General features: G+C 46.6%; 2 protein-coding genes across 2 annotated transcripts; one reads left to right on the top strand and one right to left on the bottom strand.

The window, feature by feature from the left end:
* Positions 1-14,403: 14,403 nt before the first annotated feature.
* On the top strand, positions 14,404-55,263 carry UPF3A (UPF3A regulator of nonsense mediated mRNA decay). Its single transcript, XM_060129114.1, has 11 exons — positions 14,404-14,610; positions 15,309-15,415; positions 17,046-17,152; positions 18,333-18,431; positions 18,566-18,676; positions 21,970-22,025; positions 22,115-22,273; positions 27,216-27,376; positions 29,082-29,376; positions 39,471-39,619; positions 55,071-55,263. Exons 1-11 carry the CDS (start codon positions 14,404-14,406, stop codon positions 55,261-55,263), a joined length of 1,644 nt encoding a protein of 547 aa, XP_059985097.1.
* Positions 55,264-73,196: 17,933 nt separating this feature from the next.
* On the bottom strand, positions 73,197-82,250 carry CHAMP1 (chromosome alignment maintaining phosphoprotein 1). Its single transcript, XM_060128778.1, has 3 exons — positions 82,126-82,250; positions 79,235-79,354; positions 73,197-76,724 (listed from the first exon to the last, which is right to left on the bottom strand). The coding sequence occupies exon 3, from the start codon at positions 76,684-76,686 to the stop codon at positions 74,206-74,208; it is 2,481 nt and encodes an 826-aa protein (XP_059984761.1). The 5' UTR covers positions 76,687-76,724; positions 79,235-79,354; positions 82,126-82,250; the 3' UTR covers positions 73,197-74,205.
* Positions 82,251-142,236: the final 59,986 nt, after the last annotated feature.

A 142,236-nucleotide genomic window follows, 5' to 3' on the forward strand; every position in this document is an offset into this window, starting at 1 on the left:
TTGCTAAATCCAAGGTTATGCAGAGTTTCACTTCTGATATTCTGAGATTTTTATTGTTTTAGCTCTTAAATTTAGGTCTTTGATCCATTTTAATTTTTTTAAATGTTGTAAGTTAAGGGTCTAATTTCATTGTTTTGCATGTGGATATTCAGTTTTCCTAGCACCATTTCTTGAAGAAACTGTTCTTTTCCCATTGAATAGTCTTGGCATCCATGTTGAATTGATGATAAATATGAGGGTTTATTTATGGGCTCTGAGGTCTATTCCATTGGTCCATATGTATATGCTTATGCTAGTACCACACTGTTTTGTCAACTGTAGCTTTGTAGTAAGTTTTGAAATTGGGATGTGTGAGTCCTCCAACTTTGTTCTTTTTCAGGATTGTTTTGCCTACTGTAGTCCCTTGAATTTCCATATGAATTTTAGATTTTTTTTTCCATTTCTGAAAATAAAGCCACTGGGATTTTGATAGGGATTTAGTTGAATAGGTATGTCTTCTTAGTATATGTCTAATCCATAAACATAGGATGTCTTTTCATTTATATGTCTTTAATGTGTTTCAGCAATGTTTTCCAGTTTTCGTTGTACAAGTCTTTCACCTCCTTGATTAAATTCATTCCTAAGTGTTTTATTCTTTATGATACTATTGTGAATGGAATTGTTTTCTTAGTTTCCTTTTTGGATTGTCTCATTCCTAGTGTATAGAAATACAACTGATTTTTGTTTGTTGACTTTGTATCCTGAACGTGTTCATTAGCTGTAACAATTTGTGTGTGTGTGTTCGTTCTTCAGAATTTTCTGTGCAATAGGATCATGTCATCTGCAAGTTGAGATAGTTTTACTTTTTCTTTTCCAATTTAGATTCCTTTTATTTCTTTTCCTTACATAACTGCTTTGGTTAGAATTGCAGTATTTTATTGAAAAGAAGTGGCAAAAGTAGGCATTCCTGATCTTAAAAGAAAAGCTTTTAGTCTTTCATAGATGTCCTTTTTAGTGTTGGAGAGGTTCTCTTCTATTCCTGGTTTATTGAATGTTTTGTTTAATCAGGAACGGGTGCTGATTTTGTCAAATGCTTTTTTTGGATCAGTTGAGATGTTCAGGTTTAATGAGTTCTAGGATTTTGGAACCGTTCAAGGAAAAGACACAACCATAAATGGCAGTCGCACGCTTTATTTGGGGTAGCTTTATTTGAGCCCTGTTTTGACAGGTTGCAAGAGGGGATAGCCCCTTCCGGAGACAGCAGCATGAGGTCACCACCCAGAAGGGGAAGAGGGCAATGGAACTCCTGGGGCAGAGGGAAGTTCCAGAGGGGCTCACATGTCTCCATGATGGAGTAGCAGCATGCAGGGGGGTCTCTGGGTTACAGAAGTACAAAGTGCAGCGGCACCTTGGGGTCTTTTTTGTCTTATTTACAGCTACCAGACACTGGGTGTAGTTTTGATGAGTATGCAAAACAGGCAGGCTCTGAATGGCTGAAGATATGCTTGTCTGGGCTACACATAAACAGGTGCATGTGAAAATTTTGATTTGGCTCTGGTGGACTTAAGCTAACCATCCTAGCCTGCTGTGAAGAAGTAAACAACATGAGGAGCAATATGCAGGGGCCTATTTGACTCATTTGTGCAACATCTTTTAGGTTTCTTTCCCTTCATTTCTGTTGATTTTCATATACTGTACCACCCTTGCAGTCCTGAGATAAGTCTTCAATTTTTTTGAAATGTTTGAGAATAGATGTTAATTCTTTAAATGTTTGGTAGAATTCTTTAGTGAAGCCCTCTGGTCCTGGGCCTTTCTATGTTGGAGGGTTTTTGATTACTGATTCAGTCTCCTTACTTGTTATAGCTGTTTCTTGAGTCAGTTTTCATACTTTGTATGTTTCTAGGAATTTTTTTTATCTGGGTTATTCAGTTTGTTGGTGTACAGTTGTTCATAGTATCCTGTTATAATCCTTTTTATTTTTGTAAAGTGAGTAATAATTTCCTCTCTTCCGTTTTATGATTTAGAAATTTGAGTCTTCTCTTTTTTTTCTTTGTAAATCTGGTAAAGATTTGTCAATTTTTTATGGCTTTTCAAAAAACTAACTTTGAATTTTGTTTACATTCTCTGTTATTTTTCTCAAGTATATCTTATTTCCACTCTAATGTATTGTTTCCTTATTTCTGCTAGCTGTTACATTCTCTGTTGTTTTTCTCAAGTATGTCTTATTTCCACTCTAATGTATTGTCTCCGTATTTCTGCTAGCTGTTACATTCTCCGTTGTTCTTCTCAAGTATGTCTTATTTCCACTCTAATGTATTGTTTCCGTATTTCTGCTAGCTGTTACATTCTCTGTTGTTCTTCTCAAGTATATCTTATTTCCACTCTAATGTATTGTTTCCTTATTTCTGCTAGCTGTGGTTTTAGGTTGCTCTTCTTTTTCTGGTTCCTTAAAGTGTACAGACCATTGAATTGGCACTTTTTTTTGAATGTAGGCATTTATAGCTATAAATTTCCCTCTGAGCACCATTTTTGCTGATCCCATAACTTTTCCTGTTTTTGTTTCTGTCTTAAGGTACTTTCTAGTTTTCCATGTGATTTCTTTTTTGACCCATTGGTTGTTTAAGAATGTGTTTAATTTCCACATGTGTGTGAGTTTTCCAGTTTCCCTTCTGTTATTGATTTCTAGTTTCATTCCATTGTGCTTATTAGAAGGATATTTTGTGTGATTTTAGTCTAAGTGTATTAAGACTCTTCTTGTGGCCTAATTTATGGTCCCTCTGGAGAATGTACCCTGTTCACTTGAGAAGATTGTATGTTCTGCTTTTGTTGGGTGGCGTGTTCTGTATATGTGTGTTAGGTCTAATTGGTTTATGGTGTTGTTCAAGTCTTCTATTTCCTTGTTGATCTTCTGCCTCGTTGTTCTTTTATTAAAAGTGGGCTGTTAGAAGTCTCCAAATATTACTGTAGAACTGTCTATTTCTCCCTTCAATTCTGTTCATTTTTGCTTCATATATTTGGGACTCCTATCAGATGCATATATATTTATACCTGTTACAGCTTCTGAATTCATATGAAATAAGCAGGTGATCATTAATATGTCTTTTTAAAATTTTTTTTATAAAAGTATAGCTTATGTACAATATTACATACGTTACAGGTGTACAACATAGTCAAAATTTTTAAAGGTTACATTCCATTTATAGTTAAAATTCTGGCTATATTCCCTGTGTGCACAATACATCCTTGTAGCTTATTTATTTTGTACATAATAGTTTTTACCTTATACTCCCTTAGTCCTATCTTGCACCTCCTCCTTCCCTCTCCCCACTGGTAACCACTGGTTTGTTCTCTATATATGTGAGTCTGTTTCTTTTTTGTTGCATTCACTATTTGGTTGTATTTTTTAGATTCCACATATAAATGGTATCATACAGTATTTGTCTTCCTCTAATTTATTTCACTTAGCCATAATATGCTTGAAGTTTGTCCATGTTGTTGTACATGGCAAAATTTCATTCTTTTTTATGGCTGAGTAGTACTCCATTGTGTGTGTATATCTATCTATCTATCTGTCTATCTATCTATATACCACTTCTTTATCCATTCTTCTGTTGACAGACAGGTTGCTTCCATATCTTGACAATTGTAAATAATGATGCTATGAATGTTGGGGTGTGCGTATCTTTTTGAATTAATGTTGGGGTTTTTTTGGATATATACTCAGGAGTGGGATTGCTGGGTCATATGGTAGTTCTATTTTTAGTTTTTTGAGGAACTTCCATACTGTTTTCAATAGTGGCTGCATCAATTTACATTCCCATCAACAGTGTACAAGGGTTCCCTTTTCTCCATATCCTCACCAATGTTTGTTATTTGTGTTCTTTTTGATGATAGCCATTCTGACCAGTGGGAGGTGATATCTCATTGTGGTTTTAATTTGCATTTCTCTGATGATTAATAATGTTGAGCATCTTTTCATGTGCCTGTTAACTGTCTGCAGTCTTCTTTGGAAAAATGTCTGTTCAGGTCTTCTATCCATTTTTTACTTGGGTTTGTTTTTTAGATATTAAGTTGTGTGAGCTGTGTATATATTTTGATATTAACCCCTTATCAGTCATCATTTGCAAGTATTTTCTCCCATTCAGCAGGTTGTCTTTCTATTTTGACGATGGTTTCCTTTGCTGTGCAAAAGCTTTTAAGTTTAATTAGGTCCCATTTGTTTATTTTTGTTTTTATTTCCTTTGCTTTAGGAGACATCCAAAAATATTGCTACGATTTATGTCAAAGAGTGTTCTAATTATGTTTTTATCTAGGAATTTTGGGGTTTCTGGTCTTTAACATTTAGGTCTTTAATCCATTTTGAGTTTTTTTTTAATATAGTATCAGAGAATGTTCTAATTTTATTGTTTTATATGTGCCTGTCCAGTTTGCCAAGCACCACTTATTGAAGAGATTGTCTTTTTGCCATTGTATATTCTTGCCTCCTTTGTCACAGATTAATTGACTATAAGTGTGTGGATTTATTTCTGGGCTTTCTATTCTGTTCCATTGATCTGTGTGTCTTGTTTTTTTGCCAGTATGATGTTTTTTGATTACCATAGCTTTGTAGTGTAGTCTGAAGTTAGGGAGCATGATTCCTCCAGATCTGTTCTTAAGATTGCTTTGGCTATTTGGGGTCTTCTGTGTTTCCATACAAATTTTAGGATTATTTATTTTAGTTCTGTGAAAAATGCCCTTGGTATGTTGATGGGATTGCATTGAATTTGTAGATTGCTTTGGGTAGTATGGTCACTTTATCAATATCAATTCTTCCATCCATGAACATAGTGTATCTTGCCATCTGTTTCACCTTCAGTTTCCTTCATCAGTATCTTTTAATTTTCCAAGTACAGGTGTTTTACCTCCTTAGGTAGGTTTCTTCCTAGGTACTTTTTTAATGTGATCGTAGATGGGATTAATTCCTTAATTGCCCTTTCTGATAACTTGAAGTTAGTGTATAGAAATGCACAGATTTCTGTATATTAATTTTGTATCCTGAAACCTTATTGAATTCATTGATGAGCTCTAGTAGTTTTTTGGTGGCGTCTTTAGGATTTTCTATGTGTAGTGTCATGTCATCTGCAAGCAGTGACAGTTTTACTTCTTCCTTTCCAATTTGGATTCCACGTATTTATTTATTTATTTTCTTGTCCGATTGCTGTGGCTAGGACTTCCAATACTGTGTTGCATAAAAGTGGTGAGAGCGGGCATCCTTGTCTTGTTACTGATCTTAGAAGAAATGCTTTTAGCTTTTCACCATTTTGTATGATGTTAGGTATGGGTTTGTCATATATGGCCTTTATTATGTTGAGTTATGTTCCCTCTATGCCACTTTCTGGAAAACATATCATAAATGGATGTTGAATTTTGTGAAAAGCTTTTTCTGCATCTTTTGAGATGATCATATGATTTCAGTTCTTCACCTTGTTGATGTGGTATATATCACATCGATCAGTTTGGGGATATTGAAAAATCCTTGCATCCCTGGGATAAATCCCACTTGATCATGGTATATGATCCTTTTAATGTATTGTTGGATTCAATTTGCTGATATTTTGTTGAGGATTTTTGCATCTATGCTCATCATTGAGCCTATTTTCTTTTTTTGGGGATGTCTTTGTCTGGTTTGGGTATCAGGGTGATACTGGCCTCATAGAATGAGTTCAGAAGCGTTCCTTCCTCTGCAGTTTTTTGGAATAGTTTGAGAAGAATAGGTGTTAACTCATCTCTAAATGTTTGGTAGAATTCACCTGTGAAGCCATCTGGTTCTGGACTTTTGTTTCTTGAGCGTTAAAATTACTGATTCAGTTTCATTGCTGGTAATTGGTCTGTTCATATTTTCTGTTCCTCCTGGTTCAACCTTTGGAGATTGTACATTTCTAAGAATTTGTCCATTTCTTCTAGGTTATCCATTTATGGGCATTTAGTTGTTTTTAGTAGTCTCTTATGATGTTTTGTATCTCTGTGGTGTTGGTTGTAAATTCTCCTTTTTCATTTCTGATTTTATTCATTTGGGCCCTCTTTTTTTCTTGATGAGTCTGGCTAAAGGTTTATCAATTTTGTTTATCTTTTCAAAGAACTAGCTCTTGCTTTTATTTATCTTTTCTATTTTTTAAATTCTCTTTCATTTATTTCTGCTCTGATCTTTATGATTTCTTTCCTTCTACTAATTTTGGATATTGTTTGTTCTTTTTTCATTTCCTTTAGGTGTAAGGTTAGGTTACTCACTTGAGATTTTTATTGTTTCCTGAGATAAGTTTGTACCTCTAGAAGCTTCCCTTTTAGGCCTGTGTTTGCTGTGTCCCCTAGATTTTGGGTGGTTGTGTTTTCATTTTCATTAGTCTTGAAGTATTTTTTTATTTCCTCTTTGATTTCTTCAGTGACCCATTGGTTGTTTAGTAGCATGTTGTTTAGCCTCCAAGTGTTTGTATTTATTGCAGCTTTTTTCTGGTAATTGATTTCTAGTCTCATAGCATTGTGGTCAGAACAGATACTTAGTATGATTTCAATTTTCTTAAATTTACCAAGGCTTGTTCTGTGACCTAGCATATGACTTATCCTGGAGACTGTTTCATGTGTACTTGAAAAGAATGTGTCATTCTGCTGCTTTTTGATGGAATGTTCTTTATATATCTATTAAATCCATTTGGTCTAATGTGTCATTTAAGGCCAGTGTTTCCTTATTGATTTTCTGCTTGGGTGATCTGTCCATTGATGTAGGTGGAGTGTTAAAGTCCCCTGCTGTTATTGCGTTACTGTCTTTTTCTCCCTTTATGTCTGCTAATATTTGCTCTATGTATTTAGGTGCTCCTATGATGGGTGCGTGTATCTACAATTGTTATGTATTCTTGGATTGATCCCTTGATCATTATGTAGTGTCCTTCTTTGTCTCCTGTAACAGTCTTTATTTTAAAGTCTATTTTTTCTGATATAAGTATTGCTACCCCAGCTGTCCCTTGATTTCCATTTGCATGGAATATCTTTTTGTTGTTGTTGTTGTTGTTGCGGTACGCAGGCCTCTCACTGCTGTGGCCTATCCTGCTGCGGAGCACAGGCTCCGGACGCGCAGGCTCAGCGGCCGTGGCTCATGGACCCAGCTGCTCCGCGGCATGTGGGATCCTCCCGGACCGGGGCACGAACCCATCCCCTCACTTTCAGTATGTGTGTGTCTTTAGATCTGAAGTGAGTCTCTTGTAGGCAGCATATATATGGGTCTTGTTTTCGTGTTGATTTCAGCCGCTCTGTGTCTTTTGATTGTAGCATTTAGGCCATTTACATTTAAAGTATTTATTGATATTATGTTCTTATTACCATCTTGTTAATTGTTTTGTGTTTGTTTGTAGGTCTGTTACATTCCTTTCTTCTTCTGTTCTCTTCTGCTTTGATTTGATGACTACCTGTAGTGTTATATTTGGATTCCTTTTTCTTTTTTGTGTGTATCTATTACAAATTTTTGGTTTGTGGTTACCATCAGGTTTTTATATAGCAATCTGTACGTATACGTGATTGAATTAAGTTGCTGATCTTTTAATTTCAAATGCATTTTAACATCCCTGCTTTGGACACTCCTCCTCTCACGATTACTATGTTTGATATCATATTTTGCATCTGATTGTCTTCCGTATCCCGTAACTGCTTATTGTGGATATAGATGATTTTCACTTCTCTTATCGTTTAACCTTCCTACTAGCTTTGTGCTTTAGATGATTTCCTACCTCTCCTTTATGTTTGCCTTTACTGATTAGCTTTTTCCTTTCGTAATTTTCATGTTTCTAGGTGTGGCCTTTTCTTTTTCGCTTAGAGAAGCTTTACATTTCTTGTAAAGCTGATTTGGTGGTGCTGTACTCTTTTAGGTTTTTATTGTCTATAAAGCTTTTGATCTCCATCAAATCTAAATAAGAGCCCTGCCAGGGAGAATATTCTTGGTTGTAGGTTTTCCCTTTCATCACTTTAAATATATCGTGTCACTTCCTTCTGGCTTGTAGGGTTTCTGCCGAAATGTCAGCTGATAGCCTTATGGGAGTTACCTTGTATGTTATTTGCGGCTTTTAATGTTCTCTCTTTATCTTCAACTTTTGCCATTTTAATTACTGTGTGTCTTGGTGTGTATCTCTTTGGGTTTGTCCTGCATGGGACTCTGTGCTTCCTGGACTTGGGTGACTGTTTACTTTCCCAGGTTAGGGAAGTTTTTAGCTATTATGTCTTCAAATATGTTCTCAGCCCCTTTCTCTTTCTCTTCTCTTTCTGGGACCCTTATAATGTGAATATTAGTGCACTTGATGTGGTCTCAGTGGTCTCTTAAACGGTCATTTCTTTTCATTTTTCTTTTTTTCAGCATCAGTGATTTCCACTACTCTGTTTTCCAGTTCACTGATCTGTTCCTCTATATCATTTAGTCCATGGTTGATTCCTTCTAGTGTATTTTTCATTTCAGTTATTGTATTCCTCATCTCTGTTTTGTTGTTCTTTATATTTTCTAGTTCTTTGTTAAATATTTCTAATTTCCTGCTCTGTGCATCCATTCTTCTCCTGAGTTCCTGGGTCCTCTTTACAGTCACTGCCCTGAACTCTTTCTTGGGTGGGGAGCCTATCTCCACTTCACTTAGCTCTTCTGGGGTTTTGTTTTGTACCTTTGTCTGGAACACGTTCCTCTGTTGCCTCATTTCACTTAAGCTGCGGTTTGTAATTTTAGGTATCTGGTAGGTTGGTTATGTTTCACAACCTTAGAAAAGTGGCCCTCTGTAGGAGACGTCCTCTGCAGCAGTGCACTCCCCTCTCGTCTCCCAAGCTGTATGCTCTAGGTGTTCCCCCTGTGAGGACTGTGTGGGTCCTTCTGTTGTGGCAGGCTGACTATGTGGGCAGTCTGGTGGGCTTGGTTGGCACCTGGTTGGGGTGGTTGCCAAGCTCTGCCTTGAGTGGAGGCTGCTAGCTGCTGCTTGGTGGGGCCTGGTCAGGAGGCAGCTAGCTGCAGAATCCCCAGGGGCTCCAGGGCTAGTGCTGGCTCACTGGTGGGCGGAGTCACGGTCCAGAAGAGTTCGGGGCTATTGCCTGCCCACTGGTGGGTGAACCCAGGTCTTGGGGTTAGTGCCAGCCTACTGGTGGGCAGAGCCAGGTGCTGGGGTCTGGTTGCAGGGCCCAGGGGTCCCAGAGCTGGTGTTGGATCTCTGGTTGGGGGGACTAGTTCTGACACAGTTGGGTCCAGGGTCCAGGGTGTCCTGAAGCTTGTGTTGGCCTTCTAGTGGCCAGGGCTGGGGCCCAGCTGGTCCCAGGGTAGGTCTGGCTGGCTGCGGGAGGCTGGGTTTGCAGGCTGTGGAGCTGTGGTTCTCTTGCGTCTGGCGTTTGCCCCCTGGTGGATGAGGCTGGTCTGGATGCTAGAGCCGGCTTCCTGAAGGGCAGGGAGAGGCCCAGGGGATTCTGGGGCTGGTGCCTGCCGACTGGTGGCTGAGCTGGTTCCTGGGCACTCTGGTGGGAGGGCCTTATCCAGGGGTGGCTCTGGGCTCGGGAGGTCTCAAGGCAGCCTCTCTGCTGATGGGTGGGCCTGTGTCCCCACTCAGTTAGTTGCTTGAGGCGTCTCAGCAGTGGTGCCTACAAGCTATTGGGCCAGGGCAGGGCTGTGTCCTGGGGCTAATAAGCTAGAGGAAGGGTTCCACGGTGGCCCTTCCCAGCACCAGTGTCCATGTGGTAGAAGGAGCGAGCTTCCAAGAATGGCTGCCGCCAGCGCCTGTGTCCCCAGGGTGAGCTGCAGTGGCTTCTTGCCTCTCCAAGATCAGCAGGCCAGTCTGACCCAGGCTCCTGTCAAATTACTGCCCCTGCCCTGGGTCCTGGAGCGTGTAAGGTTCTGTGTGTGCCCTTTAAGCATGAAGTCTATTTCCCTCAGCCCTCTGGCCCCCACAAAAGTAAGTCCTTGTGGCCTTCCAAGCCAAGTGCTCTGGGGGCTTGTCTTCCCAGTTCAGGACCCCTGGGCTGGGGAGCCTGACATGGGGCTCAAACCCCTCCCTCCTTTGAGAGAACCTCTGCAATGTAATTATTCTCAAGTTTTTGGGCCCTGGAGGTATGGGACTTGACTATATCGCAAGTTTGTCCCTCCAACCTATCTCGTGGTTCCTTCTTTGTCGTCAATTGTGGAAGATCTTTTCTGGAAAGTTCCAGCCTTTTTCACGGATGGTTGTTCTGCCAATAGTTGTGATTTTGGTGTGCTCGTAAGAGGAGGTGAGCTCAGGTGCTTTCTACTCCACCATCTTGGCCAATCCCAGGAGTTTTGTAATGCTGAGCCAGCATCCTTCCAGAGCCATTTCCCAGGCAGGTAAATACAGCCACGCCCAGTCCTCTGGGCCGGAGCCTGAGCTGATTAGGGAGTCTTAGTTTTGGAGCTGCTTTTCTCCCATAATATGTCATTTTTAATATGTCATAGCTTAGGTAATTGTCCAAGCATCTGGATCAGTTGTGGCAGAACTTACTGAAATGATGTAGCACATTTTTGGGGGGCAAGAAAGAAAATTTCTTATAGTTTCACCCATTGGCAGGTGATTTATTCCATGAAAGACATGTTAAAATTGTCTTTAAAAAGTTTATACAGGGCTTCCCTGGTGGTGCAGCGGTTAAGAATCTGCCTGCCAACACAGGGAACACGGGTTTGATCCCTGGTCCGGGAAGATCCCATGTGCCGCGGAGCAACTAAGACCGTGCGCCACAACTACTGAGCCTGCGCCCTAGAGCCCTTACTCCGCAACAAGGGAAGCCATCGCGATGAGAAGCCCCCACTCACGGCAACTAGAGAAAAGCTAGCGCAGCAACAAACACCCAACGCAGCCAAAAATAAATAAATTAATTTATAATAAAAAAAGAACAACTCGGGGCTTCCCTGGTGGCGCAGTGGTTGGGGGTCCGCCTGCCGATGCAGGGGACGCGGGTTTGTGCCCCGGTCTGGGAAGATCCCACATGCCGCGGAGCGGCTGGGCCCGTGAGCCATGGCCGCTAAGCCTGCGCGTCCGGAGCCTGTGCTTCGCAACGGGAGAGGCCACAGCAGTGAGAGGCCCGCGTACCGCAAAAAAAAAAAAAAAAAAAAAAAAAAAAGAACAACTCTTAGTCATTCTAATAAAAAGATGGGATTAGGTCCTTCATTTGTTCAAATCTTTTCTTTCAAGCTCTTATCCTCATATTAGACACATTATCCTATTTTTTCATAGAAAAATGTTTTATTCCAAGGCATTTATTTACAGCATCATTAACAAATAAGGTATTGTATAGAAATGAATTTTCCAAGCACCTAATATTCTCTCTTAAACACTAAAACTTTTTATCTGAGCCTAAAATGTATCTTATATATTTGTACCTTTTTAAGGGTTAGAAATATAATAGCTAAGGCAGAAAAATACGATTTATAAGGTAGAAGAATAATAGCTGTCATTTCTTGAGGTCCCCATGTGCTAATAACTCCCGTAAGTCTTTGGAGTAAGACCTGTACAGATGAGGAATCTGAGCCCAGCTAGCGATGCATCCAAGGCAGCGCACAGGCCCCATTTCCTGTCTCAGCCCCTCACACTACACATGGGCTGTGTGCAGTGAGGCGCTTAGAGTCCCTGATAGCCTACTGCTATTTAGACTCAAATAGTGTGTTCCTGAGTTTTCATTTTTCTTTTAAAATGGCTTCTCTATCTCTTCTCTGTCAGGCAAATGGCTTCTCTGTCTCTTCTCTGTCAGGCAAATGGCTTCTCTGTCTCTTCTCTGTCAGGCAAATGGCTTTTCTATCTCTTCTCTGTCAAACATCACATGTGCCCATTTTTATGCCTCTCCTCTCTTTAGCTGGGCTAGAAAATCAAATTATGGAATGGAAAATAATCACTTTTAAAATAAATAAAAATGAAGGTATTAATACTCTTCCACACTTATTTTACCCACCAGACAATAACATCGCTTCATTTAGTTTTTTCATCGATCACGTGGTGTGATTTTTTTAATGTTCTGGAAAAGTGAACGCCTGATAATTAACCCATGACCTTGTTGACAGTGCTTTAAGACATAAAAGAACAAGAACTTCAAGACATTTGACTAAGCTGTTTTTCACATTAACAAGTTTAATATCAATGTTTAGTCTTCAGAAAGTGTCAAAAAAAAGGGAGGGTAGTGTGTAATTGTAGTGCCAAGTATTTTTCTGATATGACTCTAGTATCTCATAATAATGCCTAGTTTCCTAAGAAGTCAGCCTTCTTGCCACCTTTAAAGTGACGGTGCTGTCATCTTTGAAGAAAAACAGAGTGTAACGGTCACCAGTTGCTTTAGGTCATGGTCATCCATCAATTAGACCCGTGCTCTGGAGCAAAATGTAACGCTTCCTATGACCAGGAGGTGGAGTGTTCAGTTAGGGTTAGGTTCACTGACATGTGGAGATTAGTTAATACGGCTTTGTTTTGGATGTAGTTCTATGTGTATTTTAAACAAAACATGCTGGGTAATGTGTAGGAAGGTAGATATTCTTTACGCTGTACTTTTCTTTCATATAAAATCACGAGCGATTTAACAAGTGTATGTCATTCACTGTCTTGAAATTGGTATTATAAAATTGTATTTAAAGAATAATTCCATCCACCGGGAATTCTGAAGTTCTGCCATTTCTCACCATCAGCCCCTTGTGCCCCTCCCTCCCACCCTCGGGATATAATAAACCATCTTCTCCGACAACCACATTTTCCTTTTCTTTGTCACAATAAGAGCTTTTGATCAGCAGAACTAGGCTTTCAATACCGAGTTGACTGGAGGCAGGAAAGGAAACTGGATCTAGTGTGTGTGCAACTTCAGCATAGTTTGTTCCTATAGGATTCCTTTAGACTTGATTTGAAATAATGAAAACTGCTCCTGGCCTCCTTTGTGAGGTTTTAGAGAACTCAGGTTTGGAACTGCTCTTTTGAGTCTTTCAGCCCATTTAAAATGACACATTTCAATTGTGTTCATAGGTAGTGAGTGGTTCAGGGATAAAGGCCTGGATTGAGTTAAACCTGGATTTACTCCCAGCGGCTGCCAGCGATTCCCTTAATCTCTTAATGCCTCAGTTACTCTATTCTCCAGTTTCTTTGTTTGTTGGTACTTAAAGTTCTGGGAAGAAAGGTGCTACGAATGAAAAACATAGCCAACACGAATAAGTTGAAAATACGAAAAAACGTGGCATTTAAAAATTAACCTCTATATGAATTATTCTAACCAAAAGTGTTTCTGCCTGAATGTTTGTAAAAGAAAAACATGGCTGCTGTCCCATTGAGCGCCTCAAAAAGTTGAGCGAAAATTATATTGGAAAACATTAAGGCCCTGTTTTTTTCTTTTACATCTTTATTGGAGTATAATTGATTTACAATGATGTGTTAGTTTCTGCTTATAACAAAGTGAATCAGTTATACATATACATATGTTTCCATATCTCTTCCCTCTTGCGTCTCCCTCCCACCCTCCCTATCCCACCCCTCTAGGTGGTCACTAAAGCACCGAGCTGATCTCCCTGCGCTATGCGGCTGCTTCCCACTATCTGTTTTATGTTTGGTAGTGTATATATGTCCATGCCATAAATGCTGGAGAATGTGTGGAGATAAGGCCCTATTTTGAGTGCCGTGAGTCTGAGCTACTCCAGTCCTTGCCACCTGAGTCCTAGGGACCGTCGAAGTGAGCCTTCTTTCTCTGCGGCCAATTTCTTCTCTCAACTCTGGGGCATTTATTCTACTCCGCAGAGGAAAGCCATGTACTGATTTGTGCTGTTTGTCAATCGCTTGCTTTTTCCTGAATGTAATTGCTACTCTCTGATGAAACGTTCAGATTTCCTTGGAAAAGACTAAATAGCTGTAAACACTTTATTAGGCATGTGTATGTCATTCTCTGGGATGTTTAGCCAAACGGCCAGCTCTTCTCGGTGGGAAAGAGATCCAGCCCTGCACAGCCCAATTCAAGGCTCCCGCTTGAGCCAAGTCCTCAGGTCCCGAATTTCCCGCTGACCTGCTCCTGGGCGAGGCCGCCAAGCCCCCGTCCACCCCCAGACCCTTCTAAGTCGGGCTGCAAGGAGACCAGGGCATCGGCCCCGAGCTGACCGCTGCTCTCGGGGCCGCCCCCGCAGGGCCAGGGCCCGCCCTCGGCAGCCCAGCTCCAGCTGCAGGTCCTGGCCCCGCATACGCCCCCCCACCCCCGCCCCCTCGTCCAGGAGCCGAACGTCCCTCCCCACGCGCGTCCCCGGGCCCCGGACGGGCGCGGCAACGGAAGTCGGAGTACGGGAGAGGGATGCGGAACTGCAGCCAGGGACGGGGGAGGGGGCGTGCGGCCTCTGAACAGTGGGGACTGGGTGGGGCGGCCCAGTCCTCGCGAGATTTCGGCCCTGACGAGAGGCTGAAGCGGCTCGGCGGCGGGTCTGGGATGCGCTCGCAGAAGGAGGGAGAGGGGGGCCCAGGGTTGCCCGTTACTACGCGGGGTCCGAGCGGGAAGGAGAAGCCGTCGCCCACAGAAAGCCACTTCCGCCGGGAGTCTCAGCGGCGGGAGCCTGAAGCGCCAGTAGCCTGGCCCTCCGGCTGTGGGGGCGGTGCAGTCGAACCTCGCGAGGAAAAGAGGACGGTCCTCAGCAAGGTGGGGGCGGGGCGATGTGAGGGGCGGGGCCGAAGGTGCGGTATCCCTGCGCTCCGGGGCGGAGCCGCGGGCGCTTCAGCACCGCGGACAGCGGCCGGGCCGCGCTGCCCCCGCGGCGTCTGGGCTGCTAGGGCGCCCTTGACGCGATCTTTTCTGGCTTTGGAGGAAGAAAAGTCACTTCAGCCTGTAGGTGTTTCCCGTCGAGGCTGGGACGCTGGGCTTACCAGTGCCGGGCAGTAGCCTTCCACGTTGCCGAGGGTCCGGTCCGGTCCAGGGGAGACGGCGCAGCCGGGAGAGCAGAGCCCGTGGCGCTGGAGTGGACGCGGGTGGACCCTGCGGGCGGGAGGCGGAAGGTGCTGCTGTGGATGTTGCCCTGCATGTACCTTACCTCCTGGTAGGGAGCGTGGAGGCGGGCACATACCAACAGTTATCTGGTTTTAATGAAAAGATTTTATGAAAAACGGCTGCTCTGCCCAGCCTTTTCTGACCTCACCGATCCCTTTTACATTATTCAGCCCTTGTTATTCTTTTGACAGCCATGTTCTCCATGCATATGTTCCTTAATCTTTACTAAAATGCGTGTTTCTGCTGGACTCCTGAGTTAGATTTTACTCTGAGCATAAACACAGGTGACCAAGCTTTCAGGTAAGCTTAATACAGTACTAGCGAAAGGAAACCCAGCCAGCGTTTCTCCCCAGGTGGTCATCCGGCGGCTTCCTCCCAGCCTCACCAAGGAGCAGCTGGAACAGCAGCTTCACCCCCTTCCTGCACACGATTACTTCGGGCTCTTTACTGCTGATCTCAGGTGAGAAGATTTTACCAACGTTAAGAGGCTGAGAGGGAATTCCCTGGTGGCCTAATGGTTAGGACTCGGAGCCCGGGTTCAACCCCTGGTCGGGGAACTAAGGTCTCACCAGCTGTGCGGCATGGCCAAAAAAAAAAAGGCTGAGAGGTTTTGTCAGTTGATGGTAAAGGAATATAGATAATAGAAGCCATCTCTGTTTCCATCTTCGTTCCCACATATATGCGGAAATCAGTGCAGGCCTTTATTTCTGCACGTTATTTCTAAGTAGGCAGATAATTAAATTTACCTAAAATAGATTTGAAGATCTCCATACCACCACCATAGCCTAAAAAGGAAAGCAGTCTAACAACGTATTAATTTTTTTATTTTGGATATCACTAAACCTTACTTCATATAACCTTTTAAAGTAAATTGTATTAAGATATAAGAAAGAAAAGTGAATAAATAATAGATGTATAACCTAATGAATTTTTACAAGTGAACACACCCATGTAACTAAGACCAGATAAAGAGGCAGAATATTCCAGACCCCAGCAGCCCCTAGTGTTCCCTTCTATCACTGACATCCCCACCCTCAACCCACGCCCACTAAGTTATATCTTTTTCAGTTACCTTTTACAGCTTGGTAGGAAGATGTTTCTGACAATAATTTAACACTTCAAAATCTCCTTTTTATTAAAAAAGAGAGCAGACCTCAAGTTAGCCCAACAGATGACAGTTCAGCTAGAATTTGGTGATTTTCACTATGTGATTTCTTATTATCTTTATGATTCTTTTTCTCTTCAATATCATGAGTTCTCATTTATGGTAGCCATTATAAACTTTCCTTTTGAATAAATACATTTAAGTAAAAAAATGTCAGTTCGGTCAAAGAAAAATATCACAGGTAAATGTAGATTTGGTTAAAAAAAAACACAACATAAACATGATTTTTTGAAATGACTAAAGTTTAGGAAAACTAGTACAGTTACAGGAGGTCAGGCACTGGACTCAGAGTGACTCAGATTGGAATCCCAGTCCCACCATTTTACTAACTGCTCCCTCTGTGAGCACCTAATTTCTCTGAGCCTCAGTGTTCTCATCTGTGAAATGGGGTTGAAAGTTCCCACCTATGAAGGACATTGGTAGCTGTGAGCTAGAGGGGAAAGGCTTAGTTCTTCTGTAGATCCTATGCCATGTGCTACAATAAATACCCTTTTAAGATACCTAAATGTGTTCTCTAAATCAGTAAAGGAGCTCATTTACAATACAACATTTCCTTCTCTGAATGAATCGTGACTAGGTTGTATTGCAGTCATGATATGTGATTAGGGATGATCTTTGAATAACCTTGCCTTTGATTTTCTACCTCTGAGCACCAGTATTTTAACCCTGGCTCTGTGCAGTAGAAAAACCAACCTAAAGTGTCTCTCCCAAATCATTAAAAAGATCTCGGTTAATATTTTGTTCGTTTTTGGTTTATTTGCTAAAGAATATCCAGATTGCTGTAATTAACTGACAAATGGTTCTTTGGCATAAAGGTTTTATCTGAAGTAGTTTGTTGTATCCAGAAAAGAAGAAAAAAAAAAAAAGACAAAATTAAAAGAAGTCTTAAGTTTTTTACTGTTTTCATTGTTATCTCTTCTTTCAGTCTTTATCCTCATCTCTATTCAAGAGCATACATTAATTTTAGAAATCCTGATGACATCCTGCTTTTTAGAGATCGTTTTGATGGCTATATCTTCATTGACAGTAAAGGTTGGGTCATTGGCTTTTTAAACTCTTTATTGTAATATCTAAGTACATTAATTAAGTTTTGCTGGATGTTTGTGAATTTTAATTGAGTCCTTAGATGCTAATCTAAAATAAATTCATAAATTTTGAGTATATTATTGTGATTATGGGTTTATGTTAAAAATTAAAATTACATATAAACCAAAGAATTAATAGCAATTTTGTGTAGTAGTGACAACCTAGTTAGGTATCATCATCAGAGAGTGAAGTTTTTCACATAAATGAGTTTTCTGGATAAGTGAACTTTTTACTCTTTTACGTTCCCAAAGTAAATTATTTTATCCTGGTACTATGTACTAGGCATCATGGATGCAGCACTGAAAATGAAGCAGACATTGTCCCTGTCTGTCTGAAGCCCTGCTCTCCTCCTGGTTCTTGACTTTATTCTGAGTAGTTGAGGATAAAATAAATACTCAAAAGTGTCTTCCAGATACATGAGAGTTAAAGTATCATAGCCCTCTGGCAAATGTGAAAGTGATCACTCAGCGGGTTTGGCAGCAGGGTGGAAGTGTTCCCTCTCTCCGTGAGGCAGATGCTGTCTGCGAGCGTTTCTGTGTGTCTGTTCCCCGCCACCCCTACATAACAACAGAGTCAGCTTCAAGTGACTTTCATTCTAGATTTTTCTATATGAAGCAAATCTTACCTGGATATCATGAACACCCTTTGAAACCCTCTCTTTTAGCTGAGTGTCTCTTGTAAACAGAGTCATTTCCTTGAACTCATATACCAGATTGATAATTAAATTAACCTTTTAAAATTAAAAAATGTAAGATGTTACTAGGACACCTATTGAAAGGTATTCCAAAATAAACTCTTTGGTGGGAGAGCGATAAGGTTTATTGAGGTAGAAATTACATATGGTAAAAAAAACCACTTTAAGGTATACAGTTTAAAGAATTTTGAATGTATTCAGTCATGTAACCACAACTACAATATGAGGAATTGTGTTATTTAGTAAATAAGTGCTCATCCTTTGTTTAAATCTGGAGTTTGATGTGCTAAGATTACTGTTACTTGAAAGTATAATTATATTTTAAACAGTAATATTGTCAATGCTATGCTCAGTGCTTAAGTAAGCTAGACTATTGTTTTAAAACGAATACAGAATTTCAGAATGGCTTTTGTAATTTGTTTCCTGTTAAAGGCCTAGAATATCCTGCAGTGGTAGAATTTGCTCCATTCCAGAAGACAGCCAAAAAGAAGCTAAAGAAAAAAGACACCCAAGCTGGAAGCATTGAAGATGGTGAGTCCTTTTTCAAATGCTGGATTGTGAAACTGCATTAAACACATTGGTCAAATTAAACACATTGGTCAAATATAATTTCTCTCCCTATATGGGGAAGAATATATTTATTTTCTTTCTATCTTAATATACAGATCCAGAATATAAGAAGTTTTTAGAAACTTACTGTGTGGAGGAGGAGAAAACTAATGCCAATCCTGAAACTCTTCTGGGGGACATAGAGGCAAAGACAAGAGAACTTATTGGTCTGTTTTGCTCATTTTTTTCCTCTTTATTGAGATATGTATTTATAGAGTATATATTTGTTTTTCCTTTTTCATGATTATTATAGAAGATTGACACATGTGACAGGCTTGGCAGAAATACAGAGTATTTCCCAGTTTTGACAAAAGGAAAAGGGTAGCAGGATGGTAACTTGGGAAAATATTTCTGAGCATCTGTTGATGGAGGGAGAACACCTGAGTTTTCAGTTACAGTCACTTTGTTTCAAAGTTATGACGCTTCTGAATGAGCAGTAGAGAAGACATTGGAGTGCTGTGTGCCGGGCTGCATCAGGTAAGCTTATGTCTCAAAGTTGAAGTCAGTCATCTTTGCAAAGAGCAGTCATAGAAAGGAGATGCTTTGCTTAAGTATGAGGTCATCTTGCTGTTGTTCAAAAAACTATCAAGGCCCCTGAGCGAGTGAGGCAGATGAGTGGATAAGCCCAGCCAGAGCACAGAATCTGGTTTGAATGAGGCCTTCAACCCTCTAGCCCCAAGTGGAATATTTTGGAAACGGCTCTCTCCTAGCAGCATTCCCCCAGAACTCAAGAGTAGACGTGAAACTCCTTTCTCTATCAGGCAACCTGTTTGTCTCTCCCAAACATGCTTGTAAGTGTCTCCCTTCCTGCCTCTGCCGGGGCTGGGGCCTCACCGTGCAGCCCGGTGCCCCTCCCACCTGTTCTGCCCTCCCTTCCCCATGCCTACCTCCTGCTCACCCACCAAGACTTACAGGACAGAATGGTTACACTGTTGATAATTTATCTTCTTATTTGTCTGTCTCTCTCTGCATTAACTCTCCTCTCACTTTGTCTCTCCACCCCCCAAGAGAACTGTATTTTTGTCTTTGTAGTCTTAGCATGTAATTGCTTGAACAAGTTTAGGCATTTGGTAAATATGTGTTGAGTAAATTAATAAAACAAGGTTAACATTATTGAAGCATTCTTCGTTAGTCTAATAATGAAGTTCTATATTTTATAAGAGGTGATTTAATGTGTGCCTCAAAGGATCTTTAATCACTAAAGTATTTATGGAGATGTGCTTAGCACATGTTGACTGGGTACCGACTCTGAGCCTGGGCACGGGGACAGCACTGGAACAGGACACACAGGCTTCTGCCCTCATGCAGCTGCCCTCCTACTGGGATGACTGTAGCAAACACATGCAGAAATGCTCAAGCCAGAGTATTTCCACTTGTGATAAGTGCCACAGACGTAATGGAATAGAATAATGGGATAGAGAGAGAGGCCCCTCTGAGACTGTATTTGAGCCGAGACCAGCTGGGCCAAGAGATGGAAGAAGGGGGAACTCCAAACACAAGGGCTGGAGGCTGGAGCTCTGGGCCTGCAGCAGCGGGGTGCACGCCTGTGTGCTTGGCACATGGTGGGCAAGGAGCAGAGTAGCTGGAGAGGTGGGACCACAGCATGATGGGCTGGATTTTATTTGAGGGACAGCTGGGGACCGAGGGAGTGATGTGGTCTGATTGCTTTTTTTCCCCGTCACTCTGGTTGCTCCATAAGATGGAGAAGCTGGGCTCTGGTTAGGAGGCCCTCGCTGTCGTCAGGGAAGGCTGCTTGAACGAGGGCGGCAGAGTCAGCATGTGTTCTGGAGGTTGAACTGACCAGACCGGCTGAGGATTGGGTGTGAGGGTAAGAAAGCAGAAAGGATCAAAGCCTCCAGGAGCCTGACTTGAGCAGATCAGTGGGTTATGGCACCAGGACTGACGTGGGGAGGAAACAGTATTGAGGGCAAATCGTGATTTCACTGCAGAACATGATAAATTTCAGAAGAGTTAAATGAAGCAGCAAATTAGAAATTATTTACAGAACTCACCCTCCTCGTCCTGTTTCTTTACTGCTTCTTCTTAAATGCCCTTGTACAGGGCCGCTGCAGGGAAGTAGCAAGATCTTCCACTTCTGGGCAGTTGTTAGATATCCACTTGCTGATCACACACACATCCCCCACCAGAGTCCAGCCACCCTGCTGCAGAGGAGGGACGAGCCTGTCCTCTCCCGTTCCCAGCATCTCGCCCAGTGCTTGGTGCACAGTAGGTGCACCGTAATTGTTTACTGAATGAATGAATGTGACTTAGAATCCACTAGCCCAGGACGAGCCTGTAGAACTGTGATTCCTCTTTCTGCCTATTTAAATTTAGTCTTAATCAGGCAATTCGTGCCAAATGCCTTTTTCTTTTCTTAGATTTTGACCTTTAGTGGATTCTTATGGTCAAGGCTGAGCAGTGTGGGTTAAATGCAAATGTTAGTTCACTCTGAAGTTGCAGATTAGTGCAGGCATATCAGGGTCTTCAGAGCGTGGACAGACCTGGGCTCAGGTCCCAGCTCTGAGACTTAGCAGCCGTGGGACCGGCTTCCTCATACGTGGTTGTCGCCAAGCCTAGTAAGCGAGAACGGTTCTACTGTTGGTTAAATCAGTGTTGTACTGCGTGGTTGTGCATCTTGTATTTAGTAAATGATACACTTTTATGGCTTGTAAAGCACTTTCTTATACAGGGTCCTATTTACCCACCACATCAGTCCTTTGGGGGAGCAAGGCGGGTGTTTGTAAGGAAGGAGGGAAGGCGGGTGGAGCCTCAGCATCGGCTCCCCAGCCCCACCCGGGTAGGTCTCAGCTCTGCCCTAGTTGACAAGCCCAGAACCACCGCCGTACAGGGCAGAGTCCTCACTCCTCTCCAGCCCCGCCCTGACCCATGGGTGCCAACATCTGTGGGTGCTTAAGTCCCCTCTGTAAAATGGCATTATATTTTGCACGCAGCTTACCCACATCCTACTGTATACGGTAAGTCATGTCCAGATTACTTGTAATACCTGATACACTGTGAATGCTATGGAAATAGTTGCCACTGAGTTGCAAAGTCAAAGTTTTGCTTTTTAGAACTTTCTGGAATTTTTTTTCCCATATATTTTTGATCCACAATTGGTTGAATCTGCGGATGTGGAACCAGTGGATACGGAGGGCCGTCTGTATATAAATACGTTATAACGTTTGAGAAGTTTAATGTATTGTTTTCATTTTGCTTTTTTGCTTTATACATTTTTGTGAGTAATGTATGGGACTCCCTTAAGACTCAGGAATTAAATGGCTAGTGTGTATAAGACTGTCAGTGCCTCCAAATTACTTGACTTTATAGTGATAGAGTAGGAAAGTTTTAAAATGATACAGTCTTCCCTTAATTAGTTTAAAGATTAAATTGAAAGCAAGTATTTAAAATAAAGAAATCTTATTTTAGAGTTAAACACTACATTGCAATTTTTGTATTTTAGCTAGAAGAACCACACCTCTTTTGGAGTACATTAAAAGTAGAAAATTAGAAAAGCAGGTAGGTCTGGCCTTTTACCCAGTGAATAGCCTTCTTGTTCCCATCATGTCTGTGCAGACAGTTTATACACACACTTTCCACATCTTTAGAGAATTCGAGAAGAAAAGCGAGAAGAACGGAGGAGGAGGGAGTTGGAAAGGAAGCGCTTACGGGAAGAAGAGATAAGAAGGAGAAGGGAAGAGGAGAGATGTAAGAGGAGAGCAGCGGAAAAACAGCAGAAAACTGCTGAGAAAGAAGTAAGGAGGAAGGTAATTTTGAGGAGACATTTCATTTCTTTTTTCCAAAAATGGTTCAACCTTTTTGGTATTTTAGCTCTTCAGAACTTGCAGAACATTTTCATTAGTGTAGTCTTTCACTATTATAGTTCTTTTTCTCTGTTCTATGACAGTGGTTCTCAGATGGTGTTCCCTGAGCCCCAGGCTTTCTTGAGCTTGCTGTGTTTGGGGGACCACATGGGTGGAAGAGTGGGCGAGGACCAGGTTCCTGGGTGTGACAGAAGCACTTCACCCAGAGGAGCCCACATTTAAATGTCCTAGGCTGGGCTTCTGCTTATATTTGCCTTTCAAGAAAGATTTCCTAACTAAAACACTACACATTTGAAACCCGCTGGCTTTGTGTCTACTGGCCTTTCTTTATGCTGACTGACTCAGAGAACTGGGTTGTATCATTCCTTTTGTGGTAGCAGCAATGGTTTCTACATCTCTTGCCCAATTTTTCCTTTGACTGATGCATTCATTTATGAGGGTGGTTTAATTCCCACAGAGGGAATTATCCTCTATGTAAAATTTATTGCCTAAATTGGGCCCTACCTTCTTAGTATTCTGCTTAGATGACTTTAAGCCTAGATTTCAACCTCATGTGAATCTTACCTCTTCCACAAAGGGTTTAAGGTGCCTTTTAGGGATTCGTTAACATTGTATAGTATAAAGGAAAAAAATGGAAGGTCAGGACTTGAGGGAACAGAGGCAGAAAGGAAAGGATAGGGAAGAGACCACAGTTGCCGTAGTTGAGCCATAGATTCGTTTCTGATATGCTCGGCAGTCAAAAACAGAAGAGTTGATCAGAAACGTAGTTTTCACTATCCATGAGGAGAAAACATGTCATTTCTTCAAGGAAAGCAAAGCTTTTTCTAGGCCTTTGCTTCTAAAACAATGTCTCCCGTAGGTGGTCCTGTGGGGTTCACTAGCAATGGGGGGGATTTCTTAACCATATTCCTGTGACACACACAGCCATCTGTATCGATCAGAACTGACTGGGCTATGCTGCAGTAAAAATAGTCTCAAGGTCTCATTGGTTTCGTGCAGCTAAGGTTCTCTTCTTGTTCACATTACGTGTCCATTGTGCATTGCTCATCATAGCCGTTCAGTGAGCCAAGCTGACGAGGGTCCATCTTGCATTTGCTTCCGCAGTCGTTATGAAGTGGAAGGAGGTGTGTAACACAGCAGGTTGCACACTGGTTCTTAAACCTTCCACACAGAAGTGACAGGTCCCATGTGCCCACATTCCACTGGCCAAAACGCGGTGCACGTCCCCACCTACTCTCAAGCTGAGGGACATTGCAAGTGCTAGGAGGAAAACCTGGACTATCTGATGAACAGCACTAATGAATAACATAACCTCTGAAGACTGTTGCTTGAAGTGGCTCTTTTTAAGTAAGGATTTGCTGAAAAACTCAACCTGATGGAAGGTGTGGGCCAGGTCATGCTGCTGCAGCACATTTACTGCAAAGATAAAACCTCAGTGGGCAAGATGAGTAGGTAGCCGTTTGACCCGCAAGAAATCAGCCAGAGTGGTTTCCTTCATTTTGGCTTTGATGACAGTTGTTACAGATCTATGTAGTTTTAAAATCTCATAATCTGTTAATAACATTGATGAAATTGAGGAGCCCAGTCAAGATTATTAAATGAAGATCGTCCATCCCACCTCTGCCAGGACATGGACCTAATAATGGGCGTAGCCAGGGTGTCCCTCTGGAAATAACTCTGAGAGTGTCCTCTGTTTGTCCATGTGGTTTAAGTATGAACACAGTTCTTCATAACAAAAGTGTAGCAGATATACTTCCTATAACAATCATATGTAGTCTCAACAGTATAAACTAACAGCCCTTGAAAGATAATAAAATGAAACCTTAATATTACGGGAAGGCCTTTGTCATCTTGGAAAAGACAGCTCTGTCATGACCAGGGGGCAAGTAGGTATCCATCTACAGGTATGCAAATATTGTCTAACCTTTTCCTTTACCTTTCTCAGCAAAGAATAATAGCACCTAATGCTTTATATTCTGAAAAGCATTTTTGTCAACAGCTTTGAGAGTTTTTCAAGAAGAATCATTAAAACGTGTAGCCTACAATTTTGCCTATAATTTTAAGTAAGACTTACAGTATTTGGAATATAGCATTTTATTTTTACATGTTTGAATATGGAATTAGAATCCAGAATAAACCAAAGACAAAAGCAAATGATGTCAAAAAGTAACTGTGGGGCTCTTCATACAGAAACAAAGAAACCAACACAAACTGTGGGGCTCTTCATACAGAAACAAAGAAACCAAGTAACTGTGGGGCTCTTCATACAGAAACAAAGAAACCAACACAGGCACAGCAAGAGAAAGGCTTAGTCTTACTGAATCTGGTAAAACAGAATCCTGGTGGCAGGTTAGACCCCAGTGACGTGGGCCGCCCACAGCTCTGTCCTTCGAGTGTCTGGTGTTCTGACCTGACAGTACATATTTGACTCCCAGGGTGGCCTTTAGTGAGCGTCTGTGCTCAATTTGGGGATCTCTGACCTAAGATTCATCTAGAGAATTCAAATTAAAAAAAAAAAAAAGAAAACCTAAAAAATAAAACCTGTAAAAAAAGCCCAAAAGAATCTGTATTAATACCCTAAAAGTAGAGAGGCAGAGAGAGATCCTCGTGGCTGTTGTTAACAGTAAAGAAGAATATGATTCAAGGAGAGCCACCCAGTGGTTTATTCTCCTCTGAGACTTGAGAACTAAGCAGTGAGCTCAAGTTGAAGTAGGAAGTCAGGTTACCAAAGTCACAAGTAAGATTCCCGAATACTGTTTATAAATTGTAGGCTATAAATACTGTATCTGAAAGAGTTGTGCGATCCTTTCCACGAAGCTCTTTAGAAACAGATGTGTGTGTGAGATAGGTTACACGCATGTAGAACAAGCATAGATGTGGGCTGCACGGGGACACTTGGCCTGACCGCCCCCCCCCCACCGGCTCCCCTCGCAGGGAGCTTCCCCCCCACCAGACTCACGCCCTCTCATGAGTAGCCCCCCCCCCAGTGTCTGGTCCCTGCCTTCCCTGACCCCCTTGAGAAACCATTCCCCCTCCTCCCCTGCCCCACACCTCATTGTCCTTTTAGTCTGTTTATCATGTGTTTGTAGCGTTTCATACCACCTGAGATTATCTGGTTCACGGTTTTCTATTTTTGTCACTGTGTATACCGTCCTCCCACCCCCATGGCCACCACCGCCTTGGCAAGACTATCAAGTGTGAGTCCTTAATTGTGGGCACTTGTCTCTTACCCACAACTGCGTTCCTAGCCCTGAGCCCAGGGACTTTACCCCAGTTCGTGGCACACAGCTGCTAAAACCCTTGTAATCTCTGGAGTGACAGGAGTGTCCTCTGTACGCTAATGAGCTGACAGGTGGCTGGGACCCTGGATAGCTTCAGGATGGGAGCTGCTCATCAGAAAGACCAGGCGTGATTATAGCATTGGAACCTCCAGCCCCATCCCCACCTCTAAAGAGGGAAAGGGTTGGAGATTGAGTTCAGTCACCCATGGCCAGAGGTTTAATCAATGATGCCTGTGTAACGGCGTCTCCATAAAAGTCCCTGAAGCGTGGGGTTTGAAGAGCATCCCAGCTGGTGAACACACGTATCCCACTGCCAAGGGGGTGGAGCCGAGAGAGCCCTGTGCATCTCTCCCATCGGGCTGTGCCTGATTTGTATCCTTTATAATAAACCAGTAATAGTTAGTAAAGCACTTCCCTAAGTTCCATGAGTCAGTCTCATTCAAGAACCCCCTGAATTTATAGCCGGCCAGTCAGAAGTACTGGTGACAACCTGGGACTTGCAACTGGCCTCTGAAGTGGGGACAGTCCTGTGGGATCTGACATTAATTCCAGGTGGATAGTGTCAGAACTGGGTTGAGTCATGGGACATCCAGCCTGTGCTGGACAGCTGGGGAGGTGGTGTTGGAAAAAGCTTTGGCTTCAGAAATATTGTAAAAACAGTTCATAGGTGCACAAAATTATTTGTTGGATGGATGGAGTCTTATACTGTTGCACTGCCCTGTGGTTTGCATATATTAATTTTTTAATTAAAAAAAGATACACTGTTGTCTGAAAGGATCCCCCACAGGCAGGGAACATAGTCCACTGATGAGAAGCAGCTGGCAGCGTTTGCCTGACGGTCTATGTTTCATCCTTAAATGGACTCGTTTAGTCTAGGTGTATCTGTGTGTAGTTTTTGTCTGCTGCAACTTACATAAGTTCACTTTTATAAGTGAGAACAAAATTCTCACAAGTAGACTTCGGTTCATGTTCTACAAACTGACTGTACCTGTGGCACTTAAAGTTCAAAGAGCAGGAACAGGGAGGAAGAGGCCTAATTTCATACCTAAACGAACGTATCATAGGAACCTTATAAATCTGTTTCAAGAAAGAGAGTAATAGGTGTTTTTAAAACTATTCTCGGTCGTTAATATAAAGCCATCCTTTAAAAAAATTTTTTTCCTTATTACCGAAGTAATACATGTTCATTTTAGAAAAACTGGAACCTGTAGATGAAAGGAAAGAAAATAATTTCATTTCTGCCAACTAAAAATAATAACTCTTAACACAGTGTTGCAAGCCTTTTAGAGGTTTTTCTATGTGTGTGAATGAACATGCAAATAGAAATTGGATCATTCCACTTTGTAACATTCTTTTCTTCGTTAATATAATATCTTTTTTATCACATTATCCTAAATTGTTTTCCATAACTAGAAAGTATTTCATTGAAAGAATGTTCCCCTGTGTATTTAACCAAAAACCTGTTCATTGGACCTTTAGCTTATGTTTTTTTGCTATTCAAACGTTTGGGCTCAATATTGGTGTATATTTTAAATTATTTATTAAATACCTTCTTTTATAATATATTCCTAAAGTGATATTTTACTATCATTATAATTTCTCAGCTTCTCAAGAAATCAGAAAAGGGAGAGGAGTCAAGCACTGAGAAGCCAAAAGAAAGAGGAGAGGAAATTGACACCAGAGGTGGGAAACAGGAACTCGGTCCCAGCTGTGTAGTCGTGAAGCCCAGGCCCTTGGAGAGCTCGCTGCAGGAGCTCAGGGAAAAGTGAGCCGTGCTTTTGTTTCTCTGACCATGTTAAGCACCCGAGGTTGTCCTCGAGTTGTGGTTGTACATCCTTTGTCAGTATGAGTGCTTGTATTTCATAATCTACCTGGAATTCAGGAGTTTGCTGGGCTGCTCTTGCCCACACCTTTGTCTCTCCTTGGCCAGCAGTCACGCTGATGGTGGACTGCTCAGTCTGCATCCTCAAGGCTGTCTTCAAACAGGGAAGTGTCCTGGTATTGCTTCCTCCATATCTCCTCTCCTGGTTATTCTCTTGGATTCCTGCCTCTGCACTTCCATCTTCAAGATCTCCTTCCCACTCTCTTTACTTGGTGATTTTACCAGTTTGTAATTTTCCTCTGTCTTTTGAGATACCTTGCCCTTTTGATCTTCCAGACCTCCTTCAGTGTAGCTGCAGAACTGTAAATTGGAAAGCCCAGCCTTTTAGGTGCTGGAGATCTTCTGTGATACAGAAATAGAGTCCCAACTGCTGCCCTGTCTCTGTTGGAGTGGTCAGTCCTCTGGTCCCGCCAGGATCTGCCCAGCAGCCGTGGATGCTGGTGTCCACGGGCCCCGCCTCTACGTGGCGGGGGTGTCCCCCGCCTGCTCACGCACAGCGGCTCATGAGAGGAGTTTGAGCAGAGTGCTCTGGGGACGGGATGCACGGCAGCCTCTGAGCAGGGAGCCCTTCCCTCCTGGGTCCACAGTCAGGGGCCGTGTGCAGCTGGGATTCTTGTTCCCCTGACCCAGGGCTCCTCCCCATGTCCTGCACGTGGGTGCCTGCAGAGCTTCCTGGAGCCCAGGACCACGCTGCTCAGAGGGGTGGCTAGGGGTGAGTTTGGAGGGGAAATGGCAAGGTCGTGGGATGAGGCTTTTTGCCCAGAATCGCAGTACTCGGAATGACTTCCTACTACCTTTCTTGCACGGTTGTGATAAAGGTTTTCTTTCTTCTTTATAGGGATTCTGGTTAATTGGTTTGTGCATGATTAATTTGTCATGACTGTCAAATCTGTGGTCGTTCTGGTTTATGTTACGGGCGCATCTCTTATTATCGCTTATGACACAGCAGTGCCTTTGGCACGTCTCTGGCACAGATGTGTGCTTGGAGCTCCTTTGGTTCCCATCGGCCCTGCTGCCGTTGCGTGCGGGGAGCCAGACGCACGTGTATGAGGCTCGTGGAGAGAAGGACTTTAAGAACCAGATGAGCTAAGCAGCAACTTATTTACTTACTATTCCTTTAATTCAGTTTGATATATGCATGCATTAATTTTTTTAGTTAATTCTAGCTCTGCTTGGAACAGAAACTCAGCTGTAAATACCAGCTCTGTGTCACGACGGATGTGCGCCTGGGCTGCTAGGAAAGTCCCTTGAGTACTTTTAGTCTCATTTACTTTATCTGTAAAAAAAGGGAGGATTATATTTACTAAGAACTATAAAAATATGTGTATATGGTACCTTAGCATAGTGCCTATTACATATGTGTGACTCAAGTGTAACAGTAAATATTGTTATTACTATTGTTTATTCATGTTTTCAAAAGTTTCTTATTGAATGCCTGTCGTGTGCCCGTCATGTGCAAACTTGGCACTGCAGTGATGAGCAGACTTACACATCCCCTGTCTGCTTTTGAACTTGTAGTCTGGAGGGGAAGACGGGTAATTGACAAGCAGTTTATGGAAGGTTATTGATAATTTGTGTTGAATCACAGGTCAGAAAATGACAGTGATAAAGAGCAAAGGGGCGTGGAGAGAAGATTCCGAGAAAAAGAACTTGAAGCACAAAGATGCCCCTTGGATGACAGCAGAAAACATAGAGCTCACTATGAGTTGGATAAGTTTTCAGGAAGAAGCAAAGAAGAGCTGGAAAGGGGGAGAGGATTCACCCCAGACCGAGGGAAGAAGGGGAGCCAGGATGGGGGCGGCCCTGTGGGGGCAGCGGAGACACCAGGAAGGGAGGAGAGCGAGGATGAGGTGGCACCCAAGGAGGAGGACGCGGGGAGCCAGGTTCTTTTATTCGCTGGCGTAACCTTTCACTTCGTTTTCGTCCACTCAGAGTATCGGCTGTAATCCTGCAGGCTTACAACTGCTTTTCCAGACGGAAGTGTTTTATCTAACCAAGAGCCTTGAGGTGTCTTGAGGTGCAGGATCGCAGCTTCTGACAGCGTCCTAGGGAGCTCACTGCCCTGAGAGTCTGTATTTGCAGAGCAGTTATTCTTGTCCGGTGAGAGGCACCAAGTCCTGAAATGAAACCAGCATCATCTTTGCTCAGAGAATCAATTGCGTTTTTTAACCGGGAAAGAAAAAGAACCTTTTATTTAGTACAGAACTGGCACGTTCACACTATTTGCTTGAGAACAAGTAGTGGGGGTTATGCATCTCACCCCGAAGACGGTGAGGAAAATATTAACGACATGTCATGGCGCTTTCTTTTACATCTTTAACAGAGTTACGATTCTTTTAAATTGAAGTTTAGTTGACTTACAATATTGTGTTAGTTTCAGGTGTACAGCAAACTGATTCAGACATTTTTTCCAGATTATATCCCAATATAGGTTATTACAAGATATTGAATATAATTCCCTGTGCTATACAGTAAGTCCTTGTTGCTTATCTACTTTTATGTATAGTAGTGTATATCTGTTAATCCCATACTCCTAACTTGTCCCTCCCTCCTTCCCTCTCTCCTTTGGTAATTATAAGTTTGTTTTATGTGTCTGTGAGCCTGTTTCTGTTTTGTATATACATTCATTTGTATTAGTTTTAGATTCCATATATAAGTGATATCATGTAGCATTTGTCTTTCTCTGTCTGACTTAACTTCACCTAGTATGACAATCTGTAGGTCGATCCATGTTGCTGCAAATGGCAGAATTTCATTCTTTTTTATGACTGAGTAATATTCCATTGTGTATAAACCACATCTTCTTTATCCATTCATCTGTTGATGAGCATTTAGGTTGCTTCCATATCTTGACTACAGCAAGTCCCCTACATATGAATGAGTTCCATTCTTAGAGCATGTTCATAAGTCCAATTTGTTTGTAAGTCCAACAGAGTTAGCCTAGGTACCCAACTAACACAATCGGCTATATAGTACTGTACTGTAATAGGTGTATAATACTTTTCACACAAATAATATATTAAAAAAACACAAAAAATAAAACATTTTTAATCTTACAATACAGTACCTTGAAAAGTACAGTAGTCCAGTACAACAGCTGGCATACAGGGGTTGGCATCAAGTGAACAGGCAAGAAGAGTTACTGACTGGAGGAGGGAGAGGAGGTGGGAGATGGTAGAGCTGAAGGGTCATCAGCAATAGGAGATGGAGGGCAAGCTGCAGTTTCACTCACACCTGACATTGATGGAACACACGTTTGCATCTTTGAAAGTTTGCAACTTGAAGGCTCACATGTAGGGACTTACGTGTTGTAAATAGTGCTGCTGTGTACATTGGGTGCATGTGTCTTTTCGAATTAGAGTTTTTGTGTTTTCCAGATATATACCCAGGAGTGGCATTGCTGCATAATATGGTATCTCTATTTTTAGTTTTTTTAAGGAACTTCCATACTGTTTTCCATAGTGGCTGCACCAATTTACATTCCCACCAACAGTGAACGAAGGTTCCCTTTTCTCCACACCCTCTCCAGCATTTACTGTTTGTATACTTCATAATGATGGCCATTTTGCCCAGTGTGAGGCGATACCTCATTGTGGTTTTGATTTGCATTTCTCTAATAATTAGTGAGGTTGAGCATCTTTTCGTGTGCCTGTTGGCCATCTGTATGTCTTCTTTGGAAAAGTGTCTATTTAGGTCTTCTGCCAATTTTTTTGGATTGGGTTGTTTGTTTTTTTGATACTGAGTTTTATGAGTTGTTTATGTATTTTGGATATTAACCCCTTGTTTGTCACATCATTTACAAATATTGTCTCCCCTTCTGTAGGTTGTCTTTTCGTTTTGTTGATGGTTTCCTTTGCTGTGCAAAAGCTTTTAAGTTTAATTAGGTCTCATTTGTTTATTTTTGCTTTTATTTCTTTTGCCTTGGGAGACTGACCTAAGAAAATGTTGCTACGATTTCTGTTGGAGAACGTTTTGCCTATATACTCTTCTAGGAATTTTATGGTGTCATGTCTTATATGTAGGTCTTTAAACAATTTTGAGTTTATTTTTGTATATGGTGTGAGGGAGTGTTCTAATTTCATTGATTACATGTAGCTGTCCAGCTCTCCCAACACCCCTTGCTGCAGAGACTGTCTTTTCTCCATTGTATATCCTTGCTTTCTTTGTCATAGATTAATTAACCATAGGTGTGTGGGTTTATTTCTGGGCTCTCTATTCTGTTCCATTGATACGTATGTCAGTTTTTTGGACCATGATGCTTTGATTACTGTGGCTTTGTAGTATAATCTGACATCTGAAAGTGTTATGCCTTCAGCTTTGTTCTTTTACCTCAGGATTGCTTTGGCACTTCTGGGCCTTTTGTGGTTCTATATATATTTTAGGATTATTTGTTATAGTTCTGTGACAAATGTCATGGGTATTTTGATAGGGATTGCATAAAATCTGTAGATTGCTTTGGGTAGTATGGCCATTTTAACAGTATGAATTATTCTGATCCAAGAGCATGGGAAATCTTTCTAGTTCTTTTTTTTTTTTTTGAGGTACGCGGGCCTCTCACTGTTGTGGCCTCTCCCGTTGCGGAGCACAGGCTCCAGACGCGCAGGCTCAGTGGCCATGGCTCACGGGCCTAGCTGCTCCGCGGCATGTGGGGGCTTCCCGGACCGGGGCACGAACCCGTGTCCCCTGCATTGGCAGGTGGACTCTCAACCACTGTGCCACCAGGGAAGCCCTCTATATCTTTGTATCATCTTCAATTTCTTTTATCAGTGTTTTATAGTTTTCAGCATATAGATCTTTCACCTCCTTGGTTAAATTTATTCCTGGGTATTTTATTTTTTGACATGATTTTAAATGGGATTGTTCCTTTACTTTCTCTTTCTGATATTTCATTGCTGGTGTAAAGAAACAACAGATTTCTGTGTATTAATTTTGTATCCTGCTACCTTGCTGAATTCATTTATTAGTTCTAATAGTTATGTGTGGAGACTTTAGGTTTCTCTATAGAAAGTATCATGCCATCTGCAAATAATGACAGTATACTTCTTCCCTTCCAATTTGGATACATTTTATTTCTTTTTCTTGTCTGATTGCTGTGGCTAGGACTTCCAGTACTATGTTGAACAGAAGTGGTGCGAGTGGGCATCCTTGTCTTGTTCCTGAATTTAGCAAGAAGGCTTTTAGGTTTTCACCATTGAGTATTATGTTGGCTGTGGGTTTGCCATAAATTGCTTTTATTGTGTTGAGATATGTTTCCTCTATACCCACTTTGGTGAGAGTTTTTATCATGAATGGATGTTGAATTTTGTCAGATGCTTTTTGTGCATCTACTGAGATAATCCTGTGGTTTTTCTCTTTCTTTTTGTTAATGTGCTGTATCACATTGATGGATATGTATATATCGAACCATCCCTGCAAGCCTGGAATGAATCCAACTTGATCATGGTGTAATGATTCTTTTTATGTGTTATTGGATTTGATTTGCTAATATTTTGTTGAGGATTTTAACATCTATATTCATCAAAGAGATTGGCATGTAATTTTCTTTTTTTGTAGTGTCTTTGTATGGTTTTGGTATCAAGGTGAGGGTGGCTGCATAGAATGAATTTGGGAGTGTTCCCTCCTCTTCAATTTTTTGGAATAGTTTTAAAAGGATAGGTATAAGTTCTTCTTGTATGTGTGGTAGAATTCCCCACTGAAGCTGTCTGGTCCTGGACTTCTTTTAGTAGGGAGTTATTTTTTATTACAGATTCTATTTCACATCCAGTGATTCATCTGTTAAAATTATATGTTTCTTCTTGACTCAGTTTTGTTAGGCTGTATATTTCTGGAAATTTGTCCATTTCTTCTAGGTTGTCCAATTTGTTGGCATATAACTGTTCATAGTGTTCTCTTATGACTTGTATTTCTGGGTATTAGTTTTTATTTTCATGTCTTTCATTTCTTATTTTATTTATTTGGGTCCTTGCTCTTTTCTGGCTAGAGGCTTGTCAATTTTATTGATCTTTTAAAAAAAACAGCTCTTGGGCTTCCCTGGTGGCGCAAGTGGTTGAGAGTCCACCTGCCAATGCAGGGGACACAGGTTCGTGCCCCGGTCCGAGAAGATCCCACATGCCGCGGAGCGGCTAGGCCCATGAGCCATGGCTGCTGAGCCTGTGCGTCCGGAGCCTGTGCTCTGCAATGGGAGAGGCCACAACAGTGAGAGGCCCACGTACTGAAAACAAAAATACAAAAAAAAACCCAGCTCTTGGTTTTATTGATCTTTTCTGTTGTTTTTTTAATCTCTATTTCATTTATTTCCTCTCTGATCTTTAGTATTTCCTTCCTTCTGCTAGCTTTGAGTTTTGTTTGTTCTTGTTTTTCTAATTCTTTTAGGTGGTAGGTTAGGTTGTTTATTTGAAATTTTTCTTGTTTCTTGAAGAAGGCCTGTATCACTATGAACTTGCCTCTTAGAACTGCTTTTGCTGCATCCCATAGATTTTTGTAAGGTTGTGTCTACATTTTTTTTTGACTCAAGGTATTTTCTGATATCTTCTTTGATTTTGTCATTGACCCATTGGTTTTTTAGTAGCATGTTGTTTAGTCTCCATGGGTTCATTCTTTTCCCATTGTCCTTTCTGTGGTTGACTTCTAGTTTCATACCACTGTAGTCACAAAAGATGCTTGAAGTAATTTCTGTCCTCTTAAATTTGTTAGGCTTGTTTTGTCACCTAATACATGGTTTGTCCTAGAGAACGTAACATGCACACTTGAAAAGATGTGTATTCTGGGTTTTTTTGGATGCAGTGTCCTGTAGATATCAGTTAAGTCCAACTGGTCTGTTGTGTCATTTAGGATTTCTGTTGCTTGATTTTCTGTCTGGATGATTGGTCCAGGGATCTGATGTCAGTGGGGTGTTAAAGTCTCCTGCTATTATTATATTATTGTCAATTTCACACTTTATGTCTGTTAGTATTTGTTTTACATATTTAGGTGCTCCTCTATTGGGTACATGTATGTTAACAAGTACAATATCCTCTTCTTGTATTGATCCCTTTATCATTATATAATACCCTTCGTTGTCTTTCTTTATGGCCTTTGTTTTAAAGTCTAATTTGTCTGAGATGAGTATTGCTACTCCCGCTTTCTTGTCATTTCCATTTGCATGAAATATCTTTTCCCATCCCCTCACTTTGTCTGTGTCTTTCACCCTGAAGTGAGTCTCTTGTAGGCAGTATATTGTAGGTTCTTGTTTTTTTATCCAATCTACCACTCTTTTGATTGGAGCATTTAGACCATTGACATTTAAAGTAATTATCAATAAATATGTACTTACTGACATTTTAATCCTTGTTTTCCAGTTGTTTTTTGTAGTTCTTTGTTCATTTCTTCTTTTTCTTCTTTTTGTTTTTCTTTCTGTGGCTTGATGATTTTCTTTTGTGGTATGCTTGAGTTTCTTTCTTTTTGGTTTTTGTGAATCTATTGTATATTTTTTATTTGTGGTTACCATGGAGTTTGAGTATGTTAACCCATCACTATATCTATTTTCTTTACACTGATAGTAATTCAAGTTCAAAAACATTCCAAAATACTTACATTTTAAAACTCCCCTCCCCCACATTTTGTGACTTGTAATGTCCTGTTTTACATGTTCATGCTTATCCTTTTACTGTTAATTGTAGTTATAATTGCTTTTACAGTTTTTTTTATTGTTTTTTTAACCTATGTACTGGCTTATTTAAGTGATCTCCAATCATTTTATATACTTGCCTTTCCTATAGATCCTTGCTTCCTTTCTATTTAGAGAAGACCCTTCAATATTTCTTTAAGGGTAGGTTTAGTATTGCTGAATTCTTTTAGTTTTTGCTTGTCTGAGAAATTCTTTATCTCTTCTTCTATTCTAAATGATAATCTTGCTGTGTAGAGTATCCTAGTTGCAGGTTTTTCCCTTTCAGGACTTTGAGTGTATCATGCCACTCCCTTCTGGCCTGAAAGTTTCTGCAGAGAAATCAGCTAATAGCCTTCTGGGGGTTCCCTTGTAACTAACTCCTTGTTTTTCTCTTGCTACCTTTAGAATTCTCTCTTTATCTTTCACTTTTGTCATCTTAATTCTGTGTCTTGGTGTGGGTCTGTTTGGATTCATCTTGTTTGGGACCCTCTGTGCTTCCTATACCTGGATATGTGTGTCCTTCTTTAGGTTTGGGAAGTTTTCAGCCATAATTTCTTCAAATACATTTTCAATCCCCTTCTTTCCCCCTTCTCCTTCTGGAATCCCTATTATGTGTAGGTTGGCACATTTTATATTATCCCATAGATCTCATATTTTGTTTTCATTTTTTTAAAATTTGTCTCTCTGTCTTCTTCTCTGATTGGGTGATTTCCATTATTCCATCTTCCAGATCACTTACACATTCTTCTGTGTCACTTAGTCTGCTGTTCATTGCTTGTTTTTTCTCTCAGAAATTGTCTGTTTTTGGTTGGTTCATCTTTATAGTTTCTAGTTCCTTGTTACAGTGATCTACATTTCTATCAATAATCTTTCTTAATTCAGGTAGCACCTTTATTACCTCCTTTTTGAACTTGGGGTCCAGTAGACTGATGAGCTCTGTTTCATTATTTGTTCTTTCAGGGGATTTCTCTTGTTCTTTTAATTGGGAGTTCCTCTGCCTTTTCACTCTACTTAATTTTCTCTGTCTCTAAGAATTTAGGAGAAAGAGTTATCTACTGAGGTCTTGAAAGTGTGTTTTTATGTGGGACTGTCCCTGTGCAGACGGTGTGTATTCAGTGTTTTTAGTGCCAGGGCTGGTTTTGGTATGCCCACCAGCCACGTCATTCCTCGGGTGTGCTGTCCATAAGCCCCGTGATAGGGGTGTGGTCAGTGTTGTACTATCCAGAGCCTGGGCTGGCTGTGAGGTGGGGCCTCCTCTCTGCTCCGTGGCTGTCACTGCCCTGTCGGGGGTGGGGGCTCTGCTCCCCGGTTGTTGGAGTAGAAGCCCTGAGGGTCGAGTTCAATCAGGCTCCGTTGCTCTTGAGTGTCTGCCCCAAAGGAGGTGAGTGCTGAAGCAGCTGAGGCCGCAGAGGACCTAGGCGTCACCTGCGTAGGTGTCCACAGTTCTGCTCAGAAGCAGCCCGGGGTCGCATCCCTTTCTCTGTTGTGTTCATCCCAGATCTCACGCAAGGCTGTGGTGTGGAGTAGGCTGGGGCTGGGGCTTGGGACGTTGTGGGTACAGGAATTGAGGTGGCTGCACTGCTGTGTGAGACCTGTCTGCCCCAGATCCAGCACTAAGCTGCCATGTGGACTGGGCGGAGCCAGGGGCTCACACTGACAATGGCTGTTGCCGCCCCACCTGGACCCCACCCGAGACACAGGTCTGTCTCTTCACTGCTAGGCCGAGTCTCTGCCCAGATCTCGTGCCAGGCTGTGGCGTGCAGGGAGCCATGCCAGGGTGTTCACCCCTTCAGGTCTGGAGTGCAGAGAGGTGGCAGCTGTGACTGCAAAGCTCTCTCCACCCTGATTGTCAGCACGCTGCACACAGGCCCTCCTTGTGAGTAGAGTCCCAGCTTCTCCAGCACCTCTGTCTGTCTCAGCGGATTTCCCAGCAGGCAGGGGGGCCGTCTCCTCCGTGCGGGACCCTAGGACTGGGATGCCCAGGGTGTTGCTCAGCCTGCCTGCTCCCCGGGGTGAGGGTCCACCCACGAGGACTTTCTCCTCCTTACAGATCTCCCCGGGGCACAGGTCCTGACCCGGTGCCTTTCCTTCTGTCCAGGCCAGTTACGTGGAGCTCTTTCTTGCAGCTTTGGCTGTGTAGAGGGTCTTCTGCCAGTTTCTGTGAGAACCATTCCACAGGTAGATGTGTTTCTGATGTGTTTGAGGGGGGAGATGATCCCCCTCCAAGAGCGTTCTGATTATTAGTGGGTAATGAGGTGGCCGTAAACACCCAGGCCAGCTCTGCACAACCGGCATGGCATTGGGATCACATCGTCGCAGAGGAGCACTGTAACGGGTCATCTCCCTGCCAGGCCCGGCCCCGTGGTGCTGGCCAGCCCTCACAGCCTGGCGTCCAGGTGAGCCGAGGGCACGGAGGCCAGGGCTGCAGGCCGTATCCACGTGCCCCGCCACCCCTGACCCTGGCAGCCTCCCTCTGTCCTGTGTCTGATTCTGTCATTTCAGGAAGCTGTAGAAATGGGAGCACAGCATGGAACCTTTTGAGGCTGGCTTTTTCACTCAGCATAATCCCCACAGATCCATCCAGGGGGTGGTGGGTATCAGCGATGTTGATTTTTATTTCTTTATTTATATTTTTTATAAATCTATTTATTTATTTTTGGCTGCGTTGGGTCTTTGTCGCTGCGCGCGGGCTTTCTGTAGTTGCAGTGAGCGGGGGCTACTCTGTTGCGGTGCGCGGGCTTCTCCTTGCTGTGGCTTCTCTTGTTGCGGAACGTGGGCTCTAGGCGCACGGGCTCAGTAGTGGCTCGCGGGCTCTAGAGCGCAGGCTCAGTGGTTGTGGCTCACGGGCTTAGTTGCTCCACGGCATGTGGGATCTTCCCGGACCAGGGCTCGAACCAGTGTCCCCTGCATTGGCAGGCGGATTCTTGACCACTGCGCCACCAGGGAAGTCCCGCTATGTTGATTTTTAAAGTGTCTGCAGTGAAGGCAAGGCCAGCCCCAGCCAGAGGGAGTCTGCTCATCTTCACCCTTGACCAGCCCCGTCCATCTACTCAGAGGTTTCTGCAGTTACTGTAACCTCAGGGCTTTCTGCTGCGTTCGTTCACGCGAGCACTGGTTTCTCACCTGCCTCTTCATTTAGCAGCAGTGAGTGACGGGCATCGGCACAGCTTTGGGAGTGGGAACCCGAGGTGACTCTTCCGCTCAGTTAAAGCTGTGGTGCTGTAGTGGCGATAAGGTGCTATATGTCATAGCTCCTTTCTCACGAGGTGAGCTGCGATGTCCTCCTAGAATCCGTCTGTACACACAGACATTACCCTGCGAAAGCAGAGCCGTGCTTTTGGCCCCGGGCAGAGGTGGTGTGTGAAGCCTGTCTCTCTGTCTACACGGGATTCGGGTCTGTATGGCCTGCCAAGCCCTTTCCCACCCTTCTCATTGGCCAGGCTGATATTAAGGAAAAGAACATTCTGGTAAACCCCATGGTGGTAACTGTGGGGCCTCCACACACAGCCCAGGAGTGGGCAAAGGTGAGTGGTGAGCCCTGGAGAAACAGCATAGGACGTGCCCACCCGAGTCACACTGCCTGGCCCCTTGGTGGCCGTGGAAGGCTACGGCTGCTGCTCCGCCCACATGAGCAGACGGCTCCCTCGGGTGGGTCCACGGCAGAGCTGGCTGGCTTCCCCAAGGCTGGTCCTGGCCTGCAGAATCGCTTTGTCCTTCCCTGGCTTTGCTTTCCTCATTCCCTGAAGCAGTTTCATTTCATTTTATGTACTGTATCCAGGAATGTTTTTATCCCACCACCTCTAAGAGATTAGTATGATGGCTGGTTAGCATTTTCCATAAAGGGGACAGTTGAAGAATAAGCTACACAGAAATTGCTAATTACAAATGTGTGTGACTGTTCAGGTCATAGCTCTAAAAAGCCATATCTCTAGAGACCATGCCTCATTATGTTCCAGACTTCGCATCCACCCTGCGTGGCGAGTTCGAGGGGCTGAGATGAGTGTGTCTGAGTTTTCACCTCTCAAAATAGGAGGGAATGCCGTGATTGTATTAATTCCACAGAGTGTTCTGGCTTTGAGCAGTAACAGTTTCCCAGACACTAACTTTACTTACAAGTTATTATTAACTGTCTTTCTTTTTCGTGGCTCTTTTTTTTTTTTTTAATCTCAATGCCTGATTTCTGAGATAGTGCTGTGAAAAAGTCTGATTTTTAGCTTCAAGACTGATTTTCTTTAGATAATTAGGATTATCAGGCCCTAGAAATAGATAGACCTGTTGCCCCCTCCTGTATTGCTGGCCCTTGGAAGAGTAACACGCCCTCTGTCCTGGCAGGACCGACCAGGCTTGCAGCTGTACCAGCCCAGAGGTGGCATCCGAGCCCGTGAATGTGATGGAAGACCCCCTGAGGAGGGCCGTGACGGGAGGAGGGGTGAGGTGGAAGATTCACCAGGGGCTGGAGCTGAGAAGAGCGAAGAGGCAGAGTGAGTCAATGTGCATGTTGGTGACGTGGGTGGTCTCCCACCCACACTCTGTGGATTAGAGAGGGCATTCCTTCCGGAAGCATGTAAATTAGCCTGGAATAAAACCGACAAGGTGAAACTACTCCTTATAGAGAAACTAGAACTATAAAGGTGGCATAGAGATACCTAGAAACCATTCTCAAGCGATCTTTTAAAACTTTGAACAGAGTTATAGATTTGGCCATTTCTGATATAAACTAGTATATGTAATTTAGCCAAAGCAGAAGAAAAATAATCTCCTTCAGAAAGTAGCAAAGTATGACCAAAACCAGAAGAAAGCTAGTATTGTATCAGTGTGAATTCTGAAGCATTTCAAACATGGTGTAGGAATAACTTGGACTTTCAGTTTTACACATTTGTAAGTCAATGGTCTGTATCTCATTGTGCTTTTTGTTGGTTTTCTGTGAGCTGTAGTTTCTGGAGAGTGAGCAGCTCTCATTTTATAACCATTGTAATTCAGTCGTTCATGCACCTTCAGTCGTAAGGATTAGCTGAAGCCTGTCGTGCTGCATTCCCTCTGATAGGAACTTTAACACCGTATAAAGCCCAACAGCTTTAATTGTTGCCCTTTTAACAATACGGCCACTGAATTAACAAAAAGAGTTCCAGTCTTTTGATGGAGTGCTCATGTTTTATAACATAAATGGCATTATTTTAGAGAGGAATAATTAGGTATGGCATCTGGAGTCTTTCTTTTTGCAGTCTGAGGCAGTTTTTTCATAACTTAGTATAGTTTTCTGCAGCTGTGCATTCTACAGTATTTTTTCCTTTTAGTGAAATTTTTAAATGTTAATGCTTTTGGCACTGTGCTTTGAACCATTTATTAAATAAAAATTTTAGTTGCTATGAATTTGAACTCCAGTTATGGTACTTTTCCTATATAGAATTATATATAACAAAATACTGCTTTTTAAAACGTAGCTTTAATCATCTGAATATTTCGCTTATTATATCTATTCCTTATAAAATATAAAATGTTTATAAAAAACTGAGATTTATTATTAAAAAAACCTCTATGACTGTTAGACATAAGGTCAGTTTCAAGCATTGCTGTGCTCGTGTTCTTGACTTACGAGCTCCAGAAGGTGGGGGAGGGGAGAGAAGAACTTGCTGTGGATTCAGTGAGTTCCAGGTGATCCAGCAGCATCAGCTCTGGCTGAAAAGGGCTAGATAGTAAACACTTTAGACTTTATAGGCTATACGGCCTCTGTCACAACGATTAAACTCTGCCATCATAGTGAGCCTTAAAATACATTTACAATAGAAAATGAATGGGCAGGGCTGTGTTCCTATAAAACTTAATATATAAAAACAGGCAGCACACCATATTTGGCCTGTGGGCCATAGTTGGTTAGTGTTCAAGATTCATGGTTTAAAACAATGGTTGTTATACTTTTTGGTCTCAGGAACACTTTACGTTCTTAAGAATTATTAACAACCCCAAAGGACTTTTGTTTATTAGCTAGATTATATCTATTGATGTTTAATGTATTCAACATTAAAGCAAAAATGTTTAAGCACAAGAATACATAAACACATGTTCTTTTTATAGCTGTCAGAGTAATAACATCAACACACATCATTTTAGCCTCTGGAAAACTCCACTATACACCCGTGAGAAGATCACAGTAAAAAGGCGAGTAATGTCTTTTAGTCTCTTAATGAGTAATTATACCCAAGGGAGGGACCAAGATGGTGACATTGGAGGCTCCTGAACGTCCCTCCTCCCATAGACACACCAAATGTACAGCTACACACACAGAAGTTCCCTCAGAGAAAAATCCAGAAACTAGCCAAGCGACTCCTACACACCAGACAAATGAGTCAATACCCACATCGAAACAGGTGGGAAAGTCGGAGACAACCTCTCACCATAAGCCCAAACCCCAGCACAGCACCATACAATCGCAAGGGAACCCCCAGTTCCCAGCTCTTTCCTGAAGAAAAGCTAGGGCTGCCACATCTAGCACCCCGACTTTTAAGGCTCCCCATCTGAGGGATGGACCTTTAAATCACCTGGTTCTGAAAGCCAATGGGGCTTCTGTCCATGAGACCCACAAGACAGGTGTGCATGAGAGCCCTCTCTGCAGCTATCCCCCCAGGTCTCCGCACAGGAGCAGGCAAAAACGCTCATCTACCAGATTCTCCCTGGAAGGGTTTGACTGCGTACTCTTCTGGTTGCTACTTGAGAGCCCAGATTCTAATCAGCCTGCACGTGCGTGGAAGTGGACTGAGACATTGATGGGTCTTGGCACACCTTCCACTACTGGAAGCCACTAAGAAGAAAGACAGTAGCATGGACAATCGTAAAGGTTTGAGAGGCAACCACATACTCCGGCCAAGCTGATTGACAAGGTTTATCTCCTACATGAGACTAGTCTGTCCAGACTGGGAGAGGTGGCTGTTTTATCTAATGCACAGAAACCAACACAGAGACTCAAGGAAAATAAGAAATAGGGGAATATGTTTGAAACAAAAGAACAAGGTAAATATCTCGAAACTGATCTTAATGGAGATATGTGATTTACCCAGTAGAGTTCAAAATAATGGTCACAAAGGTACTCACTGAGGTCAGGAGAGCAATGCAGGAGCACTGTATGAATTTCAACAAAGATATAGAAAATATTAAAAAGTACCAAACAGAAATCATAGAGCTGAATCTTGTAATAACTAAACTGAAAATTTCAATAGAGGAGTTCAACAGCAGACTAAATCGAGTGGAGGGAAGGATCAGTAAACTCAAAGGTAGGGCAGTAGAATTCATCCAGTCAGAGGGGCAAAAAGAAAAAAAAAAAAAGAGTAAAGATAGCTTAAGGGACTTATAGGATACCACAAGAAGACCAATATGTGCATTATAGGGGGTCCCAGAAGGAGAATAGGGAGGGAAAGGGGTAGAAACGTTATTTAAAAAATAATAATAATGGCTGAAAACTTCCATAACCTGTGGAAAGAAACACCCAGATACAGGAAGCCTAAAGAATACCAAATAAGATGGATTCAAAGTGACCCACACTGAGACATATTATTGTATTGTCAAAAGTTAAAGAAGACAGAATCTTAAAAGCAGCAAGAGAAAAGCAACTTGTTATGCACAAGGGAACCGTCACAAGACTGTCAGTGGATTTTTCAGCAGGAGCTTTGCAAGTCAGAAGGGTGTGGGATGTTATATTCAACATACTGGAGGGGAGGGTGGGAAAACACCAACCAAGAATACCCGGCAAAGTTGTCCTTCAGAATTGAAGGAGAATAAGGAGTTTTCCAGACAAAGCTGAAGGAATTCATCACCACTAGACTAGCCTTACAAGAAATGTTAATAGGAGTTCTTCAAGCTGAAACAAAAGGCCACTGATTACCAACAGGAAAACATATGAAAGTATACAACTCAGTGGTGCAAAGGTAAATACATACTTAAATTCAAAATGTTCTAATATTGTCATGGTAGTGGGTAAATCACTTATAACTAGTATAAAGGTTAAAAGGCAAAAGTTTTAAAATAACTATAACTACAATAATTTGGTAATGGCTACACAATATAAATAGATGCAAATTGTGACACCAAGAAAAAAATGTGGGATGGGGAAGTAAAAATATAGAGCTTTTGTATGCCTTCGAAGTTAAGTTGTTATCAGCTAAAAGTGAACTGTTTTAATATGTTTTATGTAAGCCTCATGGTAACCACTAAGCAAAAACCTGATGTAGATACACAAGGCATAAAGAGAAAGGAATCAAAACATACCTTTAAAGAAAATCATCAAGTCAGAAAGCATGAGAGCAAAAGAGGAAGAAAGGAACTTCAAAACAGCCAGAAAACAATTAACAAAATGGCAATTGTAAGTTCATATCAATAATTATTTTAAATGTAAATGAACTAAATTCTCCAGTCTAAAGACAGAGTGGTTCTTTTAGTCAATGTAGTATTGGAGGTCCTAGCCACAGCAATCAGACAAGAAAAAGAAATAAAAGGAACCCAAATTGGAAAGGAAGAAGTAAAACTGTCACTGTTTGCAGATGACATGATACTATATATAGAAAACCCTAAGGACGACACCAGAAAACTACTAGAGTTCATGAATGAATTCAGTAAAGTTGCAGGATACAAATTAATACACAGAAATCTGTGCATTTCTAAACACTAACAACAAGTTATCAGAGAAATTAAGGAAACAATCCCACTTACCATGACATCAAAAAGAATAAAATACCTAGGAATAAACCTATATAAGGAGGTAAAAGACTTGTACTTGGAAAACTACAAGACACATAAATTGAGGATGACACAAACAGATGGAAAGATATACTGTGTTCATGGATTGGAAGAATTAATATTGTTAAAATGATTATACAACCCAAGGCAATCTACAGGTTCAGTACAATCCCTATCAAAATACCAACAGCATTTTTCACAGAACTAAAACAATTTTAAAATTTGTGTGGAAACACCAAAGACCCCAAATAACCAAAAGAATCTTAAGAACAGAGCTGGATGTATCATGCTCCCTGACTTCAGACTATACTACAAAGCTATAGTAATTAAAACAGTATGGTACCAGCACAACAACCAGACACACAGATCCGTGGAACAGAATAGAGAGCCCAGAAATAAACCCATGCCCTTATGGTCAATTAATCTACGAAAAAGGAGGCAAGATTATACAATGGCAAAAAGACAGTCTCTTCAATAAGTGATGCTGGCAAAACCAGAAAGATACGTGTAAAGCAGTAAAATTAGAACATTCTCTAACACCATATACAAAAATAAACTCAAAATGGATTAAAGACTTAAAGGTAAGCCCAGAAACCATAAAACTCCTAGAAGAAAACATAGGCAGAACACTCTTTGACATAAATTGTAGCAATCTTTTTGTGGCTCTGTCTCCTAAAGCAAGGAGCAATAAAAGCAAAAATAAATAAATAGGACCTAATTACACTTAAAAGCTTTTGCACAGCAAAGGAAACCATCAACAAAGTGAAAAGACAATCTACTGAATGGGAGAAAATATTTGCAAATGATATGACCAATGAGGGGTTAATATCCAACATATATAAACATCTCATACAACTCAACATCAAGAAAACAAACAACCCAATTAAAAAATGGGCAGAAGAACTGAATAGACATCTTTCCAAAGAGGAAATGCAGATGGCCAACAGGAACATGAAAAGATGCTCAAGATCGCTAATCATCAGGGAAATGCAAATCAAAACCACAATGAGATACCACCTCACACCTGTCAGAATGGCTATCACCAAAAAGAACACAAATAACAAATGTTGGCGAGGATGTGGAGAAAAGGGAACCCTATTCATACATTGTTGGTGGGAATGTAAATTGGTGTAGGCACTCTGTAAAACAGTATGGAGGTCCTCAAAAAACTAAAACTAGAACTGTTTGACCCAGCAATTCTATTCCTGGGTATATATCTGAAAAAAAAAACCACTAATTCAAAAAGATGCTTGCACCCCAGTGTTCATAGCAGCACTGTTTACAATTGCCAATGTACAGAAGCAACCTGTGTCCATCAACAGAAGAATGGATAAAGAAGAAGGGATATACATATACACACACACATACATACACACACTGGAATACTGCTGAGCCATAAAAAAGAATGAAATTTTGCCATTTGCAGCAACACGGATGGACTTCAAGGGCATTATGCTAAGTGGAATAAGTCAGACAGAGAAAGACAAATACTGTATGATATCACTTATGTGTAGAATCTAAAAGAGAAAACTAGTGAATAAAACAAAAAAGAAAGACTGACAGATATAGAGAACAAATTAGTGGTTACCAGTGGGGAGGGGCAGGAAGGAAGGGCAAGATAGGAATAGGGGATTAAGAGGTACAAGCTATTATGTACAAAATATTTACGTACAAGGATGTATTATTGTACAACACAGGGAATATAACCAGTATTTTATAGTAACTATAAATGGAATATATTAACCTTTAAAAATTGTGAATCACTATGTTGCACACCTGTAACTTATGTAATATTGTACATCAACTCTACATCAATTTTAAAAAAAAGAAAAAGAATAAAGGAGTGGCTGAATGGATGGAAAAAAAAAGATCCAACTCTATGCTGCTTCAAAGAGACTCATTTCAGCTTTAAGAGCACACACAGACTGAAAGTGAAGGGATGGAATAAGATATTCCATGCAAATGCAAACCAAAAGAAAGTAGGCTTAGCTATGCTTATATCAGACAAAATAGACTTTAAGTCAAAAATTGTAATGAGACAAAGAAGGTCATTATACAATGATAAAGGAGCTAATTCATCAAGAGGATTTAACAATTATAAATACTTATGCACCCAACATTGGAGCACCTAAGATATATAAAGCAAATATTAACAGATATGATGGGAGGAATAGACAGCAATGAGATAATAGTGGGGACTTCAAGACCCACTTTCAACAATGGCTGATCATCCAGACAGAAAATCAATAAGGAAACATTGGACTTAAACTACACATTAGACCATATGGACCTAACAGAACATGTCAACCAACAGCAGGAGAATTCACATTCTCCAAAATAGATCAAATATTAGATCACAAGACAAGTCTTAATAAATTTAAGAAGATTGAAAGCATATCAAGCATCTCTTCCAACCACAATGGTATGAAACTAGAAACAATTAGAAGAAGAAGATTGGAAAATTCAAAAATGTGTGGAGATTAAACAACATGCTTCTGAAAAACCAATGGGTCAGATAAATCAAAAAATATCTGAGACAAATGAAAATGGGAACATGACACATCAAAACTTATGAGATGCAGCAAAAGCAGTTCTACGAAGGAAGTTTATAGTGATAAATGCCTACATCAAGAAAAAAGAAAGACCTCAAATAAACAACCTAACTTTACACTTCAAGGAACCAGAGAAAGAACAACAAACTAAGCCCAGAGTTAGTAGAAAGAAGGAAATCACAAAGATCAGACCAGAAAAAAAGGAAGTAGAGACTAAAAAAGAAAAATCATTTTTTTAAAGATCAATAAAACCGAGAACTGGGTTTTTGTGGTTTTTTTTAATAAAGAAAATTGATAAATTTTAGCTAGACTAAGGGGGAAAAAACAAGACAAATAAAATTAGAAATGAAAATAGGAGACATTACAACTGATAACATAGATACTGAGGCTCATGAGAAACAACTATGGACAGTTATACACCGACAAATTATATAATCTAGAAGAAGTGGATAAATTCCTAGAAACTATAACCTGCCAAGATTGAATCATGAAGAAGTAGAAAATCTAAACAATTACTAGGGAGGAGATTGAATCAGTAGTCAAAAACTTCCCAACAAACAAAAGTCCAGGACCAGATGGCTTCACTGGTGAAATCTACTAAACATTTAATGAAGAATTAATACCAGTCCTTCTCAAATTCTTCTAAAAAGTAGAACAGATCAGGATGCTTCCAAACTCATTTTATGAGACCAGCATTACTCTGATACCAAAGCCAGGCAAAGACACTACAAGAAAAGAAAATCACAAGCCAATATCCCTGATGAACATTGATGCAAAAATCCTCAACAAAATATTAGCAAGCCGATTTGACCAGTACATTAAGAGGATCATACACTATGTCAAGTGTGGTTTATCCAGGGATATCAGGATGGCTCAATATACACAAATCAGTCAGTGTGTGATACACCACATTAACATAATGATGGATAAAACTCATATGATCATCTCAATAGATACAGAGAAAGCATTTGACAAAATTCAATGTCCTTTCATGGTAACAACTCTTGAGAAACTGGGTATAGAGGGAAGGTCCCTAAACATGTTAAAGGTCATATATGCAAACACACAGCTAACATCATACTCAACAGTGAAAAGCTGCAAGTTTTTTCCATAAGATCAGGAACAAGGCAAGGATGCCCACTCTCATAACTTTTTTCAACATAGTACTGGAAGTCCTAGCCAGAGCAAATAGGCAAGAAAAAGAAAGAAAAGGCATCCAAATTAAAAATAAGTCAAATATTCTGTTTGCAGATGACATACTATGTACAGAAAACACTAAACATGCCACAAAAAATCTGTTAGAAATAATAAATGGAAACAGTAAAATTGCAGGATACAAAATCTGTATACAGAAATCAGTTTGTTGTTAGTGTATAGAAATGCACCTATCAGAAAGAGAAATTAAGAAAACAATCCCATTTAAATAGCGTCAAAGAGAATTAAATACTTAGGAATAAATTTAACCAAGAAGGTAAAAGATTATACACTGAAAACTATAAAATTCTTAAAAGAATTAAACACAAATAAGTGGAAAGGCATTCCATGTTCATAGGTTGGAAGAATTAATATTGTTGAAATGTCCAAAAGGGCTTCCCTGGTGGCACAGTGGTTGAGAGTCTGCCTGCCGATGCAGGGGACACAGGTTCATGCCCCGGTCCAGGAAGATCCCACATGCCGCAGAGCGGCTGGGCCCGTGAGCCATGGCCACTGAGCCTGCATGTCCGGAGCCTGTGCTCCACAACAGGAGAGGCCACCACAGTGAGAGGCCCGTGTATCCAAAAAAAAAAAAAAAAAAAAAAAAAAAAATCCAAAAGAAGACCAAAAAGGACTTCAAATAACCAAAGCCATCTTGAGAAAGTAGAACAAAGCTGGAGGCATCATGTTCCCTGATTTCAAATTATATTACAAAGCTATAGTAATCAAAACAGTATGGTATTGGCAGAAAAACAGACACATGGAGCAATGGAACAGCATAGAGAGCTCTGAAGTATACCCATACATATGTGATCAATTAATGTTCAAGAAAGGAGCCAAGAATACAATTGGGAAAGGATAGTCTCTTCAATAAATGGTGTTGGGAAAACTGGACAGCCACATGCAAATGAAAACGGAGCAATTTCTTACACCATACACAAAAGCAACTGAAAATGTGTTAAAGACTTGACTATGAGACCTGAAACCACAAAACTCCTAGAAAAAAACATGGGGGCAAGCTCCTTGACATTGGTCTTGGCAAGATTTTTTGCATTTGACACAAAAAGCAAAGGCAACAAAAGCAAAAATAAACAAATGCTACTACATGGAACTAAAAAGCTTCTTCACAGCAAAGGAAACCATCAACAAAATAGGAATTGGGAGATTGGGATTGACATATATACACTAATATATATAAAATAGATAACTAATGAGAACCTGCTGTATAGAACAGGGAACTCTACTAAATGCTCTGTGGTGACCTAAATGGGAAGGAAATCCAAAAAAGAGGGGATATATATATACATATAGCTGATTCACTTTGTTGTACTGCAGAAACTAACACAACAATGTAAAGCAACTATACTCCAATAAAAATTAATTTGAAAAAAAATATCTGAACTAAACACCTTTTCAAATAATTGTGAAGGAAGTGATGTTTAAAAATAAATTACAGGGACTTCCCTTGTTGTCCAGTGTTAAAGAATCTGCCTTCCAATGCAGGGGACGTGGGGTCGATCCCTGGTTGGGGAAGTGAGATCCCACATGCAACTAAGCCTGCGTGCCACAACTACTGAGCCCGCGTGCCTCAATGAGAGAGCCTGCATGTGGCAAACTACAGAGCCCACGGCGCTCTGGACCCCATGCACCACAACTAGAGAGAAGCCTGCACACCACAACGAGGACCCCGTGTGCCACAAATAAGACCGGACACAGCGAAAAAAATTAAGAAAAATAAGTAAATAATAAAAAATAAATTACAATAGAAGAGGTTAAAAAAAAGGAACCTATGGAATGGGAGAAAATGTTTGCAAACCACATGTCTGGTAAGGGGTTAGTGCCCTAAATATACAAGTAACCCATACAACACAACAGCAAAGAAAAACCAAACCACTTACAGACTGTCCCCAGCTTAAAATGGTTTGACTTGCGATTTTTTAAGTTTACAATGGTGTGAAAGCAATATACATTCAGTAGGAACTTTGAATTTTGATCTTTTCCCAGCTATCAATACGCAGTACAATACTCTCTCATGACGCTGGGCAGTGTCAGTGAGCTGCAACTCCCAGTCAGCCAGGCAATCACAAGGCTGAACAACCCATTTATACACTTACAACCCTTACAATTACAAATTACAACCTTACAACAAATTCTGTACCCATACGACCATTCTGGCTTTGACTTTTAGTACAGTATTCAGTAAATTACACGAGATACTCAATACCATATTAAAAATAGCTTTTTATTAGATGATTTTGCCCAACCGTAGGTTAATGTAAGTGTTCTGAGCATGTTTAAGATAGGCTAAGCTAACTGTGATGTTTGGTAGATTAGGTGTATTAAATGCATTTTTGACTTAATGATATTTTCAACTTATGATGGCTTAATTGGGATATAACCCCACCATAAGTCAAGGAAGAGCTATACCCAGTTTAAAAATGGGCAAAGGACCTGAACAGACATACTGCCAAAGAAGAAATACAGATGACCAACAGGTACATGAAAAGGTGCTCTTCAATATCACTAGTTACCAGGGAAATACAAATCAAAACCACGAGATATCACCTCATGCCTGCCAGAATGGCTATTGTCAAAAAGACAAGAGATAAGTGTTGGCGAGGGTATGGAGAAAAGGGAGCCCTGGTGCACTGTTGGAGGAATGTAAACGGATACATACTATGGAAAACAGTACAGAGGTTCCTCAAGAAATTAAAAATAGCACTGCCGTATGATCCTGCAGCCCCACTTCTGGGTGTGTATCCAAAGGAAACAATCCCGATATTGAAGAGACATCTGCATCCCCATGTTCGCTGCAGTATTATTCACAATAGCCAAGGTATGGAAACAACCTAAGTGTCCATCGATGGATGACTGAATAAAGAAAATGTGAGATATCTACATAGATATAGATATCTATAGATATATCTCTATCTATCTATATGCAACAAAATATTATTCAGCCTTAAAGAAGAAGAAAATCCTGCCATTTTCAACCATATGGATGAACCTGGAGAGCATTATGCTAAGTGAAATAAGCCAGACAGAGAAAGACAAAGACTACATGGTATCACTTATATTTGGAACCTAAAAAAAAAAGTTGAACTCATAGAAACAGAGTAGATTGGTGGCTACCAGGGACTGGGGCATGGGGAAAGTAGGGAGAGGTTGGTAAAAGGGTACAAACGTTGAGTTATCAGATGAATAAGGTCTGAGGATCTAATGTATAATATGGTGACTGTAGTTGATAACACTGTATTCTATAATTGAAATTTGCTGAGTAGAACTTGTATTCTAATCAAAAAAAAAAAAAGTAAATATGTGAGGCAATGAGCGTATATTGATTAACTTAGTGGGAATCCTTTCATACTGTACATACATCAAATCATCTCATTGTACACTTTAAATATATCACAATTTTTTATCTGTCAATCATATATCAATAAAGCTGAAAAATATATAAATACAAAAGTATTGAATAGTTACACCCTCTGAAAGGTGCCTAAGATACCTCTTCAGGGATTATCAGAACTCATTTTGAGACCACTGTTTTAAAACAGTAATACCTCTTTATATTGGTACACACTTCCCAATGTAGGCTTTCAGATTGGCTGGGCAGGGCACGCACAGTGTCTGAGGTTTGGGGATGTCTAGCAACCTGTGGCTGGTAAGATCAAAAGCTGTTCACATATGTGTGAAGATTTTATTACCAATTACAGAAAAACTTTGAGTTTATCATATGTCTAAGAAATGGCAAAAATGTTAAGGAAAGAATTACCGTTCGTGTGGACACATCGCGTGGAATTACAGCTGACAGTCATGGGGAGGGACCGAGTTCTCCGTGTGACTGAGGGCTCGAGTGAGGGTTGGCCTCCTGTTTCACTTCTTCGTAATTCCTCTGCAAAACTTTCTTTTAATGTTTTCTGTTGTTTCTCATTTTGGATTTCAGTCCTTGGTTTTATTCAACTACTTAGTGATTTTAATAATTATATTCTAAACATGAACATAACAAAGGAGAGGAGCTGCCTGTTGGGATTTTCATTGCTCTCAGCCTTTGCTAGTAAATCATAGACACCAACTGAAGTAATTCCTCAAATCTGACATGAAATATAGGCCCTTTGAAGGATCTCATTTACCATCTTTGGAAACAAGTTTTTACTTGCTAAATAATAGTAGTACTTACTGAGTAATCGTCTCCCATTTCATAAATCCCAAGGCAGTGAAACACCTGCAGATGTTTCTGCAGCAAATCCAGCAAATCCAAGGAAGGAGAGTGGCTGCTCCAGCCACTTCCCAGCAGCCCACTGTTTCTTCCCCAACCGCATTCCTCGTGGGGTGAGTGAATTCTGCACATGGGGAAGATCCACGCGGACAAGGGCGCGAATTTTTTCACAACACACTATGAGAAAGGATCATTTACTTTCATCTCTTTCACTGAATTCTCATTTTTGTGTCTGTCTTAACTCTGATGAAAAGACATATAATCATCTATACTTTAAGCAGATTTGCTTTCTATTCTGTTCTTCCTATCTTTAAAATTAAGGACATGTATTAGGTTAAAGAGGAGAATTAAGTAGGTATTTGATCCTCTTGATCTGTTCATAGATTAATAGCAGTAAAGAAAAAGAAAAAAGAGAAGTTTATTTTCAGAACACTATTCAGAGTCAAGAGGTTTTTTAAAAAACAGATTTTCCCACTTAAATCTACCAGATAATTGCTTCAACCCAATCTTAGCTATAGGCAAGGTCTACTCGTAGTTATTTTTACATGAAAATTCAGTTTTAATCATTATTTTTTAATTTTGTCACTTCAGTTAGGTTTAGAAAAATGCTGTCTGTCTTCTTTGTGTGAATTTCTGCCAGGCTGCATTTTGGTGGAAAGTTAGCAGTTTCTTGTAAATGGTTATCCCTATCTTCTTTGTATCAAAAGCATGTTTATCCTGTGAAGCTCTAAATCTCTCCCAGAATTCTCCATTGCTACACATCTAAAAGAAAAATAAATGCAGAAGTAGCCTTATATCACAAAAGAGATTTTTTAAAAAAAAGTCTTAGTCAAGTTAAACGTAAGCAGCCTGCCCCATAGAAAGAATGGTATTCTTCAGTAAAATAATTTAAATTATTATCATGGTAGAAAAATCAGTGTGCCAAGTTGCGAGCAGTGTGCCTACAGGTTACACACAGTGTGCCTACAGGGTACATACAGTGTGCCTACAGGTTACATACAATTACTCCATCACATGCTCATGGAGTAGCCATTTCCTACATCACTAGGATCATACTTTTCTGAATCAAAAAATGGAGCAGTTGATTGGACAGAGGATTCTTATGCCAGTTTGGGGTGTGAGGGCCAATGTAGGAGATGCTATTTGGACACCAAACTGCTGGCATTTCTAGGATATCTTAATAGGTGGTAGAACCCATGACGTTTGGATTCAGGCCTTGCTATGGGCTGAATTGTGTCCCCCTCCACCCCAGTATTCACTTGTTGAACCCTTAGCCCCCAGTGTGGCCGTTTTGAAGTAAAGAAGCAACTAAATGAGGTCATAAGGATGGGGCCCTGATCCGATAGGAGTAGTATCCTTATAAAAGAAGACACCAGACTCACTAGCTCTCTCTGCCACATGAGCACAGAGCCAGAAGGCCGCTGTCTGCCATCTGGAAAGGCCCCCACCAGCACCAATAGGCTAGCACCTCGATCTTAGACTTCCAGCCTCCAGAACTGTGAGAAATAAATGTCTCAGTTTATGCTGCCCACTCTGTGGTATTTTGTTATGGCAGCCTGATCAGGCTGAGACAGGCCTGTCCCAGGAAACCCAAGGACTGCAAGGGAAGGAACCCAATGGTGGTGGCCTGCAGCAATGGCTCCTCTCTCCTGGACCCCCAAGTCTTCCTATTTTGGATCATTTCTGTCAGCTTTCAAATGAGATTTGTTAGTTCTTATGTTATTAAAAAATTCCTCAAGCTAAATTGCCTTATCTATCAAAACATAAAATAGAAGTATCCTTACACCCAGCATTGGAACTCCTAACACTGCGCCCTACAGATTGAACTGCTGCTACCAAGCATAGACACACCAGCCGTTAGATGCCCTTCTTTTTGGAACAGCCCAGGTGTTCCTCCTGGGACGTGGCTAAGTGACAGCTCCACAATGCGCAACACTAACACCAGCTTCTCCACAGGGTGGGGTAAAGTCCAAAGTGCAGAATGTGCTTCAAACCCTTTATAGACTCACGGGATGTTTGCATTTGCATAGAAAATGTTTGGGAAGATGTGTGCCAATTACTAACATTTTTACAGTGGCTAAGAATTGAGACTACATTGTGGAAGTAGAGCTTTTATGTTTTGATACACATTTTAAATCCTGCTTTGTAAAACCTCAGCAGACTCCGTCACCCCCCACCCCATGGCCCCGTCACTCCTCCACGGCCCACCCACTGGATGACAAGCCCATGGAGGCAGAGACTGAGATGTTTACTACTGTTTATGCCAAATTGGTGGAACTCAGTATTTATTGAATAAATGCTCAAATGAGTAAAAAGACAAAATACCTTATATTGCAACTTGCTCGTTCTTAAATGAGAAAATTTATCTTTAAGCCAATATTTATCTTACAAATAACAAATTGTTTTATGACTAGAATTTCTGACTACCTGAATATTTTTATGTATGTATTTTGGTCTAGAAACCACCTAAACCTCACAGTGAAATAGCTTTAAAAGTACTCAAGCTTTTAGGACAAATACTCATAAGAAATATGCCAAAATTTAATAGCAACTGAAGGTAGGATTAAGATGATTTTTAGTTCTTTTCTTTCTAATTTTTGAACAATGATTATGTACAAAAAATAGATTTTCTTTACTTCTCTTTCCAAATGGATTCAAAGCTTATAATTACCAAATGTATATAAATGCCTGAAATGAGGCATTTGAATTTGAAATGAGGAATTTGAAAACTAATTCTTTCCCCAAGGATCTCTACCAATCTGCTACTGAGTTTCCCAGGGAAGAACAATGGCAAAGTCTGCACTTAGGAATTCCTATGCAATTTCTTTTCCTGTTTTTGGTATTTGCTTAAGTTTATGCATGAGTAGGAACTATATTAGTACTATTTTCAACATTCTCTCTAATGTGTGTCTTTTTAAAAATGTCACTTACCTTGGAATGCAGCATGATATATTTCTTCTTGCTAGAATTGCTTTGTTTGTGACCCTCCCTGTCTTACATTTCACAGATGTGACCACTTTATCATTCTCTCTTCCTGTGCTACTGTTTCCTCTTGAGCAGAGTCGCTTAGCCAGTTTTTTAGGTTATAGGTTTAAAAAAAAAAAGTTTTATTATTGCACAAACCCAATGTTTGTCATTATATGAAGTTAAAATTTTCTAAATCATTCCCTTTCTCTTTGAAATTCTGTGTAATATTTACCAGTAAAAATTATCTTAAGGTCTTCCTTTTGGAATTGTTTGCAGGCTTTTGACAGCTGCCCAATGTCATCCAAATCAGGAAAGGAGAAGATCTGAAGGATTATGTTGTCAGGCCTGTGAACTAGCAAGTCAAACTGCCCCTGACACACATTCAAAGGATAATCCAGTACTTCTTTCTCAAGCACTTTCTCCATCTGCCCTAAACATCAGTGAGAAAGAGAAACAGACTAAATTATGACAGGCCAGCTGAATCCCACCCCCTCACAAAAAAGTCACTTGAATTTAAAAGCACCTGTGCTTCTTAACACAGATGAACCTGTCTTTAGAATAAAGTTCTGTCCCACTGAAGAGACAGTCACCATTGAGCAGTCCTAGCTTAAGTGGAGTAGATACTCCCATTTATGAAGTTCTTTACATCCAGACAACAGCTCTTTGGAGACACAGTGATTCTCACATTCATTCGTCAAATGGTCACTGCGTGCCTCTGTGTGGCAGGCACTTTTCTAGGCATCAGGCATTCAGTGGTGAGCAAAGCAGACCAGTTCCTGACTTCACAGGCCTCGAAACCCTTCCTTTCACTTAAAAGGAGTGGAAACCCCTAAAAGCTCACCAGTTCCCCTAAATCAGGAATTCTTTTTTTTTTTTTTTTTTTAAAGAAGATGTTGGGGGTAGGAGTTTATTAATTAATTAATTAATTTTTGTTGTGTTGGGTCTTCGTTTCTGTGCGAGGGCTTTCTCTAGTTGTGGCGAGCGGGGACCACTCTTCATCGTGGTGCGCGGGCCTCTCACTGTCGCGGCCTCTCTTGTTGCGGAGCACAGGCTCCAGACGCGCAGGCTCAGTAGTTGTGGCTCACGGGCCTAGTTGCTCCGCGGCATGTGGGATCCTCCCAGACCAGGGCTCGAACCCGTGTCCCCTGCATTAGCAGGCAGATTCTCAACCACTGCGCCACCAGGGAAGCCCCTGGAATTCTTAACTCGAAATCCGTGTTGGGTGCTCTTGTAACATTGCCACTCTTGTGGTCATCCATAGGTTCCCTAAATTAGTATCATGTTATGAATAAGCATATCATACATTCTTCTATAGAATGGTCTATATAAGCTTTCATCAGATCCTCAAAGGAATAACTTTTAAAAAGTAGAAATTTTTATACAGTAGGCTGTCAGTAATCCAGCATTGAATTGTTTTCACAATCTTCTTGCCACAAACATAAAATGGAGCAATTCGATATTATAGGCAGAAACTATCATCTAAAGTAACAGACACTTCATAAGTATGTTCTCTCCACTGAAGAGTTGGGGGGTCATCACTGTCACCTTCTTTATACTGAACAGAACCTGCCCCTCCCCCCACTGCAGCTCTCCACCCCTCCCACCCCTCCCCAGGCCCACGTGGCTCAGGCCAGTCTGATCAGGGCAGCCCCCAGACATGGGCCGGTCTTCTCCTAGCGTGTGCCTGGGGGCTGCGCTGGCCAAGTGACGTGCGAGTCCAACAGGATGGCAGGGCAAACTCACCCTGTCGTTCTGTATGTGACCAAGGAGGCCCAAGGGGAGTCCGCCTTCCCATGGAGCTGAAGTGTGCACTCAGAGCAGAGGTGAGAAGATGGTGGGCTCCTGTCGGCAGTGCTGGAGCTGCTGGACCAGCTCACCCTGGAGCCCACCTTCCTGCGGGCTTGTTGGGGGACGGGGGCGTGTCTTGTTACTAAAGCAGTGTGAGTGACTGTGTCTGTTACTTTAGTGAAATCTGATCTTAACTGGCAGCTTTGCTTTGGGTTGAATGTATGAGAAAGCTTTGACTTGGCGGAAAACCCTGCTGCTGTGGTGCTCAGGCCTCAGCTCTTCTCGAGCCCTGCCTCAGAACTACTGATATTCTAGGGACCCCCTTCCCTCCACCATGCTGCCTTGTAAGACCAGGAAGCCACACCAGCTTTCAGCCATAACCTCCACTTACAAAATAACCACAGAGAAGCACCCCAAAGGCTCAAGGTTCTAACCTAGAACTGACTGGTAGACTGCGATAAAGCTGTGCTTCGTCTTGCAACTTTGACTAGTTAAACAAGAAACATTCAGAAAAATTCTAAGTCTTCCAGGTGTCCTGGAGCCTAGCGTTTCCATTTAATACACATTTCAATAAACCTCTTGTGCTGCTTCTAAGAGGTAAATTACAGGTTCTACCCTCTAAGGAATAAGGGGCACAGCTGCTTCTCCACCTCTGCACACCACAGACACAAGCTCCCACTTGCCAAGGACAGCCCTACACCAAGGTCTGCTCATCATTCGTTCAGTTCAGCTACGCTCGTCTGAGTGTGAACTTTGTGCTAGGGACTGTTGCTACACCCTCAAGACACAAAGCACAAGACTTTGCTGACAACAGTCTTTCCAGCTGGCAGGGAAACCCACACAAGTGAGTGGGTGATTATAATTCACTGGGAAATGCGCTGAAGTAAGGTGTGGACAGGAAATAGGATACTTCTTATTTTATCAATCATCTTCTCCCCAAGCACACTGATCTATTTGGGAGGAATAAAATTTGGGGTCCCTTGCCCTGGCAACAGGAGGCCAGAGCTCAACCAGTGAGGAGCTCCTGCCTATGACCCTGCCTCACGAGTGATGCAGAGGTGAGGTGATGGCTTGGGGCCGTTCACAGCAGCGTGTGGGGTGTTGCTAGCGGTGCCCAACAGGTGAGAGCAGTGACTCCACAGGGGCCTGGCGTGTGCTCGTGCATATGCTGCCCTGCCTCTGGCTTCTGAGCCCCATCCCATTCTCCAGTCTTCCAGCTGATTCTCTGAGCTGTTTGAGATGCTTCCAATAAGTTCTCTTTCTGCTTAAGTCAGCTAGGATTGGTTTCTGTTGCTTAAAACCAAGAATTTCAAAAGAAAACATAAACAGGGAGATGATTAGAGGCAACAGTAAAGACATTTGGAGAAAGGAAATTTGGGGAAATAAGTTACACTGCCCTGAGTAAAAAATCCCACTAATATTGAGGAATGAGAATCTGGCAGCCTATGTCCTATGGTGGAAAATGGCCAATTACCTGTGGTCCCCTGAAATAAACTGTTCATTATGGGTCAGGTTTGGGGAAACTGCATTGGTGCTGCCACAGAACAGTGTGAAAGGTAAGAGGGATTCAAGATTGTAGGGAAGAGAAGCAATTCCTAACAGCACTGAACATTGTCAAATGGCAAACAAAATGTCTGAAGTCGTCAAACATAAGAATTGGGACTTGCTATGCACATGCTAAAATAATGGGTGCCTTACAGTCAGAGGGTTGGAATAGCCACAAAGCGTCTGTGTGAAAGTTGGTTCAACAATCTGGAAAGAATGAGACTCTATGTCTCAGAATGAAGGTATGCCGCAGGTCTCAGCAGACGCAGAATACGTCAGACCCACAGATACCCAGCTGATTCTCCACGCCATCCCCCCACCAAGGAAGCTGACTTCCTTAAGCTCCCCCCATGCCACAGCCTTTTCCAGATCTGAAGTAGCCAATAACAAAGTCAATGTCTGGAGGAGGCAGCTTCCAACCAAAAGAACAAGCACTTTATTACTTCACGTCAGCAAACGTGAGGGGAACAAATGTAGGAATGGATTCCGAGTGTAGGGTTCTGAACAAGAAAGAAAAGAATACAGGTTGGACTGAATTTATGGACAGTGTGGTGGTTTAAACATCAGTTCTAGTTGTTTACTCAGCTGATTAATAGCAGCCTAAACTGAGTGGCAGCCAAGTAAAGTCGAGATGCCAAAAACTTCCATCAGAATTCAGAGACTTCCCAGGATAGTAAGGCTGGAATGAACTGGTTATGGGCAACCCACCCTCTTCCTCTGAACTATGGCCCCCAAGGGGCCAATAATACTCTTTTCTACAAAACATTGAGAATGCACTGATGAGGAAACACCAGAATCTCTGAAAAGACTTTAGTGACTGCAATTAAAGTGGGCTCTGTAGTAGACTGATAGCTACATTCTCATCTCCAGAACCTGTGACTATTGCCGTATGTGGGAGAAAGGGGGGATCTTTGCAGATGCAACTAAGTTAAGGGTCTTGAGATGGGGAGCTTCTCCTGGATTGTCCGTGTGAGCCCTAAATGCAATCATGTGTCCTTTTAAGAGGGAATCAGGAAAAGATTTTCCTCGCAGACATGCAGAAGAGAAGGTGACATGAAGGCCGAGCAGGAGAGACATGGGAAGATGTGGCCTTGGGGACCGGGGAGCTGCTGTCGCAAGCCTAGGGATGCCAGCAGAAGCCGGAGGAGGCAGGGAACAGACTCTCCCCCAGAGCCTCCAGAGGGAGGGGCCCCGCTGACACTGATTTCAGACCTCTGATCTCCAGAACTGTAAGAGAATACATTCTGTCCTTTGAAGCCACGAAACTCATGGTAATTGTTACAGCAGCAGTAGGAAACTCACAGGCTCCCTGACTTAAAGGGAAGATACAGGCGTTTTAGAGTCAAGGTCAGGAAGGTGACCCTAACAGTCAGAAGGGCCTGTACGGTAATCAGAATAGCCCCGCCCCCAGTCGCTCTGCGGCTGAAATGGACGAACCACCCACTAGATTCCTGCTTGGTCTGCAGAGCTAAAGCCCGTTTTGGGTCTTGTGAGCGCAGGTGTGACTTGATTCACCATGAAAGTGAGACATGGCCCTTCAACCAATTTCTAGATAAGAGTCAGTTCACAGACCCAGAGACCTTCGACTATTCGGAAAGACGGCTGCGTTTGAAGAGCCTTGTAAGAACTTACGTGACTCTTCTTCCTATAGGCATTTACCTTAGATTGACCAAAATCCACAAGCTTCGCACTGCATTCTGTTCGCAGGGCCTCTGCCAGAAAGATGCAGGGCAAGGATGCCAGCAGGACCTCAGCTCCTGGCATCTTGTGAGCAACTGTGGAGTCGACTGTCTCAAGTAGGGGACGCAGGGGACAAGCATGGGTGCACCCGACGGGGCCAGCCTGGGGACAGCACTGCTGCAAACCTGGGTGCCCTGACGTGGCGAGCCTCAGGGACAGCTGGTACTTCCTTGTGCCCCCGCGCATCCCTCTGTGTCCAACATACCCTGCTGCCTCGACCTCCACGTCTTTGTGGCTTTGTGTCGTCCTCATCTGGCCGTCCCCACAGCTGCTGGGAGGCCTCTCTCTCACCTCCTCACACAGGAACTTGCTTGAGGTGCAGAATCTCAGGCCCCGCCCAGACCTCCTGACCAATCAAGGCTCCCACATGCCTGGGCCTTGCTGGGAAGCTCACTCTCCCCCTAGACTCAGCACAGTGTCCGCTTGCCCCTCACAGCGCTGGTTACCTGGGGCCCCGCCCCTCCGTCTCGGAGCAGGGCTGCTTCAGCCTTTTCGCATCTGACATAGTAGGCACCTAAAAACGCCCACCAAGTGACTAAATCAATACACCCTTCGCTGGTCTAACGCATGTCCCCACTCCTTGGATGGAATATAAGAAGAGCAGCTGACCATGTGGCCCGTGCAGGACTCCTGGCAGCCACTAGACACGGGCGGCCCTGCAGCTCTGCCCTGGGCTGCTGCACACCGTGGATGCCCTGTGGGAGTTCAGCGGAGCGGGGCTGCCCCTGGGCTCCCTCACGGCTCCCAGACAGGCTTCTAGGGCCAGCAACAAAAGGCTTTCTTTAAAGAGGGAGGAAGGGACAGCCACGGGTGCCTGGGACACTTTGAAACTGCCACACCCGCCAAAGCCCAGTACTTGCTGTGCTGCTGCTTGTTCAGCAGGAAGCCTGCAGGGGGCGCCCTCGCTGCTCTAGGGAGGGTTGTTTCTTCTTCTAGGTGGAGAGAAACCATCCACGACTTCCAGATAACCTGCCCCCAAAAGCAAACACACACAGTCTGGCCCAGAAGTTGCCCACCACGGAGGCCAGAGAGCAGAGCTCCCAAAACATTCTGGATATGGGCAGGGTGAGTGAGGCACTGGCGCAAAAACTCAGTAGTTGATGTAAATACTATTTCCATGCGGAATTTTTAAAAATCTAAATTAATGCTAAGGAATCTATGAATAGCAAAATATAAACTTTTTTTTTTTTTTTAAAGTAAGAAGTGGATTTATTTACAGAGAAACACACTCCACAGACAGAGTATGGGCCATCTCAGAGGTCAAGAGGCCCCAGGGTACAGGGTGGTTAGTTTTTATGGGCTGGGTAATTTCTTTTTTTGCTTCCTAAATTTTATTTATTTATTTATTTATACAGCAGGTTCTTATTAGTTATCTATTTTATGCATATTACTGTATATATGTCAATCCCAATCTCCCAATTCATCACACCACCACCAATCCCCCTAAACGTTTTTAATAAAGACAGGATCTAGCCAACTCCTTTTTTGTTTGTTTGTTTGTTTGTTTGTTTGTTTGTTTGTTTTTGCGGTATGCGGGCCTCTCACTGCTGTGGCCTCTCCCGTTGCGGAGCACAGGCTCCGGACGCGCAGGCTTAGCGGCCATGGCTCACGGGCCCAGCCGCTCCGCGGCATGTGGGATCTTCCCAGACTGGGGCACGAACCCATGTCCCCTGCATCGGCAGGCGGACTGTCAACCACTGCGCCACCAGGGAAGCCCCTAGCCAACTCCTTTGGCTGGTCTGTGAGTGTTGACGTGACATGGTCCTGAAGCTCCAGTGTGGGAAGGGCTCATGCATGTGGATGTGTCATCTACGTTGAAACCTTTTCATTGAGATGTACCATGAAGGAAAGCTGCTGGGCCCTTCTCCAGGCCCACTGGATCACAATCTGCATTTATTAAACCCCCAAGTGGTACTTACAAGCTATGTCAGACTTTTTCACCTTCTCCAGTCTCTACGGGACTGGCTGATAAACAATGTGTCGGGTTTGCGTGCACCAGAAAATCACAAAACGTGCTGAGGAACCGGGGAAGACTTGGCCCAGTTTGAAACTAGTAAAGCCTTACACTTAGCCTACTGTTGTTTCCTTAACAAGTGGTCCGCAAAACTTTTGCTCCTGTACCTTCCAAAAGAATTTTCATAATTTAATTTCACATACTTTTATCTTAATGAGAAGGACAAAATTCCCAGCAATAAAAATGTGCATGTTAATTAAAATTTTGGACTTCCTATCACAGGTCTTAAGTACTAAGAAATATCTCTATTACAATAGTACATAACTAATCAAAACAAATATTAAAATAGAGGTATAAACTGCTATAGCCTGAATGTTTGTGCCCCTCCCCCCAAACTCACATGTTGAAATCTAATCCCCAGTGTGATGGCATTTGAATGTGGGACCTTTGGGAGGTCATTAAATCATGAGGGTGGAGCCCTCAGGAATGGGATTAGGGTCTTACAGAAGAGACCCCAGAGCATCCCTCACGCATTCTGCCATGTGAGGACACAGTGAGAAGATGGCCTCATCTGGACAAGGAAGCAGGCTCTCCCCAAACACTGAATCTGCCAGCCCCTTGATCTTGGACTTCCCGTGTCAAGTACTGTGAGGAATAAATTTCTGCTGCTTATAAGCCACCCCGTCGAAGGCAGTTTCCTATAGCAGTCCAAACCAACTAAGACATAAACATAAAAGTCTGATGGTTAGAAATAACCTTCCTTGAATTAAAAACAGCAGGATGTTTATAATTCTCGAAACTGGTGAGGGCCCAGTTTCTCTCTCTACTCTCTCTACTTATGTGCGTGTTTAAAATAGTCAACAATAAAGTGTTAAAAAGAAAATTCCTCTCAGAAAGATGGGGATATTTTCCCCAATGGGTTCATATATTGACAGATGAATTTGATGAATACCTTTTGCTAGTAGAATAAGACAATGTTGGACAATTCTATTCCAGGTTTCCATTTTTATTGAGCTAACTGCTGAGAAACCTTGGTGACACTGAATGGAGCAGAGGAGTTTTGTTATAAAATACCACTTAACCCTTTAAAATTCTTTCAAGTTATATACCAACTGTTCATAGTTATCTATAATCAAAAATTACTTCTAATGTCTACCATTTGATAATTCTTCTAATTTAATTGAAAGCAAAGAATTAGAAATCATCTGACTTTTGAAAGGCTTTGCAATTCAATGATTGGAGTCGTTCAGTTTCTCGGTTCCTGGGAAATATACAAAAGTCTTTTCCAACATCTCAAAAAATTATTAATTGTACCTGCTAGTCTTTCATTCTTGGTTTATTTATTTATTTTTTGACTGCACCACACGGCATGTGGGATCTTACTTCTCCGACCAGGGATCGAACACACACCCCCTGCAGTGGAAGTGCGGCGTCCTAACCACTGGACCACCGGGGAAGTCCCTAGTCTTTCATTCTTGGAAGTGAACAGTTTAATCTGATCTACTCAAAAAGGCTTGGGGAAAAATAATCAAGGCAGTCCTTTCAGAACATCGTTGCCAGTATATTTTCATAGAGAGTTTTCTAAAGCCTTGGGTTGCAAATGTAATGAATCCAATTTATGGAAAATAGTCACCATGTAATAACCTTTGCCAGTTAGTTCTTACTATCAAGCCAGTCAGCCAAATCAGCCTTATTTATTCAGAAAAACTTCATTTTTCAATTCAAATAAACATGAAATTGATGTCTCAAAATGAGGACCTATTTATACAAAAGTTAGAAACATCTTGTAAGTAAATGCAGTAATGTCAAGATTAAAATTAAATGGAGTTAATAGTCTTTCTTATTAGCTAACTTAGAATAATGTGTAGCTAAACCAATGGGTTATTGATGAAGCAAAGAATGTGATAATGGAAGTTATATTTCTTGTAAATATAAATATGTGTACATGAATATATCAAACTCTAGCATTGAGCTTTTGGGAAAACTTAAATAAGATTTATTTTAAAACTCACAAATAAATCCTTTGATTTTGTTTTATACCATTTTAAAAAACAGTAAAATATACTGCTAGAAGCTACCCTGCCTGGCAACTAGCATATAAATTCACTTTTTAATCAATGGGAGGCATGAATGATAAAATATTTAATTGGATGAAGAATGATTGTAATTGGTAAATATACTTGACCAAAAGAGTTTTTTAAAACTATCTTAATGATTACTACACATCTTATCAGGAAGAAATCACATAAAATTTTACCCATAGACTTTATGGAATGTGTTTTGGACATCATCCCGTTAATCAGTTTTCTCTAACTTAGCAAGCTTATTTCAGCCTGCCTTTACTATTTAAACTGCTGTTCCCTAAATTCTCCTCTGAACTAGCTCATTTGCTCATTCCACACTCACAAGCTCACAAGCTGATTAAACCCTGAAATGTATTCATTCTGGTGTCACTTTCTGGAAATCATACTTGGACCTCAAGCCCACACACCCTTAACAGTTTTTCTAAATTTTCAACTCTTTTATCCCATCACGTCCCGGAACTCATCTTGCGAAGCAGGCATCATCATCTCAGGTGTGTTAAAAGACAAACCATTTAATGTGCCAAAGATCAGCAGACCTGTGAGTGAACGAGGTCTTAGCCCAGGTCTTGTTGTACCAAATCACTGATTCTTTTTGCCATTTGTTCACTTATCCCAAAGCCTTAAATGCCATCCCTCCTCCAGCCTACTACTTAAAGGAATAATACAGGAAAATTTAGACTTCATAACAGGAAAGCTCGATTAATCATTTGGATAGATATGTAGTCTCCTGATCCTTTCTGCTTGCCTTAACTCTGTCCAGAGCGAATCCCACCGCTGGAGTGGAAGAAGCTGGTGAAGGAGAGCGACGCTGCTGTCTTCCCACCGAGCCAGGAGCCCTGGGCAGGCCTGCTCCCACCTTGGTGCTTCTCTTCCGGTGAAGGAACATGGATTCACAGATGATAGGAAGCTCCACAGGTGAAATGTGGGCCGTCGAGTTTCCCTGCTGGGAACAGTCATGTGATCTTTTAACGTGCAAGCCCCACTTAACCCCCAGGGAGACCAGGCCTCCCCTTTTCAGAGCTGGATGAAGGCAAGGACAGTCTGGACTTGAGATGCACCCAGATGGTGAAAATTCTGTTCCCCAGAACTCCTCTCAGGGAGAGAACTCCATGTGGCAGAAAGAAATACTTAGGAGAAATGATCGTTGTGGATGGGTTTCCTGAAGGAGCAGTGACTGGGCCCTCAACTGCCTTCTGAGGGTCTTTTCTGAGGCTAGAGCTGAATTGCTCAGGGCAGCAGGGAGAACCTGTGTTCTCCCCACCTGGCCCTCAGCCTCCTCTGAATGAATGTTGAGCAAATATTTTAAAACAATCAGCTTGAAGGGGAACCAACCTATTAACCACATTGGGCACCCACGTGGCTCAATCTGGCTTTGTTTCAACCCCCTTCCGTCCCTGAAGGTAGACAGACCACAGTTAAAGAGCTGAACTCCTTTGGCATCTTCTCTGCTTGTTTAGATACTGTATTTTATAACTAAAACCACAGTGTGAGCTAGGACGTTCCTGCTTCATCACAAATGGGACTCGCGATGCGAGCAGACACTTCCTCTCAATCACTTTCTTCCTAACTGCTCCACGCAGTAGATGTCATATCACCATTTTAAAGACAAAAGAACCCGAGGTGGAAAGATGTAAGTTGCCCCCTTACTTGGAGGCTGGTCTTCTTCTTCCCACACAAGTAGTTTCTCAGAGTGTGGGCAAGCCTGTGGGCCTAACAGTCATGGCTCATAACCGTGGTTCTCAACCTTGGCTGTATTAGAAGCATGTGAGACTCTACAAAACACCCAGTCCTGTGCTCCACACCCAAAAGACTTCACTAGTCTGGGTGCGGCCCAGGAACCAGTCGTTCTTAAAGCTCTGCAGGTGATTCAAATGTGCAGCCAGATTTGAAAACAGCTGGTAGGTAATATTGTATCTATGGGAAGGTAATATTGTATCTATGGGAAGGTAATATTGTATCTATGGGAAAACGCTGGGTAGCAAAGAATGCCCCCTCCTCTGCTCTTTCAACAATTATTTGAGAAAGTACTATATTCCAGGAATAAGGCCCTCAGGGTGGGGGAGACAGTCCGATAAAAGCCAGTCACAATAGAGGACTAGGCGTCTGTGAGTCAGAGAAGGTGTGACTTGCCCAGCCCGGGTGGCAGGAAAGCCTTCTTAGCTGAGGAGGCGGTGCCTGGGCTGTTTTCATCAGGACCTGAGGCCTCACTTCTGTGGTGACAGCAGGAAGGGTGCACAGGGAGTCAGGAACAACTTCTTGATCACTGGAGCCCCAGACCAGATGGGGGTCCACTGTAGACATTTTCAGGGTGGTGACAAGTTGGCTACGCATAACTCAGATGTTCGATAGAATGAAATCCCCAAAGGACCTAACTCAGTGCCAGGAAGAGGCAAGCCATAAAATCCTAAACTTTCAATACTAACTCAGTTTCCCTACCAGTGGTCAAGTTCTTGTTAGTATAATTCAGTCAGAGCATTAAGTAACAATGGCATCTAACATTTATCAAGCGCTCTGTGCATTTCATTCTGTCTTGTGCCAAAACCACCTTGAGGTAGGTCTTACAAGACTGCCCCATTGTGCGTGTGAAGATACTAGGTCGCCCAAGTTCTCACACACACACACACACACACACACACACACAGAGTGATGGAGGCAGGTTCAAACATAGGTTTGTCTGACTTCATAGCTCAAGGTCTCAAAGAGTGTGCCCTTTATTCCCAGCAGGAGAGGAAGTGTGTGCTTGGCAAGCATTAAAGCTGTAACACCCAGGAAGGCAGCTCCTTAGCTTTACTGGTGCCTTACCTCAGTTTTGGTGATGGCCAGGTGATGGAAGTCCTTGCTTGGAGTGGGAGCTCGGCTTCCAGCCTCATACAGAACGCTGGGCAGGAGAGAAGTCATGGGCTCCTTCGGCAGCTCCACAAGCATAGTGTCCAAGGCCAGGTCGGTTTCTATGCTGCTCCTTATTTATTTTTTTTCACCAGCAAGAGCAGGTGACCTTCACACTTGGGGCAGCCTGCTTGAATCAAAAAGTACCCTCTGCCACTCCCTTCATTGGTGCGAAGAAGACCGTTTGGAAGAGGTTGGCTTCGCACTGTGACGATTCGTTGGCCATGCATAAAAGAACTCAGCAGACCAGTGTCAGGTTCCTGGTAACCTTTCATCGGCAGGTGTGTGAAAAACCTATTCATTCATTTATTCAATTAGTATTTATTAAGCGCCTACCATGTGCCAGGCACCGGGGAATCAGTTGATCCTGTCAGTTTCACCTGCCTCACCCTGGTTGGCTGTGTGACCCTCAGATGGTCATTCAGCAGAGCCAGTTCTGCCTGGCAGCAGAGAAAGAGCAAAGGATTCTGGGGGCCCAGGTTCACCCTGCTGGTCCCACCTATAAGGGGACTCATGATTGGCCATCCAGTTCTTTCTTGCTGACGTGGAAAGCATTTGCCCCATTCACTAGGTGAGACATTGTGCTATTTGTTTTCTGTATGCCCTATAGCACGTAGAGCGTATACAATGTTTGTCTATATTTTTGTTCCTCATTTCCTGCATTTCTGTCTTCTTTTGAATTTAGTTGACTTTTTCTGTAATGAAATGTTTAAATTCGTTCTTAATTTGCTTTTGTTTATATTCTATAGCAATTTTCTTTGTGGTACCATGAGGATTTACATCCTGAAATTATTCCTCTAATTTGAATTTACAGCAGCTTAACTTCAATAACACAAAAACTCTGCTCCTTTACAGCTCTATCCCCAGCCCTTTAGGCTATTGATGTCACAAGATTACATCTTTATACATTGTGTGCCCCAAACATTAATAATTCTTTTAAATGCACTAGTCTCCTAAATTATGCAGGAAACAAAATTTGGAGTTACAAAGTTACAGTAATATACATTAATACTAGTTATACACTAATACTTTTTTCTTTAAATGTATTAGTCTCTTAAATTATGCAGAAAACAAAAAGTACAGTTACAAACCAATGTCATAAAAATACTAGCTTCATAATTGCCCTATTTGACCTTTACTAAGATTTTTATTTCTCTACACGGCTTCAAGGTGCTGTCTAGTGTCCTTTCATTTCACCTGCAACACTCCCTGAGCATTTCTTGCAGGGCAGGTGTAGTGGCCACAAACTCCCTCAGCTTTTGTTTAACTGGGAATGTCTTAATTTCTCCTTCACGTTTGAAGGACAGTTCTGCTGAATACAGGATTCTTGGTTGACAGTAGTTTTCTTTTAGCACAGAGAATATATCAACCCGGTGTCTTCTGGCCTTCAAAACTTCTGATAATAAATCTTCAGATAATCTTATTGAGGATCCCTTGCAGGTGATGAATCTCTCCTCTTTTACTGCTTCCAAGATTTGCTCTTTATCTTTGAAAGTTTGATTATAATGTCTCAGTGTGGTTCTCTTTGAGTTCATCTTACTTGGAGTTTGTTGAGCTTCTTGGAGGTTTATGGTCATGTATTTCATCAAATTTGGGGAGTTTTCAGCCATTATCTCTTCAGATATTCTTGCTGCCCTTTCTCTCTTCCCCCTCAATGCTTGTGTTGGTCAACTTGATCATGTCCCACAAGTCCCTTAGGCTCTGCTCACTTCTCTTCGATCATTTTTCATTCTGTTCCTCAGCCTCAATAACTTCCATTGATCTGTCTTCAATTCACTGATTCCTTCTTCCTCCTGCTCTAGTCTGCCTTGAATCCCTCTAGTGAAATTTTATTTCAGTCGTACTTTTCAGCTCCATAATTTCTTTTTGGTACCTTTTTAGGTTTTCTATCTCTTTATGGATATTCACATTTTGTTCACACACCAGTTTCTTGACTTTCTCCCCATCTTCCTTAGTTCTTTGAGCATCTTTAAGACTGTGGTTTTAAAGTCTTTGTCTAGTATGTCTGCCATTACATCTTTTTTAGGTACAGTCTGTTGAGTTTTTTCCCTTTGAACAGGCCATACTTTCCTTTTTCTTTGTATGCCTTGTGATTTTGTTGTTGTTGTTGAACACTGGACATTTGAATATAATAATGTGTAACTCTGGAAATCAGATTCTTCCCCTTCCCCAGGGTTTGCCATGTTTATTATTTATGTACTTATTTGTTTTACTGTTGTAGACTGTCTCTGTGCCAAGGATCAGCCTGAAGTGCAAATAATGTCTTTTTTTATGTCTCTTCTGAGCCTTCCCTTGGGCAGGTGCAGTCACTTTCTAATTTTCCCTGTATATGCAGTAGTATTTAACGTCTGGCTCCCAAAAGGAGAAAAGCAAAAAATGAAGTGTGTCAGGGGCAGGGGGTGGGGGTGGGGGTTGGGGAGGGTGCTGGCCCTTTAAATCACCTGAAAGCCACTTCAGCTAGAGGTGGAAGTATTTACAGAAGGAATGGCTGCCTGCCTCTTTGTCTGCACCTCTGTGAGCAGAAGCAGCAACTAGAAATCAAAGCACAGATGCTTGGTATTTGCAAGACAGGGACCTTCTTACCCACACTAGCTCCTGCAAGTTGTGTGCAAGATGCTTGCATGGCTGTGGGTAGGGAACAAGTAGCTGCTACTCTGTGAAAAGCCAAAATTGACCAAAGTTAACCACAATTTACTGTCCAGTTCTTCCCCTGGAAGTTGCAAGCCTTCAACAGACTCCAGAGTTCCAAAATAGTTATGTCAGATGAATTCTGCCAGTACAGTTGCTGTCTAGGTGGGGAGACAGATTCCTTGGGCTTCCTACTCCACCATCTTCCCAGAATCCTTTCTGCCAGATTGCCTTGGATTTACATGCTTCCTAGGTTGAGGCAATTTTAGAGGCTTCCTACTGGCCTTTCCAACAATAATAGCCCTCACCTCACAGGTCAGGGAACCAATGTGGGGATACCGCCAGTTCCTGAGTATGTCTACTGTTAATTATGCATCCTAGGACTGGAGAAATGACCACAGGATGGTTTGAGGATACTGGACCCACTGTGAGATGAACCTGAGCTGAAACTCCATTGATTATCTGACCTCCATAAGCCCCTACTCTGACTGGAGGGCCACAGTTATGCTTGGTGTCTCCTGGAATCAGTGTCAGTTCAGAACCAGTGTCCAGGCATTCCTGAAGGGTCTGATTAGTTCCTTTTGCCCAGTGCAGCCACCCTGGTAAATGGCCATCTGTACCTTTGGGGAAGGCTGGGAAAAAGGTTAACAGTATACATTTTTGGCAGTGTACTGGGATCCTTGCTCAAGGGGACCCAGCCTCCCCTTCATTCAAGGTCTGTAAACTGGCTCAAGTCTGGGAAATGACTGAGGGGCCATGACTGTTTTTATGATTCAAGTTGGAATTTTGTTCACTTGACCTAGAACTCTTCCATTTATACAAATCTAGTAAGAATTTAGTAGGCTTCCCATCCACTTCATCTAATCCTCCGTGTGGCCCATGGCAAACATTTACAAGAGATCAGTGGGTGTTAGAAGCAAAGTTAATTGAAAGTATGCTCAATCCAACTAAGCTGGTAGTTGATCAGGATCAAAGGGGTTGAAATGTCATATTTTATTCCAACAGCATTTTCAGTTTTAGGGTTGAATGTAGCATCCAGTGTGGGGTATTTGTAATAACAAATAGCATTCCCGTGTTGCGTTAACACTAAATTAGGTCCAAATCAGTCCTATAGGGTTTTTTTTTTTCCTCAATTCATAAAATGAAAAAAGTAGTCTTGCAAAGGTAGACTTGGAAGGTGGAGAGAACCGTGCCAGGCTTAGTAAGGGTAGGACTTTAATAGGAAGGACTGACCAAGTATTATGAGGTGGGGTGAGAAGGTTATTGAGTAAGGTGTGGTTTGCCAATGGAAGGCCTTAAGTAACTGTACCTTAAGGGATAATTTTGTATAAAGAATGCAACATACAATCAGTATTGTGGAGACCTTATTTTGGTGTGTAAAGGGTGGGCTGGGGTTGATACTGGAGGCCCCAGGCTATGGAGCAGTCTACTGCACCAACGATGAGGGCCTAGACCAGTGAGGCGGTAGCAACAGACATGTTGCCAAAGAAACCCAACCTGGCTTGCTATAGGCTAAGCAGAGGAATCAAAACCCCAATTTTCAAGCCCAGGTGTGGAAGGCAGAATGACCCCCAAAGTACAAGATTGCCAGAATCTGTGAGTGTGGTAGTCTTTATGTCAGGGATTTAAGGTTGCTAATTAGCTGACTTTAAAATACAGATCATCCTAGATTGTCTAGGGGCCCAATGTAATAACATGGTCTTTAAGTGTACGAGGGAAAGAGTCAGAGAAACACGTGATAACAGAAGCAGGGTCAGAGATGCCATGTGCTAGCTCACAGATGCAGGAAGGGAATCATGCGGAGAGTGCAGGTGGCCTCTAGAAGCTGGAAAAGTGAAGGGGATGAATTTCCCTTTAGAGCCTCCAGGAAAGAATGCAGCCCTGCTCTCACCTTGACTTCAGCCCAGTGAACTTCGTAACTTTAACAGATCTGCATTGTTTCAAGCCACAAAATTTCATGCAATGTATAGCAGCAATAGGAAGTGAATGATCAAAATTACATGTGAACAGAAAGAGCTAGGTTGAGAAAGGAGACAATTTCTGTGTTTTTTTTTTAATCTAAGGGTGTAATTCATCTTAAAGAGGCACCCTTCATCTTGTGATGCTTGCAGATCAGATCTGATTAAGCATCAGTCTGTCTTCATCCAAGACAAAGCTATGGAATCTACACCATTAAAAACAAAAGCAGCATCTGCCACACAGACACATTACAATTCACGAACTCAGAGTCAAATTAATGAAAACGACATTGGCTCCCTAGAACATAATGGCATCAAGGCCATGAATGTTGTGTAAAAATGGTACGGTAATTTTTATTCCCTTTCATGTTATGTAAAATCACTGGGGAGTCATTAGAAAGTTGTAATTTCATAGGTAAATAAGAAAATGAAAAGATAGAGTGGGTCATATTGATTAGTGGGGGATGCTATTGTACAGAAGGCAAAGTTACCAACGATTAAAAAGAACGTAAACAGGTTCTAAAGTAAGGGTACAGCTAACTAACCCTTGACCTTAGAGGTAAAAGGAGAAAAAAGTGGGAAGCCACAACTGAGGTGAGCCGAGAACATCGTGCTTTGGTCTAAAATTAAGGCCTTAATGCCCAGACTACACATGCATCACCACTGCTTACCCTAGCGTTAATATCCTCTCTTATAAAAATATTATTAAAAAACCACCATGAGATGCCAAGTCGTAGGATCTAGTTAGCGCCCCCTTGAGCAAAGGTATAGGAAGGACTCTGTGAGAAGTCTGCACCGGAAAGTGTGAAGTCCTAAGAATCTGTTGCATGTTGTTACATATGCTCAAGCATGGTTGATCTGACTGCAGGCTTCAAAAGGGGTTCTGGGCACTGGAGGCCCGTTGTTCTACCCATCATTTTAATCAAGTCAGTATACAAGACGGATATGGCCAGGATATCTTACCTCTCCTACTTGCTGGCATCATGCCTAGAAGCAAACTCCAGAGCTGGAAGCTTGTTGTCAAGGTGCCCAGTATAAACCAACAATCCCATCAACCAGTACCTTGCCTGCCAGACTGTGCTCTCCAAACAAGTGACAGGTCTGAAGCTTGTAAGGTCTTCCCAGCATTATCTAAACATTGTCTTCCCAATTGGCATATGCATTTGGATGCCATGAATAAAGCGCTCCTTGTTCAGGTGTCTGGGAACACCTTGATAAAAGCCAGTATCTCAACCCCGGCCATGTATCAGAGTCCTTATGGCACTAAATGCTTCCCATTGTTTAAATGAAGCACTCAGGACTGACCACCACTGAGATTAAATGACCTTTAATGGGCTAATGTGGATTAATGAGAATTTTCATAGAGAGCCTAATGTAGCTAGGCCTCTGTATCCTTGGTTTCCACATTCGTGGATTCAACCAATCACAGATCAGAAATATTAGAAAAAAATTTCCAGAAAGTTCCAAAAGGCAAAACTTGAACTTGCCACTTGCTGGCGACTGTTTATATAGCATTTACATTGTATCAGGCGCTATGAGTAATCTGGAGATGATTTAAAGCATATGGGAGGACATGTGTAGGTTATATGCAATCTGCAGGGGGTCCTGGAACTGATTCCCTGTGGACACCAAGGGATGACTGTACAGTGTTTCCCTTAACCTACCTGACCACAGAACTCTGAGAAAACCGAGCTTAGAAAATGCTGCTCCAGGTATGAAAATTAGTATGCTAAAAACAAGTGGAAATAGGAAAGAATAACGGAATTTGGTATCATACAATGAAAGTTACACAAAAGAAAACACACATGAATATGTTGCTAACATGAAAGCCTTTGTTTTTAATTTGATTGATACACATTTGACAAAATATTTTAGAATAAAATAATCCATTAACAGGCACAAGGTATTTACAGTAACAACTGTGAAAAACATAAAACTGATGTACTCTTAAACAGTAATGTCTATTTATAAAATTTTTTGTTGTGAATCCGGAAGACTTTCATTTCTGCTCCTTACCCTGGTCTGAAGCCCCGACAGATGGTGCGGAAGGCCCAGGAGTAGGAGGTGCAACCCTGACACATTTGGCAAATAAGGATCATCTATTGGTTTGAGCTCACGGGGAAGTGAAGGGCCAGATCTTGGGGTAAGGTCCAGAATGGAAGACTCCAAAGGAAACAACTAAAGACAAGGCCTAAAATCACACTCATGTTTCTCAGTTTCCTACAGGAGAAGGCTGCGAACTATTTTTTAAACGGACTCAATTTCCCCTCTTTTAGCAGAAAATCAGCAACCCTGAGACTCCAATCTTCCATAATAGAAAAGTTAATAAACACCTAGAAGGGGTTCAAGATTTATAAATAACTTTATATGACCAAATAGAAACTTTAAAATAATTTTTATGATGTGAAAATAGTTGAGAACAAAATTTCTCAAAATTTTCATGCCTAATTCTTAAACATTCTAACGAATAATTTCCAATGTCTGAAATTAGTTGCACAAAAAGATACACTTTAACTAGATGTTTTAAATTGAGTACAACTTGCTCTTGATTGTTAAATGGAATGCCTACCTCTTCATATTATTCAAATATACTGAAATTAATTTTACCCATCTGGAATATACAATATGAATTTACTGACTTACACGACAACCACATAAACAAAGATCAAGAAAAAAATAACCAAACACTTATGCTTTGTAACACTACTGAGACACAGTACACCATACATGTCAACATCTACTGATCCAACTAGGCTATTTAACTATACTTTCAACAATGGGTTCAATAAACAACTCTGTAGAGCATATATCCACACTGTATTTAAAAATCAAATTTGCTGCTCCTCCAGTGGAGGTTCCAGAGCTTCCATTAGCTTTTTATTTGCCTCTTCATTATGCCGGCTTTGACAATGAGTTAAATGTTTCTTAAAGCCTCTTGGAAAATTTGACTCAAAATTACAACGTGGACATTTAAGTAAACTTTGCCCATGAGCTGCTACATGATTTTTAAGGAGAGATTCCAAAAGGAAAGCCTTTCCACAAATTGTACATTTGTAGGGACTGTGGACATTATGCTTGTTAACCAAATGATGCAAAACAGCACCTTTTTTCATAGCACGACAGCAACAGATTTTGCAGTAATACTTTCCTTTTCCACGCTTCATGTATTTTGCAATCTCCTCTTCAGAGATAAAAGCCTCTTTTTCTTCAGTAAACTGCAGTACATTCTTGGACTGCTCTGGACTAGTCATGTCTATTTTGTTCTCTTTACTAAAATCAATCGATTCCACGTCAACCTGCTCTTGATCACTGCTCGATTCTTGGCCCTTACTATCTATCGCATCCAGATCTGCTTTTATATACTCACTGCTACTAAGCTCAGCATCCGAGTTCTCCTGGTTGTCTTTCTTGAGCTTCTTTGAGGAAGGAAATAAAGTGTCTTCTAAGAGTTTCTTAGGTGTAGCTAGTAGTTCTTCCTGAACCAAAACATCACACTTTTGATCGTCTATGGCATCTGCCTGTAGTTCATCACCAAGCTCAACTGCCTTCTGAGATTCTGAGAAGACAGCAGCTTTGGGAAGTTCGGGGAAAAGGGCATGTTTCCGGGGCTCTGGAAAAAGAGCACGTTTTCGTGGTTCAGGAGAAGCACGAGAGGCTGTTTTGGTAGGCTCAGAAAACAGGGCAGGTTTTCTAGGCTCAGTATCAATAGAGAGAACAGGCTTCCAGATATCAGAGGAAGCTTTAGGGGACTCAGATGGCCCAGAAGGACCTGGTTTCCGGGTCTCAGGGAAGACAGGTTTCTGAGGTTCAATAAAAAAGGAAGACTTCCAGAGATCAGGGGAACCACCACGGGAACTCTTCTGGGACTCAGAAAAATCAAGTGAAGCAGGAGAAGTTTTCCGCTGATCAGGGGAAAGCTTCCAAAGCTCTGGAGACCCTGAGGGTTTTCTGAGCTCTGGAGATCCCGCTGGACTACGGATCTCTGGGGACAGTGGTGGGCCTGGTTTGCGAAGCTCAGGAGACAAGGGAGGTCCTGATTTACGGAGCTCAGGAGACACTGGAGGAACTGTCTTCCAGTGTTCAGGTGACAAGGTGGGCGCTGTCTTTCGGAGTTCTGGTGGGCCAGACTTCCATGACTCAGGAGATGCGGGGGGAGATTTCCAGGAACCAGGTGAGACTGATGAAGACTTCCAGGACGCAGGGGACATGGATGGAGTTGGTTTCCAAGGTCCAGGTGATATAGAAGGAATTGGTTTCCAAGGTCCAGGAGACACAGATGGAGCAGGTTTAGCTGGCTTCCAAGGTCCTGATGATGCTGACGGACTGGACTTCCAAGACCTGGGGGACCCAGGTGGCCCTGGCTTCCAGGAACCTGGTGACACAGCTGGGGCTGGTCTCCGAGGCTCTGGGGACACAGCAGGGAATGGCTTCCAAGGCTCAGGAGACTCCGACGGGGACAGCTTCCTTGGCTCAGGGGAGACAGTCCGGGCCGGCTTCCGAGACTCTGGAGACGCTGCTGGGGAAGGTCCCCAAGGTTCAGGGGAGGCAGCCAGGACTGGTGAGTCTGGAGATGAGGCTGAAGGTGGCCCCAATGTTTCTGGGAAATGAGAGTGTTTCTGGGGTTTGGGATTAGTAAGAGTTGCCTTCACTGGCTCAGGAGATACGGGAGCAAGTTTCTGTGGTTCTGGAGAAGGAACAGGGACTGGTTTCTGAGATTCAGAAACAAGAGGGACTGGTTTTGGAAGTTCAGGAGAAGAAACAGGGGCAGGTTTCGGAGGCTCGGGAGAAGGAAGAGAAGGTGCCTGTGGCTCAGGAGAAGCAACAGGGCCAGGCTTCTGAGAGTCCAGGGAAGCGAGAGGAGTAGGTTTTGGGGACTCTGGAGCCATAACTGGGCCAGGTTTCTGTGTTTCTATGGAAAGGGCAGGCATAGGTTTCAGGAGTTCTGCTGAATTAGAGGCCATTTTCTGGTGTTCAGGAACAGAAGGGCTTTTCACAGGATCTGCTTCTTTGTTTAACTGATTTTTTGGTTTCTCATTCCATTTCTCTGGGGCTGAATGTTTGGATGTGATGTGATAGTATACATTAGAGTACATCTTGCTGGTGAAAAAGCATTTATGGCAGTGAAATAGCTTTGCACTTTTCTGGTAAAATATCATTTTACCTAACCCACCAGCATCCATTTCATCACAAAATTCTGGATGGATGGTACCCATGTGGATTTGTACATTTTCATAATCCGTGCCTCTGAAATTGCAGTGGTCACACTCCAAACGTGCCGATGGCTTACGAAGTTCCTGGAATACTTCCATTTTTCTAACATACACGATTATATTCTTTAAAAACAGTGCTGCAATAAAGCAGAAATAAATGATTTTCAGAGAACGTTTTTGAATAAAATGCTGTTTCTAGTCCATTCTTACTTGCATAAGTCTAGAATGGCACGTGCATCTATTAGATAATATCTCTATAAAGATTTTGAAGAGATGGGAAAAATAATAATTAATTTTAAACTGAGTCCCAGGAACTCTGCTATTTTTACATACATCATCTCATTTAACACTCCTAACAACATGACTCAAATATTACTTTCATTTACAGATGAAGAAATTAATGTTCAAAGAAACGACTTACCCAGGTTACAGGACTATCAGGGACCCAAGCTTCACTCCAGAATTATCTATTCCATGTGCCTTACACTTTGACTCTAAAACCGCGAATCAACAAGCTGTCAGTACGCAAAGCTGAGTAAATATCAAAGCTAAAGCTAGGCTATTAAGGCAGAGCAAGAAACTTTAGGTCCATTTCAGAAAGCACTTGTTAAACTAAATCTAACATGAAAAGACAGCTTTAAAAAAAAGTCAACGTATCTTGTAATGTTTTATCCATCCTAATATACTTTATCCATTCATTTAATAAATTAATTATTTTGTGCCCCAGGCTTTTCTAGGCGCTTGGGTTTAAAGGCGTGTCTTGCAATATGGTGCTTATATCAATTGGGGAGGTAAGAATGTGGAGGGCAGCACAGGAAGGCACTCAAGCAGAGATCCTGAATGATGCGATGGAGTGTGCCACAAACGGCAATTCAGATGGAGGACACACTTGAGGCAACTTGCTTGCCAGAAAACAAGACTTTTAAACTTTTAAGCTAGCCTTGTTAAGGTGGTAAAAGTAACAGAAGCTCACAGTTAAAAACATACTCATTCACGCAGTACAAGGTACTCACATAGTATCACTCCCCAGGGGTAGCCACTGTACTTATGTGTCACCGAAGAGAATGTCTATGTTTACACATTCTACACAAATGAGATATTAAGCATATTTTTCTGCAACGAGCGCTCATTTAAGGAAGAGAAGGTGTCTGTGGCTCAGGAGAAACAACAGGGCCAGACTCCAGGGAAGTGAGAGGTACATGTTTTGGTGATTCTGGAAACAACTGGGCCAGGTTTCTGTGTTTCTATAGTAAGGGCAGATACAGGTTTCAGGAGTTCTGTTGAATTAGAAGGCATTTTCTAGGATATTTTTACATACAGAGTAAGCACTGAATTTCCTTTGAATGTGAGAGTATTTCTGAAAGGGAAATTCCTAGAAATGGATTACCTGGTTCAAGGCTATTTGCAATTGAAACTGACATTTTACCAAACTCTCAAAAAGTTGTTGTACTATTACACACCAACCAAGAATGTTGATGTGAAGACTAATTCCCCAGCTCCCTCAGCATCAGAGCATCATTAAACTTCGAATCCTTTCTACTTCTTAGGTGAAAACTGATATCTCACTAGTGTTTTAATGTAGTTTAATGACAAAGACTGAATATTTCCCCTTGTTTATTAGCCATGTGTATTTCTTTTTTTTTTTTTTTTTTGCGGTATGCGGGCCTCTCACTGCTGTGGCCTCTCCCGTTGCAGAGCACAGGCTCCGGACGCGCAGGCTCAGCGGCCATGGCTCACGGGCCCAGCCGCTCCGCGGCATGTGGGATCTTCCCAGACCAGGGCACGAACCCATGTCCCCTGTGTCGGCAGGCGGACTCTCAACCACTGTGCCACCAGGGAAGCCCAGCCATGTGTATTTCTTTTTCTAGGATGTGCTTTGCCCATTTTTCCTCATTATTTGTAAATAGTCTTTGTATGTGAAAGAAGTCAGTCCTTTTATGGAAACTATCTTCTCACTTTATTATTTGTCTCGACTTTATGATTTTTTTTTTTGCTACATACAATTGGTTTACATAAAAATTAAAAACTTAAAAGTGCTTCCCTTATGACTGTGTTTTAAGTTATGCCTTCCATTCCATTATTTTTTTAATCACTCAATATTTTCCCTATGACAATTTCATTCTTTTCTTACATTTGTATCTTTAATCCTCTGTGATCCAGCCTATATTTGACCCCAAATGGATAGTTCAGTCATCTCAACATTGATTACACATGTAACCAATGACATGTAATGTTCTATTTAGCAATTACTAAGTTTTGTGTATGATGCTATTCTGGGCTCTATTCTATTCCCCACCAGCTCCATCTGGTATGCTCTTCTTAGCATGGGTATCCAACAACTGCTAAAACAGATTCTGTAACTAACGTATTTAGCACACGTTCATGCATCATTATATATATGGGTGTGTATGCTTTTATAGTTTTCCCTCAAGAACTCCAAGCACTTTTCAAAAACATACTCATCATAAAATATTCTCTTAAACGTTAGAAAGAAATGTTAAAAGCACACAAAAATACATGCAAAGCAATGCTGGTACAATACCGTTATTAAATATTGTATATTTAATTTACAATATAAATCCAGGACAAGTACTTTTAGAATGGGGAAGAAATACAGACCAACATGCTTTTCCCCTAGTAGACTTACCAGCTGTCTTACTAGAAGTCTTAAAAGTGGTCTTCAAAGGGCAGGCAAGTCTACATGGCTTTTCGACTAAACCACAGAAGACAGTGTGTAGTACATGAAGGACAAGATGAGCAGTTGGACCTGAGAAACAAAAGGGAAGGGGAATCCAGATTACTTCTCTGTGAAAATTTGTGCCCTCTGTAACAGAATTCTGCCCATTTCCCTCACTACCCTGCCCCTTCCAATAGCAAGAGGGGTCCAATCCAAGGCCTGGACACTAACTTTAATGAAACGACACCAAAGACTACAGTAGATACTATCCACGACGCCATCCTTGTTGAATTTTATTTTAATGATCCTCTATGGAATTAATGCCTGACCCTCACCCAACCAAACCCTTCTCAAACCCATCATCTAACTTCAGCTAACATGACAAGCACTCAGAAGACTCCTGCCGTGACTACAGGCTATTCTGTCAATTAAAACTTCTTATAGTTGAGGAAACTCAAACCCAGACATTAATAACTTGCTCAAGGTTAGGCAGTCCGCGTCTGATGAAGGACCATAGCAGACCATGTTCTGCTATCTATCCAGGTTCTTCCTCAAATATCTTGACCAACCTAATACAGTGGAATTTAGTAAGATCCTGAAAAGCCAGTAAATGGGCCCAAATCAGACAGATGAAATTTATCAAACATTTAGAATCCAAATATCAATTACAAAACATAGGACTATAGTGAACTGCACTAGGCAGAGTATCCCAGTGGATCACTGTCTCCAGCTCTGGGCAGGAAGGACACTTTAAGATCTTGAGTCCAAGCAGTGGGAATATGCAAAAGAAAGCAAACAGAATGGTAGGAAGTCTTTAAAAACATGTCATTGGTGAGCACAGACACTTAACTTCAAAAGAGGAAGAATTATGGATAATACACAAGCTGTCCAAAAACAAGCAGAAGCCAGCAGGAAAAGAGATTTCAGCTCAACATAAAGTTTTACCAAGCACTCAATCATGGAGTAGAGTGAGCTGCGCTGTCAGGCAGGAGCCCTCCATAACTGGGAGCCAATGATTAGTACAGGACCAGAAGGGTCCTCAGAGGACTTAAGTCCAACCGCATCATTTTATAATTGAGAAAAGTGATGCTGAGGGAGAGAAGTGACTTGTTAAAGATCACAACAGTTAGGTCAAAGAAAGCAACAGAAGACCCTGATTTCCTCACTCTGGATCTCTGCTGTAACAATAATGATGTCTTCCCCATGGGGATGTTGCAGAATTGAGTTCAGAATTCAGCTGCTGGGTAGAGGCTAGAAACTGAGATTACTTCCAGCTTCCAGATTATAGCATTTTTTTCCCCTAAGTTTCAGAGTTCCTTAGCCTAATTATGAAAGTAACTCTACATTGTGCAGGTTAATAAAAATCTCTCATCCTACATTTCACCTCTACAGACCACATATTGTGTCTAAAAAACATAAGTTTTAATCACGAGTGTTTTGCCAGTCCACCATCCTGTATTTTTCAGAGAAGTTCTACCATATGGTATCACACCTATTTCCATTTCCCATCCAGTTTCTTTCTTAACATCTAGCACCATTGGTCTTTTAAAACATTTTGATGCACAGCTCTCCCATGTAAACTCAATATGCAGAGCATGTCTATAGCTAATTTGCTCTATTAATATATATACAGTAGCACGGCTCTTCATCCTTGCTGATTTTTAAAAAATTATTAAACTTTAGAGACGTTTTAGGTTTCAAGAAAAACTGAACAGAAAGTTCTCTGCTCTCATATACCTCCTTTCCTCCCCTGCACATCCTTTGTCCTATTATTAACACCCTGTATTAGTGCGGTAGACTTGTTACAACCGATAAACAAATAACATGTTACTGTTAACTAAAGCAGAAACTCTATAACCGTTCAACAATACCCTCTTTGAGTCACAACTGATAAACAAATAACGTATGTTACTGTTAACTAAAGCAGAAACTCTATACCCGTTCAACAATACCCTCTTTGAGTCAAATCATACAACACTTGCTCTTTTGTGTCTGGCTTATTTCACTTAGCACGTCTAAACTGAATCATGTATCATAATTTTATTCTTTTTTAAGGATAAGCAGCATTCCAACTTTTTCCCGTTCACCTGCTGATGGTCATTTAGAGTCACCGCCTTTTGGCTGCTTCGAAGAAGGCTGCTCTGAACACTGGTGTCCAAGTACCTGGGTCCCTGCTTTCAATTCTTTGGAGTTCACACCTAGGAGGGGAAGTGCTGGACCATGGGCAACTCCATGTTGACACTTTTGAGGAACCACTGAACCATTTTTCCACAGCTGATGGCCGCTCCATTTTAATTCCCAGCCACCAGTGCAGGAGTGTTCCAATTTCTCCACTTCCGAACCAACACTCTGGGTGTGAAGCGGCATCTCGTTCTGGATTCCCTTTCCGTAACTCTGCCGGCTAAGAGCATCCTTTGATGTGCTGCCTGGCGATCTGCACATCTTCCCGGGAGAGACCCCCACTCAAGCCCTCTGCCCACTTTTACACAGCTTTTTGTTGCTGGGTTATCAGATGCACACCACATTTCTCCCACTCCGTGGGTTACCCCGCCGACTTCTGAACAGCACTGATGACAAAGCCCACGCAGCCGAGGGCGGCAGAGAAAACTGCCTCCAGGACCGGACCCTCGCGGGGCCGGGTCCCGCCTTCCCAGCGCGGTTTTAAACAAAACATTTCGTGCCTCCACGGGATGACGCAGGGCCTCCCACCCCTAGTGCCGGCAGCCCTACCCCGCCCGCGGCTCTGGGGGGAGGGGTCCTTCCGCCGGCGCCAGCGGCCGGGCCCCTCCTCGGCGGCCGCCCCAGGCTTCCTCGGGACTGCGGCCCAGACGACGCCCCTCCCTGCCCGCCCCGCTTCTCACCGGTGGGCCGCGGGCGGCGTCCAGGCGGGGAAGGACTGCGGGAGGCCGGGCTCGCGGTCCGAGGCGGCTCCGCGAGGCCCTGCGGCGCGGCGGCCTCCCGAATGGCGACGAGGCGCAGGCGCGAGCTCCGGGCGCGCGAACGTGTGCGCGGCCACAGAATGGGCCGGAGGGGGCTGACGGGAAGCGAGTTTGGCGCCGCGCGCCCTCCCGCGAAGACCAATCAGATCGCTGGTCGCGGAGCGCCGCTTTGTGGAGAGAGCGCTGGTCTGTTGAGCGGCCCGCCCCGCCCCCGGAAGTGACGCGTGCTCCCACTCCGCCCCCCCGGACGCGCCCGCCCCGGCTCCGCCCTAGAAGTTACAGCGAGCAGGCGGGCTTCAGGGACTGTCTCTGGTGCCGTGGACGGTGAGGGCTGGCAGGGTGGCCGTACCTGTCCTTCCCGCCGAGTCGCGGGTCCGAGCCGCGGCCTGGGACCACCCGGCCGCTCTGAGTTTGGGATTTGTTTCTGTCTTTGGCCGGGTTCTTTAAAGTTAACAGCTCCGTAGCGCTTAAGTGCCCCGCCGAGACAGTGCTGCGTAGGGAGGAAAACGGCTGGCCGCCAGGTTCCCTGTGAGAGCCAACGGCATCCACTACCTCACTTGCAGGCACCTCTGGTCTATGCCTATGTTTTTTGTTTTATGCTCACTTTCACGCCAAATTTAAAACCTTGCATTCTTTTAATTTCTGGAAATAGTCTAAATAGTAACTGGGGTGCTTTCTAGGAAATTTTCAGGTTTTTGCAGCAAAATGATCCATACTTTTGACCGGTTTTAATTTAGTTATTTATTTTTGGCTGTGTTGGGTCTTTGTTGCTGCGCGCGGGCTTTCTCTAGTTGCGGCGAGCGGGCTTCTCATTGCGTTGGCTTCTCTTGTTGCGGAGCATGGGCTCTAAGGTGCAGGCTCAGTCGTTGTGGCGCACGGGCTTAGTTGCTCCGCGGCATGTGGGATCTTCCAGGACCAGGGCTCGAACCCGTGTCCCCTGCACTGGCAGGCGGATTCTTAACCACAGCACCACCAAGGAAGCCCTAGATTTAATAGCTTTAAAAGAAGACCTTCCACATAATTAAAGGCTTTACAGTTTTCAGTTATCTTTTACCTGAGCTGCGTGGACTCCTGGAGGGAGGCATCGCCTGGGCTGAAGAGAACCTGCCCAGGTTCACTGTAAACTCACTTCTGGGAGGGGAGGGGGAGGGGGAATGGGTGACGGGACCACAAATAAATGAACACCATTCGTCTTTACCTAGGCAAACGCTTCCCATCCCCCAAGGCCCAACCCTGAAACGAACTCTTGTCTCCTAACTTATGAAAAAGTTCTGTGTCAAAAAATAAAAGTTGAAACGCCACTAGAAATACAGGCAAAGGACACAGATTATTTAGAAAAGAAGAACATAAATGTCCAATAAACAAAAAAATCTAAAGCTTTAATAATAAAAATGCAAATAAAAACACGTTTAAAGCTGTAAATTTTAAAGGTAGAAATGAGATCTTTGAAGATCAAGTTTTATATTTTAAGAACTTTTGAGATCGTTATCTTGAATATGAAGCTATGTTGTGAAATTCAGCTTGGGAATAGATGGAGTGCTGATTTTCTTATTTTAAGTCTGTATTTTAAAAGTCTTTAATAATTTTATTGTAAGTGTTGCTGTTACGTCAGCGTTACCAAAATAACTTGCAACCCTGTGTTGTTGTCGCAGCCTTTTATTGTCACTTGTGAGGCCACCTCCTGAAAGGTGGTTTAATTTGTCATCCATATCACACAATTTCCAGTTAAAGAGCTGGTTAGAGCCCAGAGACTGTTAGCAAGATATCAGTTTATTATTTCTGCCATTGGTGAAGATCAGTTGGAGTGACGTGTCAGTGAAATATCAATGTGTAGATGTGTACCTGTTCCTTTAGTCCATCTGCAGAAAGGAGTCCCTTCCATCTAGAGGCAGCTGTGGCGTGTGAGGACACTGCTGGAGTGCCGGAGTTCTGGATTCCTTTCCTTTAAGAAGCCTCTGGGGCCTTTTTACCTTCTGTTACGAAATTCACCTTTAGAAACAAGGCTCGTTGTGGCTGCAGGCTGTAGCTTGAACAAGTTCTTTACTTTGTTTTCTTCTGTGTTAGAATGAGTTGATTATTCCAGCTGAACTCTGCACAAGCCTCTAGCACAGGGCAACTTCTGGAAGCCAATATCTAGATTGTGCTGGGGCAGTAACTCTGCGTCTTTTTCATTGATGTTTTCTTTATGAATAGACAACAACAAAAAATAACAAAACACCAAAAAACCTGCCATTATTTTGAATTGAAATGTAAACAAAGCTATTGTAGCTCTAGAATATATAAATACTTCAAGATGAATAACACAAACGGAGCTCCCAATTATTGAAATTTTGGTATTTTAAAGCTTCTCAGAATAGTGCCCTAAACTTGAAAGTATGCAAAGAAAGCAGAAATAACTCTTACACAACCCACTAAAATGAGGACTTACAGGCTTTCAAACACAATCTAGTTTAAGGCTCCTACTTAACACATACTTTTTAATAACTAATCTGGGTGTTTTCTCAACTTACACTAGATTCCAGGTGCCAAACTTGAAGAAGGGAATGAATTGGTGGAGGCAGGTGAACTAAAATTGCAGCGAGAAGTGACAACCTTAACAGTTCTGGGGATGAGGACCCAACACACAACCAAAATGTCATTGGGCTTTGTCATTTGTCATATGTGCATAAAGGATAATGACATTGAGCCTCTGCACATACTCAAAACCTACACAGAATCACGATTGCAAACCCAAACCCTGTGCACATTGTCAAATGAAGTGGTCAAAATCAGACTGACTTTTCTGTCAGAAAAAAAGACAGTTTTTCAATTCAAACTAGTGCATTAATATACATGTGATGAATTATAAAAATGACTGAAACATAAATTAAGGAATGCTTCCTGTAAGAGAAATAATAAAAGCAGCCCAGATTATAATATAGATCGAATACAATTAACTTATCCACTTTAAGAGTAATAAAAACAAGACAGATAACTCTCCCTACTTAATTTATAATAATGCAAAATAATGTTAACTAAAATGATGTTAGTATTTTAATGAGTACAACTTTGGTGAATGTCAGTATACTTTCAAAGGTTAAAAACATGACTCTCACACAAATATAAAGTGAACACATATCAGAGATTTATTAACTCAAGGGAATAAGAAGAATAAAGCTCATTCAAAGAGAATTCATAAGACTGAGAATGTATAGCCATAGAAGAAAGAATGCTAGTTAGATACAAAAGTGGTTAAATACAGGGCAGTAAACCTATAACCTTTGAGTTTGTCTTTCCTGTCGGACAGAAATCATTCACATCTCTACTATACAAAAATCTACATGTTAGCATACAACTTCATGTGTGTGGGTCCAAATCAAAAAGAGATAACAGATCAAACACTCAATAATCCTTACCCAGTCAGACCTGACAGAGAAAGCTGTGAAATCACTCTTTTGCCTTAGTTCCAAGTTTTGGACAATTTTTTAAACAGCACAAATTAAATAAGAATCAATATAAACATGAGAATCAAGTGCATTCCTAGTTTTGATATGGTTACTGGGCTTTTCCCAATATAAAGATTGGAAATAAGGATGTATGATGCCTGTTTTTGGAAGGCTTTCATGTGCCCTGTGTGCCCGTTTGTAACAAGACTTTAACCAGTGCTGTTAACACTCTTCATGAAAATAACCCTCAGATATTACCTCAGGGTTGAAGGTGAGAAAAATGTTCAAGGAAACACAAATACTTATTGCTGGAATCATGAGCAGAGCCCAAGATCTTCGTTTCCTAATTCCACCTAGTGACCTGTACTCATAGAATTCACAGGTTAAATTTACATGCTTTTTTCCTCGGTATAGTTATTTGACTGCTCCCATTAGAAGCTTAACACAACAAAATATGATTAGCATTCTCCAAGTTAGTTTTGAGGACAAAGGAACCTCTTGCCTATTTACCACTTTCCTAGACTCAGCAGACAAAATGGAGAAAGCCTATTTACACGTGAAAAATCTACTCTCTGCTGATGTGCTCTTGGTTGATGGGTGTGCCTGGAACTCTGAGGTCGCTTGCTCCCAGTGTGAGTGAGCTTGGCCTTGGAAGGCTGGGGCCTGCGTGGCTAATGCCACAGGTGGAAGCCAGCAGTGGCTCGAAGCAAATGGAAGGACATTGACTCGCATCCCCGAGGTGGTGGCCAAATCTGAGTTGCACCCCATAGGTTGGTGTGAGACAACTTGGGCCTCCAGGGACTGATGCTGTAGTAGGATGTGAATTCTGGCGATGGGGATCCTTCAGGAGGGGGCTGTTAAAGTCGGGCTCAGGCTGCACTTGGGTGCAGAGCAGGGTCCAACCCCCTCTTGGTTCAGTCTGGGAGAGATTTAGTGTGGGACGTTACATGTGAATAAAAGTTCTAACACAGGCTTAATAAAAGGTTTAACATAACAGTTATACACGTTTATGTCCCTAATGACAGGTCGTCAAAATATATGAAGTGAAAACTGACTGAATGAAGGGAGAAATTGTTTTACAGTAATAGTTGGAAATTTCAGTACCCCAGTCACAATGATCGGTCAAACAACCAGACAGAAGAAGAGCAAGGGAATCGAGGACTTAATAAACCAACTAGCGCCAGCAGACAGACACAGAACCCTCCAGCCCAAAACAACAGAACGTACACTCTTCTCAAGTGCACAGGGGACATTTTCCAGGATAGATCATATGTGAGCCCACAAATTAAGTTTCAATAGATTTAAAAAGTGTCTTCTCTGACCACAAAGGGATGAAGTTTATAGTTATAAATGTTTGTGGTAAAAAAAAAAAACAAGAAAGATCTCAAATCAACAGCCTAACTTTACAATTTATGGAACTGGAAAAGGAAAACAAGCTAAACACAAAGCCAGCAGAAGGAAGGAAATAATAAAGATTAAAGCAGAGATAAATGAAATAGAGAATAGAAAAACAATAGGAAAAAAACAATGAAACCAAAAGTTGGTTTTTTAAAAAGATCAACAAAATTGACAAAGCTATAGCTGGATGGGAGTAAGAAAAAAAGAGAACACCAAGTTACTAAAATCAGAAATGAAAGTGGAGACATTACTACTGGTTCTACAGAAATAAGGATTGTAAGAGAACACTATGAACAATTGTACACCAATAGATTGGATAACCTAGAAGAAATGAACAAGTTCCTAGAAACACAAAACCTGCCAAGACTAAATCACAAAGAAATAGAAAATCTGAATAGACCCATAAGTAGTAAGGAGATTGAACTAGTAATAAAAAAAATCTCCACACACACAAAAAGCCATGGCTTCACTGATGAATTCTACCAAACATTTAAAGAAAAACTAATACTCATTCTTGTCATGTTTTTCCTAAAAATTGAAGAGGAGGGAACACTTCTAACTCACCATTTTAGACCATCATAACCTTGTTACCAAAGCCAGAAAAAGATACTATGAAAAAAAAGAAAACTACTAACTAATATCCCTCATGGGTATTGATGCAAAAATACTCAAAATAGTTTTCACAGTGGTTGGTCCTGCATAGAGGGGACAATAAAAATTTAATGAATTTGAACCTGCCCATACGTTTGATGAAGGAATAGGTAGCATCTTATAGAGAGCTAAAGGAAGTTTTAAGGTTACCTTTACTGAATGAACACTGAACAGTGTTTTGTATGGTGGAGTGAAAGTTTGGTATTTGGCCCAATGTTTTCCCGTCTCCTCACTTGCCTGCCTCGTGAGTAAACCCTTTCTCTGCTGCAAACCTCAGCGTCTCGGGCTTTGGCTTGCTGCCACTGGGCAGCAGCCTTAATCAGTAAAGGCAAGTTACACGCAGAGGAGCTTCTAACAAGCTGTTCCCTTATCTGCTGCTGTGTGAGACATACTGAAGGATTCCTGTTGCGGTACCAGCTTCTGTTAATCCTACTGGGCATGGTTTCACTAACTCAAAGGTCAACATGCAGGATATTTGCCAGGCAGAGGTCTTGTATCAACACCTGTGGAAGGGAAGGGATGAGAAGGAGGCAGGGTTGGGCAGAGGGAGAAATTGCGCTGTGATACGGGACCCACAGAGGCCTCAGCTGACCTCGTGGGGGCACCTGAAGCTGGAGTGACTCCTAGGATGTATTTAGCTGGAAGGTTTTAATATGAAATAAACCTTGCTGCTCTAAACAAGTTTGAATTTTTTTTTTTTTAATTTATTTGTCTGTGTCGGGTCTTAGTTGCAGCACATGGGATGTTTCGTTGCAGCGCATGGCCTCTTTGTTGTGGTTCATGGGCTTCTCTCTAGTTGTGGTGTGCGGGCTCTAGAGCACGTGGGCTTAGGTGCCCCGGGGCATGTGGGATCTTAGTTCCCTGACCAGGGATTGAACCTGCATCCCCTTCATTGGAAGGCGGATTCTTAACCACTGGACCACCAGGGAAGTCCCCTGAAATCTTCCTTATAGTGCTGACAAGACAACTTAAAATCAGGGCTTGATTACAGCTTGGGCATTCTATTCTACATGGCCTGAACATGCCTGCAATACTTGAATTCAAGTCAGAGATAATTTCTCTTGAAAAAGTATCAAATATTAAGGCTTGCATCAGCCCCCTTGAAGCATCAATATGATGTGAATGTGGACAGACCCAGGAGACCTAGCACCAGATTGTCCAGGGGCAACCCATTCCCACCTGCCTCTCCCTGCTTCACTTATTTGTCTGTTTTGAAGTCCTCAATCAACACATACATTCTCATTATAAAAATTCAAACAGTGCAAACATGTACAGAGCAAACTGTGGAATCCCTCTTTCACTATGGATGATTTGAAAAATCTGTGCTTTAGGTTTGGGTAGATCCAATAGAGACAGCACTGCACGAGAGAAATAAAGAAAAGCAGTCTTTGGCAATAGTAACATGCTGACATAGTTGGAGAGATGGCATTTTGTCCTGGTGAGCACAAGACAGCAGGAGGGCTGGGACCTGGTTGCCTCAACACACTCGGCTTTAATGGAGAAAAAAAAAGTGGAGAAAACTTTAATGTGTCTGCCACCCTCCCAGGCTCTCTATGCGGATTCTTTAAGAGGATGAAGGAGCTTTGTGGTCTCCATCCACAAGGAGGTTTGGCTGGAGGGAGAAACACTGCAGGCACTGATTTGGGAAGGTTTTGATGGGCTTCCACTCCAAAGTGCTACAACTTACAGCAGCCTAATTTATACAATTGAATGTAAAATGATCAGCCACTTTTTTGGGCCAACTCTTCCTTGCTTTTCTGGCAGAAACTGGTAAGTGAGAGCTACTGAACGGCATGGTCCCATCTTTGGCAAAAGTGGAAGGATTTGCATACAGGAAGTGACAGGAGGGACCCTGGGAACCCCTGGGCTCCCCTTCTCCTGCCGTGACCCAGGCCCTGGCACCTCTGCTTCCCCCTCTCTCTCCATCTCCCCTTCCTGTGCCCGAGACCCAGCCCTGAGCAGTCTCGTCCTCCACATCCTGCGTTTCCACTTCATCCAGTCTCAGCTCAGGCATGACACACGGATCCCACTCCTCAAGTAGTGATTAAGTTGGTCACTACTGAGGGGACTTGTTGTGACATGGCTTCCAAGTTTTAAAAAATTAATATTGGAAAAAAAAATCCAGACAGTTAGTGGTCTAAATGAGCACGAGGGTGAGAGCAGTTCCCTCTGGTTCCTGTTGATGATGGAGCCCTAGGCCTGGAGGGACGGAGAAGGTGAACTTGGTGGACACATGGCCCGTGTTTAGTCCTTTCATCTATTTGGTGTTTTAATCCTCATTACATTTTTCTGAGTCCCTTCCTGCATCAGGCCCAGTCCCCTTACAGAGCTCACAGACTGGAGAGGTAATCAGAGTGTGAGCAGGTCCCAGGTGAGGGCAGAGGGGGCTGTAGGGGGTGGTGAGGATCATGAAGGGCTTCATGGAGGAGGTGACCTCTGAGCTGGGTCTCCAATGACAAGTCATCATCTAGCCAGGAATTTTCAAAATGGAGAGTGTTCCATAGGATGTTTGTCTTAGGGTGAGAATCTTGAAAAAAATATCCTTGCAAATATTGTCTCATTATGTATTTGGCCAGGACAACCAGTAAATTCTCCTGGCAGTATCGAACTTTTATTTCCTTCCAGGAGGTCTCCAAAGGTATAACTATTCCATATGTGGCTCAAAACCAATAAGCCTTTTTATAGCTTAACCATGGACAGAAAGATGTCACTAAAGAAGGTGAAAAGAGAGCAGCCCCCATGATCCAGAGTCACTCCCAAAGACAGCCAAAGAAGTAAAGAGTAGATGAACAGAGGAAAGGTTTATTTCTAGGCACACAGGAACCAATCAAAAAAGTAACTAACGTGTTAATGATGAAAGTTAAAGGATTATAAACCTCACTTCATAGGGGAAAGGGAGAGGGAGAATTGGCTTCTATGGGAAGAACAGATGGGTTTCTTCAGGAGAGACTAACGAGTTCTTTGGAAAACAACGTGTTATAAGAAAGTTTGTGATCATGTTTGTCTCTCTGTGCGTGAGTGTTCTCTGCATCTTCTTCAGGGTCATAAAACACCTCACAGAAGGGATTTATGGTAGGTTTATTTTGGTCTCTCTCCTGGGAATAGAAGCCACCCTGAAGAAGGAATTTATGGCCGTGGTCATTTCTCAAAAGTTTCTGCTTTTATTCAGATAAGGGGAACTCCGAGAAGGCTTTTTTTCTGTATCTGTTGAATGTCAAGTATATTCAGGGTTAATTGTCTTTATACCAATCGTGGGGTTCCACCTGACTCTCCATACCTCCAACGTTTTCTTCTTTTTCAAGATTCCTTGATCTGTTTTGAGCCCCTTGCATTTTTCACGTGAATTTTAGATTGGTTGTCAGTTTCTGCAAAACACAACCTGGGATTTTGGTAGCAATTCTTTGACTCTTTAGATCTATTCACGGAGTAGTTCCACCTTAACAGAATTAAGCCTTCTGACCCATGACTATGGGATTATTTTCCAGAAATTTAGAAATTTTTCTTAATTTCTTTAACAAGCTATTGTTGTTTTCAGTGTGCAAGTCTTTTTGCGTTTTCTCAGTGTCATCAGATCAGTGTACAAGTCTTATCCCCCTTTTTCCTCACTTCTACTGAATGCTGATTCAGAACATACACAACCTCCTGGAGAAACTTGCCCCAACCCTGCCGTGTACTGCCACCTAGCTGGCCTGGAACTGAGTCACCGAAAGCCTTTGTTATTTACTTAATTCTTAATTCCTTTAGAATTCATTATTGTCATAAGTATTTATTGTCCTTGTAATAAATCTTTTAAAAATAAAAAAGAAATAATGTACTTTAGTTACTCCATAGATGAAAACAAATGGATCACGCGACATACGACTTTAATCTTTGTAGAATTATTAAAGTAATACACACATTATAAAAATTGAAGTATCACCTAAGGGAGAAGAGAAGAGCTTTGCAAACCCCACCCCCAGAGGCGACTGTCATGGATGGCTTGGTGCATCTCTCTCAGGCTCTGTCTCTCCTTCTGTCTCTCTCTCTGTCTCTCTCTCTCTCACACACAAGCAGATTCATTTACATCTATGTTGATTTCACATATATGCAGTCTTACAGATGGGATCCTGGGTGCAGACGGTTGGTTACATGCATCCCACATATACACCCTGAAGTCTCCCCTGTCGTCAGGTAGAGACCCTGCAACCACTTTCCCAGCTGCACAGCATCCATTCATCCGTGTGGACCAGGACTGATGGATCTCACCCCCTCTCCATGAACATTAGTGTTGTTTCCAATCACCTTCTGTTTCAGCCAGTGCTGTGATGAGTATCCTTGAAATGACATCTTTGAAAAATGGTTCAGGGATTGTACTGGGATCGACTCTAAGAGTCAGCACTGCTAGTAAAGAGTCGCACCTGTGGGACTTTGATGGGTCCTGCACACTGTTCTCCCAGAGAGGAGTGTCTGGTCACTCTTCCCTCTAGGGGATCTGCTGGGGCCTCTTCTTCCTCACTTTGTCCCCTGGGCTGGTGGTCACCAGACTAGAAACCTGCCAGTGTGACGGTGACGAAAGCTGTCTCCACAGTGTTTAGTTTGCACGTGTCCTCATCTGAGAGGCTGAGCATCTCTCACATACACTGGCCATATGCACGGCCTCTCAGTGGAATTGCATGTGTTTGCTCTCTTTTTAGAACATTGATCTTCAAGAGGTTTTTGGACCACAGGTATTCTCCGGCCTTGGTTATGAGGAATGCTTTTCCAGTTTGTGTGTGTTCGCTCCTGCAAATCAGTTCATTCTGGGAACCTTCTGTCGTGACTACTGTGGTGCTAGTTAGCTTTGTGATGACAAAGCCAACTCCTCTCCCTGCCTGTTTATGAGAAAAGGCCTGAGTCTGAGCCGCTATAGATTCTCTAGATTTCTTGGCACATGGACCGAGCCCCACCCTCCCATCCTGCCAGACCCCTTGTACAAACACCTGCATTTGAAGAGTTCTTTCGCCTCATCCAGAAAATAAACAGCACACGCCCCTCCCCCCCAATACCCAACAAACAAGCAGACAGACATCCAGCTGGCCTCCTTCCACCTCAACCTCTCCAGAGAGCCACTCTCTTAGAAATACCTTAAGCTCAATGACATACCGCTGTCTCCCTTTCTCTGGCACCATGCCAACCCCGGGTGAGCCCCGTCTTACGTGGGCATGACGGCACCATTCAGGTGAGCCGGAGACAGTACCCCGAAGTGGCCTGATGGTACCACCGTACATTGAAAATGGCCTACACACCAAATCCGCCTTAAACACGGTGGTTCAGAGACCAGAGATGTGCATGCGCCTCCGATAAAGTCATTGCTCAGGAGACCCCAGCGTCTGTCAGCGACCTTCTCCGCATTTTACTGACCTTTACTCTTCCTCTTTTCAGCTGATATCTTGCTAGATCGTTCATGGAGAAGTTAGATCCCATTTGGCAAGAGCAGAATCATCTTCCCAACACATGAGAACAGGCACAGGCCCGCACCCATCTTATCCCTCCTTGCCTGCCCCGCCCGTCATGTCAGAAACATGTGTCCCTCCTCTTGTCAGAAGCCTAACCCCAGGTAAAGGACTTAGATGTAAAGGAAACCAGAATATTGTCTTGAGCTACGGACACTTCAAAAAACAAAGCAAAAACAACTCCTCCTCCCTCCACAATACAGCAGGTGCAGAAGGGCGTTCTGAGCCTTCTCCTCTTTCTTCCTGGAAGCAGCAGATAACATGTCCCCCCGCCCCACCCCCAGGAAGACGCCTTCCCTCTGCTGGAAGGAGAGTGACATTGCGATTGTCAAGGGCAGAGAGTGGAGAGTGAGAGAATTCTGTGCAAACAGACCTTGTTCAACATAATTCTCAACCTCCTTAGCCTCCCCACATAGTGTAGGTTCTTTTCCACAATCGCCTCTCTGTGTTCAACACAACAGAAAAGAATTTCTGCCACTTCTCTGGGTCTTTCTTCATTTCCTTAGGAGGGCGCCCTGGGTCAGGTAAAACTTGTGGGAAATAAATGTGTATGGTTCCGTCCTGTGAGTCTGTTTCACGCCCATTTAATTCTCAGGACCAGCCGTCAGCTCTAAGAAGGTGGAGGTCAGGTTCGATCTTGGCCACATCTTCCCTGCCGGCACCTTTGAATTCTACCTCCTTCCTTGGCTTGACTCCCCAGCATGCTGACATGCTCTCAGCGACCATCTTCAGAAGCTCTGTGAACGTGGGCTCTGTCTTTCAAAATGAAACGCATTCTTCCTCTACGATCCAGCCCTCAAACTCCTTGGTACTGATGGACCTAAACGAGTCGAATGCTTCCATCTACACAGAAACTTGCCTCTGGACGTTTACGGCAGCTTTATTCATAACTGCCAGAACCTGGAAGCAACCAAGATGTCCTTCGGGAGGTGAATGGACAGATAGACGGGGCTCCATCCATGCAGCAGAATGTTCTTCAGCACTGAAAAGAAAAATGAGAGAGAGAGGGAGCCACGGGGTGACAGGTGGGGCACCTTAACTGCATGTCACTCACTGAAAGAAGCCAGTCTGGAAAGGTGGCATAGCTTAGGGTACCAACTACCTATGACATTTGGGAAAAGGCAAACCACGGAAAGGGTGGGTTGCTAGGGGTTTGTGGCGGGGTTAAGGGGTGGGGTATGATAAACAGCTCAAGCACAGAGGACTTTCAAGGCAGTGAAACTATTCATTGTGATACATTCATGGCGAGATACATTTGTCAAAACCCATAGAATGTACAACACCAGGAGTGAACCCTAGTGTAAACTCTGGACTCTGATGACCATGATGTGTCCATGTAGATTCAGTGATAATGACCAACACACAGAATGTTGATAGGATAGTTGGGGAGAGGGAAACTCTGATCACCTGTGTGGGTGGGCAGAGGGGGTGGATGGAGAGAGCAGTAACAGCAGAGCAGGGGGCACGTGGCACCTCTCTGTACTCTGCCCAATTTTGCCGTGAATTCAAACCTTCTTTAAAAAAATAATAAACCCCATTTAAACAAAGAAACAAATGAACATTCCAGTAGCATCACATGACTCCTCCTCTTCAAGTCCTCAATTTGCCTGGGCCACTTGAGAGTCAAACTTCAGGAGGCACTTGGCCTTTCAATCAGCATCCTTTCAAAGTTTCATCTGACGCCCGCTCTTTATCTCACCACACTCATTTTTACACATTTTTAATTAAAAAAATTTTTTTTCCCTGCAGCGTGCAGCTTGCCGGATGTTAGTTCCCTGACCAGGGATTGAACCTGCACCCTCAGCAGTGAAAGCACAGAGTCCTAACCACTGGACCACCAGGGAATTCCCCAACACTTAAAGAATATATATTTATTTATATATTTGGTTGCAACAGGTCTTAGTTGCGGCAGGCAGGCTCCTTAGTTGCAGCATGTGGGCTACTTCGTTGCAGCAGGTGGGCTTCTTAGTTGTGGCATGTGAACTCTTAGTTGTGGCATGCATGTGGGTTCTAGTTCCCTGACCAGGGATCAAACCCCGGCCCCCTGCATTGGTAGCACAGTCTTACCCACTGCGCCACCAGGGAAGTTCCCCCTTCTCTTTTTTTTTTTCTCTTTATACCTGAGGTTTTTTTTTTTTTAAATCTTTATTGGAGTATAATTGCTTTACAATGGTGTGCTAGTTTCTGCTTTATAACCCCCTCCTCTTTTTAAGATAGTGTTTCCTCTTCTTTTGTAAAATTGGTGTATACTTGACAGGCAATATTATATATTAGTTTTCTGGAACACAACATAGTGACTTGATATTTTTATACTCTACAAAATGATCACCAAGATAAGTCTAGTTACAATTTGTCACCATACAATGTTATTACAGTATTACGGACTCTATTCCCTATGCTGTAAACTACACCCCAGGACTTTTGTTTTATAACTGGAATTTGGAACTTCTCAATCTTTCTCAACTAGTGCACTCATCCCTCCACTCCCTCTCATCTGGCAGCCACCAGCGTGTTCTTGGCATCTATGAGTCCATTTCTGTTTTGTGGTGTTTGTTCATTTGTTTTGTTTTGTAGATTCTACATATAAGTGATATCGTAAGGTAATTGTCTTTCTCTGTCTGCTACATCTCACTTAGCATAATGCCCTCTAGGTCCATTCATGTTGCCATAAGATTTCATTCTTTTTATGGCTGAGTAATATTCCAGTGTGTGTGTGTGTGTGTGTGTGTGTGTGTGTCCAGTTTTCATACATATACATGAAAACTTCTTTATCCAATTGTCTATTGATGGACACTTTGGTGGCTTCCACATCTTGACTATTGCCAATAAAGCTGCCATGAACATAAGACTGCATGTATCTTTCTGAATTTGTGTTTTGGTTTCCTTCAGAAAGATACTCCCAAGTGTAATTCCTGCATCATATGGTAGGTCTATTTTTAATTACTTGAGGAACCTCCATACTGTTTTCCATAGTGGTTGTACCAATGAACATTCCCAACAAAAGTGCATGAGGGTTCCCCTTTCTCCACATCCTGAGCAATACTTGTTATTTGTTGTCTTTTAGATGGTAGCCATTCTTTGAGGTGTGAGGTGATAATCTCACTGTGGTTTGGATGTGCATTTCCCTGATGATGAGTGATGTTAACCATCTTTTCATGTGTCTTTTGGTCAACTCTATATATTCTTTGGAAACATGTTTGGTCTTCTGCCAATATTTTATTTGGGTTTTTTTTTTGGAGGCTGACTTGTGTGAGTGAGTTATTGGTCTATTTTGTGTATGAACCACTTACCAGACATATTGTTTGTAAATATTTCTCACATTCAGTAGGCTGCCTTTTTGTTTTGTGGATGGTTTCCTTTGCCATTGAAAAACTTTTCAGTTGGATGGAGTCCCATTGCCTTATTTTGCCTTTGTTTCCCTTGCTTGAGGCGACAGGTCCAAAAAATATTGCTAAGACTGATGTCAAAGAGTGTACTACTTGTTTTCTTCTAGGAGTTTTATGGCTTCATGTCTTGTTCTAGTTCTCCTAAAAATTCCATTGGTATTTTGCTAGAAATGGCATCAAATCTCTAGATAGCCTTGGAGTGTGGAATCCTTTTAACAATACGAATTCTTCTAATCCATGAGCATGGTTATGTCTTTCCATTTGTGTCGTCTTCAGTCTCTTTCATCAATGTCTTCCAGTTTTCTGAGTATAGGTCTTTCACCTCCTCGGTTAGATGTATTCCCAGGCATTTTATCTTTGTTAATGTCATTGTCCATGGGGTTGTTTTCTTAATTTCTCCTTCTGACATTTGGTTGTGAGTGTATAGAGACGCAACCGATCTCTGTAGATTGATTTTGTGTGCTGCAACTTAACAGTGCTTCCTGATGAGTTCTATTTGGTTTTGGGTGTCATCTTCAAGGTTTTCTGTATAGAGCACCCTGTCATCTGCAAACAGTGACAGTTTTACTTTCTCTTCTGCCATGAGATTCCTTTTATTTTTATTTTTTTAAAATCTAATTACTATGACTAGGACTTCTTAAACCATGTCAAATGAAAGTGGCCGGAATGGTCAGGGTTAGAGTTAGGTTTAAGCATAACTGGGCCTCTTCCCCTTCCTCTCTCTCCATGTCTCTGACACCTCCACGAAGGACAGGACTAGTCCACAGTTACAAATGGCTCAGGGAGTTGAGCTGGACCATTGTTTTTCTGCCCCCTAGTCCTGGGCATAGTTTTGTGTACTGTCTGTGTATCTTCTTTGGCCAGGTGTCCATTCAGATCTTTCCCTATTTTAATTGGGTTGTTTGTGTTAGAGTTATTTGTATGTTTTGATACAAAACGTTTATTCGATATGTGTTTGCAAATATTTTTCTCCTGGTTTGTGACTTGTCTTTTGATTTTCTGAGTAAGGTCATTCACAGAGTACAAATCTTTAATTAAGTCCATGTTATTGCTTGTTTTCATTTTTAGATTGCCTTTTTGTGTTGTGTGTTAAAACTCCAAAGTTCATGATTTACATGGGCAAACCCAAGCTCATGTCAATTTTCTTCTATAATTTTGAATAGTTTTGTATTTAAAATTTGCCTGTGGGGACTTCCCTGGTGGCGCAGTGGTTAAGAGTCCGCCTGCCAATGCAGGGAACAAGGGGTCGATCCCTGGTCCGGGAAGATCCCACATGCTGCAGAGCAACTAAGCCTGCTCGGCACAATTACTGAAGCCTGCGCGCCTAGAGCCCGTGCTCCCCAACAAGAGAAGCCACCGCAATGAGAAGCCCGTGCACCGCAACGAAGAGTAGCCCCACTCGACGCAACTAGAGAAAGCCCCCATGGAGCAACGAAGACCCAACGTAGTCAAAAATAAATAATAAAATAAAATAAAATTTGCCTCTGAATAACTTTGAGTGAATTTGGTATAAGTTGTAAAGTTTGCATCTACATTCATTTCATTCCAAATGGTTTCCAATTAATTGTTCCTTAACTAATTTTAGAAAACGTTTGGGATAGAGACTCCATTTCAGTTTGAATTTCCAGTTTAATGGATTCCGTAGTTCTGTCAGTAGGGCGCGCTGTCTCCAGTGATCTGTGAAGGAGGCGCTGCCTGCACTTCCTGCACTGACCACATGGTGGCGCCAAGCTCCCCTCTCTGACCCACAGCGTATGCCCGTTCCCTGCGGACTCGATTCTGAGCGCAGCTGAGAGGAGTTGTGCCTCCTCAGGCGCGGGGGCGGGGGCTTCGGGTGGGACGCCCGGCTCAGCGTCTCTGCTGAGAGGAGCTCGGTCTCCGTCTCCTTAGGACTCGCTGGGGTTTCGACTTCAGGACAAAGTGGAGCTGCGTCCACGCTGACTAGGGAACAGGTTACCTGAGGACCCAGGTGATGCCTGAGGGAAAGGAGAAGAGACAGTGAGGAAAAGTGGGGAGAAGCTTCCTGTGGGAGACTGACGGCTGAGGGGGTCCCTCTTCATGTGACCGAGGAAGGGCTTGGTGTGGAAAGCTGGGTTTTTGGTCAGGTTTGTGTGCAGGGTAGCCAGCATGAGTTATGGGGTGTCCAGTTTTCCCAGCACCATTTATTGTGGGGAGTGTCGTGCTCCGTGGTGTGTCCTTGGTCCCTTTGTCATAAATTAACTGAGCCCGTCCGTGTGGGTTGAATTCTGGGCTCTCTGTCCTGTTCCTATGGTCCCTGTGCCTGTTTTGAGCCACTTCCACACTGTTTTGGTGACTGTAGGTTCGTAATGTAGTGTGAAGTCAGGGAAGGATATGCCTCCAGCCTGTTCTCTTTTCTCAGGGTCGCTTTGGCTATTTGGGGTCCTTTGTGGCTCCACACAGATACTAGGAGGATTTGCTCTATTTTGGGGGAAAATACCGTGGAATTTTGGGAGGGGTTGCATTCACTGTGTCCATTGCTTTGGGTAGAATGGGTATTTTAACAATATTAATTGTTCCATTCCCTGAGAACAGGATGTCTTTCCATTTATTCGTGTGTTTTTCAATTTCTTCATCAATGTCTTAAAGTTTTCAGTGTGCAGGTCTTTCACATCCTTGGTTAACTTTATTCTCAGGTATTTTGTTCTTTTTGATGCATTTGTAAATAGGGTTGCTTTCTTTCTCTTTCTGATGGTTCATTATTAGTGTTTAGAAATGCAACTGATTTCTGTGTATTGATTTTGCAACTTTACTGAATTCATTTATTAGTTCTAATAGTTTTTTTTGTGGAATGAGGTGGAAAATTGGAATTCAAAAATCCCACTGTTTCTATCATATCCAGGTCGTCCACAACACGGAGGACAGTGGCTCCTAATATAACCTTCCCACAGTGCCTCTAAATGACATGTGGACTTTGGGTGAACTGGATCTGGGTAAATCTTGGCTTCTATATGGAAGTTTGATTTTTTCTCTGCTTTTCTGGCGTGCTATTGGCATACATGATATTTTGAAAAGTAATTTACTTTCCAGTAATTTCAAACATACAACTTTACATGCATAAAAAAAGGCTTGTACCTTGATTAAATATACTCCTAAATATTGATGTTGACATTATTTAAAATGGAATTGTTTTCATAAATTCTTTTTCAGATTATTTTTTGCTAGCATATACATATAAGACAGATTTTCATGAATTGATATTTTGTTCTATAACTTTGCTTAATTAGTTGATTAGCTCAAATAATTTCTTTGCTGATTTTAGGTAGTTTTATATATAAGATGATGTGACCTATGTTCTGTGAAGAGACACAGTTTTAATTTTTCCATTCACCCACGGATGCCTTTAATTTTTTCCTCAAGAGTCTGGGTAGAACTTCCAGTCACTACTGAGTAACGGTGATGGGGGCCAGCTTCCTGGCCTTGCTCCTGATTTCAGGAGTAAATCTTTCAGTGTTTAACGCTGAGCATGATGTTTGCTGTGGCTTTTTGTACTACTCTTTTCCATATTGAACAAATTTCCTTTTAGTCCTGCTTTCTTGAGTGTTTATCATGAAATAACACTGGATTTTCATTGTAGTTTTTTTGCATTAATTGATATGAGTATGTGTTTTTACTTCATACCATTATTGTGATTTATTACATTGCTTACTTTTAATATGTTGAGCAACCTGAAACTTCTGGTGTAGAGATACTTGCTTATGGCATTATCCATTTAAAGTTCTGTTGGTTTCATGTTGCTATTATTTTATGATAGATTTTTACATTCATATTTATAAGTTATATTGGGGTAGTTTTCTTTTTTGTCTTTATTTTTAAATCTTTTTTTAAATAGTGGTTTTATTTCATTTTATTTATTTATTTATTTTGGCCACATCCCATGGCTTGTGGGATCCTAGTTCCCCAGTCAGGGATCGAACCCGAGCCCTTGGCAGTGAAAACACAGAGTCCTAACCACTGGGCCACCAGAGAATTCCATAGTTTTCTTTTTTAAGATGTATTTGTATAATTTGATTAGATTTGGCTCAGTGTAAGTGGTTTGGAGGGTTAGCATTAGGGCTGGGACTGGTGTGAGGGCTGAGGCTGTGTATGGTTTATGATTGCTGTTAGGGTTTACGTTTTATGGTTATGTTTTATGGTTATGACTTATTTATGTGTATGGTTAATGAATGTATTTTATGGTTTATGGTTTGGTTATGGTTATGGTTTTGCTTAAGGTTTATGGTTTTGGTCTCAGGGTGTTAGCGTTCTGTGTTAGAGTGGGTGTTAGGGTATGGGTTAGAATTGAGGTACAGGTACGATACGGGTAGAGTATGGGTTAGGGTAAGGTACAGGTTTAGGGTACGGGTTAGGGCTAAGGTTAGGTCAGGACTTCGGGTCAGGACCAGAGTTTAGGGTGAGGATCCATGTCAGGATTAGCGTCAAGGTTGAGCTCGGCTGTTGTTTTCTGCTCCTCCAGTCTTGGATTCTGATTGATAGATGAATGAAATGTCTGCTCTGGTCACTCACTGTTTCAAATTGAGCTCAGCCTTAGTCAAGTGTTCTTAGGGCTTCAGAGGTCATGCAGGGTTTCCCTCCACCCTCCGTTCTGGGAAGTGTGATGCAGGCCCCACTCTGTCTGGGCAGCCCCAGGTCCAGCATGGCCCTGACATGCAGGTACTAAGTAGACGTGTGTGTGTTTATATAAGATTTGGTGCATCAATCTGCCAGCCCCCAGGTGCTGCCTTTTTTTAAAAAAATTAATTAATTAGTTTATTTTTGGCTGTGTTGGGTCTTCATTGCTGCACGGAGGCTTTCTCTAGTTGCGGTGAGTGGGGGCTTCTCATTGCAGTGGCTGCTCTTGTTGCAGAGAACAGGCTCTAGGCACGTGGGCTTCAGCAGTTGTGGCTCGCGGGTTCTAGAGCGCAGGCTAAGTAATGGTGGCTCGCAGGCTCTAGAGCTCAGGCTCAGTTGTTGTGGCGCACGGGCTTAGTTGCTCCGCGGCATGTGGGATCTTCCTCTGCCAGGGCTCAAACCCATGTCCCCTGCATTGGCAGGTAGATTCTTAACCACTGCGCGACCAGGGAAGTCCGGTGCTGTGTTCTTGAGGGCTGGTGGGGCCCTCCTGGGACTGGATGGATCCTTTGTTCCATCTGCATGGGTGTATAAGCAGGTCTCAGAACAGCCCTTGGCCTCTGAGCATCCAGGCAAGCATCCATGTTCCTCCAGCTCAGGTTAGCCTTGGCCCCTCAAGACCCCGTGGCCAATTACTGAGCTGATTGTGTCTTTACTCTTTAAAATTAAATCACTCTCTCCAGGAGGGCAAGAGGTTTACTGCTGGACTTGCTTAGGGTTAGGGGTAAGGGGTTAGGGTTAGGGGTTATGGGTTAGAGCTAGGGCTAGGGGTTAGGGGTTAGGGTTAGGCTTAGGGTACAGGTTAGGGTACGAGTTAGGGTACAGGTTAGGGTACGGCTATGGGTTAGGGTTAGGGTATGGGTTAGGGTTAGGGTACGGGTTAGGATTAGGGTATGGGTTAGGGTATGGGTTAGGGTACAGGTTAGGGTTAGGGTATGCTTTAGAGTTAGGGTATTTATTAAACCTCTTCCATTCTCCAGATATCACTTAGCACGGAAAGGAATATTATTTGGGGTCCAGCCAAGGAGAAGACTTTAGACTCTAGGATAAGACAAAGAACACACACATTATAAATAAATCACATTAGGATTTTGTTTTTAACCTGTACATTAAAACCCTAGTGCTTAGGAAATCTAATGGAGACAGAAGCAGTAAAGGGTAGATTTATGGGAATAACATCACAGATTTTCTGTAGAATACATAGATTTTGACTGGTCAGAAAGTCAAGGGGGAATGCTTTTCTTCTGAATATATAAACCCTCTTGTAAATTGAGCTGTTATTGGAAGTTAGAAATTTTTTGTTGCTGTTGTATTGCTTTGTGTTTTCATGATTATTCTGCCTGCATCTCCCTTATTAAACCTTTGATTTGGGGAAGAGTGCCATTACTGGAAATGAGTTCACAGAATTATTCTCAAAAACAGAAGGAAATGGTTCTCACCTAAATATTAAGAACTAATCTCGGGCTTCCCTGGTGGCGCAGTGGTTGAGAGTCCGCCTGCCGATGCAGGGGACACGGGTTTGTGCCGCGGTCCGGGAAGATCCCACATGCCGCGGAGCGGCCGGAGCCTGTGCTCCGCAACGGGAGAGGCCACAGCAGTGAGAGGCCCGCGTACCGCAAAAAAAAAAAAAAAAAAAAAAAAAAGAACTAATCTCTATACTGGTGTACTAACAGAATTATGATTCAGGGATAATAGTTCTACGAAATGTAGTTAAACACACAATATACATTTTTTCTTTTAAATTTCCATTGTTACTTTTTAAAAGTACAATTATAATTCAAGTTCTTTGTAACAAGTGAAATTTAAAAAGATTAAAGGAAAAGAAAATATTTTAACACTTGCCATCCTTCCGCTCTCCCTGAAATGACCAGCATAATGTATAGCTTTCTCATTTTATTCAGGTGTTCCTTACATGTGGAACATCATGTTTCTCACTGTAGAAAAACAGATTGAACTCTCACACCTTTTATAGGCTACATAAAAGTCCATAGAACAGAAGTACCAAGTATTTCAGACTTAGCTTTTGGAGGGACACTCAGGTTACTTTCTGTCTTATTTTATTGTTCTGCTAATTTGTTTTAACCCCAGAAAAATATTTTTTTAAATACAAAAAAAAATTAAGTTAAGGGTAAGGATTAGGGTTTAGGGTATGGGTTAGGGTTAGGGTACAGGTTAGGATTAGGGTACAGGTTAGGGTTAGCATAAGGGTTAGGGTACGGGTTAAGGTAGAGGTTAGGTTACGGGTATGGGTTAGGGTTAGGGTATGGGTTAATGTACATGTTAGGGTTATGGTATGGGTTAGAGTTAGGGTATGGGTTAGGGTTAGGGGATGGGTTAGGGTTAGGGGATGGGTTAGGGTTAGGGTTCGGGTGGGGTTAGGGAACAGGTTAGGGTATGGCTATGGTTTAGGGTTAGGGTATGTATTAGGGTTAGGGTACGTGTTAGGATTAGGGAACGGGGTAGGGTTTGGGTACGGGTATGGGATAGGGTTAGGGTTTGGGTTCAGGTACGAGTTAGGGTACAGGTTAGGGTATGGCTACGGGTTAGGGTTAGGGAATGGGGCAGGGTTCGGGTACAGGTACGGGTACAGGTTAGGGTTCGGGTATGGGTTAGGGTACAGGATAGGGTACGGCTACGGGTTAGGGTACATGTTAGTGTTAGGGTAGAGGTTAGGATTAGGGTAGAGGTCAGAGTGAGGGTTAGGGTACGGGTACGGGTTAGGGTACAGTGTAGGGTTAGGGTACAGTTAGGGTAAGGGTTAGGGTTAGGGTTCGGGTGGGGTTAGGGTACAGAGTAGGGTATGGCTACGGTTTAGGGTTAGGATATGTGTTAGGGTATCCATTAGAGTTAGAGTACGTGCTACGGTTAGGATACGGGGTAGGGGTCGGGTACGGGTTAGGGTTTGGGTTCAGGTACGGGTTAGGGTACAGGTTAGGGTATGGCTATGGGTTAGGTTTAAGTTGTGGGTAGGGTACCTATTAGAGTTAGGGTACAGGTTAGGGTTAGGGTACGGGGTAGGGTTCGGGTACGGTTACAGGTACCAGTTACAGGTCGGGTATGTGGTAGGTACAGGTTAGGGTATGGATATGGGTTAGGGTACATGTTATGGTTAGGGTAAAGGTTAGGGTTAGGGTACGGGGTAGGGTACAGGTTAGGGTTAGGATATGGGTTAGAGTTAGGGTACAGTTTAGTGTATGGCTATGGTTTAGGGTTAGTGTACCGGTTAGAGTATGGGGTAGTGTTAGGATATGGGTTAGGGTTATGGTATGGGTTAGGGTTAGGGTTAGGGTTCAGGTAGGGGTTAGGGTACAGGTAAGGCTATGGGTTAGGGTTAGGGTTTGGGTAGGGGTTAGGGTACAGGTTAGGGTACGGTTTAGGGTTAGGGTATGTGTTAGGGTACATGTTAGGGTTAGGGTATGTGTTAGGGTTAGGGTATGGGATAGGGTTCTGGTACGTGTTAGGGTTAGGGTTTGGGTTCGGGTACAGGATAGGGTAGAGTTTAGGGTATGGCTACGGGATAGGGTTAGGGTGTGTGTTAGGGTACATGTTAGGGTTAGGGTATGGGTTAGGGTTACTGTACGGGATAGGGTTAGGGTTAGGGTTAGGGTTAGGGTTAAGGTACAGATTAGAGTTTGGGTACAGTTTAGTGTACGGCTATGGTTTAGGGTTAGTGTACGGTTTAGGGTATGGGTTAGTGTTAAGGTATGCGTTAGGATTAGGGTACGAGTTAGGGTAGAGGTAGGGTTAGGGTTCGGGTAGGGGTTAGGGTACAGGTTAGGGTACAGCTACAGATTAGGGTTAGGGTATGTGTTATGGGACGTGTTAGAGTTAGAGTATGTGTTAGGATTGTGGTAAGGGGTAGGGTTTGGTTACGTGTACGGGTGAAGGATAGGGTGTGGGTATGGTTTCGGGTATGACAACGGGTTTGGGTTAGGGTATGTGTTAGGGTACGGGTTAGTGTTAGTGTATGGGATAGGATTAGGGTATGGGTTAGGGTAAGCCTTGGGGTTAGGGTTAGGGTTAGGGAACAGGTACAGTTTAGGGTACAGGTTAGTGTGACAACGCTTTAGGGATAGCGTACGTGTTAGGGTATGGCTTAGTGTTAGTGTAAGGGTTAGGATTAAGGTACGGATTAGGGTAAGGCTTCGGGTAAGTGTTACGGTTAGGGTTAGGGTTAGGGTTAGGAAACGGGTATGGTGTAGGGTACATGTTAGGGTACAACAATGCTTTAGGGTTAGCGTATGTATTAGGGTATGGGTTAGTGTTATTGTATGGGTTAGGATTAGGGTATGGGTTAGGGTAAGCCTACAGGGAAGTGTTAGTGTTACGGAACAGGTACGGTTTAGGGTACAGGTTAGTGTACGACAACGCTTTAGGGTTAGCGTACATGTTAGGGTATGGGTTAGTGGTAGTGTATGTGTTAGGATTAAGGTATGGGATAGGGTAGGGCTTCGGGTAAGGGTTACGGTTAGGATTAGGGTTAGGGTTAGGGAACAGGTACGATTTAGGGTACAGGTTAGGGTACGACAAAGATTTAGGGTGAGTTTACGTGTTAGGGTACAGGTTAGTGTTAGTGTATGGGTTAGCATAAAGGTACGGGTTAGGGTAAGGCTCGGCATAAGGGTTAGGGATACGGTTAGGGTTAGTGTTAGGGTTAGGAAACGGGAACAGTTTAAGGCACCCGTTAGGGTACGACAAAATTTTATGGTTAACGTACGTGTTAGGGTATGTGATAGCGTTATTGTATGGGTTAGGATTAGGGTACGAGTTAGGGCAAGGCTTTGGGGAAGGGTTACTGTTAGTTTTAGGGTTAGGGTTAGGGTAAGGGTTAGGGAATGGGTACGGTTTAGGGTACAGTTTAGGGTATGATCACAGTTTAGGGTTAGGGTGCATGTTAGGGTATGGGTTAGTGTTAGTGTATGGGTTAGGATAAAGTATGGGTTAGGGTAAGGCTTTGGGTAAGGGTAACGGTTACGGTTAGTGTTAGGGTTAGGGTTACGGTTAGGGAACCGGTACAGTTTAGGGTCAGGTTAGTGTACGACAACATTTTAGGGTTAGCGTATGTGTTAGCGTACATGTTAGTGTTTTTGTACGGTTTAGGTTTAGGGTACGGTTTAGGGTAAGGCTTCGGGGAATGGTTAGGATTAGGGTAAGGGTTAGGGCTAGGGAGTGGGTATGGTTTAGTGTTGAGGTTAGGGTACGACAACGTTTTAGGGTTAGTGTACGTGTTAGCATAAGGGTTAGTGTTTCTGCATGGGTAAAGATTAGGGTACGGGTTAGGGTAAGGATTCAGGGAAGGGTTAGGGTTAGCATTAAAGGTAGGGTTAGGTGTAGGGAACAAGTACGGTTTAGGGTAGAGGCTAGGTTACGACAATGCTTTAGGTTTAGTGTACGTGTTAGGGTACGGGATTGTGTTAGTGTACAGGTAAGGATTAAGGTACGGGTTAGGGTAAGGCTTCGGGTAAGTTGTAGGGTACTGGTTAGGGTTAGTGTTTGGGAACGGATACGGTTTAGGGTACATGTTAGGATACGACAACGATTTAGGGTGAGTGTACGTGTTACGGTATGTGTAACTGTTAGTGTACGGGTTAGGATAAAGATATAGGTTAGGGTAAGGCTTCGGGAAAGGTTTAGGGTTATGGGTAGGGTTATGGTTATGGTTAGGGCACAGGTAGGGTTTAGGGTACAGGTTAGGGTACGAAAATATTTTAGGATTGGTGTACGTGTTAGGGTACGGGTTAGTGTTATTGTATGGGTTAGGATTAGGGTACAGTTTAGGGTAAGGCTTTGGGGAAGGGTTAGGGATCGGGTCCAGTTTAGGATACAAGTTAGGTTACGACAAAAGTTTAGGGTTAGCGTACGTGTTAGGGTATGGGTTAGTGTTATTAGTGTTAGTGTATGGGTTAGGATTAAAGTACGGGTTAGGGTAAGGCTTCGGGCAACGGTTACAGTTACGGTTACGGTTAGGGTTAGGGTTAGCGTTATTGAACGGGTATGGTTTAGGGTACAGGATAGTGTATGACAAAGCTCTAGGGTTAGCATACGTGTTAGGGTACATGTTAGTGTTAGTGTACAGGTTAGGATTAAGGTACGGGTTAGGGTAAGGCTTCAGGTAAGGGTCACGGTTACGGTTATGGTTAGGGTTAGGGAATGGGTACGCTTTAGGGTACAGATTAGGGTGCGACAACAGTTTAGGGTGAGTGTAAGTGTTAGGGTACTCGTCAGTGTTATTGTATGGGTTAGGATTAAGGTACGGGTTAGGGTAAGGCTTCCGGTAAGGGTTACAGTTACAGTTAGGCTTAGGCTTAGGGTTAGGGAACGGGTATGGTTTAGGGTACAGGTTAGAGTACGGCAACGCTCTAGGGTTAGTGTACGTGTTAGGGTACAGGTTAGTGTTAATTTACGGGTTAGGATTAAGGTACGGGTTAGGGTAAGGCTTCAGGTAAGGGTTAGGGTTATGGTTATGGTTAGGGTTAGGGTTAGGGAATGGGTACGGTGTAGGGTACAGGTTAGTGTACGACAGCGCACTAGGGTTAGTGTACGTATTAGGTTATGTGTTAGTTTTATTGTATGCGTTAGGATTATGATATGGGTTAGGGTAAGGCTTCGGGTGAGGGTTATGTTTAGGGTTAAGGGTTAGGGTTAAGTTAGGAAACGGGTATGGTTTAGGGTACAAGTTAGGGAACGTCAACACTCTAGGGTTAGCGTACGAGTTAGGGTAAGGCTTTGGGTAAGAGTTACGGTTACGGTTAGGGTTAGGGTTAGGGAAGGGGTAAGGTTTAGGGTACAGTTTAGTGTATGAGAGCGAATTAGTGTGAGTGTACATGCTAGGGTATGGGTTAGTGTTATTGTATGGCTTAGTATTAAGGTACGGCTTAGAGTAATGCTTCAGGTTAGGGTTGGAGTTACAGTTAGGGTTAGGGTTAGGATTACGGAATGGGTAGGGTTTAGGGTACAGGTTATTCTACGACAACACTCTAGGGTGAGTGTTCGTGTTGGGGTACGTGTTAGTTTTAGTATATGGGTTAGGATTAAGGTACGCCTTAGAGTAAGGCATCCGGTAAGAGTTACGGTTCGGTTTAGGGTTAGGGGTTAGGGTTAGGGTTAGGGGTTAGGGTTTAAGGTTTAGGGTTAGGGATAGGGGTTACGGGTTAGGGTTAGGGTTAGGGATGGGTTACGGTTAAGGTTAGGGGTTACGGGTTAGGGTTAGGGGTTAGGTTAAGGGTGAGGGTTAGGGTTAGGGTTTAGGGTTAGAGTTAGGGTTAGGGGTTAGGGTTAGGGTTAGGGTTAGGGTTAAGGTTAGGGTTAGGGTTTAGGGTTAGGGTTAGGGTTAGGGGACGGGGGCGGTTTAGGGCACAGGTTAGGGTATGACAACGGTTTAGGGTGAGCATATATGTGAGGGCACGGGTTAGTGTTGGCGTACGGGTTAGGATTAGGGGACGGGTGAGGGTAAAGCTTCGAGTAAGGGTTAGGGTTAGGGTTAGAGCTAGGGTTAGGGGACAGGGACGGTTAAGGGGAAAGGTTAGGGTACGACAACGGTTTAGGGTGAGCGTACGTGTGAGGGCACGGGTTAGTGTTAGCGTACGGGTTAGGATTAGGCGACGGGTTAGGGTAAGGCTTCGGGGAAGGGTTAGGGTGAGGGTTCAGGCTAGGGTTAGGGTTAGGGGACGGGGTCGGTTTAGGGTCCAGGTTAGGGTACGACAACGCTTTAGGGGGAGCACACATGTGAGGGCGTGGGTTAGTGTTAGCGTACGGGTTAGGATTAGGGGACGGGTGAGGGTCAGCCTTCGGGGAAGGTTTAGTGTTAGGGTTCAGTCTAGGGTTAGGGTTAGGGGACGGGGACGGTGTAGGGTCCAGCTGAGGGTACGACAACGCTTTAGGGGGAGCGTACGTGTGAGGGCGCGGGTTAGTGTTAGCGTACGGGTTAGGATTAGGGGACGGGTGAGGGTCAGGCTTCGGGGAAGGGTTAGGGTTAGGGTTCGAGCTAGGGTTAGGGTTAGGGGACGGGGACGGTTTAGGGTCCAGGGGACGGTACGACAACGCTTTAGCGGGAGCGTACGAGTGAGCGCGTGGATTAGTGTTAGCGTACGGGTTACGATTAGGGTATGGGTGAGGGTCAGGCTTCGGGGAAGGGTTAGGGTTATGGTTCGGGCTAGGGTTAGGGTTATGGGACGGGGACGGTTTAGGGTCCAGGTGATGGTCCGACAACGCTTTAGGGGGAGCGTACGTGTGAGGGCACGGGTTAGTGTTAGCGTACGGGTTAGGATTAGGGGACGGGTGAGGGTCAGGCTTCGGGGAAGGGTTAGGGTTAGGGTTCGGGCTAGGGTTAGGGTTAGGGGACAGTTTAGGGTCCAGGTGAGGGTACGACAACGCTTTAGGGGGAGCATACGTGTGAGGGCGCGGGTTAGTGTTAGCGTACGTGTTAGGATTAGGGGACGGGTGAGGGTCAGGCTTCGGGGAAGGGTTAGGGTTAGGGTTCGGGCTAGGGTTAGGGTTAGGGGACGGGGACGGTTTAGGGTCCAGGTGAGGGTACGACAACGCTTTCGGGGGAGCGTACGTGTGAGGGCGCAGGTTAGTGTTAGCGTACGGGTTAGGATTAGGGGACGGGTTAGGGTTAGGCTTCGGGGAAGGGTTAGGGTTAGGGTTCAGGTTAGGGTTAGTGTTAGGGGATGGGGACGGTTTAGGGTCCAGGTGAGGGTACGACAACGCTTTAGGGGGAGCGTACGTGTGAGGGCGCGGGTTAGTGTTAGCGTACGCGTTAGGATTAGGGGACGGGTGAGGGTCAGGCTTCGGGGAAGAGTTACGGTTAGAGTTCGGACTAGGGTTGGGGTTTAGGGGATGGGGACGGTTTAGGGTCCAGGTGAGGGTTCACCAACGCTTTAGGGGGAGCGTACGTGTGAGGGCACGGTTTAGATTAGCGTACGGGTTATCATTAGGGGACGGGTGAGGGTCAGGCTTCGGGGAAGGGTTAGGGTTAGGGTTCGGGCTAGGGTTACGGTTAGGGGACAGTTTAGGGTCCAGGTGAGGGTACGACAACGCTTTAGGGGGAGCATACGTGTGAGGGCGCGGGTTAGTGTTAGCGTACGGGTTAGGATTAGGGGACGGGTGAGGGTCAGGCTTTGGGGAAGGGTTAGAGTTAGGGTTCGGTCTAGGGTTAGGGTTAGGGGACGGGGACGGTTTAGGGTAGGTGAGGGTACGACAACGCTTTCGGGGGAGCGCACATGTGAGGGCGTGCGTTAGTGTTAGCGTACGGATTAGGATTAGGGGACGGGTGAGGGTCAGACTTACAGGAAGGTTTAGGGTTAGTGTTCGGGCTAGGGTTAGGGTTAGGGGACGGGGACGGTTTAGGGTCCAGGTGAGGGTACGACAACGCTTTAGGGGGAGCGTACGTTTGAGGGCGCGGGTTAGTGTTAGCGTACGGATTAGGATTACGGGACGGGTGAGGGTCAGGCTTAGGGGAAGGGTTAGGGTTAGGGTTAGGGCTAGGGTTAGAGTTAGGGGACGGGGACGGTTTAGGCTCCAGGTGAGGGTACGACAACGCTTTAGGGGGAGCGTACGTGTGAGGGCGTGGGTTAGTGTGAGCGTACGGGTTAGGATTAGGGGACGGGTGAGTGTCAGGCTTCGGGGAAGGGTTAAGGTTATGGTTCGGGCTAGGGTTAGGGTTAGGGGACGGGACGGTTTAGGGTCCAGGTGAGGGTACAACAACGCTTTAGGTGGAGCATACATGTGAGGGCGCAGGTTAGTGTTAGCGTACGGGTTAAGATTAGGAGACGGGTGAGGGTCAGGATTCGGGGAAGGGTTGTGTTTAGGGTTTGGGCTACGGTTAGGGTTAGGGGACGGGGACGGTTTAGGGTCAAGCTGAGGGTACGACAACGCTTTAGGGGGAGCGTACGTGTGAGGGCACGGGTTAGTGTTAGCGTACGGGTTAGGATTAGGTGACGGGTGACGGTCAGGCTTCGGGGAAGGGTTAGGGTTAGGGTTCGGGCTAGGGTTAGCGTTAGGGGACGGGGATGGTTTAGGGTCCAGGTGAGGGTAAGACAACGCTTTAGGGGGAGCGTACGTGTGATGGAACGGGTTAATGTTAGCGTACGGATTAGGATTAGGGGACAGGTGAGTGTCACGCCTAGGGGAAGTGTTAGGGTTAGAGTTCGGGCTAGGGTTAGGTTTGGGGAACGGGGACGGTTTAGGGTCCAGGTAAGGGTACGACAACGCTTTAGGGGGAGCGTACGTGTGAGGGCGTGGGTTAGTGTTAACGTACGGGTTAAGATTAGGGGACGGGTGAGGGTCAGGCTTCGGGGAAGTGTTAGGATTAGGGTTCGGGCTAGGGTTAGGGTTAGGGACGGGGACGGTTTAGGGTCCAGGTGAGGGTACGCAAACTCTTTAGGGGGAGCGTACGTGTGAGGGCACGGGTTAATGTTAGCGTACGGATTAGGATTAGGGGACGAGTGAGAGTCAGGCTTCGCAGAAGGGTTGTGTTTAGGGTTTGGGCTAGGGTTAGGGTTAGGGGACGGGGACGGTTTAGGGTCCAGATGAGGGTACGACAACGGGTTAGGGGGAGCGTACGTGTGAGGGCACGGGTTAGTGTTAGCGTACATGTTAGGATTAGGGGACGGGTGAGGGTCAGGCTTAGGGGAAGTGTTACGGTTAGGGTTCGGGCTAGTGTTAGGGTTAGGGGATGGGGACGGTTTAGGGTCCAGGTGAGGGTACGACCACGCTTTAGGGCGAGCGTACGTCTGCGGGCGCGGGTTAGTGTTAGCGTAAAGTTAGGATTAGGGGACGGGTGGGGGTCAGGCTTCCGGGAAGTGTTAGGGTTAGGTTTCGGGCTAGGGTTAGTGTTAGCGGACGGTGACGGTTTAGGGTCCAGTTGAGGGTATGACAAAGCTTTAGGGGGAGCGTACGTGTGAGGGCGCGGGTTAGTGTTAGCGTACGGGTTAGGATTAGGGTACGGGTGAGGGTCAGGCTTCGGGGAAGGGTTAGGGTTAGGGTTCGGGCTAGGGTTAGGGTTAGGGGACGGGGACGGTTTAGAGTCCAGGTGAGTGTCTGACAACGCTTTAGGGGGAGCGTGCGTATGAGGGCGCGGGTTAGTGTGAGCCTACGGGTTAGGATTAGGGGACGGGTGAGGGTCAGGCTTCGGGGAAGGGTTAGGGTTAGGGTTCGGGCTAGGATTAGGGTTATGGGACGGGGATGGTTTAGGGTCCGGGTGAGGGTACGACAACAGTTTAGGATGAGCGTATGTGTGAAGGCACGGGTTAGTGTTAGCGTACGGGTTAGGATTAGGGGACGGGTGAGGGTCAGGCTTCGGGGAAGGGTTAGGGTTAGGGTTCGGGCTAGGGTTAGGTTTAGGGGACGGGGACGGTTTAGGGTCCGGGTGAGTGTACGACAGCGGTATAGGGTGAGCGTACGTGTAAGGGCACGGGTTAGCGTTAGCGTACGGGTTAGGTGTAGGGGACGGGTGAGGGTCAGGCTTCGGGGAAGGGTTAGTGTTAGGGTTCGGGCTAGGGTTACGGTTAGGGGACGGGGACGGTTTAGGGTCCGGATGAGGGTACGACAACGGTTTAAGGAGAGCGTACGTGTGAGGGCACGGGTTAGTGTTAGCGTACGGGTTAGGATTAGGGGACGGCTGAGGGTAAGGCTTCGGGGAAGGATTAGGGTTAGGGTTCGGGCTAGGGTTAGTGTTAGGGGACGGGGACGGTTTGGGGTCCAGGTGGAGGTACGACAAACTTTTATGTGCAGCGTACGTGTAAGGGCACGGGTTAGTTTTTGCATACAGGTTAGGATTAGGGGACGGGTGAGGGTCAGGCTTCGGGGAAGGGTTAGGGTTAGGGCACGGGGAAGGTTTAGGGTCCAGCTGAGTGTACGACAATGCTTTCGGGGGAGCGTACGTGTGAGGGCGCTTTAGTGTGAGCGTACGTGTTAGGATTAGGGCACGGGTGAGGGTCATGCTTCGGGGAAGGTTAGGGTTAGGGTTCGGGCTACGGTTAGGGTTCGGGCTACGGCTAGGGTTAGGGGACGGGGAAGGTTTAGGGTCCTGGTGAGGGTACGACAATGGTTTAGGGTGAGCGTACGTGTGAGGACACGTGTTAGTGTTAGCGTACGGGTTTGGATTAGGGGACGGGTGAGGGTCAAGCTTCGGGGAAGGGTTAGGGTTAGGGTTCGGGCTAGGGTTAGGGTTGGGGAAGCAGACAGTTTAGGGTCCAGGTGAGGGTACGACAACGCTTTAGGGGGAGTGTACGTGTGAGGGTATGGGTTAGTGTAAGCGTACGGGTTAGGATTAGGGGACGGGTGAGGGTCAGGCTTCGGGGAAAGTTTAGGATTAGGGTTCAGGCTAGGGTTAGGGTTAGGGGATGGGGACGGTTTAGGGTCCAAGTAAGGGTACAACAATGCTTTAGGGGGAGCTTACGAGTGAGGGCGCGGGTTAGTGTTAGCGTACGAGTTAGGATTATGGCACGGGTGAGGGTCAGGCTTCGGGGAAGGGTTAGGGTTAGGGTTCGGGCTAGGGTTAGGGTTAGGGGACGGGGACGGTTTAGGGTCCAGGTGAGGGTACAACAACGGTTTAGGGGGAGAGTACGTGTGAGGGCGCCGGTTAGCGTTAGCGTACGGGTTAGGATTAGGGGACGGGTGATGGTCAGGCTTCGGAGAAGGGTTGTGGTTACGGTTCGGGCTAGGGTTAGGGTTAGGGGACGGGGACGGTTTAGGGTCCAGGTGAGGGTATGACAACGCTTTAGGGGGAGCGTACGTGTGAGGGCGTGGGTTAGTGTTAGCGTACGGTTTAGGATTGGGGACGGGTGAGGGTCAGGCTTCGGGGAAGGGTTAGGGTTAGGGTTCGGGCTAGGGTTAGGGTTAGGGGACGGGGACGGTTTAGGGTCCAGGTGAGGGTACGACAACGCTTTAGGGGGAGCGTACGTGTGAGGGCACGGGTTAGTGTTAGCGTACGGATTAGGATTAGGGGACGGGTGAGGGTCAGGCTTAGGGGAAGGGTTAGGGTTAGGGTTCGGGCTATGGTTAGGGTTAGGGGACGTGGACGGTTTAGGGTCCACATGAGGGTACGACAACGCTTTAGGGGGAGCGTGCGTGTGAGGGCGCGGGTTAGTGTTAGCGTACGGGTTAGGATTAGGGGACGGGTGAGGGTCAGGTTTCAGGGAAGTGTTAGGTTTAGGTTTCGGGCTAGGCTTAGGGTTAGAGGACGGAGATGGTTTAGGGTCCAGGTGAGGGTACAACAACGCTTTATGGGGAGCGTACGTGTGAGGGCGTGGGTTAGTGTTAGCGTACGGGTTAGCATTAGGGGACGGTGGTGGGTCAGGCTTCGGGGAAGGGTTACGGTTAGGTTTCGGGGTAGCGTTAGGGTTAGGGGACGGGGACAGTTTAGGGTCCAGGTGGGGGTACGACAAAGCTTTAGGGGGAGCGTACGTGTGAGGGCGCGGGTTAGTGTTAGCGTACGGGTTAGGATTAGGGGACGGGTGAGGGTCAGGCTTCGGGGAAGGTTTAGAGTTAGGGTTCGGGCTAGGGTTAGAGTTAGGGAACGGGGACGGTTTAGGGTCCACGTGAGGGTACGACAACGCTTTAGGGGGAGCGTACGTGTGAGGACACGAGTTAGTGTTAGCGTACGGATTAGGATTAGGGGACTGGTGAGGGTCAGTCTTAGGGGAAGGGTTAGGGTTAGGGTTCGGGCTAGGTTTAGGGTTAGGGGACGGGGACGGTTTAGGGTCCAGGTGAGGGTACGACAACGCTTTAGGGGGAGCGGACGTGTGAGGGCGCGGGTTAGTGTAAGCGTACGGGTTAGGATTAGGGGATGGGTGAGAGTCAGGCTTCGGGGTAGGGTTAGGTTTAGGGTTCCGGCTATGTTTAGGGTTAGGGGACGGGGACGGTTTAGGGTTAGTGTTAGGGTTAGGGGACGGGGATGGGGACGGTTTAGGGTAGGTGAGGGTAGGACAACGCTTTCGGTGGAGCGCACATGTGAGGGCGTGCGTTAGTGTTAGCGTACGGATTAGGATTAGGGGACGGGTGAGTGTCAGGCTTCGGGGAAGGGTTAAGGTTAGGGTTCGGGCTAGGGTTAGGGTTAGGGGACGGGGACGGTTTAGCGTCCAGGTGAGGGTACGACAACGCTTTAGGTGGAGCTTACGTGTGAGGGCGCGGGTTAGTGTTAGCGTACGGGTTAAGATTAGGGGACGGGTGAGGGTCAGGATTCGGGGAAGGGTTCTGTTTAGGGTTTTGGCTGGGGTTAGGGTTAGGGGACGGGGACGGTTTAGGTTCCAGATGAGGGTACGACAATGCGTTAGGGGGAGCGTACGTGTGATGGCACAGGTTAGTGTTAGCGTACGGGTTAGGATTAAGGGACGGGTGAGGGTCAGGCTTAGGGGAAGAGTTAGGGTTAGGGTTCGGGCTAGCGTTAGGGTTAGGGTACGGGGATGGTTTAGGGTCCAGGTGAGGGTACGACAACGCTTTAGGGGGAGCGTACGTGTGAGGGCGCGGGTTAGTGTTAGCGTACGGGTTAGGATTAGGGAACGGGTGAGGGTCAGGCTTCGGGGAAGTGTTAGGGTTAGGGTTCGCACTAGGGTTAGGGTTAGGGGACGGGGACGGTTTAGGGTCCAGGTGAAGGTACGGCAACGCTTTAGGGGGAGCGTACCTGTGAGGGCGCTTGTTAGTGTTAGCGTACGGGTTGGGTTTAGGGGACAGGTGAGGGTCCGGCTTCGGGGAATGGTTAGGGTTGGGGTTAGGGCTAGGGTTAGGGTTAGGGGATGGGGACGGTTTAGGGTCCAGGTGAGGGTACAACAACGCTTTAGGGGGAGCGTAAGTGTGAGGGCGCGAGTTAGTGTTAGCATACGTGTTAGGATTAGGAGACGGGTGAGGGTCAGCCTTCGGGGAAGGGTTAGGGTTAGGGTTCGTTCTACGGTTAGGGTTAGGGGACGGGGACGGTTTAGGGTCCAGGTGAGGGTTCGACAAAGCTTTAGGGCGACCATACGTGTGAGGGCGCGCGTTAGTGTTAGCGTAATGGTTAGGATTTGGGGACGGGTGAGGGTCAGGCTTCGGGGAACTGTTAGGGTTAGGTTTCGTGCTAGGGTTGGGGTTAGGGGACGGGGATGGTTTAGGGTCCGGGTGAGGGTAAGAGAATGATTTAGGGCGAGCGTACATGTGATGGCGCGGGTTAGTGTTAGCGTACGTGTTAGGATTAGGGGACGGGTGAGTGTCAGGCTTCGGGGAATGGTTAGGGTTAGGGTTCGGGCTAGGGTTAGGGTTAGGGGACGGGGACGGTTTAGGGTCCAGGTGAGGGTCCGACAACGCTTTAGGGGGAGCGTGCGTGTGAGGGCGCTGGTTAGTGTGAGCGTACGGGTTATGATTAGGGGACGGTTGAGGGTCAGGCTTTGGGGAAGGGTTAGGGTTAGGGTTCGGGCTAGGGTTAGAGTTAGGGGACGGGGACGGTTTAGGGTCCAGGTGAGGGTCCGACAACGCTTTAGGGGGAGCGTGCGTGTGAGGGCACGGGTTAGTGTTAGCGTACGGGTTAGGATTAGGGGACGGGTGAGGGTCAGGCTTCGGGGAAGTGTTAGGGTTAGGGTTCGGGCTAGGGTTAGGGTTAGGGGACGGGGACGGTTTAGGGTCAAGGTAAGGGTCCGCCAATGCTTTAGGGGGAGCGTGCGTGTGAGGGCGCGGGTTAGTGTGATCCTACGGGTTAGGATTAGGGGACGGGTGAGGGTCAGGCTTCGGGGAAGGGTTAGGGTTAGGGTTCGGGCTAGGGTTAGGGTTAGGGGACGGGGACGGTTTAGGGTCCAGGTGAGGGTCCGACAACGCTTTAGGGGGAGCGTGCGTGTGAGGGCGCGGGTTAGTGTTAACGTACGGGTTAGGATTAGGGGACAGGTGAGCGTCAGGCTTCGGGGAAGGGTTAGGGTTAGGGTTCGGGCTAGGGTTAGGGTTAGGGGACGGGGACGGTTTAGGGTCCAGGTGAGGGTCCGACAACGCCTTAGGGGGAGCGTGCGTGTGAGGGCGTGGCTTAGTGTTAGCGTACGGGTTAGGATTAGGGGACGGGTGAGGGTGAGGCTTCAGGGAAGGGTTAGGGTTAGGGTTCGGGCTAGGGTTAGGGTTAGGGGACGGGGACGGTTTAGGGTCCAGGTGAGGGTCCGACAACACTTTAGGGGGAGCGTGCGTGTGAGGGCGCGGGTTAGTGTTAGCCTACGGGTTAGGATTAGGGGACGGGTGAGGGTCAGGCTTAGGGGAAGGGTTAAGGTTAGGGTTCGGGCTAGGGTTAGGGTTAGGGGACGGGGACGGTTTAGGGTCCAGGTGAGGGTCCGACAACGCTTTAGGGGGAGCGTGCGTGTGAGGGCGCGGGTTACTGTTAGCGTACGGGATAGGATTAGGGGACGGGTGAGGGTCAGGCTTCGGGGAAGGGTTAGGGTTAGGGTTTGGGCTAGGGTTAGGGTTAGGGGACGGTGACGGTTTAGGATCCAGGTGAGGGTCCGACAACGCTTTAGGGGTGCGTGCGTGTGAGGGCGCGGGTTACTGTTAGCGTACGGTTTAGGATTGGGGACGGTTGAGGGTCAGGCTTCGGGGAAGGGTTAGGGTTAGGGTTCGGGCTAGGGTTAGGGTTAGGGGACGGGGACAGTTTAGGGTCCAGGTGAGGGTCCGACAACGCTTTAGAGGGAGCGTGCGTGTGAGGGCGCGGGTTAGTGTTAGCGTACGGGTTAGGATTAGGGGACGGGTGAGGGTCAGGCTTCGGGGAAGGGTTAGGGTTAGGGTTCGGGCTAGGGTTAGGGTTAGGTGACGGGGACGGTTTAGGGTCCAGGTGAGGGTCCGACAACGCTTTAGGGGGAGCGTGCGTGTGAGGGCACGGGTTAGTGTTAGCGTACGGGTTAGGATTAGGGGACGGGTGAGGGTCAGGCTTCGGGGAAGGTTTAGGGTTAGGGTTCGGGCTAGGGTTAGGGTTAGGGGACGGGGACGGTTTAGGGTCCAAGTGAGGGTCCGACAACGCTTTAGGGGGAGCGTGCGTGTGAGGGCGCGGGATAGTGTTAGCCTACGTGTTAGGATTAGGGGACAGGTGAGTGTCAGGCTTCGGGGAATGGTTAGGTTTAGGGTTCGGGCTAGGGTTAGGGTTAGGGGACGGGGACGGTTTAGGGTCCAGGTGAGGGTCCGACAACGCTTTAGTGGGAGCGTGAGTGTGAGGGCACGGGTTAGTGTTAGCGTACGGGTTAGGATTAGGGGACGGGTGAGGGTCAGGCTTCGGGGAAGGGTTAGGGTTAGGGTTCGGGCTAGGGTTAGGGTTAGGGGACGGGGACGGTTTAGGGTCCAGGTAAGGGTCCGCCAATGCTTTAGGGGGAGCGTGCGTGTGAGGGCGCGGGTTAGTGTGATCCTATGGGTTAGGATTAGCGGACGGGTGAGGGTCAGGCTTCGGGGAAGGGTTAGGGTTAGGGTTCGGGCTAGGGTTAGGGTTAGGGGACGGGGACGGTTTAGGGTCCAGTTGAGTGTCCGACAACACTTTAGGGGGAGCGTGCGTGTGAGGGCGCGGGTTAGTGTTAGCCTACGGGTTAGGATTAGGGGACGGGTGAGGGTCAGGCTTAGGGGAAGGGTTAGGGTTAGGGTTCGGGCTAGGGTTAGGGTTAGGGGACGGGGACGGTTTAGGGTCCAGGTGAGGGTCCGACAACGCTTTAGGGGGAGCGTGCGTGTGAGGGCGCGGGTTAGTGTTAACGTACGGGTTAGGATTAGGGGACAGGTGAGCGTCAGGCTTCGGGGAAGGGTTAGGGTTAGGGTTCGGGCTAGGGTTAGGGTTAGGGGACGGGGACGGTTTAGGGTCCAGGTGAGGGTCCGACAACGCTTTAGGGGGAGCGTGCGTGTGAGGGCGCGGGTTACTGTTAGCGTACGGGTTAGGATTAGGGGAAGGGTGAGGGTCAGGCTTCGGGGAAGGGTTAGGGTTAGGGTTGGGGCTAGGGTTAGGGTTAGGGGACGGGGACGGTTTAGGGTCCAGGTGAGTGTCCGACAACGCTTTAGGGGGAGCGTGCGTGTGAGGGCGCGGGTTAGTGTGAGCCTACGGGTTAGGATTAGGGGACGGGTGAGGGTCAGGCTTCGGGAAAGGGTTAGGGTTATGGTTGGGGCTAGGGTTAGGGTTAGGGGACGGGGACGGTTTAGGGTCCAGGTGAGGGTCCGACAACGCTTTAGGGGGAGCGTGCGTGTGAGGGCGCGGGTTAGTGTTAGCGTACGGGTTAGGATTAGGGGACGGGTGAGGGTCAGGCTTCGTGGAAGGGTTAGGGTTAGGGTTTGGGCTAGGGTTAGGGTTAGGGGACGGTGACGGTTTAGGGTCCAGGTGAGGGTCCGACAACGCTTTAGGGGTGCGTGCGTGTGAGGGCGCGGGTTACTGTTAGCGTACGGTTTAGGATTGGGGACGGGTGAGGGTCAGGCTTCGGGGAAGGGTTAGGGTTAGGGTTCGGGCTAGGGTTAGGGTTAGGGGACGGGGACGGTTTAGGGTCCAGGTGAGGGTCCGACAACGCTTTAGAGGGAGCGTGCGTGTGAGGGCGCGGGTTAGTGTTAGCGTACGGGTTAGGATTAGGTGACGGGTGAGGGTCAGGCTTCGGGGAAGGTTTAGGGTTAGGGTTCGGGCTAGGGTTAGGGTTAGGTGACGGGGACGGTTTAGGGTCCAGGTGAGGGTCCGACAACGCTTTAGGGGGAGCGTGCGTGTGAGGGCACGGGTTAGTGTTAGCGTACGGGTTAGGATTAGGGGACGGGTGAGGGTCAGGCTTCGGGGAAGTTTTATGGTTAGGGTTCAGGCTAGGGTTATGGTTAGGGGACGGGGACGGTTTAGGGTCCAGGTGAGGGTCCGACAACGCTTTAGGGGGAGCGTGCGTGTGAGGGCGTGGGTTAGTGTTAGCGTACGGGTTAGGATTAGCGGACGGGTGAGTGTCAGGCTTTGGGGAAGGGTTGGGGTTAGGGTACGGGCTAGGGCTAGGGTTAGGGGACGGGGACGGTTTAGGGTCCAGGTGAGTGTCCGACAACGCTTTAGGGGGAGCGTGCGTGTGAGGGCGCGGGTTAGTGTGAGCCTACGGGTTAGGATTAGGGGACGGGTGAGGGTCAGGCTTCGGGAAAGGGTTAGGGTTATGGTTGGGGCTAGGGTTAGGGTTAGGGGACGGGGACGGTTTAGGGTCCAGGTGAGGGTCCGACAACGCTTTAGGGGGAGCGTGCGTGTGAGGGCGCGGGTTAGTGTTAGCGTACGGGTTAGGATTAGGGGAAGGGTGAGGGTCAGGCTTCGGGGAAGGGTTAGGGTTAGGGTTCGGGCTAGGGTTAGGGTTAGGGGACGGGGACGGTTTAGGGTCAAGGTGAGGGTCCGACAACGCTTTAGGGGGAGCGTGCGTGTGAGGGCGCGGGTTAGTGTGAGCCTACGGGTTAGGATTAGGGGACGGGTGAGGGTCAGGCTTCGGGGAAGGGTTAGGGTTAGGGTTCGGGCTAGGGTTAGGGTTAGGGGACGGGGACGGTTTAGGGTCCAGGTGAGGGTCCGACAACGCTTTAGGGGGAGCGTGCGTGTGAGGGCGCGGGTTAGTGTGAGCGTACGGGTTAGGATTAGGGGACGGGTGAGCGTCAGGCTTCGGGGAAGGGTTAGGGTTAGGGTTCGGGCTAGGGTTAGGGTTAGGGGACGGGGACGGTTTAGGGTCCAGGTGAGGGTCCGACAACGCTTTAGGGGGATCGTGCGTGTGAGGGCGCGTGTTAGTGTGAGACTACGGGTTAGGATTAGGGGACGGGTGAGGGTCAGGCTTTGGGGAAGGGTTAGGGTTATGGTTCGGGCTAGGGTTAGGGTTAGGGGACGGGGACGGTTTAGGGTCCAGGTGAGTGTCCGACAACGCTTTAGGGGGAGCGTGCGTGTGAAGGCGCGGGTTAGTGTTAGCGTACGGGTTAGGATTAATGGACTGGTGAGGGTCAGGCTTCGGGGAAGAGTTAGGGTTAGGGTTCGTGCTAGGGTTAGGGTTAGGGGACGGGGACGGTTTAGGGTCCAGGTGAGGGTCCGACAACGCTTTAGGGGGAGCGTGCGTGTGAGGGCGCTGGTTAGTGTGAGCGTACGGGTTAGGATTAGGGGACGGGTGAGGGTCAGGCTTCGGGGAAGGGTTAGGCTTAGGGTTCGGGATAGGGTTAGGGTTAGGGGACGGGGACGGTTTAGGGTCCAGGTGAGGGTCCGACAACGCTTTAGGGGGAGCGTGCGTGTGAGGGCGCGGGTTAGTGTTAGCCTACGTGTTAGGATTAGGGGACGGGTGAGGGTCAGGCTTCGGGGAAGGGTTAGGGTTAGGGTTCGGGCTAGGGTTAGGGTTAGGGGACGGGGACGGTTTAGGGTCCAGGTGAGGGTCCGACAACGCTTTAGGGGGAGCGTGCGTGTGAGGGCACGGGTTAGTGTTAGCGTACTGGTTAGGATTAGGGGACGGGTGAGGGTCAGGCTTCGGGGAAGGGTTAGGGTTAGGGTTCGGGCTAGGGTTAGGGTTAGGGGACGGGGACGGTTTAGGGTCCAGGTAAGGGTCCGCCAATGCTTTAGGGGGAGCGTGCGTGTGAGGGCGCGGGTTAGCGTTAGCGTACGGGTTAGGATTAGGGGACGGGTGAGGGTCAGGCTTCGGGGCAGTGTTAGGATTAGGGTTCGGGTTAGGGTTAGGGTTAGGGGACGGGGACGGTTTAGGGTCCAGGTGAGGGTCCGACAACGCTTTAGGGGGAGCGTGCGTGTGAGGGCGTGGGTTAGTGTGAGCGTACAGGTTAGGAATAGGGGACGGGTGAGGGTCAGGCTTCGGGGAAGGGTTAGGGTTAAGGTTCGGGCTAGGGTTAGGGTTAGGGGACGGGGACGGTTTTGGTTCCAGGTGAGGGTCCGACAACGCTTTAGGGGGAGCGTGCGTGTGAGGGCGCGGGTTACTGTGAGCGTACGGGTTAGGATTAGGGGACGGGTGAGGGTCAGGCTTCGGGGAAGGGTTAGGGTTAGGGTTCGGGCTAGGGTTAGGGTTAGGGGACGGGGACGGTTTAGGGTCCAGGTGAGGGTCCGACAACGCTTTAGGGGGAGCGTGCGTGTGAGGGCGCGGGTTAGCGTTAGCGTACGGGTTAGGATTAGGGGATCGGTGAGGGTCAGGCTTCGGGGAAAGGTTAGGGATAGGGTTCGGGTTAGGGTTACGGTTAGTGGACGGGGACGGTTTAGGGTCCAGGTGAGGGTCCGACAACGCTTTAGGGGGAGCGTGCGTTTGAGGGCGCGGGTTAATGTGAGCCTACAGGTTAGGATTAGGGGACGGGTGAGGGTCAGGCTTCGGGGAAGGGTTAGGGTTAGGGTTCGGGTTAGGGTTAGGGTTAGGGGACGGGGACGGTTTAGGGTCCAGGTGAGGGTCCGACAACGCTTTAGGGGGAGCGTGCGTGTGAGGGCGCGGGTTAGTGTTAGCGTACAGATTAGGATTAGGGGACGGGTGAGCGTCAGGCTTCGGGGAAGGGTTAGGGTTAAGGTTCGGGCTAGGGTTAGGGTTAGGGGACGGGGACGGTTTAGGGTCCAGGTGAGGGTCCGACAACGCTTTAGGGGGAGCGTGCGTGTGAGGGCGCGTGTTAGTGTGAGCCTACGGGTTAGGATTAGGGGACGGGTGAGGGTCAGGCTTCGGGGAAGGGTTAGGGTTAGGGTTCGGGCTAGGGTTAGGGTTAGGGGACGGGGACGGTTTAGGGTCCAGGTGAGGGTCCGACAACGCTTTAGGGGGAGCGTGCGTGTGAGGGCGCGGGTTAGTGTGAGCCTACGGGTTAGGAATAGGGGACGGGTGAGGGTCAGGCTTCGGGGAAGGGTTAGGGTTAGGGTTCGGGCTAGGGTTAGGGTTAGGGGACGGGGACGGTTTAGGGTCCAGGTGAGGGTCCGACAACGCTTTAGGGGGAGCGTGCGTGTGAGGGCGCGGGTTAGTGTGAGCCTACGGGTTAGGATTAGGGGACGGGTGAGGGTCAGGCTTCGGGGAAGGGTTAGGGTTAGGGTTCGGGCTAGGGTTAGGTTTAGGGGACGGGGACGGTTTAGGGTCCAGGTGAGGGTCTGACAACGCTTTAGGGGGAGCGTGCGTGTGAGGGCGTGGCTTAGTGTGAGCCTACGGGTTAGGATTAGGGGACGGGTGAGGGTCAGGCTTCGGGGAAGGGTTAGGGTTAGGGTTCAGGCTAGGGTTAAGGTTAGGGGACGGGGACGGTTTAGGGTCCAGGTGAGGGTCAGACAACGCTTTAGGGGGAGCGTGCGTGTGAGGGCGCGGGTTAGCGTTAGCGTACGGGTTAGTATTAGGGGACGGGTGAGGGTCAGGCTTCTGGGTAGGGTTAGGGTTAGGGTTCGGTTTAGGGTTAGGGTTAGGGGACGGGGACGGTTTAGGGTCCAGGTGAGGGTCCGACAACGCTTTAGGGGGAGCGTGCGTGTGAGGGCGCAGGTTAGTGTTAGCGTACAGGTTAGGAATAGGGGACGGGTGAGGGTCAGGCTTCGGGGAAGGTTTAGGGTTAAGGTTCGGGCTAGGGTTAGGGTTAGCGGACGGGGACGGTTTAGGGTCCAGGTGAGGGTCCGACAACGCTTTAGGGGGAGCGTGCGTGTGAGGGCGCGTGTTAGTGTGAGACTACGGGTTAGGAGTAGGGGACGGGTGAGGGTCAGGCTTTGGGGAAGGGTTAGGGTTATGGTTCGGGCTAGGGTTAGGGTTAGGGGACGGGGACGGTTTAGGGTCCAGGTGAGTGTCCGACAACGCTTTAGGGGGAGCGTGCGTGTGAGGGCGCGGGTTAGTGTTAGCGTACGGGTTAGGATTAGGGGACGGGTGAGGGTCAGGCTTCGGGGAAGAGTTAGGGTTAGGGTTCGGGCTAGGGTTAGGGTTAGGGGACGGGGACGGTTTAGGGTCCAGGTGAGGGTCCCACAACGCTTTAGGGGGAGCGTGCGTGTGAGGGCGCGGGTTAGTGTTAGCGTAAGGGTTAGGATTAGGGGAAGGGTGAGGGTCAGGCTTCGGGGAAGGGTTAGGGTTAGGGTTCGGGCTAGGGTTAGGGTTAGGGGACGGGGACGGTTTAGGGTCCAGTTGAGGGTCCGACAACGCTTTAGGGGGAGCGTGCGTGTGAGGGCGTGGCTTAGTGTGAGCCTACGGGTTAGGATTAGGGGACGGGTGAGGGTCAGGCTTCGGGGAAGGGTTAGGGTTAGGGTTCAGGCTAGGGTTAGGGTTAGGGGACGGGGACGGTTTAGGGTCCAGGTGAGGGTCCGACAACGCTTTAGGGGGAGCGTGCGTGTGAGGGCGCGGGTTAGTGTGAGCCTACGGGTTAGGATTAGGGGACGGGTGAGGGTCAGGCTTCGGGGAAGGGTTAGGGTTAGGGTTCGGGCTAGGGTTAGGGTTAGAGGACGGGGACGGTTTAGGGTCCAGGTGAGGGTCCGACAACGCTTTAGGGGGAGCGTGCGTGTGAGGGCGCGAGTTAGTGTGAGCCTACGGGTTAGGATTAGGGGACGGGTGAGGGTCAGGCTTCGGGGAAGGGTTAGGGTTAGGGTTCGGGCTAGGGTTAGGGTTAGGGGACGGGGACGGTTTAGGGTCCAGGTGAGGGTCCGACAACGCTTTAGGGGGAGCGTGCGTGTGAGGGCGTGGCTTAGTGTGAGCCTACGGGTTAGGATTAGGGGACGGGTGAGGGTCAGGCTTCGGGGAAGGGTTAGGGTTAGGGTTCAGGCTAGGGTTAGGGTTAGGGGACGGGGACGGTTTAGGGTCCAGGTGAGGGTCCGACAACGCTTTAGGGGGAGCGTGCGTGTGAGGGCGCGGGTTAGTGTGAGCCTACAGGTTAGGATTAGGGGACAGTTGAGGGTCAGGCTTCGGGGAAGGGTTAGGGTTAGGGTTCGGGTTAGGGTTAGGGTTAGGGGACGGGGACGGTTTAGGGTCCAGGTGAGGGTCCGACAACGCTTTAGGGGGAGCGTGCGTGTGAGGGCGCGAGTTAGTGTGAGCCTACGGGTTAGGATTAGGGGACGGGTGAGGGTCAGGCTTCGGGGAAGGGTTAGGGTTAGGGTTCTGTCTAGGGTTAGGGTTAGGGGACGGGGACGGTTTAGGGTCCAGGTGAGGGTCCGACAACGCTTTAGGGGGAGCGTGCGTGTGAGGGCGTGGCTTAGTGTGAGCCTACGGGTTAGGATTAGGGGACGGGTGAGGGTCAGGCTTCGGGGAAGGGTTAGGGTTAGGGTTCAGGCTAGGGTTAGGGTTAGGGGACGGGGACGGTTTAGGGTCCAGGTGAGGGTCCGACAACGCTTTAGGGGGAGCGTGCGTGTGAGGGCGCGGGTTAGTGTGAGCCTACAGGTTAGGATTAGGGGACAGTTGAGGGTCAGGCTTCGGGGAAGGGTTAGGGTTAGGGTTCGGGTTAGGGTTAGGGTTAGGGGACGGGGACGGTTTAGGGTCCAGGTGAGGGTCCGACAACGCTTTAGGGGGAGCGTGCCTGTGAGGGGCTGGGTTAGTGTGAGCGGACGGGTTAGGATTAGGGGACGGGTGAGGGTCAGGCTTCGGGAAAGAGTTAGGGTTAGGGTTCGGGCTAGGGTTAGGGTTAGGGGACGGGGACGGTTTAGGGTCCAGGTGAGGGTCCGACAACACTTTAGGGGGAGCGTGCGTGTGAGGGCGCGGGTGAGTGTTAGCCTACTGGTTAGGAATAGGGGACGGGTGAGGGTCAGGCTTCGGGGAAGGGTTAGGGTTAGGGTTCGGGCTAGGGTTAGGGTTAGGTGACGGGGACGGTTTAGGGTCCAGGTGAGGGTCCGACAACGCTTTAGGGGGAGCGTGCGTGTGAGGGCGTGGCTTAGTGTTAGCGTACGGGTTACGATTACGGGACGGGTGAGGGTCAGGCTTCGGGGAAGGGTTAGGGTTAGGGTTCGGGCTAGGGTTAGGGTTAGGGGACGGGGACGGTTTAGGGTCCAGGTGAGGGTCCGACAACGCTTTAGGGGGAGCGTGCGTGTGAGGGCGCGGGTTAGTGTGAGCCTACGGGTTAGGATTAGGGGACGGGTGAGGGTCAGGCTTCGGGGAAGGGTTAGGGTTAGGGTTCGGGCTAGGGTTAGGGTTAGGGGACGGGGACGGTTTAGGGTCCAGGTGAGGGTCCGACAACGCTTTAGGGGGAGCGTGCGTGTGAGGGCGCGGGTTAGTGTGAGCGTACGGGTTAGGATTAGGGGACGGGTGAGGGTCAGGCTTCGGGGAAGGGTTAGGGTTAGGGTTCGGGCTAGGGTTAGGGTTAGGGGACGGGGACGGTTTAGGGTCCAGGTGAGGGTCCGACAACGCTTTAGGGGGAGCGTGCCTGTGAGGGCGCGGGTTAGTGTTAACGTACGGGTTAGGATTAGGGGACAGGTGAGCGTCAGGCTTCGGGGAAGGGTTAGGGTTAGGGTTCGGGCTAGGGTTAGGGTTAGGGGACGGGGACGGTTTAGGGTCCAGGTGAGGGTCCGACAACGCTTTAGGGGGAGCGTGCGTGTGAGGGCGCGGGTTACTGTTAGCGTACGGGTTAGGATTAGGGGACGGGTGAGGGTCAGGCTTCGGGGAAGGGTTAGGGTTAGGGTTTGGGCTAGGGTTAGGGTTAGGGGACGGTGACGGTTTAGGATCCAGGTGAGGGTCCGACAACGCTTTAGGGGTGCGTGCGTGTGAGGGCGCGGGTTACTGTTAGCGTACGGTTTAGGATTGGGGACGGTTGAGGGTCAGGCTTCGGGGAAGGGTTAGGGTTAGGGTTCGGGCTAGGGTTAGGGTTAGGGGACGGGGACAGTTTAGGGTCCAGGTGAGGGTCCGACAACGCTTTAGGGGGAGCGTGCGTGTGAGGGCGCGGGTTAGTGTTAGCGTACGGGTTAGGATTAGGGGACGGGTGAGGGTCAGGCTTCGGGGAAGGGTTAGGGTTAGGGTTCGGGCTAGGGTTAGGGTTAGGTGACGGGGACGGTTTAGGGTCCAGGTGAGGGTCCGACAACGCTTTAGGGGGAGCGTGCGTGTGAGGGCACGGGTTAGTGTTAGCGTACGGGTTAGGATTAGGGGACGGGTGAGGGTCAGACTTCGGGGAAGGTTTAGGGTTAGGGTTCGGGCTAGGGTTAGGGTTAGGGGACGGGGACGGTTTAGGGTCCAGGTGAGGGTCCGACAACGCTTTAGGGGGAGCGTGCGTGTGAGGGCGCGGGATAGTGTTAGCCTACGTGTTAGGATTAGGGGACGGGTGAGTGTCAGGCTTCGGGGAAGGGTTAGGGTTAGGGTTCGGGCTAGGGTTAGGGTTAGGGGACGGGGACGGTTTAGGGTCCAGGTGAGGGTCCGACAACGCTTTAGTGGGAGCGTGAGTGTGAGGGCACGGGTTAGTGTTAGCGTACGGGTTAGGATTAGGGGACGGGTGAGGGTCAGGCTTCGGGGAAGGGTTAGGGTTAGGGTTCGGGCTAGGGTTAGGGTTAGGGGACGGGGACGGTTTAGGGTCCAGGTAAGGGTCCGCCAATGCTTTAGGGGGAGCGTGCGTGTGAGGGCGCGGGTTAGTGTGATCCTATGGGTTAGGATTAGCGGACGGGTGAGGGTCAGGCTTCGGGGAAGGGTTAGGGTTAGGGTTCGGGCTAGGGTTAGGGTTAGGGGACGGGGACGGTTTAGGGTCCAGTTGAGTGTCCGACAACACTTTAGGGGGAGCGTGCGTGTGAGGGCGCGGGTTAGTGATAGCCTACGGGTTAGGATTAGGGGACGGGTGAGGGTCAGGCTTAGGGGAAGGGTTAGGGTTAGGGTTCGGGCTAGGGTTAGGGTTAGGGGACGGGGACGGTTTAGGGTCCAGGTGAGGGTCCGACAACGCTTTAGGGGGAGCGTGCGTGTGAGGGCGCGGGTTAGTGTTAACGTACGGGTTAGGATTAGGGGACAGGTGAGCGTCAGGCTTCGGGGAAGGGTTAGGGTTAGGGTTCGGGCTAGGGTTAGGGTTAGGGGACGGGGACGGTTTAGGGTCCAGGTGAGGGTCCGACAATGCTTTAGGGGGAGCGTGCGTGTGAGGGCGCGGGTTACTGTTAGCGTACGGGTTAGGATTAGGGGACGGGTGAGCGTCAGGCTTCGGGGAAGGGTTAGGGTTAGGGTTTGGGCTAGGGTTAGGGTTAGGGGACGGTGACGGTTTAGGGTCCAGGTGAGGGTCCGACAACGCTTTAGGGGTGCGTGCGTGTGAGGGCGCGGGTTACTGTTAGCGTACGGTTTAGGATTGGGGACGGTTGAGGGTCAGGCTTCGGGGAAGGGTTAGGGTTAGGGTTCGGGCTAGGGTTAGGGTTAGGGGACGGGGACGGTTTAGGGTCCAGGTGAGGGTCCGACAACGCTTTAGAGGGAGCGTGCGTGTGAGGGCGCGGGTTAGTGTTAGCGTACGGGTTAGGATTAGGGGACGGGTGAGGGTCAGGCTTCGGGGAAGGGTTAGGGTTAGGGTTCGGGCTAGGGTTAGGGTTAGGTGACGGGGACGGTTTAGGGTCCAGGTGAGGGTCCGACAACGCTTTAGGGGGAGCGTGCGTGTGAGGGCACAGGTTAGTGTTAGCGTACGGGTTAGGATTAGGGGACGGGTGAGGGTCAGGCTTCGGGGAAGGTTTATGGTTAGGGTTCAGGCTAGGGTTATGGTTAGGGGACGGGGACGGTTTAGGGTCCAGGTGAGGGTCCGACAACGCTTTAGGGGGAGCGTGCGTGTGAGGGCGTGGGTTAGTGTTAGCGTACGGGTTAGGATTAGCGGACGGGTGAGTGTCAGGCTTTGGGGAAGGGTTGGGGTTAGGGTACGGGCTAGGGCTAGGGTTAGGGGACGGGGACGGTTTAGGGTCCAGGTGAGTGTCCGACAACGCTTTAGGGGGAGCGTGCGTGTGAGGGCGCGGGTTAGTGTGAGCCTACGGGTTAGGATTAGGGGACGGGTGAGGGTCAGGCTTCGGGAAACGGTTAGGGTTATGGTTGGGGCTAGGGTTAGGGTTAGGGGACGGGGACGGTTTAGGGTCCAGGTGAGGGTCCGACAACGCTTTAGGGGGAGCGTGCGTGTGAGGGCGCGGGTTAGTGTTAGCGTACGGGTTAGTATTAGGGGAAGGGTGAGGGTCAGGCTTCGGGGAAGGGTTAGGGTTAGGGTTCGGGCTAGGGTTAGGGTTAGGGGACGGGGACGGTTTAGGGTCCAGGTGAGGGTCCGACAACGCTTTAGGGGGAGCGTGCATGTGAGGGCGCGGGTTACTGTTAGCGTACGGGTTAGGATTAGGGGACGGGTGAGGGTCAGGCTTCGGGGAAGGGTTAGGGTTAGGGTTTGGGCTAGGGTTAGGGTTAGGGGACGGTGACGGTTTAGGGTCCAGGTGAGGGTCCGACAACGCTTTAGGGGTGCGTGCGTGTGAGGGCGCGGGTTACTGTTAGCGTACGGTTTAGGATTGGGGACGGTTGAGGGTCAGGCTTCGGCGAAGGGTTAGGGTTAGGGTTCGGGCTAGGGTTAGGGTTAGGTGACGGGGACGGTTTAGGGTCCAGGTGAGGGTCCGACAACGCTTTAGGGGGAGCGTGCGTGTGAGGGCACGGGTTAGTGTTAGCGTACGGGTTAGGATTAGGGGACGGGTGAGGGTTAGGCTTCGGGGAAGGTTTATGGTTAGGGTTCAGGCTAGGGTTATGGTTAGGGGACGGGGACGGTTTAGGGTCCAGGTGAGGGTGCGACAACGCTTTAGGGGGAGCGTGCGTGTGAGGGCGTGGGTTAGTGTTAGCGTACGGGTTAGGATTAGCGGACGGGTGAGTGACAGGCTTTGGGGAAGGGTTGGGGTTAGGGTACGGGCTAGGGCTAGGGCTAGGGGACGGGGACGGTTTAGGGTCCAGGTGAGTGTCCGACAACGCTTTAGGGGGAGCGTGCGTGTGAGGGCGCGGGTTAGTGTGAGCCTACGGGTTAGGATTAGGGGACGGGTGAGGGTCAGGCTTCGGGAAAGGGTTAGGGTTATGGTTGGGGCTAGGGTTAGGGTTAGGGGACGGGGACGGTTGAGGGTCCAGGTGAGGGTCCGACATCGCTTTAGGGGGAGCGTGCGTGTGAGGGCGCGGGTTAGTGTTAGCGTACGGGTTAGTATTAGGGGAAGGGTGAGGGTCAGGCTTCGGGGAAGGGTTAGGGTTAGGGTTCGGGCTAGGGTTAGGGTTAGGGGACGGGGACGGTTTAGGGTCCAGGTGAGGGTCCGACAACGCTTTAGGGGGAGCGTGCATGTGAGGGCGCGGGTTAGTGTGAGCGTACGGGTTAGGATTAGGGGACGGGTGAGGGTCAGGCTTCGGGGAAGTGTTAGGGTTAAGGTTGGGGCTAGGGTTAGGGTTAGGGGACGGGGACGGTTTAGGGTCCAGGTGAGGGTCCGACAATGCTTTAGGGGGAGCGTGCGTGTGAGGGCGCGGGTTAGTGTTAGCGTACGGGTTTGGATTAGGGGACGGCTGAGGGTCAGGCTTCGGGGAAGTGTTAGGGTTAAGGTTCGGACTAGGGTTAGGTTTAGGGGACGGAGACGGTTTAGGGTCCAGGTGAGGGTCCGACAACGCTTTAGGGGGAGCGTGCGTGTGAGGGCGCTGGTTAGTGTGAGCGTACGGGTTAGGATTAGGGGACGGGTGAGTGTCAGGCTTCGGGGAAGGGTTAGGGTTAGGGTTCGGGCTAGGGTTAGGGTTAGGGGACGGGGACGGTTTAGGGTCCAGGTGAGGGTCCGACAACGCTTTAGGGGGAGCGTGCGTGTGAGGGCGCGGGTTAGTGTTAGCCTACGTGTTAGGATTAGGGGACGGGTGAGGGTCAGGCTTCGGGGAAGGGTTAGGGTTAGGGTTGGGGCTAGGGTTAGGGTTAGGGGACGGGGACGGTTTAGGGTCCAGGTGAGGGTCCGACAACGCTTTAGGGGGAGCGTGCGTGTGAGGGCCGGGTTAGTGTGAGCCTACGGGTTAGGATTAGGGGACGGGTGAGGGTCAGGCTTCGGGGAAGGGTTAGGGTTAGGGTTCGGGCTAGGGTTAGGGTTAGGGGACGGGGACGGTTTAGGGTCCAGGTGAGGGTCCGACAACGCTTTAGGGGGAGCGTGCGTGTGAGGGCGCGGGTTAGTGTGAGCGTACGGGTTAGGATTAGGGGACGGCTGAGGGTCAGGCTTCGGGGAAGGGTTAGGGTTAGGGTTCGGGCTAGGGTTAGGGTTAGGGGACGGGGACGGTTTAGGGTCCAGGTGAGGGTCCGACAACGCTTTAGGGGGATCGTGCGTGTGAGGGCGCGTGTTAGTGTGAGACTACGGGTTAGGATTAGGGGACGGGTGAGGGTCAGGCTTTGGGGAAGGGTTAGGGTTATGGTTCGGGCTAGGGTTAGGGTTAGGGGACGGGGACGGTTTAGGGTCCAGGTGAGTGTCCGACAACGCTTTAGGGGGAGCGTGCGTGTGAGGGCGCGGGTTAGTGTTAGCGTACGGGTTAGGATTAATGGACGGGTGAGGGTCAGGCTTCGGGGAAGAGTTAGGGTTAGGGTTCGGGCTAGGGTTAGGGTTAGGGGACGGGGACGGTTTAGGGTCCAGGTGAGGGTCCGACAACGCTTTAGGGGGAGCGTGCGTGTGAGGGCGCTGGTTAGTGTGAGCGTACGGGTTAGGATTAGGGGACGGGTGAGGGTCAGGCTTCGGGGAAGGGTTAGGCTTAGGGTTCGGGCTAGGGTTAGGGTTAGGGGACGGGGACGGTTTAGGGTCCAGGTGAGGGTCCGACAACGCTTTAGGGGGAGCGTGCGTGTGAGGGTGCGGGTTAGTGTTAGCCTACGTGTTAGGATTAGGGGACGGGTGAGGGTCAGGCTTCGGGGAAGGGTTAGGGTTAGGGTTCGGGCTAGGGTTAGGGTTAGGGGACGGGGACGGTTTAGGGTCCAGGTGAGGGTCCGACAACGCTTTAGGGGGAGCGTGCGTGTGAGGGCACGGGTTAGTGTTAGCGTACTGGTTAGGATTAGGGGACGGGTGAGGGTCAGGCTTCGGGGAAGGGTTAGGGTTAGGGTTCGGGCTAGGGTTAGGGTTAGGGGACGGGGACGGTTTAGGGTCCAGGTAAGGGTCCGCCAATGCTTTAGGGGGAGCGTGCGTGTGAGGGCGCGGGTTAGCGTGAGCGTACGGGTTAGGATTAGGGGACGGGTGAGGGTCAGGCTTCCGGGCAGTGTTAGGGTTAGGGTTCGGGTTAGGGTTAGGGTTAGGGGACGGGGACGGTTTAGGGTCCAGGTGAGGGTCCGACAACGCTTTAGGGGGAGCGTGCGTGTGAGGGCGTGGGTTAGTGTGAGCGTACAGGTTAGGAATAGGGGACGGGTGAGGGTCAGGCTTCGGGGAAGGGTTAGGGTTAAGGTTCGGGCTAGGGTTAGGGTTAGGATTAGGGGACGGTTTAGGTTCCAGGTGAGGGTCCGACAACGCTTTAGGGGGAGCGTGCGTGTGAGGGCGCGGGTTACTGTGAGCGTACGGGTTAGGATTAGGGGACGGGTGAGGGTCAGGCTTCGGGGAAGGGTTAGGGTTAGGGTTCGGGCTAGGGTTAGGGTTAGGGGACGGGGACGGTGTAGGGTCCAGGTGAGGGTCCGACAACGCTTTAGGGGGAGCGTGCGTGTGAGGGCGTGGGTTAGTGTGAGCGTACAGGTTAGGAATAGGGGACGGGTGAGGGTCAGGCTTCGGGGAAGGGTTAGGGTTAAGGTTCGGGCTAGGGTTAGGGTTAGGATTAGGGGACGGTTTAGGTTCCAGGTGAGGGTCCGACAACGCTTTAGGGGGAGCGTGCGTGTGAGGGCGCGGGTTACTGTGAGCGTACGGGTTAGGATTAGGGGACGGGTGAGGGTCAGGCTTCGGGGAAGGGTTAGGGTTAGGGTTCGGGCTAGGGTTAGGGTTAGGGGACGGGGACGGTTTAGGGTCCAGGTGAGGGTCCGACAACGCTTTAGGGGGAGCGTGCGTGTGAGGGCGTGGGTTAGCGTTAGCGTACGGGTTAGGATTAGGGGATCGGTGAGGGTCAGGCTTCGGGGAAGGTTTAGGGATAGGGTTCGGGTTAGGGTTACGGTTAGGGGACGGGGACGGTTTAGGGTCCAGGTGAGGGTCCGACAACGCTTTAGGGGGAGCGTGCGTGTGAGGGCGCGGGTTAGTGTGAGCCTACGGGTTAGGATTAGGGGACGGGTGAGGGTCAGGCTTCGGGGAAGGGTTAGGGTTAGGGTTCGGGCTAGGGTTAGGTTTAGGGGACGGGGACGGTTTAGGGTCCAGGTGAGGGTCCGACAACGCTTTAGGGGGAGCGTGCGTGTGAGGGCGTGGCTTAGTGTGAGCCTACGGGTTAGGATTAGGGGACGGGTGAGGGTCAGGCTTCGGGAAAGGGTTAGGGTTAGGGTTCAGGCTAGGGTTAGGGTTAGGGGACGGGGACGGTTTAGGGTCCAGGTGAGGGTCCGACAACGCTTTAGGGGGAGCGTGCGTGTGAGGGCGCGGGTTAGTGTGAGCCTACGGGTTAGGATTAGGGGACGGGTGAGGGTCAGGCTTCGGGGAAGGGTTAGGGTTAGGGTTCGGGTTAGGGTTAGGGTTAGGGGACGGGGACGGTTTAGGGTCCAGGTGAGGGTCCGACAACGCTTTAGGGGGAGCGTGCGTGTGAGGGCGCGGGTTAGTGTTAGCGTACAGATTAGGATTAGGGGACGGGTGAGTGTCAGGCTTTGGGGAAGGGTTAGGGTTATGGTTCGGGCTAGGGTTAGGGTTAGGGGACGGGGACGGTTTAGGGTCCAGGTGAGTGTCCGACAACGCTTTAGGGGTAGCGTGCGTGTGAGGGCGCGGGTTAGTGTTAGCGTACTGGTTAGGATTAGGGGACGGGTGAGGGTCAGGCTTCGGAGAAGGGTTAGGGTTAGGGTTCGGGCTAGGGTTAGGGTTAGGGGACGGGGACGGTTTAGGGTCCAGGTGAGGGTCCGACAACGCTTTAGGGGGAGCGTGCGTGTGAGGGCGCGGGTTAGTGTTAGCGTAAGGGTTAGGATGAGGGGAAGGGTGAGGGTCAGGCTTCGGGGAAGGGTTAGGGTTAGGGTTCGGGCTAGGGTTAGGGTTAGGGGACGGGGACGGTTTAGGGTCCAGGTGAGGGTCCGACAACGCTTTAGGGGGAGCGTGCGTGTGAGGGCGTGGCTTAGTGTGAGCCTACGGGTTAGGATTAGGGGACGGGTGAGGGTCAGGCTTCGGGGAAGTGTTAGGGTTAGGGTTCAGGCTAGGGTTAGGGTTAGGGGACGGGGACGGTTTAGGGTCCAGGTGAGGGTCCGACAACGCTTTAGGGGGAGCGTGCGTGTGAGGGCGCGGGTTAGTGTGAGCCTACGGGTTAGGATTAGGGGACGGGTGAGGGTCAGGCTTCGGGGAAGGGTTAGGGTTAGGGTTAGGGCTAGGGTTAGGTTTAGGGGACGGGGACGGTTTAGGGTCCAGGTGAGGGTCCGACAACGCTTTAGGGGGAGCGTGCGTGTGAGGGCGCGGGTTAGTGTGAGCGGACGGGTTAGGATTAGGGGACGGGTGAGGGTCAGGCTTCGGGAAAGGGTTAGGGTTAGGGTTCGGGCTAGGGTTAGGGTTAGGGGACGGGGACGGTTTAGGGTCCAGGTGAGGGTCTGACAACGCTTTAGGGGGAGCGTGCGTGTGAGGGCGTGGCTTAGTGTGAGCCTACGGGTTAGGATTAGGGGACGGGTGAGTGTCAGGCTTCGGGGAAGGGTTAGGGTTAGGGTTCAGGCTAGGGTTAGGGTTAGGGGACGGGGACGGTTTAGGGTCCAGGTGAGGGTCCGACAACGCTTTAGGGGGAGCGTGCGTGTGAGGGCGCGGGTTAGCGTTAGCGTAGGGGTTAGGATTAGGGGACGGGTGAGGGTCAGGCTTCGCGGTAGGGTTAGGGTTAGGGTTCGGGTTAGGGTTAGGGTTAGGGGACGGGGACGGTTTAGGGTCCAGGTGAGGGTCCGACAACGCTTTAGGGGGAGCGTGCGTGTGAGGGCGCGGGTTAGTGTTAGCGTACAGGTTAGGAATAGGGGACGGGTGAGGGTCAGGCTTCGGGGAAGGGTTAGGGTTAAGGTTCGGGCTAGTGTTAGGTTTAGCGGACGGGGACGGTTTAGGGTCCAGTTGAGGGTCCGACAACGCTTTAGGGGGAGCGTGCATGTGAGGGCGTGGCTTAGTGTGAGCCTACGGGTTAGGATTAGGGCACGGGTGAGGGTCAGGCTTCGGGGAAGGGTTAGGGTTAGGGTTCAGGCTAGGGTTAGGGTTAGGGGACGGGGACGGTTTAGGGTCCAGGTGAGGGTCCGACAACGCTTTAGGGGGAGCGTGCGTGTGAGGGCGCGGGTTAGTGTGAGCCTACGGGTTAGGATTAGGGGACGGGTGAGGGTCAGGCTTCGGGGAAGGGTTAGGGTTAGGGTTCGGGCTAGGGTTAGGGTTAGGGGACGGGGACGGTTTAGGGTCCAGGTGAGGGTCCGACAACGCTTTAGGGGGAGCGTGCGTGTGAGGGCGCGGGTTAGTGTGAGCGGACGGGTTAGGATTAGGGGACGGGTGAGGGTCAGGCTTCGGGAAAGGGTTAGGTTTAGGGTTCGGGCTAGGGTTAGGGTTAGGGGACGGGGACGGTTTAGGGTCCAGGTGAGGGTCCGACAACACTTTAGGGGGAGCGTGCGTGTGAGGGCGTGGGTGAGTGTTAGCCTACGGGTTAGGAATAGGGGACGGGTGAGGGTCAGGCTTCGGGGAAGGGTTAGGGTTAGGGTTCGGGCTAGGGTTAGGGTTAGGGGACGGGGACGGTTTAGGGTCCAGGTGAGGGTCCGACAACGCTTTAGTGGGAGCGTGAGTGTGAGGGCACGGGTTAGTGTTAGCGTACGGGTTAGGATTAGGGGACGGGTGAGGGTCAGGCTTCGGGGAAGGGGGTTATGGTTGGGGCTAGGGTTAGGGTTAGGGGACGGGGACGGTTTAGGGTCCAGGTGAGGGTCCGACAACGCTTTAGGGGGAGCGTGCGTGTGAGGGCGCGGGTTAGTGTTAGCGTACGGGTTAGTATTAGGGGAAGGGTGAGGGTCAGGCTTCGGGGAAGGGTTAGGGTTAGGGTTCGGGCTAGGGTTAGGGTTAGGGGACGGGGACGGTTTAGGGTCCAGGTGAGGGTCCGACAACGCTTTAGGGGGAGCGTGCATGTGAGGGCGCGGGTTACTGTTAGCGTACGGGTTAGGATTAGGGGACGGGTGAGGGTCAGGCTTCGGGGAAGGGTTAGGGTTAGGGTTCGGGCTAGGGTTAGGGTTAGGGGACGGGGACGGTTTAGGGTCCAGGTGAGGGTCCGACAACGCTTTAGGGGGAGCGTGCATGTGAGGGCGCGGGTTAGTGTGAGCGTACGGGTTAGGATTAGGGGACGGGTGAGGGTCAGGCTTCGGGGAAGTGTTAGGGTTATGGTTCGGGCTAGGGTTAGGGTTAGGGGACGGGGACGGTTTAGGGTCCAGGTGAGGGTCCGACAACGCTTTAGGGGGAGCGTGCGTGTGAGGGCGCGGGTTAGTGTGAGCCTACGGGTTAGGATTAGGGGACGGGTGAGGGTCAGGCTTCGGGGAAGGGTTAGGGTTAGGGTTCGGGCTAGGGTTAGGGTTAGGGGACGGGGACGGTTTAGGGTCCAGGTGAGGGTCCGACAACGCTTTAGGGGGAGCGTGCATGTGAGGGCGCGGGTTACTGTTAGCGTACGGGTTAGGATTAGGGGACGGGTGAGGGTCAGGCTTCGGGGAAGGGTTAGGGTTAGGGTTCGGGCTAGGGTTAGGGTTAGGGGACGGGGACGGTTTAGGGTCCAGGTGAGGGTCCGACAACGCTTTAGGGGGAGCGTGCATGTGAGGGCGCGGGTTAGTGTGAGCGTACGGGTTAGGATTAGGGGACGGGTGAGGGTCAGGCTTCGGGGAAGTGTTAGGGTTATGGTTCGGGCTAGGGTTAGGGTTAGGGGACGGGGACGGTTTAGGGTCCAGGTGAGTGTCCGACAACGCTTTAGGGGGAGCGTGCGTGTGAGGGCGCGGGTTAGTGTGAGCCTACGGGTTAGGATTAGGGGACGGGTGAGGGTCAGGCTTCGGGAAAGGGTTAGGGTTATGGTTGGGGCTAGGGTTAGGGTTAGGGGACGGGGACGGTTTAGGGTCCAGGTGAGGGTCCGACAACGCTTTAGGGGGAGCGTGCGTGTGAGGGCGCGGGTTAGTGTTAGCGTACGGGTTAGTATTAGGGGAAGGGTGAGGGTCAGGCTTCGGGGAAGGGTTAGGGTTAGGGTTCGGGCTAGGGTTAGGGTTAGGGGACGGGGACGGTTTAGGGTCCAGGTGAGGGTCCGACAACGCTTTAGGGGGAGCGTGCATGTGAGGGCGCGGGTTACTGTTAGCGTACGGGTTAGGATTAGGGGACGGGTGAGGGTCAGGCTTCGGGGAAGGGTTAGGGTTAGGGTTCGGGCTAGGGTTAGGGTTAGGGGACGGGGACGGTTTAGGGTCCAGGTGAGGGTCCGACAACGCTTTAGGGGGAGCGTGCATGTGAGGGCGCGGGTTAGTGTGAGCGTACGGGTTAGGATTAGGGGACGGGTGAGGGTCAGGCTTCGGGGAAGTGTTAGGGTTATGGTTCGGGCTAGGGTTAGGGTTAGGGGACGGGGACGGTTTAGGGTCCAGGTGAGGGTCCGACAACGCTTTAGGGGGAGCGTGCGTGTGAGGGCGCGGGTTAGTGTGAGCCTACGGGTTAGGATTAGGGGACGGGTGAGGGTCAGGCTTCGGGGAAGGGTTAGGGTTAGGGTTCGGGCTAGGGTTAGGTTTAGGGGACGGGGACGGTTTAGGGTCCAGGTGAGGGTCCGACAACGCTTTAGGGGGAGCGTGCGTGTGAGGGCGTGGCTTAGTGTGAGCCTACGGGTTAGGATTAGGGGACGGGTGAGGGTCAGGCTTCGGGAAAGGGTTAGGGTTAGGGTTCAGGCTAGGGTTAGGGTTAGGGGACGGGGACGGTTTAGGGTCCAGGTGAGGGTCCGACAACGCTTTAGGGGGAGCGTGCGTGTGAGGGCGCGGGTTAGTGTGAGCCTACGGGTTAGGATTAGGGGACGGGTGAGGGTCAGGCTTCGGGGAAGGGTTAGGGTTAGGGTTCGGGTTAGGGTTAGGGTTAGGGGACGGGGACGGTTTAGGGTCCAGGTGAGGGTCCGACAACGCTTTAGGGGGAGCGTGCGTGTGAGGGCGCGGGTTAGTGTTAGCGTACAGATTAGGATTAGGGGACGGGTGAGCGTCAGGCTTCGGGGAAGGGTTAGGGTTAAGGTTCGGGCTAGGGTTAGGGTTAGGGGACGGGGACGGTTTAGGGTCCAGGTGAGGGTCCGACAACGCTTTAGGGGGAGCGTGCGTGTGAGGGCGTGGCTTAGTGTGAGCCTACGGGTTAGATTTAGGGGACGGGTGAGGGTCAGGCTTCGGGGAAGGGTTAGGGTTAGGGTTCAGGCTAGGGTTAGGGTTAGGGGACGGGGACGGTTTAGGGTCCAGGTGAGGGTCCGACAACGCTTTAGGGGGAGCGTGCGTGTGAGGGCGCGGGTTAGCGTTAGCGTACGGGTTAGGATTAGGGGACGGGTGAGGGTCAGGCTTCGGGGTAGGGTTAGGGTTAGGGTTCGGGTTAGGGTTAGGGTTAGGGGACGGGGACGGTTTAGGGTCCAGGTGAGGGTCCGACAACGCTTTAGGGGGAGCGTGCGTGTGAGGGAGCGGGTTAGTGTTAGCGTACAGGTTAGGAATAGGGGAAGGGTGAGGGTCAGGCTTCGGGGAAGGGTTAGGGTTAAGGTTCGGGCTAGGGTTAGGGTTAGCGGACGGGGACGGTTTAGGGTCCAGGTGAGGGTCCGACAACGCTTTAGGGGGAGCGTGCGTGTGAGGGCGCGTGTTAGTGTGAGACAACGGGTTAGGATTAGGGGACGGGTGAGTGTCAGGCTTTGGGGAAGGGTTAGGGTTATGGTTCGGGCTAGGGTTAGGGTTAGGGGACGGGGACGGTTTAGGGTCCAGGTGAGTGTCCGACAACGCTTTAGGGGTAGCGTGCGTGTGAGGGCGCGGGTTAGTGTTAGCGTACTGGTTAGGATTAGGGGACGGGTGAGGGTCAGGCTTCGGAGAAGGGTTAGGGTTAGGGTTCGGGCTAGGGTTAGGGTTAGGGGACGGGGACGGTTTAGGGTCCAGGTGAGGGTCCGACAACGCTTTAGGGGGAGCGTGCGTGTGAGGGCGCGGGTTAGTGTTAGCGTAAGGGTTAGGATGAGGGGAAGGGTGAGGGTCAGGCTTCGGGGAAGGGTTAGGGTTAGGGTTCGGGCTAGGGTTAGGGTTAGGGGACGGGGACGGTTTAGGGTCCAGGTGAGGGTCCGACAACGCTTTAGGGGGAGCGTGCGTGTGAGGGCGTGGCTTAGTGTGAGCCTACGGGTTAGGATTAGGGGACGGGTGAGGGTCAGGCTTCGGGGAAGGGTTAGGGTTAGGGTTCAGGCTAGGGTTAGGGTTAGGGGACGGGGACGGTTTAGGGTCCAGGTGAGGGTCCGACAACGCTTTAGGGGGAGCGTGCGTGTGAGGGCGCGGGTTAGTGTGAGCCTACGGGTTAGGATTAGGGGACGGGTGAGGGTCAGGCTTCGGGGAAGGGTTAGGGTTAGGGTTAGGGCTAGGGTTAGGTTTAGGGGACGGGGACGGTTTAGGGTCCAGGTGAGGGTCCGACAACGCTTTAGGGGGAGCGTGCGTGTGAGGGCGCGGGTTAGTGTGAGCGGACGGGTTAGGATTAGGGGACGGGTGAGGGTCAGGCTTCGGGAAAGGGTTAGGGTTAGGGTTCGGGCTAGGGTTAGGGTTAGGGGACGGGGACGGTTTAGGGTCCAGGTGAGGGTCTGACAACGCTTTAGGGGGAGCGTGCGTGTGAGGGCGTGGCTTAGTGTGAGCCTACGGGTTAGGATTAGGGGACGGGTGAGTGTCAGGCTTCGGGGAAGGGTTAGGGTTAGGGTTCAGGCTAGGGTTAGGGTTAGGGGACGGGGACGGTTTAGGGTCCAGGTGAGGGTCCGACAACGCTTTAGGGGGAGCGTGCGTGTGAGGGCGCGGGTTAGCGTTAGCGTAGGGGTTAGGATTAGGGGACGGGTGAGGGTCAGGCTTCGCGGTAGGGTTAGGGTTAGGGTTCGGGTTAGGGTTAGGGTTAGGGGACGGGGACGGTTTAGGGTCCAGGTGAGGGTCCGACAACGCTTTAGGGGGAGCGTGCGTGTGAGGGCGCGGGTTAGTGTTAGCGTACAGGTTAGGAATAGGGGACGGGTGAGGGTCAGGCTTCGGGGAAGGGTTAGGGTTAAGGTTCGGGCTAGTGTTAGGTTTAGCGGACGGGGACGATTTAGGGTCCAGTTGAGGGTCCGACAACGCTTTAGGGGGAGCGTGCATGTGAGGGCGTGGCTTAGTGTGAGCCTACGGGTTAGGATTAGGGCACGGGTGAGGGTCAGGCTTCGGGGAAGGGTTAGGGTTAGGGTTCAGGCTAGGGTTAGGGTTAGGGGACGGGGACGGTTTAGGGTCCAGGTGAGGGTCCGACAACGCTTTAGGGGGAGCGTGCGTGTGAGGGCGCGGGTTAGTGTGAGCCTACGGGTTAGGATTAGGGGACGGGTGAGGGTCAGGCTTCGGGGAAGGGTTAGGGTTAGGGTTCGGGCTAGGGTTAGGGTTAGGGGACGGGGACGGTTTAGGGTCCAGGTGAGGGTCCGACAACGCTTTAGGGGGAGCGTGCGTGTGAGGGCGCGGGTTAGTGTGAGCGGACGGGTTAGGATTAGGGGACGGGTGAGGGTCAGGCTTCGGGAAAGGGTTAGGTTTAGGGTTCGGGCTAGGGTTAGGGTTAGGGGACGGGGACGGTTTAGGGTCCAGGTGAGGGTCCGACAACACTTTAGGGGGAGCGTGCGTGTGAGGGCGTGGGTGAGTGTTAGCCTACGGGTTAGGAATAGGGGACGGGTGAGGGTCAGGCTTCGGGGAAGGGTTAGGGTTAGGGTTCGGGCTAGGGTTAGGGTTAGGGGACGGGGACGGTTTAGGGTCCAGGTGAGGGTCCGACAACGCTTTAGGGGGAGCGTGCGTGTGAGGGCGTGGCTTAGTGTTAGCGTACGGGTTAGGATTAGGGGACGGGTGAGGGTCAGGCTTCGGGGAAGGGTTAGGGTTAGGGTTCGGGCTAGGGTTAGGGTTAGGGGACGGGGACGGTTTAGGGTCCAGGTGAGGGTCCGACAACGCTTTAGGGGGAGCGTGCGTGTGAGGGCGCAGGTTAGTGTGAGCCTACGGGTTAGGATTAGGGGACGGGTGAGGGTCAGGCTTCGGGAAAGGGTTAGGGTTATGGTTGGGGCTAGGGTTAGGGTTAGGGGACGGGGACGGTTTAGGGTCCAGGTGAGGGTCCGACATCGCTTTAGGGGGAGCGTGCGTGTGAGGGCGCGGGTTAGTGTTAGCGTACGGGTTAGGATTAGGGGAAGGGTGAGGGTCAGGCTTCGGGGAAGGGTTAGGGTTAGGGTTCAGGCTAGGGTTAGGGTTAGGGGACGGGGACGGTTTAGGGTCCAGGTGAGGGTCCGACAACGCTTTAGGGGGAGCGTGCATGTGAGGGCGCGGGTTAGTGTGAGCGTACGGGTTAGGATTAGGGGACGGGTGAGGGTCAGGCTTCGGGGAAGTGTTAGGGTTAAGGTTGGGGCTAGGGTTAGGGTTAGGGGACGGGGACGGTTTAGGGTCCAGGTGAGGGTCCGACAATGCTTTAGGGGGAGCGTGCGTGTGAGGGCGCGGGTTAGTGTTAGCGTACGGGTTTGGATTAGGGGACGGCTGAGGGTCAGGCTTGGGGGAAGTGTTAGGGTTAAGGTTCGGACTAGGGTTAGGTTTAGGGGACGGAGACGGTTTAGGGTCCAGGTGAGGGTCCGACAACGCTTTAGGGGGAGCGTGCGTGTGAGGGCGCTGGTTAGTGTGAGCGTACGGGTTAGGATTAGGGGACGGGTGAGGGTCAGGCTTCGGGGAAGGGTTAGGGTTAGGGTTCGGGCTAGGGTTAGGGTTAGGGGACGGGGACGGTTTAGGGTCCAGGTGAGGGTCCGACAACGCTTTAGGGGGAGCGTGCGTGTGAGGGCGCGGGTTAGTGTTAGCCTACGTGTTAGGATTAGGGGACGGGTGAGGGTCAGGCTTCGGGGAAGGGTTAGGGTTAGGGTTGGGGCTAGGGTTAGGGTTAGGGGACGGGGACGGTTTAGGGTCCAGGTGAGGGTCCGACAACGCTTTAGGGGGAGCGTGCGTGTGAGGGCGCAGGTTAGTGTGAGCCTACGGGTTAGGATTAGGGGACGGGTGAGGGTCAGGCTTCGGGGAAGGGTTAGGGTTAGGGTT

The sequence above is a fragment of the Lagenorhynchus albirostris genome, chromosome 18 (genome assembly GCF_949774975.1).
Source record: "Lagenorhynchus albirostris chromosome 18, mLagAlb1.1, whole genome shotgun sequence".
In the NCBI taxonomy this organism is placed as follows: domain Eukaryota; kingdom Metazoa; phylum Chordata; class Mammalia; order Artiodactyla; family Delphinidae; genus Lagenorhynchus; species Lagenorhynchus albirostris.

Excerpts from the sequence above, each read along its gene's own strand:
- UPF3A (XM_060129114.1), top strand. The coding sequence starts at position 14,404 with ATGCGCTCGCAGAAGGAGGGAGAGGGGGGCCCAGGGTTGCCCGTTACT. Across the intron at positions 14,611-15,308 it reads AGAGGACGGTCCTCAGCAAG|GTGGTCATCCGGCGGCTTCC; the intron begins GTGGGGGCGGGG and ends GTTTCTCCCCAG. Across the intron at positions 18,432-18,565 it reads AGCTGGAAGCATTGAAGATG|ATCCAGAATATAAGAAGTTT; the intron begins GTGAGTCCTTTT and ends CTTAATATACAG.
- CHAMP1 (XM_060128778.1), bottom strand. The coding sequence starts at position 76,686 with ATGGAAGTATTCCAGGAACTTCGTAAGCCATCGGCACGTTTGGAGTGT.